The 144,179-nt window shown below is 46.9% G+C and overlaps 3 protein-coding genes and 2 pseudogenes across 3 annotated transcripts; 1 reads left to right on the top strand and 4 right to left on the bottom strand.

The window, feature by feature from the left end:
* Positions 1-23,468: 23,468 nt before the first annotated feature.
* Positions 23,469-66,759, top strand: DTX4 (deltex E3 ubiquitin ligase 4). The gene is made up of 9 exons (XM_055547229.1): positions 23,469-23,837; positions 32,178-32,889; positions 40,942-41,003; positions 41,662-41,823; positions 43,844-43,905; positions 45,388-45,540; positions 49,039-49,200; positions 57,916-58,005; positions 63,536-66,759. Exons 1-9 carry the CDS (start codon positions 23,627-23,629, stop codon positions 63,767-63,769), a joined length of 1,848 nt encoding a protein of 615 aa, XP_055403204.1. The 5' UTR covers positions 23,469-23,626; the 3' UTR covers positions 63,770-66,759.
* A 956-nt stretch (positions 66,760-67,715) lies between these two features.
* Positions 67,716-71,776, bottom strand: LOC129628609 (macrophage-expressed gene 1 protein). The gene has a single exon (XM_055548073.1). It carries the CDS (start codon positions 71,724-71,726, stop codon positions 69,573-69,575), a length of 2,154 nt encoding a protein of 717 aa, XP_055404048.1. The 5' UTR covers positions 71,727-71,776; the 3' UTR covers positions 67,716-69,572.
* A 25,700-nt stretch (positions 71,777-97,476) lies between these two features.
* On the bottom strand, positions 97,477-98,436 carry LOC129627964 (olfactory receptor 5A1-like; annotated as a pseudogene).
* Positions 98,437-116,569: 18,133 nt separating this feature from the next.
* LOC129627965 (olfactory receptor 1440-like) lies at positions 116,570-117,506 on the bottom strand (annotated as a pseudogene).
* Positions 117,507-142,798: 25,292 nt separating this feature from the next.
* On the bottom strand, positions 142,799-143,743 carry LOC129628612 (olfactory receptor 1440-like). Its single transcript, XM_055548081.1, has one exon. It carries the CDS (start codon positions 143,741-143,743, stop codon positions 142,799-142,801), a length of 945 nt encoding a protein of 314 aa, XP_055404056.1.
* Between the last annotated feature and the right edge of the window lie 436 nt (positions 143,744-144,179).

The following is a 144,179-nucleotide window of genomic DNA, read 5'->3' on the forward strand; positions in this document are numbered from 1 at the left end:
GAGTATAAGAAAACAGAAACAGATTCACAGGTACAGAGATCAAACTAATGGTTACTAGTGTTGAGAAGAAAGGGGGAAGGGGCAAGATAGGGATAGTTCAAGAAGCACAAACTACTATGCATAAAATAAATAAGCTACAAGGATATACTGTAGAGAACAAGGAATAGTCTCTACTATATTATATATATATATATTATACGTATAAATATGTAATATATATTATATACTATAAAATATCCAATATTTTATAACAACTTTAAATGGAGTAAAATCTCTAAAAGTATTGAATCATTGTGTTATATACCTGAAACTAATATAATATTATAAATCAACTCTACTTCAATAAGAAAGTAAAATGAATAAGATGATCCAGTCCAGAGTTTTGCACTAGGGTAATATGTTTTTTCATGTTTATCTATTTGGCCATGCTGGGTCCTAGCTTCAGTACGCAGCATCTTTGATCTTCATTGTAGCACGCCAGATCTTCCGTTGCGGCTCTCAGTGCTTAGTTGTGGCCTGTGAAATCTACATCCCTGACCAGGGATCAAACCTGGGCCCCTTGCGTTGGGACCATGGACTCTTAACCACTGGACCACCAGGGAAGTCCCTCACCATGGTGATATGGAAAAGATGCAGATTATCAGGCCTCACTCCAGACTTGTTAAACCATAACATATTGTGTGGGCTCTGTGAATTTGCATTTCTAAAAGTTGGGGAATCTCTGGTCTGGGACAATCTTTTAAATCGCAAATGGAGGACCTGAAAGGTACCTCATCTCTCCGAAGAGCTCCAGAAGGCTGTGAGGCTCTGAGAGTTGAAGCCTTAAAACTCTTTTCTCTTCCAACTAGTTCCGTGGCCTCTAGGAAATTTACCTGATTTCTTCTCTGTGAAATGGGCAAAGGGCAAAAAAAAAAAATAAAAAAAAAAATAAAATAGAAGAAGAAGAAGAAGTGGAAGAAGGGGGTGAAAACCCACAGGAAATGACTCACATTTGCACACATTCTCAGTAGACTAACTGGTTGTATTTATTACCATCAGAGGTCTTCTTACTTTACAAGTGGTGGTTTCAGCAATATCAGTGCTTGTTTCAAAAAGGATGACTTCACTCATGTTCATAGCATTCTGAGATCCATTTCTTAATTTCCAGGCAATATCTCAATATCTCAAAGCCTATCAAATATTAATAAGTCAGATGGAAATCAGGATGCTGTTCAATGTTTAGAAGTCATCAGGATAGCTCAGCTCTCTCAGCAATTTCAACCCTAGTATTCTTTATGGGTGGCTGAGCAGTAAAGAATCTGCCTGCAATTCAGGCGAGATGCAGGTTTGGGAAGATCCCCTGGAGGAGGAACTGGCAACCCACTCCAGTATTCTTGCCTGCGAAATCCCATGGATGAAGGAGCCTGGTGGGCTACAGTCCATGGAGGGTCACAAACCAGTTGGACACTACTTAGCGACTAAAACAGCTACATTCTTTATTACGTTTTACTTGTCGCTGAATATTTGTTGCTTCAGAATCCACAATAAAAAAAGAAAAGGATCAGCTGGATACTAATTCTCTGGTGATTGTTGCACTCTCTGCTCTCAGAGATCCAGAAACCTATAATGATTTCGGAGGAGGACAGTAAGAGGTGGACACTTTTGGGCAAGTTGGTTTCATTGTTACTGTTGCCCTTTTAAAAGTTCCTCTATCCAAACCCCAGAGGACCCACAGAAGAGGAAGCGGTAACAAACTACTTTAAGTGTATTGAATGCACGTTAAGTCCAGTTCTCCCAAATCATCACGCAGATTGTAGTCACCAAATAACACTCTTCAACCCTGTCATCTTATACACAGCGGAGACTCCTCTGTCAAGCTGCATCCAAGTTGTCAGCTTTGCGACTTCGATCCCTTCTCAAACACGGGGTGGAATACTGCAAGCTTGCTCTCCGCCGAGCGTGCGGAGCTTTGCAAGCCCTTTCGGACGGAGATGTGTAACGGCCAGCTTTGAGATGCACAGTCCTGGCAAACGTCTGCACTTTCAGACCTTTGGAGAATCGATTTGTGACGAGGTCGTCCACGTCCTCTGCACCCGAGGTTTCTTCCTAATTGTCTTCGTCGTGGGTCCGATCCTGGCGGCTGGGAAGGACACCCCAGGAAAGCGCCCGGGTGACTCCAGCCCCATCGCCCCCACCCACCCGCCGCGTCCTCCGTGAGCTCCAGCGGGCGGAGCCGCGCCTCAAGTGCTCCGCTGTGAAGTGTCTCCAACCATCCTCTTTCCGCTTTCCCAGTTGTCAACAGAATAGAGGAACCCGGAGAGGCAGGGGAGGGGGCGGGGGGCGGTGGGCGGGAGGCCTAGGCTGAAAGAAGCCAGGAGGAAATGAAAGAGAGTCTCCAAAGGGACCACTGAGCAAGGGTTCCGAAAGTCAGCAGTTCCGAAATCTTAGCCCACCTCCCTCCATGACTGCTCTTCTGAGCAAAGGTGGGAGCACGCCCCTCGCCAGCCGCCTGCGGAGCTGGGAGGACTGCTCTTCCCAAGGGAGCAGACACCCGGGCGGGCGCGGCACCCCAGCCCTGGGCGAGGGGCTCAGCGAGAGGGCCGGGCCCTGGGCGGCCAGGCCGGACCCCGGCCCGGGGCTGGTAGGAAGGGGCTGGGCTGGGCTGGGGCAGACGGGTCCGTGTGGGGAGCCCAGAAGGTACGGGCTGTTATCTCAGTGGCTGCATCCATCATGCAGTTTGCCGGTGGGAGCTGGCTGGCGGACCTAAAGGAAGCCCGGGGCCTGCGCTCTCTGAGTCCTGCCCCTGGATGAGGCCACGGCCAGGCTCTGGGGAGTCCCGGCCAGAGAAGAGTGTGGAGGGGCCTGGGGGAGGGAAGGAGAAAAGGGAAAAGCAGAGGAGGAGGGAGGGGGGAGGGAGAGGAGGTAAGGGGAGGAGGGAGAGGAGGGAAGGTGAGGGAGAGAAGGGAGGAAGGGAGAGGAGAGGGGAGGGGGAGGAGAGGGGAGGGGGGACAGAGGAGGGAGGGGAAGCGGGGGCAGAAAGGCAGACTGAGAACCATCGCTCACCTTGCTAACAGTGAACTGAGGCTGAGAGAGGCTGAAGGGAGTTTGTTGGTAAGCGCAGTCCCAGGAAACGATGAAGCCAGCGCTCAGGCTCTGTCTGCTATGAAACAGTGAGTGGAATCAGCACAGTCTGTAGGTAACTTCTTGACCAGAAATGCAGGAGCTAGAAGCTAAGCACTAAGGTGAAGAAGCCACCCAGGAAGTAAACACTCTACAAGTCTCTGTTTTCTTCAATAAATTAATGTTGTTGTTTTTTAGAACAGGACAGACTCAAAAATTAAAGACAACTTATGTATCCTTCAATTGCATCTTGGTCTGAGTAAATGAGTTTTGTGATGATATAAGAAAAAGTCCAAAATTTTTAAAGAGGGAAAGTGGCAATTAGGGTGAACATGTCCTGACGTTTCTAACTGTAAATTAATGTAAAACACAAGGGTGATATAAACAAGCAAACATAAGGGCGCATTACCCTGTGTGTGAGCATCAGAGGCTCACTGTGCCATTGGGAGAAGGCAAGGGCGCCCCACTCCAGCACTCTTGCCTGGAAAATCCCGTGGATGGAGGAGCCTGGTGGGCTGCAGTCCATGGGGTTGCTAAGAGTTGGACACGACTGAGTGACTTCACTTTTACGCATTGGAGAAGGAAATGGCAACCCACTCCAGTGTTCTTGACTGGAGAATCCCAGGGACGGGGGAGCCTGGTGGGCTGCCGTCTCTGGGGTTGCACAGAGTCAGACACGACTGAAGCGACGCAGCAGCAGCAGCAGCAGCATTGTACCATTCTCTTGTTTCTCTGTTTGAATATGTTCATAATCAAAAGTTATGAGAAATATACTTTCTGGGGCTTTGTGACCTCAAGTAAATAGTTTGACCTGTCTGGATGTTCAAAGTCTTTATCAGTGACATAGGATTAGTGTATCTCAGAGGGCTGTAAAAATTACATGAGGTAGTCTATGAAAAGCAGTTCTAAAACGGCAGAGCTCATAGGCCACCTCATGCTCTGATTGACATGTCTGTGTGAATGTTTCTTTGCCGAGGGCTTGCCCTGTGCCAGGCTTTGTGGCACATGTTGGGACTCTGAAGACAGATGGCTGCTGCCGTCCATGGCTTTAACTTTCTAGAGGTTTACATCACTGCTGAAAACTTCACTATTTCATTTACATCGTTTCTCTTCTGGGGAGGTGTCAGCGGGATGACAAACGGGGAAACACCTCCTTAAAACTAAAGCTGCAGCTCTTGGGCAGACTCTCTAAGTTTGTTCTGTCTTCATGGCACAACAGAGTTCTCTTCCCACCTGTCTTCCTATAATGATATCACCTCGGTATTGTCTCCGTCTTAAATGGAGGCTGAATTTTAACATTGGTGTATCTAGAACACACTTTTCAATGCTCCAAGAGAAAATCCATCTGTAAGGTATTTATCCTGGCATCTGAATTCCATCTCTGCTTTGTAGGTCTGGCCTTGGGCAAGTTATCTAAGTTATACTTTCTACGCCTGCAAAATGAAGGTATACCTACGTGGTATAATTGCACTGGCAATTAGAGATAATTTTTGTAAAGTCTGGTGTGCTGCTCTATAAAAAGGAGGTTTTATTGTTCAGGTCATTGTAATTAGTGGATAAACTGTCTACATTCTAAATTAACATCTCTAAGGAAAGTGAGGGTGGAGCTGAATGGGACAGGTGTGTTAGGGGGTCCCTGTTAATCTTAGTCTCTATACAATTAATGATAGCCTTGAAGATACTGCTGTAACTTGACGCTTTCTGAAACATGTTTCAGCTGAATTGTGTGTTCATCTTCAAGCCATCGTGAGCTCTGAGCAGCCCTCACAGAAGGACTCAGCTGAAAAGTGTAAGAGCTGTACTGAACACTGCTTTCCTAAGGTATGTTTATAAACACTATTTGTGGAATATAAACTTAAACTTATTAAACTTAGCCATCCTTGAGACTGGGCTTCATAGACCTTCTTGCCAATAAATGACTTCATTGTACGTAGGAAATAGTAAATAATTTAAAATCTGTCTCATCCATTTTATTCTTCTTGTTTTAGTTTGATGGTGGCAGGAAGATGTTTTAATAAAACTCTTTGCTAGATCAAAGGAAACTTCAACCAAAAAAAAAAAAAAGTTGTAATACTTCCTGAACAACAGCCATAAAATAAAATATAACGTATTAGAATAAGCTATAGAGTGAAAATAACATGAATGCTATTGCAAAGCATGGAAATATATGTCGTTCCCTAACATGGCTGATCTGTTCAGTAACAAGCATATCTATATTTGCACAGTGCTTCACAGTTTATAAAGCAATTTTTAAGATGTTTGTTCTTACCATAGCCTTGTTAGGCAAGAAGAGAGAATTTTATTTTCCTCAATTTGTTAATAAGAAGCGAGGAAAAGTGACTGTTGCCTAAGGCAGAAGTGGAATGAAGACTTGGCCTTAAGTTTACAAAAGTGAAGTCATGGCTATCCCTACTAACTGGACTCTGTTATCATATCAAACCATCATCTCTTTTTCTGAGTCTACAGTGCTCCTTGAATTTTTCAACAAGAAGACGAGAATTTTTTGGTGCAAATCATCACTATGCTCAAAAAAAGTAAAAATTTTGAAGTTGAAAATTATAACCAAGACCTGAAGTAACAAACACTCAGATTTAAGTATCTCTGTTTTTGATGCACTTGGGGAAAGTTGCTTCTTTCCTTATATTTCTCTGAAAACACTGCACCAGTGTAGCTGTGTTAAGAACTTATCTAACTGATAAGATAGGAAACTCGGCTTATATGTTGGATCCCAACTCAGATTCTGATTTAATTCTATTCCCTGGCCTTTTCATATTCATTCTGCGTTTCCATGAAAAACTTTGTGAATGGTATGCAGCAAAGAGAAATATAAAAGACTATTGTTGCACTCATAATTTTAAAATATTTAACATTTCTGTTTACCTCAGTGAAAACCAGCAGGATAATTCCAATACTCCTCAAATGGAGATGGACTCTAAGACAAGTTCAGAGAATATAGACAACATCCAGGCTGAAGGACCCAGAGACCAAACTGTGTCCCCAGAAGAGACAATTTATGTTATCCTTGATGTAAACATCAAGCCAAACAAGCGAAGGAAGCACAGGCCCCGTGTGATGGGGGAGCTTGTGGGAGACCCTCAGCACTCTGAGGTTGTCAGAAAGGCAGTGGGAACTCGCCCTGGCAGAGAAAGGCTGGTGTACAGCGCAGAAGGAACTGACGCATTCTTAAACCTTGGAATGCCTCTCAGGTGTTCTCCTGAAAACCGCCACGTGAGAGTTACCTTTTCTCCAAAGAGAAGCGAGACAGGGAAAGAGGAACAGGTATTTGGTCGGTTTAACAACACATCAACTGACTGTGTCAAATTTTATATTCACACAGTTGGGAAGACCAGAAAAACTCTTCTCAAATGAAGGGAACTTCACAAAGATGAGTATAAACTCTGCGTCTATGCTTTCAAAGGAGAAAGCATAAGAAGGCTGTGTCTGCGGATGGCAGACTTCTTTCCCTTCTGGAGAAGAGTGACTGGACCCTCATTGGAAACCTGAGCATTGTTTTAGACAGCTCACAGTTGGCCGATGTCTTAGAGGGCGAGCTCTTTCAGCTTGAGGTTAAAAACAAGCATAAAAGCCAGGGCACCAGCTGCTTCGAATTCTCAGATTGAGGTTGAAAAAAAGCATGGACGCCAGGGCACCAGCTGCTAGAAATTCTGAGTCACAGGAAATAAAGCCTTGTGTGTTGAAACAAACAATCATGGCAGACAAGCACCCTAGTTTGGAAAGAGAAAGTGATAAAATTAGAAAAACTTTGAGAATAATTTGGATAAAACACAGGGGAAAAAATTGTTTGAATTGCATAAAACAGACTTTGGGAAACTGACCAAAAACTGTGCTCGGGTTGAAGTGCACAAACTTCTTTCTGGGCTCAGTGACTCAGTCGGGCACCTTTCATGGTACACCAGGAAGAGTACATGTTCTGCCACTTGCTTTGTTTTGAAAGGGTTGTACATTTCCACTCATCAGCATGTGATATATCGGACCGTGGGAGAAGACATAGAGTCACGTGAGAGTGCACGCACACATGGTCAGTGTGTAAAGGGGACATTTGCTTATGAAAAGGCTGAAGATGAACATAAGCACTGCTTCTCCTTGAGCGTTGGTTTGAGACATCTGATGTAGAGCTTGACCACGAAGCTCTGAAAGTGAAGACACAGGGACAGCCAGCGCCTGAGGGGCTGTGTGATGGGAACGACCCTGGACCAGACAGCAGCCCGGTGTGTGTTCTTGGCCATCCAGCTGGGGAGGCGAAGTCTACTGATGCCTGTGCTGTGATCCCTCAGGATCAGCGGGAAGAGAAATACTTGGAACACATTCAGGCTAGAGCTGCAGACAGGCGTGGTGCTTGAACACAGTACATCCATATGCACACCCAGAAGAGTTTCCAGGAAATAGTCCCCCAGCCTGATGTGGCGACCCATAACACCGCTTCTTACTTTGGGTCTCTGGCTCCCCCATGTTTGATTCTGAAGGCTCGTTGGTGCCACGTACACTGCAGGCTTCGCTTATAAGTACCCACAGGGGATTTCCAGCATCACTGAATTTGGCTGTACCCTGAAATCCATTATCCATGATGTTAAGAAAAAACACAGAATGTGGTAGGAAGGACTATTTCTAAACCTGCCAGATTCAAAGAAAGGTGAGTATTAAGGATGAAAAATAATGACAATTCAGAATACACCCCAGCTGTTCAGGGAATCATCTATGGAATTGTTATTCCACAGGCAATGATAACAGGTTTCTAAATTCTGTAATGGTCAATCTCATCAACAACAATAATAATTAATGTTACTGACTACTTCCTATGCACCTAGCATTTTTCTAGGTACATGAAGGAACTGGTTTTAACAAATCTATGAGGTGGGCTACTATACCTATTTTAAAGTTAAGCAATGTGAACAAAGATTAATAATACTCAGTTTTATGACAATAAAAGTAAACATTATTTTTGTTTTTTTCATCTTCCCTATCTCCCCTTCAGAGAAGGCAATGGCACCCCACTCCAGTACTCTTGCCTGGAAAATTCCATGGACAGAGGAGCCTGGTGTGCTGCAGTCCATGGGGTTGCTAAGAGTTGGACATTACTGAGCGACTTCACTTTCACGCATGGCAGAAGGAAATGGCAACCCACTCCAATGTTCTTGCCTGGAGAATCCCAGGGATGGGGGACCCTGGTAGGCTGCCATCTATGGGGTCACACAGAGTCGGACACAACTGAATCGACTTAGCAGCAGCAGCAGTATCTCCCCCTAAGTTCAGTTGCTTAAAGGCAGGATCCAAGACTTCTTCTTCTCATTATCCACAATGTCTGGCACATGGAAATTAAGGGCTTCGAAAATATGTAGGTTCATCAGTAGCAACACTTAGGGCTGCTGTTAATCTTAGGTGTGTGGGTCAATCACTCAGTTGTGTCAGACTCTTTGCAACCGCATGGACTGCAGCCTGCCAGGCTCCTCTGTCCATGGAGTTTTCCAGGCAAGAACACTGGAGTGGGTTGCCATTTCCTTTTCCAGGAGATCTTCCCAATCCAGGGATCGAACCCACATATCTTGCATCTCCTAAATTGGCAGGCGAATTCTTTACCACTGTGCCACCTGGACTGAGTAGCTAAACGCTTGGTTAGAAGTAATCTCAAATGAAATCTTTTAGAATTTCCAAAATCCTCATATGATCCAAACCGTCAGGATATATGTTTCCTGAAATTCAGAAAGTAATATATCCATTTTCCATGTATTTATAGGCTACTAGGGGGGCTATCTTAAATACCATGTTACTTTATAGAGATGTCCTAGTTTTTGCCTGAAGTTCTTTTCCTGCTCCAGGATGCCGGCTAGTGCCCACATTGCGTTCGCTGTTAGGTCTGCTTAGACTTCTCTTGGTCGTGACAGTTTCTCAGCCTTTTCTTGTATTTTATGATCTTGACAGGAAGTGTACTGGTCAACTATTTTGTAAAATGCCCTTCTATTGGAATTTGTCTGATGTTTTTTTCTAATACTCATTGGACTGGGGCTGTGGGTTTTGGAGAGTAAGATCACAGAGGCAAAGTGTCATTTTGTAACCAAGAGGTGGAGGCAAGCTAAATGTCCATCGACAGACGAATGGATAACGAAGATGTGGTACATACATGTAATGGAAATATGACTCAGCCACAAAAAGAATGAAGTAATGCCATTGGAAGCAACAAGGAGGGACCTAGAGATTATCATACTAAGTGAAGGAAGTCAGAAGGAGACAAATGTATGATATTGCTTATCTGTGGACACTAAAATAAAAAAAAAACCGAATGAATTTATTTCCAAAATGGAAAGAGACTCACAGACATAGAAAACAAACTTACGGTTACCAAAGCCAAGAAGGGGTCTAGGGAGGCATCAATTAGGAGGTTGGTATTAACCTGGACACAGTGCTGTATACAGCATGGATAACAAACAAGGATACAAAGGGGACTAGACTCAATACGTCAGGATTCTTGTAATAACTACATATACGCTGCTGCTGCTGCTGCTAAGTCACTCAGTCGTGTCTGACTCTTAGCGACCCCATGGACTGCAGCCCACCAGGCTCCTCCATCCATGTACACATATATAGGAGAAGGAAATGGCAACCCACTCCAGTGTTCTTGCCTGGGAAATCCCATGGGCAGAGGAGACTGGCGGGCTGCAGTCCACGGGGGTCACAAAGGAGTCATACACAACTTAGTGACTTGCCAGGAGCCAGGACCTCCGCCCATGGCAAAGGTCATGAGGAAGGAGGCTCGACATACGCAAAGGCGGGATCGAGCCTCAGGAGTCCCCCTGGAAATTCTCGAGCATCTACCCCCAAAACCAGAGCCTGCCTACTTTACTACTTTGTGCTCTCACCTACACCTCTGACTTTACGGGGGGCTGTCCCCCACCACCTCTTTCGGAGAAGGAGTTAACCTAGAGCTCCAGTTGATAAAAACCCCTGGGCGTGACAAGAGTGTTTTAACCTACAAACTCCTCTGAAGGTTCTCTAGCCTGCCTGACAGGCTTGTCCGGCCACATGTGATTGCTCACAGCCTCCCAACCATGAGAGGCACTGGATGCTTTAAACCTTCTAAAAACAGGTTCCTTAGAAAAGTTAGAAAACCATTAGTATAAGTATAGTGGGCTAATTAGAAATTGTATTGGTGAAGGGTTTTTCATTTGTTGAGCCAATGTTTGTTGCTAAGTCTCCACATCCCCTGCCCTTACACACATTAATGAATATATAGAAGAAATAAGTATTAACCTTTGATATTAATCACATTAGACCTTAGGCTAAGCAAATTCTTTCCTTAATTAAAACCCACTACAACCTCACCCTATAGGAATGTAACTTTATCTGGTACCTTCGGAAAGTGGAGTCTTTTTTAAGAATAATCACCCCTGGAGAAATAAGTGTCCTGGTTGACTGACCGCTGTCACAAGGAGAGGGTCATAAATTGTCAGCAGGCCCCCTGGCCAGAAGATGATGTAACACCCCTAAGACCTCTGTATACATTTGTATGAAGCACCTGACTTTGATAAAAGTCAGGACTGCTGACCCCGCGTGACTTTTGCTTAACATCTCAGTGTATAAAAGTAGACCATGGAAAATAAAGAATTGGGATCAGTTTCTCGAAATACTGGTCTCCCCATGTCGTTCTTTCTCTCAAACTCTGGCTGAGTCTCCATCTGGAGTGCAGAACCCGCCATGCTTACTAATTATGCCTGGGCTTCTAAGATCCGACCGGGGAGGCCTCAGTGTCTCCTCTCCTTCAGGAGAACGGAAGGACGCCTGCGGCCTACGTAAGTGGTGCAAGCTTCTTGTCTTGAAGTTTTATTGGTGTCCCATGTAAACCAAGCTACTCAGCCTCTTTTCTCCACTGAATTTTCCTACTGAGCTATCCTCATTCTATTACTCTTTATATCTCTAATTAATATCTAATTGAAGCTATTGTATCCTGATCCTCGCCGACGCCATCCCCGCTTCGAACTCCCTGGATCAGCTGGGGCTGGACCTCGGCAGTGACTAAACAGCAAGAACAACATACACAGATGTATCTACATAGACACGTGTACACACATATACAAACATATATATGCACGTAGAGATATGTGCGTGTGTGTATGTATCTGATGATGTGCTGCACACCTGAAACGAATATGATATTATAAATCAATGATACTTCAATTAAAATCAAATGAATAATAATTATTTGAATGATTATTATATAATAATTATAATTATAGTAAATATATAACTATATGATAATTGGATAAGCAAATGGCAACCCACTCCAGTATTCTTACCTAGAGAATCCCATAGATAGAGGAGGCTGGCGGGCTACAGTCAATGGGGTCTCAAGAGCTGGACACAACTTAGTGACTAAACCACCACCATCATAATAATTATAATAATAATATTGAATCACTCTTTTGTACCTGAAACTAATATAGTAAATCCACCATACTTCCATAAATAATATAGATAATAAATATCAGGAAATTAAAAAAAAATATTGTCATATAGTATCAGGGGTACATACTACCAAAATGCTTTGTGACCTGAAGTTAGCCTTGACCACCTGACCAAAGTCGTGTTTATCAGATTCTCTCCTGTAAATTTATTCTTTTCTCTCTGCTCTGTCTAATGTACTCTTTGAAAGGAATTCATTGTATACAACCCACAGGGATGGAGTGGGGAGTTATGCTTCCTCTCCTAATGTAAACACTCCTGGAGTATTTACATAATTTACTTGGCATCCGCCTGTGTGGGAGGCAACCTAGCACACGTTACTGAATGTCCCCAGCCAGGCTAAAATGGTAGTTGGCAAAGCCTGTCTTGACCAACACCAAAATGTCTCTAAGGAGGAAAGCTCTGGAACAGGATGGGCTTGGACATTTAGTACTACCTTGCCAAGAGACACCTGTGCCATCATCCAAGCCACATGTCTGTCTTCATACCTGACACGCCAACTAATGTTTCTTTGTTTATTAAACCACAGGAGGACACAAGTGAACATCCCCAATGCTCCACCCTCCAGCCTAGGGGACTTAGTGAATCCGGGGTCCAGCTCATGGGGCTCCTGGTGGGGATGATCGGTACTTACTTTGGGAATCACCTTAATCTGTGTGTTCTCTGGCATCTGGGTGCATCGTTGCTGTGATATCTGCCTCCAGGGCAGCCAGACAGCGACCCCCTAGGCACCTCCATACTCAAGAAGCCTCTTGCTGACCACTCTGGGCACCTTGCGGGAGAGGCGGGCATGTGAGATCGTCAGAGCCGGTCACGAGGGGTGGAGTGCCAGTGGAGGACATCTAGAGGACATGACCGCCTCTTGGCCCTCGAACTGGATCTGGCCATCCGGGGGGCCTCTGTCCTCGGAAGGGACACGCTGCCTACCATTTCCACAGCGTGAACAGTAAAGTCAAGGGACACACCCTTCACTTTAAGACACCGAATGGCACTTACATGTGGAATCTAAAAAAGAATGCAAAGGAGTCCATGTATCAGTGCAAGTCAGAAACAGACTCACAGACACAGGAGACAAACATATAGTTACCAAAGAGGTGAGGAAAGAAGAGACAAATTAGGAGTATAGAGTCACAGATACAAATAGATACGAACCAGGGGTTACTCTACAGCGTGGGGAATTATATGCAATATCTTGTAATAACCTATAATGGAGTATAATCTGAAAGATACAGCTGAGTCACTTTGCTGTACACCTGAAACTAACACGATATTGTATATTCACTATATTTCAATAAAAAAAAATTCTGGTGGGGGGAATGCAGAGACCACCTGTGTTTTGACTTCTCAACACAAGTCACGCATGCTGTGCCCTTGCTTATGAAGCTGCTACTCATCAGTTTGGAGAGGTCTACAGCTTCCTTTGCCCTCCTCCCTGCCTTCCGTGTACAGGGGCCAGTTTTCAGTCTAAGAACCATCCCCTCAACCCCCTGAGAAGTACTGGGTGCTTGCTACCCTGCTCTCTGTCTCCCTGCTCACTCGTGATTTTGGATAGAGGACCACCCTTGCCCTGGCTCCTCACCCCAGCTTCTGGGATCTGTAAGTAAAAGAATCTTGTGATCCTGTTTCCTTCATGTGGGTGTATGGCAACTCTGCCTTCGATACAAGTGACCCTGTGGGCTTCACTCCCTGCAGTGGGAGCCTGGATGCTTCCGAAGGAGCCCCCTGCCGACCCTGGGTGGCTGGTGCCCCTCTTTCAGCAGGTCACGATCTGCATCTTACAGGGAGGTTGCAATGGTGCATTGGGTGCAACCTACAAGCCAGGGGAAGCAGATGAGATGGTTGTTGCTGTAGTCGCTAAGTCGTGTCTGACTCTTTTGCAACCCCATGGGCTGAAGCCCGCCAGGCTCCTCTGTCCATGAGATTTCCCAGGCAAGAATACTGGAGTAGGTTGCCATTTCCTTCTCCAGAGGGTCTTCCCTGTGGGTTCCACCACAGGGATGGAACCCACATCTCCTGCACTGGCTGCTGATTCTTTACCGCTGAGCTACCTGGGAAGCCTAAGGACATTTGGACCCACTTGATAATTAGAGCTTCCCTGGTGGCTCAGACGGTAAAAAATCTGCTTGCAATGAGGGAGACCTGGGTTTGACCCCTGGGTCGGGAAGATCCCTGGAGGAGGGCATGACAACCCATCCCAGTATTCTTGCCTGGAGAATCCCATGGACAGAGGACCCTGGCAGGCCACAGTCCATAGGGTCACACAGAGTCAGACACCAATGAAGTGATTTAGTACACATGCAAATAATGCAGGATACTTCCTATCTCAAGATCCGTAATTTATCACACCTGCCAAGTCTTTATCATATAAGACAACATTCACAGGTCCTGGGGATTAGGACATGGCTGTGTCTTCAGGGGCCATGATTCAGTCCACCACACATATCAGATGAAGATGACTTGGGAAACACACATTAAGATTGAGTGACCAGATGCTCTGTTTTCATTTACTTTCTGTTGCTTAAACTTGCTTTTTTTACTTCATCTTTTTGGGAAAGCCTATCTCTAACAAATGCAAATAATAATATAAAATTCATTCAAAATCACATAGTCTATTGGGAAAAGAAATAAACAAAGAATTGGGGTTTTGATTCTCACTGTATTCATTGCTAATTTGTGACTTTGGGATGAAAAAAATTATTTTCTGTGTCCCAGCTTCCCCTTCAACCATTAGAGGTCATATTTGTCTCTTACCATTGACTTAATGACTAGAATAAAAAGTGCTGGGTAAATTTAAGTTATTACTAGCATAAATGACTAGGTTTCAATGCGATAAATATTATGCTTCAGTGTTTTGCTAACTAATTTTTCAAGGTGTATTTTGGGAGAAGATGAACAAGATCTGGATGGCATGGGTTAGGGTTTATGAGAAGACTCTCTGCCATCTTGGAGCAAATGCTATCCCCCAGTTGATGGGTGAGGGGGAGGATTAAGTGTTCCTTTCTTCTTCCCGCCACAGGCCCTCTTGTTAACAGTCTGGATGGCAAGAGGAAGGATTAAAACAAGTCATCCCAATGGTTCCTTGTTGTTACTCAGGCTGTTCTCTCTCCTCCAGGCAGGAACATTCCCGATGATGGTTCAGCAGGAAAGAATCTGCCTGTAATGCAGGAGACACAGGAGACTAGGGCTCGTTCCCTGAGTCAGGAAGATCCCCTGGAGGAGGAAATGACAACCCACTCCAGTACTCTCGCCTGGGAAATCCCCAGGACAGAGGAGCCTGGCAGACTACAGTCTGTGGGGTCACAAAGAGTCAGACTCGACTGGCATGACTGAGTGACTAAGCATCTAGACAGGAGCAGGAGGGAAGGTTTTCACGACACTGGGGCAGCAAGCCTCGTGGCCAGCAGAAAAGCCACGTGGCTCTGACTTCTGAGTGCAGGAGTCCCCAGAGTGGAAATCAACCGCACCATCCTTTAAACCTTACTATTTGCTGTCTGCCTTTGAGTGAACTAAAACAGGAGGTCTTTTGCTTGAACCCAAACTACCCACTAGCCACACAAAGACAGAAATAAATGCATGTCATCACTCCTGTTCTCTCCCTGCCTCTCTCCGTCAACCTCAGATGCCTTTGGGGAGACTTAGAGATGGAGCTGAAACTTTTCTGTCTCCCCAGGGGACCAAAGACCATACACCCTTGTGTGAATGTACTGGGAATTTCAGGGAGGGGAGGAGTTAAACTTCTGGCTGTGTTGGATCCAGGCACCCAAGTCCCTTTCTTGCCCTGAGAGGGGAAAAGATTCTGGCCCAGGTGCAGGCAGTCAAAGGCACCGAGGACTGAGGGATGGCATGAAGGCACGTGCATGGAGTCAGAAAGAAGTCCCTGACCTTGGTTTTCACCAGACACTGAGAGGGACATGAGAGAGGAATTAACAGTGGCACTTGGGCAATAATCCTGCAGAAAGGGGCTAACGGAGGAAGAGAGACCAACAGTTCACTTCTCTCTCTCCTACGTCCACTGTCCTCTCTTATCCACCAGAGCTAGACTTTCCCATCAGCTCATGGCAAGCAGAAGGGGAAAAAGTGGAAGAAGTGGCAGCTTTTATTTTCTTGGGCTCCAAAATCACTGCAGACAGTGACTGCAGCCATGACATTAAAAGACGATTGCTCCTTGAGTTGAAAGCTATGAGCAACCTAGACAGTGTATTAAAGACCGCAGCCATCGCTTTGCTGACAAAGGTCCGCACAGTCAACGCTATGGCTTTTCCAGTAGTCGTGTGTGGATGCGAGAGTTGGACCATAAAGAAGGCTGAATGCGGAAGAATTGATGTTTCTGAACCATGGTGTTGGAGAAGATTCTTGAGAGTGCCTTGGTCTGCAAGGAGATCAACCAGTCATTCCAAAAGGAAATCAACCCTGAGTGTTCATTGGAGGGACTGACACTGAATCTCCAGTGCTTTGGCCCCCACCAGCTTTTCCCCACCACTCTGAACTTCCCTGGGCAGCTTTAATTGTGCCCCCTGATTTGCACTGTGATTCTGTAGGAGGAAAGACATCTGATTCACTCAGTGGGGTTCAGGTAAGATGTGACGTGAGGAAGGAAATGTGAGCTCCTGGAGGAGGCGCTTTGGATGGACTCGGTATACTTCTGTCTGTTGTGTCTGTGGGTGTGTGCGTTCAGTCGTGTCCGACTCTTTGCGACCCCATGGACTGCAGCCCTCCAGGCTCTCTGTCCATGGGATTCTCCAGGTAAAGATACTGGAGTGGGCTGCCGTTTCCTCCTCTGGGATGTTCCCGACCCAGGGATTGAACCTGCATCTCTTGCCTCTCTTGCGTTGGCAGGCGTATTCTTTACCGCTAGTGCCGCCTGTGAAGTGTTGTGGAATGGATGCCTTGCACGCCTGCACTCCCATCTCATAAACACAAGACAGATTTCTCAGGAACTACTTCACATGAGACATGTAGACTAGCTCCAAACCATTTCCCTGTCCTGTCTGGATATTCCAGCAAAAATTAATCCAGAATCCCCAAAGAACGGGAGTTCCCAGAATAGCTTAAAAACATTGGAAGCTGGACTGCACGCGCACGGTTTCCCGGTACCACATCGCCACCTGCTGGACGGAGCCGCAAAACGCACACCTTCCAAACCGAGGCCTCGGTCCTCTTGCAGCCAGAAGACGTTGAAATTTACCAGGGGAATTTCCATCTGCTGTCTCCTTTGCGGAGCTGTCCAACTCTGAATCACGGACTATCAACGGAAGGATCCAAAGTCACTCGCAGTCAAATGAAATGGTATATTCAGGAGCTCCGTCAGCCCCCAGCACAGGCATCACTTTGGATTTAACGTGAAAAAATGGCAGTTGCCTTTCTGGGAGAAAACTTCTCCCCCACTTCATTCCCCATCAGGATTTTTTTTTTTTTTTTTTTTTTTTTTTGCCCTCCAGAGAAAGGTCACTCTGTCTTCTGATTGCGTGAATCAGATCATCTTCATCTTGTCAGAGATGAAACTGACTTGAAATGGAGTTACAAAATGTTAAGGTTTTGTCTACCTCTGGTCCACTCCAGAGTTTAACCTTCCGGGCGTCCAGCTGAGAGCCTGGGATGTTTATTAATGTCCTTCCCGTGTCAAATTCTGAACCCCAGTGTTTATCTCATCAGCACCATAAGTCTTTGCGGAGACTTTTCACTGACTTATCTACCCCCACTGGAGTGGGAGGGGAGCCTGGAAACTAGTGCAAGCTTCTTTAAGGACCTGAAGAGCACAGAAAGAGTGGCCTCTGTCACATAGGCCTTTGACTTGTCAGTCTGTCCCCTACAGAAACCTAGCAAGTCCTAAAGAATGAGAGTCTCGTTCCTCCAAGTCAGCCAAGTGGCAGGTCCAGGTGTAGCTTCTATTCCAGATGCAGTATCTTTGCAAAAGCAAATGAACACTGTCTTGGGTATATGGTTGTGGTCACTGATTGGATGAGTGTGGGTTTTTTTTTTTTTTTCCTTTCACTATTAGAGGGGATCAGAAACATTTGAACTCACACAAAGAGACAACAGTATATATTATTTAGTTTTGCCCCAAGAAATTGTATTAACACACTTTCTTTTTGTTACAGAGTGTGGATGATGTGTAATTCCCACTGCTGCCGCTGCTAAGTCACTTCAGTCGTGTCCGACTCTGTGTGACCCCATAGACAGCAGCCACCAGGCTCCCCCGTCCCTGGGATTCTCCAGGCAAGAACACTGGAGTGGGTTGCCATTTCCTTCTCCAGTGCATGAAAGTGAAAAGTGAAAGTGAAGTCGTTCAGTCGTGTCCGACTCTTAGCGACCCCATGGACTGCAGCCCACCAGGCTCCTCCATCCATGGGATTTTCCAGGCAAGGTACTGGAGTGGGATGCCATTCAGACCATCATATTTGTCAGCTCTATCAGTGATAATTAGAAAAGACTCTGATGCTGGGAAAAATTGAAGGCAGGAGGAGAAGGGGACAACAGAGGATGAGATGGTTGGATGGCATCACCAACTCAATGGACATGAGTTTGAGTAAACTCCGGGAGTTGATGATGGACAGGGAGGCCTGGTGTGCTGCAGTCCATGGGGTCCCAAAGAGTCGGAAAGGACTGAGCAACTGAACTGAACTGAACTGATCAATGGTATCATGCTAATCAAGCCAGATGAGCTGAAGTAGTCACCACTTTAGAGGCCCTGGCTCACATGCATTTCAGACATTGGGAGGTAATTCTATGAAGAACCTACTAAATCAGGGGCATGCCAGGATGTCTCCTCTTTAAAAAATGGTATACCCCACTATACAGGAGGAGGTCACAATGCCTCTGGTTCCTGAGGGTAGCATATTTCACAGCTGGGTATACTGCTTCTGCCCATTTATAGGGTGACAAAATAGGCTTCCATCTTTGAATGGGACTTAGATTAGGGAAGGGTTTTGCAGAAAATGCAGTCTGTGGTGAAAACAGTGCTGCTACTTGGATGATCCAGCTGAGCTGACCCTGTGGTATTAGAAGTATCAGACATGGAAGAACATTCTGTGTGGAGTTTACAGCACGTGTGGGAGAGTCACAATGCAGACCCCTGTGGCTCTGCAGCAAGGCCATGCCATTTTCAGTGGAAGGTATAAGTTTTCAGAATAACAACTTCTGGTGTTCTAGTGGACCCTGGCTAAAACAGAGCACCTGAGCGTGAGACGTCTTGTGATGATTCTTCCGGAACGGCTCATTGTGTGGTGAGTTCCATCAGGTTTGCCAAGTCATAATTCAGGTGTGGCCAAAAACTCCCTCTTGTAATTCAGAAGTGGTGTACCCAGAGCTGATGAATGAGAGAAAATGAGAGAATGAAAGAAAAAATCACAAGTGAGTTGCATGGGCAACGTGGGGAGCATTCCTGCAAAGACATCTGTGGCCTCACTCCTGGAACCTGTGAAAAAGCAGAGATGTTACTTTGCCAACAAAGGTCCCTCCAATCAAAGCTTTGGTTTTTCCAGTAGTCGTGTATGGAGGTGAGAGTTGGACTGTAAAGAAGGCTGAGCACCGAAGAATTGAAGCTTTTAAACTGTGGCATTGGAGAAGTCTCTTGAGAGTCCCTCGGACTACAAGGAGATCCAACCAGTCCATCCTAAAGGAGATCAGTCCTGGGTGTTCATTGGAAGGACTGATGTTGAAGATGAAATTCCACTACTTTGGCCACCTGATGCGAAGAGATGACTCATTGGAAAAGACCCTGATGCTGGGAAAGATTGAGGGCAGGAGGAGAAGGGGATGACAGAGGATGAGATGGTTGGATGGCATCATCGACTCAGTAGACATGAGTTTGAGTAAACTCTGGGAGTTGGTGATGGACAGGGAAGCCTGGCCTGCTGCCATCCATGGGGTCGCAAGCTGAACTGATGAATATGTTATTTGGTAAATAGTAAATGTGAGGCCTCTCTGAGTGACCATTTTTAGCTTCTAAACTTCCTGTTGGGCAAGACTGTTATAATGTATAAGTTCAAAAGTCTCCAAAGACCACCTTTCAGTTCAATAATTTGCTAAAAGATTAGTAGAGCTCAAAAAACCATTATGCTCATGCCATGGTTTATTACAGTGAAAGAATACAGATAAAAATCAGCAAATGAATACGATTTAGTCTAGGCATGCAAGGCTGGTTCAACATCCAAAGTCTTATTCACGTGATTCATCCCATGAACTGACTAAAGAGGTAAAGCCATATGATCATAACAGTAGAGGCAGTAAAATCATTTGACAAAATCCAACACCCATTTGTAAAAACTATCCGCCAACTAGAAATAGAGGGCAATTTTCTCAAGTTGATAAAGAACATCTACAAAAATCCTATAACCAATATCATACTTCATGGTGAGAAACCAGATGCTTTCCTGCCAAAATCAGAAACCAGGCAAGGATGTTTGCTTTCCCCACATCTGTCCAACACCACAAACCTTTTATCTCAGTCTATGGCTTGTCTACTCATTCTTTCTCTTTCTCTCTCTCTCTTTCTTTAACCTCTAACATATTAATAGCTACAGTAAATGTAAATGGTTTAAGTCTATCAGTTAAAGGGCAGAGATTGCCAGAGTAGATTAAAACATAGCCTAGTTATAAACTGTCTTTAAAAACTCAGTTCAAATATACCTTTAGAGGCAGATTGAAGTGAAAGAATGGGGAAAAAATATGCATAATGAAGACACTGATAAAAGGAAAACATAAGTGCCTATCTTAATACTAGATAAAGTTGACTTCAGATCAAAGAAAATTACTGCTAACAGGGCTACTATATAATGATAAAAAGGTCAATCCATCAAAAAATAAAGTAATCCTAAATGTGCAAGCATAAGCAACAAAGTGGCAAAGTGTGTGATGTAAAACCTGATAGAACTAAAAGGAAAAATAGACAAATTCACAATTCTAGTTAGAGACTCCGGTTCACCTCTTTCAAAAATTTATAGAACAACTATACAGACAATCAGCCTCAGAAAAGAAGAACTAAATAAAGTCATCAACCAATAGCATTTAATGAAAATTTGTAGAACACTCCACTCAACAACAGAATACAGGTTCCATTTAAGCACCCACAGAACTTACCTCTTTTATCAGGTTTTGGCTTTTTCTACCTGGGAATTTCTCATTTAGTTGGTCAGGTGCTGTTTTTTACTCTGATACTTCCAACTCCCCTTAAATTGTTACTGATATTTTCTAGTTAATTTCTGGATCTTTGCCTACCCAGACCATAGGAAAGTTCCCAGGGTCTTCATACTCTTGGTCCCATGACTGAAAGTAAAAATAGCTCGATACAAGTTTATATGCATTTTTCTTCAGTTCTACTTTGTCCTTCCAGAACATTCTATCCTCTTTGTCTCCCTTCCTTTCTTTCGCACTGAGGCAGTTTCACATTGCTATATGTCTTGCCTTTTATCACACCATCTCCTCATCATATAATGTGTCACAAAACAATATGGGGTTTTATTTTGTCTTGGCTTTTTTTTTTTTTTTTTTTTGGTCTTGGTTTGATTTGGCTTTTTGTCCACTGAATTTTTGAATCTAAGTTTCCCCTCTGTTAAACATGTAACTGGGGCAAACTGCTCAAATTCCCAAAACTGTGTCATTTATAAAATGGGAATAATAGTGACTCTTGGTGGGACTGTGGTATCCTTAACTCCTTTTCCTTTTGTCCTTCAAACTCTAAAATTCTTTGTTTTAATGAATGACGTTGATTGAGTTGGATTGGGATACTGGTCCTGGGGAAGAGGTTTACTAGAGACTCTGGAGGTAACCTTGGGGAGATTTCTGGGCAAGGGGACCAGCAGGAACAAAGCTCAGAGGCAGCCTCAAGTCTGGTGCTTTCAGAAGCCCAAAGAAGAGCATGTTTGGTATTTTCTCATTGACTTCGTACTTAGGACTCAGTGAAGAGGGAAGTGAGGGTAGAGGGATGAAGAGATTTGGAAAGTACTAGTGAAGGAAGAAAGGGCAGATATAATTCAAGGGAGAGCAAGGAACGGATGGAACACAGATCTTCCAAAACAAAAGAGATCATATGATGTTTTGGCAGAAAACTATTATTTCAGAAAGTTTCTTAATCCCCATTCTTAATACAGAAACTACTTTTATTTCTCCAGATCCTATCCTGGATCTTGATCATATGAATGCACTGTTTCATGTGGTTGCAGGTTTAGCAAAGCAAGTTTTGTGCTTTCTGGAAAGATTAATATGTAATCCTGATGTCAATCTAATCTTTTAGTCAGAACATATCCATTTTAGACTATTTTCCACGTTGACTGTTGATGACCAAACAACCAAGTCTAACTTTTATCTGTCCTGAAAAGGGTCCCATTCTCTGCAACCCCATGGACTGAAGCCCGCCAGGCTCCTCTATCCATGGAATTCTCCAGGCAAGAAGACTAGAGTGGGTTGCCATTCCCTCCTCCAGCAGATTTTCCCCACCCAGGGATTGAACCCGGTAGTCCTGCTTTGCAGGCAGATTCTTTACCATCTGAGCCACCAGGGAAGACCTGCTGCTGCTGCTGCTATGTTGCTTCAGTCATGTCTGACTCTGTGCAACCCCAGAGATGGCAGCCCACCAGGCTCCCCCGACCCTGGGATTCTCCAGGCAAGAACACTGGAGTGGGTTGCCATTTCCTTCTCCAATGCATGAAAGTGAAAAGTGAAAGTGAAGTCACTCAGTCCTGTCTGACTCTTAGCGACCCCATGGACTGCAGCCTACCAGGCTCCTCTGTCCATGGGATTTTCCAGGCGAGAGTACTGGAGTGGGGTGCCATTGCCTACCTAGTGTCTCATTATTTGCGTCTCAGAAATTCTGCAAAATAAATCCATTTAACACATGCCTTCTTTATTTCAGTAAGGTAGTCTAAAGTGAAAGTGAAAGTCGCTCAGTCGTGTCTAACTCTGTGCGACCCCATGGACTATACAGCCTATGGAATTCTCCAGGCCAGAAAACTGGAGTGGGTAGCCTTTCCCTCCACCAGGGGATCTTTCCAACCCAGGGATTGAACCCAGGGCTCCCACACTGCAGGTGGATTTTTTTACCATCTGAGCCACCAGGGAAGCCCAAGGTAGTCTAAGTAGGCCAGAAAACCCACATTTGCCCTCTACACCAACAGTGTTAATCCATCATCTCTCCAATTTCTGCATGCCTTTGCAGGGGGTCTCAGCAGAGAGGCTGGTACGTGCTGAGTCGCTCAGTCGTATCCGACTGTGTGGACCGTAGGCCGCAGGCTCGTCTGTCCCCAGGGTCCTCAAGGCAGGAACACCGGGGCGGGCGGCAGCGCCGGGGTTGAGCCGTGGCCGGGCCGGCAGGAGCGCGCTCGGCCGGCAGGGGGCGGGGGCTCTGGGCTGCGGCCGGGCCCCGGGGCGTGGCCCCGCGTCCTTGACGGACAGCGCAGGATGCTGGCGAAGATGCGGGAATACGGCCCCCGCGGCGAGAGCTTGCAGACCGTGAGTGTGCCAGGCGCTGCGGGTCCCGGAGCTCGCGGTGCGGACAGCGATCACACTGCACTTAAAAAAAAAAAAAGAAAGAAAGAAAGAAAGAAAAAAATTCCCTTTTGGGGAGAGAGCCTGCCAAGTTGAGGATGCTGACAGCGGCGGTCCCGGGCCATGTCCTGGTCGGGGGTGGGGGTGTCGCTCCTTCGCGTCTCGGGACCGTGGAGCCCCTCGCAGGCGCGGGTTTGCCCCGGCGCGGGGTTCGGGAGGGGCGGCTCCTTCCCGAGGCGGCGGCGCGAAGCCGCAGGGAGGGGGAGCTCTTGGCCCGCGCGGCGGGCGGGCAGGGGGGGCGGCGGGGGCCGCGGGGCGGGGAGGAGGGCCCGGCCAGCCGCCCCGAGCGCCGCCGCCCGCCCGATCCCGCCGGCGCCCGGTGCAAGGGCTGGAGCCCCGGCCGCGCGCCCGTGTGCATGAGGCCCCTCGACCCCGTGGGGCGCGCGATCCGAGCCGGCGGCCGGGCTCTCGGGGCCCCAGCGGACGCGCGGCGGCGGCGCGGCCCGCGGCCCGGAGCTGAGGCGGCCGGGGGCGCGGGGTGCGGGGCCGGGGCCCGCGGGCGGTCAGGCGCGCCATGCTCCTGGCCTCGGCCGTGGTGGTCTGGGAATGGCTGAACGAGCACGGGCGCTGGCGGCCCTACAGCCCCGCCGTGAGCCACCACATCGAGGCGGCGGTGCGCGCCGGCCCGCGCGCCGGCGGCAGCGTGGTGCTGGGCCAGGTGGACCGCCGGCTCGCGCCCTACATCATCGACCTGCACTCCATGAACCAGTTTCGCCAGGACACGGGTGAGCCGGCCGTCCCCGCCCCGCGCGCACCCTCCTCCGCAGGGGGGCCCCTCCGGACCTCTGGGTCCCCCATAAGCTGCCGAGGAGGGGGCGCAGTGTGTCCCCGCCCTGCGAGAGTCTTATGATACCTGCTGCAATAAACGTCCGTGCAGGTCTGGTTAGGCCGGCCGACTTTTACCCTCGCCCCTAAGAAAGCCCTTCACGGTCCTCCCCCCCCCCCCTTTAAACGCTGGGTACCCCAAGTCCACTCTAGTAGGAACCGAGGGGCCGCGGCAGCATCCCGGCCGGTGGGCAAGTCTACCTGCCCGCCTTCGCCAGCATCACGTGGGCTGAGCCTTCGTTGCCTCGGGCACCCTGGGGCCTGCCACCCGCTTCCCAGGCTGCCCACGTCGCCGCCTCGGCCCTTCTCGGGGGCATGCCGTCCCCCCGGCCGCGTCCTGGGGGTGGACACCGGGCGCGGGGGAGGGTGGAGATTCCCGGGAGGCCGGCGCTGTAGTCGAGCCTGCGAAGGGACAGGCCTCCCCGGAGAGACCGATGGACTTGGGGGGCTGTCAGCGCCGGGCACGCCCTGGCGGCCGCGGGGCGGTGAGCGCCTCTGATCGCGCGCTCCGAGGGTGGAAGCAACAGGCCCGCGCAGATGGACAGGGGACGGGGAGGGCCGCCGCTCCGGAATGCCGGCGGGAAGCCAGGCGTGTGTCCCTGCGGGCGGAGGCGGCCGGGGCTGCGCATTCCTGCAAGGAAACTGTCCCCAGCTTCCTCCCACAAAGGTCCCCGATGAGGGGCACACTGAACTCCCATCTACTGGTGAGAAGTAAGTCGCGGCTGTGGCCACTACCAACCCGGCTTCCCAGCCAGAGTAAGGATGGCGATCAGGGTGCCCGGTCCTTGGCGTGAGGGCAGGGAAGCTGGGGAGACCTGCCTCTCTGCGAGGCCCCCGGGCCGAGCTCAGCTGGTCTAGTACGCGTCTATCCCTGAACAGCCTCTTCAGGGAGGTGGTGTTTCTGGGGGGTGTTTCTGGAATTCTGGCTGGGCTTTCCCCACGAGTGTGACTGCTTAGTTCAGTTCAGCTGCTCAGTCGTGTCCCACTCTTTGCCACCCCATGGACTGCAGCCCCCCCAGGCCTCCCTAACTGAGGAGCCCCCGGAAAGGCAGGTGTTGGGGAGGAGGGGCTGGAGAGGGGACGGGAGAGTCCCAAAGGGCCGGACAACAGCTGCCCGAGCAGGGCATGTCCACCCGTCTTGGAAAGCCCCCACGTCCTGAGCGCTAATTAGGATGGTCATGGGAAAGGGGTGTTTTTCCACCCCCCGTCTTCATCTGTAGCCATGACTCCCAACAAACTCGCTGCCAAGGACTTTGCAGACACTCGCCTATTGAGGGAAGCCTTCTGGGGAAAGGATTCCAGAAGTGTTAGCATCTGGGGGGCTTCAGCCTTGGTGAGAGAGGGGGAAGGTAGATCTGAGAGAGACTGGGGGAGGAGGGGCTAAAGAGGGAAGTGGGGAGACTGGGGCAGAGGACAGTGGGGAGAGTGGGGCAGAGGGAAGTGGGGAGACTAGGGCAGAGGACAGTGAGGAGGCTGGGACAGAGGAGAGTGGGGAGACTGGGACAGAGGATTGTGTGGCCTGGGGGGATGGGGAGAAGTTAACTGTGGACTTGGGGTAGCGGTTGGAAAGGTCTATCCCTGTTGGTGGGTCCAGAGCGAGGATGACGGTCAAGACACCTACTGACAGGGAACTCCAGTCCTGCTCAGAATTCACGGACAGGTGTTTGCTGTTCAGTTGTCATTGTTGAGCCGCTAAGTTGTGTCTGACTCTTTTGCAACCCATGGACTGTAGTCCACCAGGCTCCTCTGTCCATGGGATTTTCCAGGCAAGAATACTGGAGTGGGTTGCCCTGCCCTCCTCCAGGGGATCTTCCTGACCCAGGGATCAAACTTGTGTCTCCTGGATGGGCCAGCTGGTTCCTTACCGCTGAGCCACCAGGGAGGCCTATGAGCTGTCCCATTTCAGATTAAATCTCAGCTGCACGTGGAGGGACACCTTAGCAACATAAAGGTCCCAGGCCTGGTCCCACATTTGGAAAGGAGGAAAGCTTACTCAGTGTTCGGGGATGTCTGCGGTGGGCCTGGTATGGGTCCTTTGTACAGAAGTGAAGTCTGGAGGAGACCCGGTGGAAGGACAGACCCTCCTCCCCAGGTCTGACCACTCTTTCCTGAGAACCAGCTGACTACTGCCTGGGGGTGCACAGGGACCCTGGAGGCTGGGGCGCCTCACAGGTTAGACCTGAGCTGGCCCTGGAGCCTTTTTCTAACTGCCTTGGGGTACTTGTTCCACTGTTCTCTTCCTTTTAGAGACTGTTGGTTTTACGCACTCATGCTAAGGGTCGGTTGGCCAACCCATCCTCCACGCCAGACCCAGTGCAGAAGGCCCTGGGCTGGATTCCTGGGAGTGCTGGGTCTGTCGGGGAGCTTGCCAAAGCAGAATAGCATCTTGGGGTGTCTGCAACCCCCCTCTTCTGTCTTGTCCGCCAACAGACACACAATTCCTCTCCATATAGCTCATGGATGAAGCTGTGACAGGGTAGGGACTGGAACCCACTGGCTCCCCGGCAACCTTGGCCAAGCCCTAGCGATGTCTAATTAAAGCACCCACCATCTCCAAGCCACAGTTTGAAGCTGGGAACCAGAAACATCTCCATAAACAAAGGGGAGCTGGAAGCCCCTTGCCCAGAGGCGATTCCTCTCTTTCTTTTTTCATTTTTTTTGTTGTTGCCTCTACTCTGTGGGGACGTTTCCTGACACGGGAGCTTTTTTTTTTCAGAAGCTGCCTGCCTTGCTGCCAAGTAAGTCCTCCTCTCCAGTCCCCCAGCTCCAGCCTCATCCAGTCTGTCTCCAGGGAGATGGCTGGGGGGTCGCAGACACCTCGCCTGCCTCTGTTTGCCCTGGGCCCCTCTCCTCCCAGACTCTGAGCTTATTTGCATTCAGTGTCACTTTTCCTTGAAGCGAAGGGAGAAGGAGCAAAGAGACAGGGAGGTGGAGGTGAAGGAGTCTTGCCTGCTTCCCAAAGCCTTGGCTGGGTCCTCTCTGCCCCTGACCATTCGCCTTGACTGGGCTGACCTGTTGTAGGGCAGTGGCTGGAACTTCATCCCCTGTATCTTCCAACATCACTGTCCCCTGTATGTTTCAGCAGACCCAATCATTACCATTGAGTCCCTTGACTGCTTAAGCGTCATTCTCATCTGTAGAATGAAGGGCAGCCTTAAAGTTCCTTCTGGCTCCCTGCCTCCCATCATGCAGGTCAGCAGGTGGATGAGTCTGGAGCCGGCACCACTGAAGATGCTGATGAGACGTAACAGGGTGTGAGGGAGGGTTCCTTCCAGCTCAGTTTTCCAGGTGACATCCGTCTCTTTTATGTCTTTAATACAGTGAGAAAGGTCAGATGGAGCATGAATCAAGGGTTTGGTACAAGCTGATTTTTAGGCCTGCTCCCCCGCGATATTCCCCACCGTGTGTGAGCACAGGAGTGCTGGCAAGCGTCATGACCACAGGGTACTGTGGCGTGGGGCAGGCAGCAGGCACCCCGCATATAGTACCTGGTTCCATTCTCCACGGTCCTCTTATGAAGAACCCGCTGTTCTGGTTTCATAGTAAAGGAAACAAGTTGGAAAAGATGAAGTTGCCCAAAGTTTTACAGCAAGTGCACGGCAAAGCTGAGGTTCCCGATCAAGTGCGCATGCCCTGCCTCATCTGGGGAACACTTGCAGACTACCTACTTCACGCAGGCCCCGTCCCAGGCCCGGGGAATGTTGCAACAGCAAACCATCCAAGTCTCCACCCTCATGGAATGTTCGAGTGCGGATGAGGGCCACTGGTCAGAGAAGCCTGGGACGTCCTGAGTGCAGGGCCGCAGAGACGTGGATGAAATGCCCTGGGAGGTGTTGTCTCTCATTTCCCAGGAGCCAACAACTTGGGTGGTGCTTTGGGGTCTCGCTGTCTGAGTTGCCAGGGAAACCTCTTATTTCTCTCTTTCTCTTTTTTCCTGCTTAGTCTGTGTAATCCTTTATCCCTGTCCTTCAGTCACTGTACCTTGGGACCCAGTGGATTTCCTCTGATCATCTAGTTCAGGGTCTATAGACAGGTCCAGGACTACAGACAGGTCCAGGACCCGCCCATTCCTGATGGAGCAGTCTCTGAAAATCTTCAGAGAATGCAACCCCACCATCCCTCTTGTCCCCCAGCTTTGGTGCCGAGGTCCACCCTCGCCCTCCAGGGCTGAACTGAACGCAGCATCTTTCCCTCCAAAAGCCAGCTCTCCTTGTGATAGCTCTCTGCTTGGTGAATGGCATCACCATCTTACGGCTTGCCCGTGATCGAAGCCTCAGGAGTCTTTGACGCGTTTCAGCTTTGTGTTTGCATGTCTCATCTATATGGACATGTGGGACTTGAAAGTTGAGCAGTCACGATGAACACGGCAGGGGCTCACGTGCAGGTTTCTGGGCCCGGCCCCCGGCCAGGCCGACCCTCGGTGACTTGTCTGTTCCCTAGGAGACTCAGAAGCCGGCGACCCTGGATCACTTAGAAAGCATTCAGCTACTCAGGCTCATGCCCTGCCCGGTGCCCATCTGTGGGGTCTGTGGTCTGTCACCTGCTTTTCATTTCTGCTCCCAGCACCCTCTCCCACCTCCATCCCCTCACCGCCCACCCCCGCCCCACAGTACTCAATAAACAGAGCAGCTCTGGTGTCACTGTGCTTCCCCAGGGGCTCAGCGGTAAAGAACCCCCCCTGCCCATGCAGGAGACAGAGGAGACGCAGATTCGATCCCTGGGTCTGGAAGATCCCCTGGAGGAGGGCATGGCAACCCACTCCAATATTCTTGCCTGGAGAACCTCACAGACAGAGGAGCCCGGTGGGCTATGGTCCACAGGGTGGCACAGAGTCAGACTCGACTGAAGCGAGTTGGCACGGAAGCACTGGTGCGTCACTTCTCTGTGTCGCAAACCTCAGTGGTTCCTCGAGACCTGTAAATACAAGCCCTCACGGCCCAGCGTTTCCAACGATCTGTGCCCTGGCTCTCACACGCCTTTCCAGGTTTATCCTGTTCTCTGCCCATATTTTCCTCTACGCCTGCCGACAAGCGAGTCTTTTATTCAGGCATTCCCTGGGACCCCCCTCCACCTGCAGCAGGCTGCTTCTCCTGAGCTGCCCTGCTTTGGCCTTGTCACCTCCTGAGATTCCCCCTCTCCCCTGGGCCCTAGGCTCTTTGTCATGCTCTCCGCTTCTTGAAATGTTCTCCAAGTGGTTACTACCTCATGTGTTCCCTGGATAGGTACTGAGCTCTTAGGACATGCCAGGCATGGGGGCCACAGCCATGAGCAAGCTCCTGGATGCCCACCCTGTGAGACTGGGAGTCCCATGGGTTAGAGTGACGTTCATCAAATGAGTCACACAAAGAAATGTATGACTGCCCCTCCAGATCGTGTGTAAAAAATAATAATATTAGGGGCAGGAATTTGAGCCAGTCGGACGGCCCAGAGAGGCTTCCTTGAGAAAATGAACTGAGATCTGAAGGATGGGCGCCTAAGAGGGTGCGGAAGCCGGAGGCGGAAGTGCGGGCAGAGAGTATCACGGTGTGCGGAGGCCGTGGAGGGGCGGCTCTCGGTCTAGACCTCGAGGAAGTTGTGCCCGGGACCGGAGCTCCCAGGGCGTGTGGTTTACTGTTAACACTGCCCTGCTGGCAGCCTTCTCGGGCAGCCTCTGTCTCGTAACTTCCTTGCCTGGTTTTAGACTCCAGGCGCTCAAGGAGCGCCTGAATCGGCCTTCCTCACGGCCGCTGATACACACTCAGCAACATGGGATCCGGAATCAGATGCCAGCGTCCCCAGAGGTGCGTCTTCCACGCACCGCGGCGCGTCTGTGGGGCCCGCGTTACCGCCCGCGCTGCATTAGGTGCTGGAGGGCAAGGTGCTCTGCTGTGAAAAAGGCCGGGATGCTGGTACCCAGCAGACGGAAGGCGCCGTGCTCCCCAGGCTCCTTGAGGGTGGCACCCGGACCGGAAAGGCACGTCCAGAAACAAGTGACAAATGGCACAGGAACGATAAGGAACATTTCGGCAGATGAAAACAGCAAAGGAGGGCGTCCGCAGAGGCCAGGCCTGGTGACTAGGAGGCGTGGGGGAGTCAGGGAGCACTGGCGAGGGAGCAAACAGGTGGGGAAACGAGGCTGGACCAAGCGGCTGATGCGGCCGGAAGCTCCGCAGTTGGATCCGAAGGCCGCGACTTTGTCCCCCAGAGAGCTGGCTCCTTAGGGGGAAACCGGGGGGCTAACGGGGGCCTCCTGGGTGCCGCCCCTTCTCCCTCCTCTCCCGCGCCCCCTACGTCCCCCAGCAGAGCTCCCGGGCCTGAATAAGGGGCTTGTTCTGTCTCTCCCTCCAGCCTCTGCATATTGATGTTCTGGGTCATTAAGGGGCTTGGAGACAGGGCGGGAGGGCGGGTGACGACCTGGCAAAGGCCTCAATAGTCATTGTTCCTTTTCTTCCCCCTTTGAATGGGATTCTGTCCCCAGTCTTGGTATCTCCTTCTGGCTTGGAGGAGGGGATGGGTCAGGGGCCAGCGGAGGGGAGCCTTTTCCCACTGCTCTGATGGAGCCTAAGCTGACAGATGCAGAGATTCCAGCATCCTAGGAGCTCTCCCAGTCTCCCCCTCCTGCTCTGAGCCAGGCGTCCTCAGCCTTGAGCTTAATACCCATGAAATGAGCCTGGGGTGGACCTGGGTCTGCATTCAGGGTTCTGGGAGGTAGAGGAGAAAGAGGCAACAGTTACAGGCTTAGTTTTCCCCGCCAGTCCTGAAGGCTCATCTCTGCTCTAACTGTTCCCCTGCAATAACCCGGATCTCTTCCCTGCCCTTGCCACCCCCTACCCACCCACCCTGAGATGATCCAGATTGAGACTGTCCTATCTTTGTTTTATAATTACAGGAACTCTTTTTTATTATTATTCAGGAGGCAGGCAGAGTTATCTAAGGTTGAACAACATGATCTTTACTCACACATCTGGATTCAAATTCTTGACATGTACTTCACTTTGTCTCATTGGGCAGTTATGAAACTACCCTGGTGGCTCAAATGGTAAAAATCCTCCTGCAATGCAGGAACCCAGGTTCAATCCCGGGGGTGGGAAGATCCCCTGGAGAAGCCAATGGCAACCCACTCCAGTATTCTTGCCAGGAGAATTCCATGGACAGAGGAAGCTAGTGGGCTACAAAGAGTCAACAGGGCTGAGCAAGTAGCACCTTCACTCTCACCCTGCCTTTGGCTTTCCTGGGGGGTCAGCAGGTAAAGAATCCGCCTGCCAATGCAGGAGATGTAAGAGACTCAGTTTCAGTCCTTGGGTTGGGAAGATCTCCTGGAGAAGGAAATGGCAACCCATTCCAGTATCCTTGCCTGGAAAATCCCAGGGACAAAGGAGCCTGGTGAGCTATAGTCCATGAGGTTGCAAAGAGTCAGACACAACTTTTGACTAAACAGCAACTAAACAGCCACAACCCTATCTTTAGGAAGGTTGAGCTTCTTGAATAAAAGATGTTAGATAAATAGAAAGTTATTCTTAGGATCGCTGTTACTGTTGTTGATATAAGATTTAATGCTGGGAAATATGAGAGAGTTCTCCCACCCTGATCTTTTATTTTTTTACCACACCCATAAAAGTCCAGACAGCCAGCTCCATTACCACCTGGGCGGGCTTCCTGGGTGGGGACAGAGTCTTCCTATGTTCTCTAGGGTTCCCTGACCTGTGTTCTTTTCCTCTTAGCCCTCAGGGGCTTGGGCCTTTAGAGAGTCACGGAAGAAGAGAGATTATTTAAGAGCACCTACTATGTGTCAAAGGTGATATGCCTTAGTGCAAAGGACAGGGCGCTTGAGAAATCCCGGACTTGGCACAAATACATACATGTTGAATGAAAGAGCAACATTTAATTATGGCAAAAACTTTGCAAAGGAGCTATTATCTTATTTCTCCTGGGGGAAAAAAATAAGCAAACAAATGTGGCTGCAAACTAGAGTCAAGTCTCCGGACTCCAAATCAGGCAGTGCTCTTTGGGGTTCCCTGCAGCGTCACCCACATCCTTCCCTTGCAGCTCATCAGCTTCCCACCCTGCCTCCCACCCCAGCCCGCACCCCTGAACCCTCCCCGTTCACGGCAGACCTTAAAACGGCAGGAAGGAGCCTCCTTCAAAGCCAAGGCAGCCAAGGGCCGGCCACGTAGACTCGCTTACCGCGAGCCTCTTAAGGTAGCACCCGTGGGTTCCTGCCCTGGGTGCCGCTGACCGCCTCCTCCGTCCCTCTCCGGCAGGGACCCTCCGGCCCGTCCGGCGCAACTACTACGACCCCGCCTCGGCGCCCGGAAAGGGCGTGGTGTGGGAGTGGGAGAACGACCACGGCTCCTGGACGCCCTACGACATGGACGTGGGCATCACCATCCAACACGCCTTCGAGAAGCAGAGGCCCTGGATCGACCTGAGCCCCATCGGCTTCGGCTACGTCATTGACTTCGGCACCATGGGCCAGATCAACCGGCAGACGCAGCGCCAGCGCCGCGTGCGCCGCCGCCTGGACCTGGTCTACCCGCTGGTAACGGGCGCCGCGGGCCGCGCCGCGTCCTGGCCGGCCGCCCCCTGGGCCGCCGCCGCCGCGGGGCCGCGCGCGCCACCCTGCTCCTGCCCGCAGTGCGTCCTGGTGAGGAGCGTCAAGGCCGCGGCGCCGCCGGCCCCCGCCGCCCGCAGGAGCGCCGCCCCACCCGTGGCCCTCAAGGGGCCACCCCCGGGCCCCGGGGCCACGCCGCTGGACAGCACGGGCGCAGGCCGGGGCCCCGGGAAGCCGGCCCCGTCGTCGCAGGCGATCCGGAGACAAGTCTCCAGCGCGGCGGCAGGGGCGGCCCCCGCGGGCTGTCCTGCCAGCCCACCGGGGGCCAACGGCAAGGCCGGCCGGGTGGCCCTGGCGACCTTGAATCGGACCAGCCTGCAGCGACTGGCCCTCGCCCAGTCCCGGGTGCTGATCGCCTCTGGGTAAGTGCTTCTGCGGCGACACCCCTGAGCGCGTCCGGAGCCCCGGGCCTCAGACCTGAGGATCGCCTGAGTCAGAGAGCACCCAGGGGCTGCTCTGGCTTAAGCTCCTCCATGGCTTCTCCAGACCCCCTGGCTGCAGGGGAAAGGCCCGCAGTGGTGTGATGCGGAGGGGAGCCTTTTGGTCTTTGGCGTCCCGGCAGGTCTGAATTCTGAAGGAGACGTTGCCTCTTACTAAGAGCAGGAAACGGCAACCCAGTCGTGTTCTTGCCTAGAGGATCCCGTGGGCGGTGGAGCCTGTTGGGCTGCTGTCTATGGGGTCACACAGAGTCGGACACGATGGAAGCGACTGAACATGCGTGCTTTGGAGAAGGAAACGGCAACCCACTCCAGCGTTCTTGCCTGGAGAATCCCAGGGACAGGGGAGCTGGATGGGCTGCCGTCTATGGGGTCGCACAGAGTCGGACACGACTGAGGCGACTTAGCAGCAGCAGCAGCAGCAGCCCTGTGATAGAAGCCAGTTCCCTAACATCATAGATTCCTGACTTGCTCATCTGTAAATCCCGGCCATGGTGTTAGGGTTGCGGTGAGGACTATGCCTGCCAAGGAAGAGCAGACATCGTTCGTGGGCTCCCCCCACCTTCTAGTTTGCAGGCCTTATTGCTTTACTTAATCCTTGCAAGTCTACAAAGCACATATTTTTGGTCCCATTTTACCTTGGAAGACCCGAGAGGCTCACTTGCTCCAGGGTACATATCTGGTTATCCGCAGAGACGGGGACTCAAACTTTAGGGAGTCCTTCCAACTCTGCCACACTGCTTCCCTGGCAGTCGCACACGGCACGCGCAGGTGTCCCGTGAGAGTTACTCCCTTGCCTCCAGGGACTCCAGACTGGAATAACAGCCCATGTTTAGTAAATGCTTACCATGGGGTTTCCCTGGTGGCTCAGATGGTGAAGAATCCGTCTGCCATGCAGGAGCCTCAGGTTTGATCCCTGAGTTGGGAAGACCCCCTGGAGGAGGGCATGGCAACCCACTCCAGTATTTTTGCCTGGAGAATTCCACAGACAGAAGAGCCTGCTGGGCTACAGTCCATGGGGTCGTGAGCAGTTGGACACGACTGAGCGGCTTCACTTTCACACACTTCCACTTATATGTGCCAGACACTTTCCGTGCACAAGGTCAGTCATTCCTTGTGACAACTTGGGGGAGTTGTCCGTTCTGTTATTCCCATGTTCTATCAAGCTTCTTAGTCTTCCTGGTCATAAAATCAGAGAGACCCAGGTCCACGTGGTACCCACCGCCTTTGGCTGCTGGCCATGGATTTCATGTGAGATTGGGCATCTTGTACCTGCCAGCCTTCCCTTTCTCTGGAGGAGCCTGACTTGGCGGTCACCCCTAGCCGCAGATATTCAGGAAGGCTTAGAGTTAGGGTGGACACCAGCTTGCGAAGATCGAGCTGCCAGGAAGAGTGTCTCTGCACCGGAGGGCTCGGCCCTGGGCGGAGAGAAGACGAGAGGATGCTGAGGACTGGGAGGTGGCCCAGCTTACCTCTGCCTCTGCCGCTGGGTGAGCCCTAGACTGTCTGCACATCCACGTTCCTGCCTGTGTGGACTGGGGGTAGCAGGCTTGCCCTGCCCCCCACCCCGAGTCAGTGTGTAACCCTCAGCGAGGAGAGGGCGCTCCTTAACATCTGCCCAGACGCACTTGCGAGCAGGGACCCATTCCAAGTATCAGACTCAGGGAGAGAGCTGCACACTCCACGTGTTACAGAGGCGGGGCTGGGGCCCAAGACTTTGTCTCCTCATCTGATCGGTGCTCTCCTGGCTAAAGCCCAGCTTCTCATTGTATTCAAAGGCAAGTTATAAATGGTCAGATGCCGGTCAGGTGTCGAGGCTTTTCCTATGACTTCCTCTGGGCCTGCAGGAAAGTCTGGCAGAGGGATGGGTCCTGGCGCGATGCCGCTGGTCCTGTCTCCACGCTGGCGTAAGGCAGCCTCCTGGGGCCTCTCGCAGGAGTTCCTGGTGCGTGCCACTGTGGGAGAGGGACGCTCATGTGGAGGTAAGAGCTCACCCTCTAGAAGCTTCACCACCTGCGCTGGGACCCAGGTTTCTGGCTGCGTAACTCGGGGCAAGCTGTGCACCATCCGTCTTCAGTTTATTCATCTGTAAAATGGGGTAGGAACGGTTCCTTGCTCATAGGATTTGCCATGGGGATTATAGGAGGTTTTCAGTGAGATTTACCATAATGCTGGGCACGTGATGAGAATTTGGTCAGAGGCTGCTATTATTATTACTATGAACTGTCTGAGCTAGGCCCTCTGTGGTTGCTGAAGTCAGATCTAAGCTGACTCCACCACTTCATTTCTGGTGCCCTAGGCAAAAGCCAGGCAATGGCACCCCACTCCAGTACTCTTGCCTGGAAAATCCCATGGATGGAGGAGCCTGGTAGGCTGCAGTCCATGGGGTCGCTAAGAGTCGGGCATGACTGAGCGACTTCACTTTCACTTTTCACTTTCATGCTTTGGAGAAGGCAATGGCAACCCACTCCAGTGTTCTTGCCTGGAGAATCCCAGGGACGGGGGAGCCTGGTGGGCTGCCGTCTCTGGGGTCACACAGAGTCGGACACGACTGAAGCGACTTAGCAGCAGCAGCAGCAGGCAAAAGCCAAGTGACCTCCTTGCCATAACTGAGGGTAAGGAAGCCCAGATCACTGTAAATCTCAGCTTTTATCTCTCTGCTTTAGTGTCAGCAGGGCAGATGGAATCTGAGGGACCCAGGAGGGCGGAGTTCTGGGCAGTTCAATTTGAAAAGGGCTATAGAAAGGAGCTTGTTTTTCTGTGCTGTCTCCCCCACAGGGGAGGCCCCCTCCACAGCGCTCTCCGTCTCCCAGCTCTCTCCTCTCAGCCTCTCCCCACCTCCCTCACCCCCGCGGCCACTTAATGAGCCCGTTGATTCCCTTTGTCTGACTCTGCCTTCGCCCTGCTGTCATCCAGCGGCCCCGGCCCCTCCCCTCTCTGCCCGTGACCTCTCCCAGCAACTTCCCCCCGGAAAAGAGGAAGACCCGGTAGGGTGGGAGAGGTGCCCTGGAGAGAAGGGTCTGGGAGGAACAAAAGACCCTGTGAATTATTCAGAGACACAAGCCGGGCAGTTTCTAAAGAGGGGGGGAGCTGTGCCCCCGAGGGCGGGAGTCGCCCCTCTTTTCTGGACGCAGGCGGCTCCATCTCCAGCGAGACCTCGGTGGCTGGAGAGACAAGAACACGGTTCTGCTGACCACCCCTGGTCTGGCTCAGAACCCCCCCGAACAAACACTGCTCTCCCGTGGCGAACAAACACTGCTCTCCCGTGGCGTCTGCAGAGGGGCTCTCCCCTCATCAATGCCTCCTTCCCCGCCACCCTGCCACTCCTCTCTCCATTTTGTATTCTCTGAGACTGAAATTTAAACGCGTACCCGGAGCAAGCAGGCCGGAGGGTCCGCCAACGGGCCGACATGGGGTCGGGTCCCGCAGCCTTGGCTGAGCCGTGCTCCCTGGAGGACATGGATGAATGCTCGCCACCCTTTGTCTGGCCTGCTGATTTCTAGACAAAGGGCTCAGGCCCCTATAACCCAGGGACCCCAACGGGGTGTGACTGGTGTGGACCCTGAAGGCTGCTCTCCCGGGTTTTCACCTCCACCAGGAACAGTGCTGGAGGGTGATCCGGTGTTTCCAGCTCCACAGTCTGCCCAGCACTCAGCTTGATGCTTACCCTTGACCCCTTCAAGAATCTGAGAAAACTGGGACATTAGGCGAGGAGGGGAAAAGGGCTTCCCTGGTGGCTAGGCTGGTAAAGAGTCTGCCTGCCCTGCAGGTGACGTGGGTTCGAGCCCTGGGTCGGGAAGATCCTCTGGAGGAGGAAATGGCAACCTACTCCAGAATTCTTGCCTGGAGAATGCGGGGCCTGGCAGGCTGCAGCCCCTGGGGTCACAGAGTCCAACGCGACTGAGTGACGAAACCACCACCAAGCAGGAAAAGGCTTTCTCTGGAGCCCGCTTCCTCTTACCCTTGGGAAACAAGAATGTAAACGATCACCCAGATTCGCATAGGGCTGGGCTGTTTACAGAAGATGCGACCCAGATCCTCATTCCTCCCGGGGACTGAGATTTGGGGCGCCCTGTGTACTGCCACGGTAACACAGACGTGGCCGAGGATGGCAGAGAGACTGCGCGGTTCTCAGAAAGGCCCCGCGGGGTCAGCCTAGAAGCCAGGCCTCCCGACCCCCTGGCAGGCCCTTCCCCTGGACCCTTCTGCATTTCATAAGCACGTCCCCCCTCCCCAGCCCTGCTCCAGGCGTCCAGCACCGCGGACAAGCCCTTCCACCTCTCCTGCCATCAGGCAGTGGTGGGGATGCCCACCCGTCTGCCAGCATTCAGGGGCACACCCTCCCTGTCTCTCCAGACCCTCCCCCCAGCCCCCAGTTCTCAGGCCACCCTGGGCGTGCCCTCTGGGGAGGTTGGACTATTTCCTCCTTCACCAGACCAGGTAAACCTGCTGGTCCAGTTTGTGGGAACAAAGGTGGCTTTTGTCCTGCAGATCGCTGCTCCTTATCAGCCTGAGTGGGGGCCTCAAAGGTGGTAAGGGGGGTAGGCAGGTGCAGGGCTGGGCCGTGCCTGCCCCCCACAGTGGGCATCCAGGGAGCAGGCCCTCCCCCACCTCCTGGAGAGGCTGGAGGGGAACCAGACCCGGTGCAGAACCCAGCAGGGAGACTGCCCCCAAGGTTGGGTCGTCAGATTCTGGGGTGGAGAATCATCAGGAAGTCTCTCCCCGCAGCCTCTCAGTTCAGTTCAGTTCAGGTGCTCAGTCGTGTCCGACCCCGTGAATCGCAGCACGCCAGGCCTCCCTGTCCATCAGCAACTCCCGGAGTTCACCCAAACCCATGTCCATTGAGTTGGTGATGCCATCCAACCATCTCATCCTCTGTCGTCCCCTTCTCCTCCTGCCCCCAATCCCTCCCAGCATCAGGGTCTTTTCCAATGAGTCAACTCTTTGCATCAGGTGGCCAGAGTATTGGAGTTTCAGCTTCAGCATCAGTCCTTCCAATGAACACCCAGGACTGATCTCCTTTAGGATGGATTGGTTGGATCTCCTTGCAGTCTAAGGGACTCTCAAGAGTCTTCTCCAACACCACAGTTCAAAAGCATCAATTCCTTGGCACTCAGCTTCCTTTATAGTCCAACTCCCACATCCATACATGACCACTGGAAAACAATAGCCTTGACTAGACAGACCTTTGTTGGCAAAGTAATGTCTCTGCTTTTTAATATGCAGCCTCCTACCTAAGACTTTCACAGTCTTACAGATAAGGAAATGGAGGCTCAATAAAGTTGATGGACATTGTTACTGGTGGGCTTCCCAGGTGGTGCTAGTGGTAAAGAACCTGCCTGCCAATGCAGGAGACGTAAGAGTCACAGGTTTGATCCCTGGGTAGGGAGGATCCCCTGGAGGAGGGCATGGCAACCCACTCTGGGATTCTTGCGTGGAGAATCCCATGGACAGAGGCGCCTGGAGGGCTGCAGTCCATGGGGTTGCAGAGAGCCTGACACGCCTGAAGTGACTTAGCACGCATGTGTGATCCTGGTGGGGTTGGGTCTTAAACCTGGTTTTTCTGACTCCCACCTGCTGTACCACACCTGGCCCTGTGGGCAGGTTAGAGTCTGGAATCCAGTCTGTTCCTCTTTTTCTTGCTGACTTTCTTCTTCACTTTTTTTTTTCTTCTTTAGTGTTTATTTGGCTGCACTGGTAGCTGCAGCCCTCAGCATCTTCTCGCTGCAGCGTGTGGAATATTCATTTGTAGCACGTGGGGTCTAGTTCCCAGACCAGGGATCGAACCCAGGCCCCCTTCACTGGGAGCTGGGGATCTTAGCCACTGGACCACCAGGAAAGTCCCCTTGATGACTTTCTTTCATGTTGAATTCAGCTTCCCCCCCACCCCCGCCCCAGTCAGGATTTGATTTATCTTGAAGCTGGTTTCTGAGGACAAGTGGCCTTCGGTGGCCTGTGGAGACACAAACACTCCCGCATCTGTTATTCTCACATCCTCTCACAAGCCTGGTGCGTGGTCACCATCCCCTGGAGGAGACAGAGGCCCCAGAGGACTCCGCGTGGCGGAGGGCGCTCCCATCCTCCCGGCGCGTGGGGTTCAGATGCACCAGCACCCAGCCCAGCCTGCAGGTGCCGTTCTGGCCTCGCCTCTCAGGGTGGACTTATTCCTTAGACTTGCAGCTTCACACTTCCTGTCTGCAGCACAGGGGTGTGATAAGAACCGTACAGACCCAGGAGCATGCGTAGTGAGTGGCTGAGACCGTGGGCTCCAGAGCCAGATGAGCTGGCTTCAAACCCTTGGCTGTGTGGCCTCCCTGAAGCTAGCTTACCATCTCTGTGCCCCAGTGCCCCTGCCTATGAAAACGGAGTTCATGACAATCACACCCCTCGCATAGGTGGTTGGAAGGTTTGGATGGATGTGTCTATTCTGAGCATTCAGAATGGTGTCTGGGATCAAGCAGGCTGGACTCGTTAGGGATTTCAGCATGCAGATGAAAGGGTGTGTGGGCCACTGCTGTGTCCCCAGCATCTGGGAGAGTGTCCAGCACCAAGGGGGTCTCTATCGGGATGGGCATCGAAGCACATGAATGAAAAGTAAGCCAGCAAAATACTCTTTCCCGTCCCCTCTGCTTTCCCAGCACCCCCTCTGGCCACCCCCCAGAGCAGAACTGCTGGCTTCTCTGGTGGCCCGGGCCATCAGGATCTCCAGCCCACGTCCCCCACCCCAAGCCCAGCTGCAGAGGCCTAGGTAGCAGGGGATGGCGCAAGACCGAGCCCCATGTGCCCCATATGTTTGTCCTCAGCCCCATGGGAGGCCCCAACTTTCCCGGGCAGCGGGGCTGTCTCCAGGCTTGTCTCCAGCCTGGCTCGAGTTGCTGGGGAGAAGGACAAGGGAGGAGACTCTGCCTGCTGTCTGTGTTTCTCTGGGTAAAGAGGTGGCAGCTGTTAAGAGCAATGGTTTCTGCCTGTTGGGCTGGGGGTGGGTGTCCTCTGCCCACCTCTCAGCGGAAGCTCCTCCAAGTGCAGATGCTTGCACCCTGCAGCTGGCACTTCTGATTCAGGCAAGGGGCTCTCCCTTCCAGAAGCTTCTGAGGTGACTATACCCTGTGGGTTTGAACTCGCTTCTTCTTCTTTTTTTTTTTTTTTTCATTTCATTGCTTCCACTGATACTCATGAAATGCCATATTCATGAAGTGTCAAGCTCTGAATGAAACAGACAGCAGTATTTGTCCTGATAGAGCGTAGATTTCGAGAGGGGAGATAAGAAGTAACAATTTATTTTAAAAGACCATAAGTGGGACTTCCCTGGTGGCCCAGTGGTTAGGACTTCACTGCCAGGATCCCAGGTTCAGTCCCTGGTCAGGGAACTAAGATCCTGCAGGTCGACCAGTGTGGGCAAAAAGCAAAAAGGACCAAGGAAGAGGACTTGGCGTCTCAGGGTTGGGTGAAGGGGTGGGTAGCCGTGTTAAATGAGATGGCCTCAGGGACATTGCTGAGTAGGGCACGTAGGAGCCCGTACTGAAGGATCTGTAGCAGGGAGCCAAGCAGGGGTCAGGTGGAAAAACACTTCAGGCAGAGGGAACCGCAGGCGCAAAGGCCCTGAGGCTGGGGTGTGCCCGGCCTGCAGGAGGGACGGCGACATCACGGGAGGAGATGAGTGACTCAGGGCAGACCAGGGAGACCAGGGAGCTGGTGGGGGGTGCTCAGGCGAGCTGTTCAGTGGCTCTACAGGGTGGACAGGCCTCGCTGGGAACCTGAGGGAGCCCTGGTCCGTTCGGAGCTGTGAGGTTCTGAGCGGAGCTGTAACGTGTTCTGCTGGGTTTGAAGGGCTCAGCTCTGGCTGTGGGCTGACTGCGGCTTTAGTAGGAGCAAGTGGTTCCTGTAACAGGGGAACCCCTGATGCTCTGGGGCTCCCAGCACTGCGGCCCTTTTTCCCGCTTGTCGAAAGCGTGATGTGTCTGCTCTGTGCTTCTGCAGGGTCCCCACTGTCCCCGTGAAGAACCTGAGTGGGTCCAGCCCCGTCAACCCTGCGCTGGCAGGTAAGGAAACCCCGGCCGAAGGGAGAAAAGGGAGAGACTAGGAGGGCCTTTGGGATGGACGCGTAAGCACTAAGCACAGTGAAAGTCGCTCAGCTGTGTCCTTTGCGACCCCGTGGCCTGTACGGTCCGTGCTGGTCTATGATAAATGGACAAGTAGCAAGGACCTACTGCAGAGCACAGCGGACTCAGCTCAGTGTCGTGTCAGCCCGGGAGGGCAGTTTATAGCGGGATGGACGCGTGGAAATGTAGTTCCCCTGAGGCTGCCACCACATTGTTCATCCGCTGTACCCCAACACGAAACGAAAAGTTTAAAAAGACGTTAAAAACAAGAAGAGCAAAAGCAACAGGTGTCATGGACGTTTGTAAAAAGAGAGAGAATCCTGGTGGTGACTGAGACAGACGAGGGCCTGAGGGGGTGGACGGGAAGGGCAGGAACAGTTTGGGCGAAGTGATTGCAAAACGCAAAGCTCACTGTTGAGAAGGGGGGATGGACGTGTTTCTTGGAGGATCCGTGTGGAGAAGGGGCGAGCGGGTTACTGGGAAGGGAGTGTGGAGCGGGTTACTGGGAGGGGAGTGTGGAGCGGGTTACTGGGAAGGGAGTGTGGAGCAAGCTGGGAGCTGACCCTCCGCCCTCCTCCCTGGTGTCCTTGTCTTCCAGGAATCACTGGGATCCTCATGAGCGCAGCAGGGCTGCCTGTGTGTCTCACCCGGCCACCAAAGCTGGTCCTTCACCCACCCCCCGTCAGCAAGAGCGAAATAAAATCCATCCCCGGGGTTTCCAACACAAGCCGCAAGACCACCAAGAAGCAAGCCAAGAAAGGTATCAGCCTCCTTGTCAAAAGGAGTCCTGGGGCGGGGGTGGTCACAGATTGGCTCCCAGCCCAGCTCTGTCTCCACCACTGAGGGTCACAACCGTGCCTTCTGTGCCTTGGTTTCTGCATCTGCTAAATGGGCTAACTAATTCCCACTCTGAGGATTACACCAAAGTGGATAGGTTTGGATCTGATGGAGACCCTTTGAGAAACAGAGAAATTCAGGGCAACAATACAGACACATGAAGATACAGCGTGTGACACAGAGAATATACACTAGAGAGATGGAGCACCTTGGCATGGGAACCCGAACAGCCTGGATTCAGATCCCAACTTTGTGCCCTGCAAGTCACGAGACCCCAGGCTGTCTCAATTTTCTCCCCTTTACAATTCATACAGCCGGTACCCAGCAGGTGTGTCCTGGAAGGCAGTGGAAGTCACTTCTCGTGTCCCTCGGGATACTCCAGAAGCTCTGGCTGCTTGACCCTCCTTTAAGAGCTCATCCCCCTCCTCACAGTCCTGCAGCTAAGAGGTCAATACCTGTGCCTACCTGGGCCCCAAGGACCCAGCCTGACCTCTACGGCTGCTCTCTCTAGTTCTGGGGGTATGTGTGTGTTTGTGTGTGTGTGTGTGTGTGTAGTGGCTAAGTCATGTCCAACTCTTTGTGGCCCCCCTGAACTGGAGCCCGCCAGGCTCCTCTGTCCAGGGCATTTCCCAGGCAGGAATCCTGGAGTGGGTTGCCATTTCCTCCTCCAGGGGATCTTCCCCACCCAGGGATTGAGCCTGCATCTCCTGCTTTGGCGGGCAAATTCTTAACCACTGACACCACCTGGAAACCCCTGGTCTCTAGTGTCAATTTCTAAATGATTCGACCGTCAGCCCTAAGCCCTCCCCTTGCAAACTGGTGAGGTTTCAGTGGGATCGTAAGCATGTTATAACTTATCTCAGCAAGCAAGAGGCTCTCAGTCGACAGACGCTTAATTCTTGTTAGAGGAGCAGGGCAGCGGGAAGGGAGGGCCTGCGCCACAGCTTTTGGACGTTGGAGGATCCACTTCGTGAAACGCTTGTCCTACTTTTCCAGTCTATCGACGTTTCTCTGCTTAAATGAACTCGCTCGTCTTCCTGGCGGTCTCATAGGAAATGATGGGATTTTGTGCTTTCCCATTCTTCCTGTTATTATTAATAGCACTTATCCAACTCTTAGCGGGCTAAGTGCCGCAGGGCTGTGGGTCCATTTAATTGTACGTCGTTTAATTGTCCAAGCGCCCCTCTGGGCAGGTGCTGTTGTTCTTGCCCGCTGTCTAGGTGAGAAACAGAAACTCAGAGAAGGTCAAGGAGTCACCAAGGAGGCTCCAGCCCTTTATTCCTCCCTGCCCCTTGACAAGGCTGTCTCATGCCAACCTCTGCTTTTAGTCCAGGGTGCCTCCTAGGGGCCTGGCTCCCCCTCCACCCAAATCCCAGAGTCACTGCCCCTGCCAGGACGCATCATCCTCTCCCTACTGCTGGGCAGCAACTGCACCGTCGACAGGAGAAAGGCCGGCAGAAAGCTGCAGTCGTCAAGTCCCAGTTTCCCGTAAAAATGATGGCACTTTGAAGCAACATTACAGATCAAGACGGTCCTTAGCACATTGTGAAAGGAATGCCATAAACCGGCCCACCGGCTTAAGACGTGAAGCTGTTTACAGAGAGTTTTCGTTACTGTTAGCTCGGTGCAGCCTTTGGGCAGGTCCAGGCTCTTTGACGCTGGGGAAGGGAAGCCCGCTGGCCCGTGCCAGTGAAAAAGTGAGCTTGTTGCGATTAGGCAGGCTGGTGTCAGGGAGGTGATGGCAGGAGGTGAGGTGAACGTAAACACCCCCCTCCTCAGACCACCTGGCTCCCACGTCCACCCTGTGTCCCCTTTCCATCCTTAAATCCAACTGCGCAATGGTTCCTTGTCTTTTCTGAAAGCTCTGAGCCTGGCTAACAACGCCCCCCTCTCTGGCATGTCCAGCTTGTCTTGGTGGCCCCCTGATCATCCTGTTCCCACAGGGAAAACCCCAGAAGAAGTGCTGAAGAAGTATCTGCAGAAAGTCCGGCATCCGCCAGACGAGGTGAGTCCAGGGCTGGCGGGGGGTGGGGGTTCACCCTCCCCAGCCCCCAGTCATCTCCCCGGCCAGTTTTCTGCAGGAGGCAGCTGGCACTGCTTTCTGGGTCCCAACTGATGCAGAGCTGGTCGGAGTGGATGTTCTGGGCCACAGCTGTGGCTTAACTTCTCACACCTGCCTGTTCAGCAAACTGCTGACTGATGCTCAACTGTCTCACCGTGAATTTAAGCAAAGTGGTGTGATAAGCTATGGGAACTGACTTAAAAATGGGCTTGATGGTGATCAGAGATTCTCAACCAGAGGCGATTTTACAGAACTGGAGGGAAGAGGAGACGCTGGTGGCATCCAGCAGGCCAAGGCCAAAGATGCTGCTAAACCCACCGCCTTGCTCAGGAAGGCCCGGGACAGCACCCGCAGCGAAGAACTGTTTTTGTTCAGTCGCTGAGTCACGCCTGACTCTTTTCAGCCACGTGGACTGGAGCCTGCCAGGCTCCCCTGTCCTCCACTGTCTCCCGGAGTTTGCTCAGAGTCATGTCCACTGAGTTGGCGATGCCATCTATCTGACGTCTCTTCTGTGCCACCTCCTCCTTTGTTCTAGACCAGAGGCTCTGGACAGAGAAGGCAATGGCACCCCACTCCAGTACTCTTGCATGGAAAATTCCATGGACAGAGGAGCCTGGTAGACTGCAGTCCATGGGGTCGCTAGAGTCGGACATGACTGAGCAACTTCACTTTCACTTTTCACTTTCATGCATTGGAGAAAGAAATGGCAACCCACTCCAGTGTTCTTGCCTGGAGAATCCCAGGGATGGGGGAGCCTGGTGGGCTGCCATCTGTGGGGTCACACAGAGTCGGACACGACTGAAGCTGCTTAGCAGCAGCAGCAGCAGAGGCTCTGGAACACAGGGCTTCAGTGGTTGCCGTGTGTGGGCTTAGTTGCCCTGCAGCGTATGGAATCTTTCCGGACCAGGGATCAAACCCGTGTCCCCTTCATTAGCAGGTGGATTGTTAACCACCGGACCACCAGGGAAGTCCTCAGCAAAGAATTATCCAGCCCCAAATGTTGAAACATGCTGCAGCCTCTCCAGGGCACCTCAAATACAGTTCCTTTACAAACGTCCATCTTAAATAAGTAAATGGTCAGTGGGTCAAATCAGCAAGTGTTGGTTTCCTGCACAGACCTCTGAGGGATCCCACGGAGGGATAGTCACAGCCCCCAAGGAGGGGCTATCATTCTGTTTGGCAGCCTAAATTAACATATATCACCATCAGGTATTTGTTCAAGAGTTACTCTGCTGTGCCAAAAAATACAGAATTCTGTCTAGATTCCCAGAGGCGCGTGTTCCCCGGTTTGTGGGCTTTCTGGAGGAGCAGCAGCAACAGCCCGCTTGGCCGCTGAGATCATGCTGGAAGACTGTGGAGGTGCTGTGGCCTCCCAGGCCAAGTGGGAACTGACGGTCTTTCTCCTCTGCCCCTTTCCGCCCCCAGGACTGCACCATCTGCATGGAGCGCCTCACGGCCCCATCCGGCTACAAGGGCCCCCAGCCCACGGTCAAGCCGGACCTGGTGGGCAAGCTGTCCCGGTGTGGCCACGTCTACCACGTCTATTGCTTGGTGGCCATGTACAACAATGGCAACAAGGTGGGTGCCAGCTCAGGGGGTGCCACCACCTCCCAGGCAGCACCCAAGCCTGGAGGCCTTATTAGAGTGGCACCCAGGTGCTTTGGGTGGGTCTTAGAGGCACCCCCAGGCTTCCCTGGTGGCTCAACAGTGAAGAATCCACCTGCAATGCAGGAGACTCGGGTTTAATCCCTGGGTGGGGAAGATCCCCGGAGGAGGGCATGGCAACCACTCCAGTATTCTTGCCTGGAGAGTCCCATGGACAGGGGAGTCTGCCGGGCTAAGGGCCTTAGGGTCACAAAGAGTCAGACACGACTGAAGCGACTGAGCGTGCGAGCAGGGGCAGCCCAGAAGAGCAGGAGTGATGATCTTTGTTGTTCTCAGCCTCATCAGTTTTCCCCAAAATTACTATGTTGGCAAAATCTGTCTGCACCTTCCTTTTGGGCTATGCTGCCTACCTTCCCGGAGCTTCCCTGGTGGCTCAGTGGGAAGGAACCCACCTGCCAATGCAGGAGACTCAAGTTCCATCCCAGGGTCAGGAAGATCCCGTGGAGAAGGATAATGGCAGCCCACTCTAGTATTCTTGCTGGGATAATCCCATGGACAGAGGAGCCTGGTGGGCTACAGTCCATGGGGTCACAAAAGAGTTGGACAGGACTGAATGGCTAAACAACAACCACCAACCCAACTCCTCCCAGTGTCTACACTGCGTGGTGGTCTGAGAGGTGTAGACGTCTGTCCCTGAGGGTTTGGAAGGGAGTTTTCTACAGTGACAGGCCCATGGTGAGTGTCCATTGTGCTGGCACAGGACTCGCCCGTCACCCTTCCTTCTCCCAGGCCTCATGCTTCTCAGTCACATTCATGTTCTTTGGGCGCCTTTCATTGTCCTTTCAAAAGCACTAAAGGTTTTGTCAAAGGATGGCTGGAAGGCCCTTAAGGTCGACTGTTGGAGAGGAGGGCTGTGTGATCCTGTCTTACCCACCAATGATAGTGGAGTGGCAGTCCCCCGTTAGAGCTGGTTTCCAAGAACCTGGATGTGTCCTCAGATGATAAGTCTCTCCGTACAGCGCCTAAAATGAAAGTGAAGTCACTCAGTCGTGTCCAACTCTTTGTGACCCCATGGACTGTAGCCTACCAGGTTCCTCCTTCCATGGGATTTTCCAGGCAAGAATACTAGAGTGGGTTGCCATTTCCTTCTCCAGGAGATCTCCCCAACCCAGGGATTGAACCTGGGTCTCCTGCATTGTTAGCAGACACATTACCATCTGAGCCACCAGCGCCTAAAGCCCTTGGCTTTTCTCATGTTCTGTCCCAGACCTGGGTCACCTTGACTCCGTCTATGGGATTCCGAATTCTCATTTCTCCAGGCCCAGCTGGGATTACATCAGAGTCTGGGATTTTTGTGATATCCTCCCACCACTTATTCATCCAAAAGTATGTCTGGCCTTCAGGGGCTGCCCTGTCCTTATCCTGCTTGAGGAAAAGAGTAAAGGTGGCCTACCCAAGTGCAAACCCTAGCTGAGGAGCCAAATGACTGTGGGCAGCAAGATTTTCAATCTCTCTGAGATTTCATTTCCCATCTGGTAAATGGAAATAGAACAATCCCTGCTTCCTAACATGCTGAAAGTGAGAAGAAAAAGGGAAAGGGGCTCCCCTGGTAGCTTAGACGGTAAAGAATCTGCCTGCAATGCAGGTAGACCTGGGTTCGATCCCTGGGTTGGGAAGATTACCTGGAGAAGGGAAAGGCTACCCACACCAGTATCCTTGCCTGGAGAACCCTCTATGGACAGAGGAGCCTGGCAGGCTGCTGTCTATAGGGTCACAAGGAGTCCAACGTAACTGAGCGACTAACACTTTCAACCCTTTTTATTCAAATTGACACCTCTGTACTATGACTATTTTTTTTTTTTTCTTCATCCTAATGTAGTCCTATGGTTGAAATTCCCAAAGTGCCAATGTTGGGATCTTTCTGTGTCTCAGAGAGCTCAGTTATTCATGGACGCTGTGTGTCTGGATTCCCTGCTCAGTTTCCTGACACTGCAATAAAAACTTTCACTAGGACTCAGCCTTTGAAGAGGTTATTTCGGATTTAAAGGGGTTTCTTAGCACCTTCGTTCTCCTTTTGATAACTGTGTATAAGAATAATCTCGTACCTTTGCATTTATTTCCATGGTGCTTCAAAAAGGGTACGGACACGATCTTTTATCCTCTTTCGCACTTACACTTTGAAGTATGCCTTTTTTATTTTCTTTAAAAGGGGTGAGAAGGGCCCAGAGAGAAATGAGGTGATTCATCCAAGGTCATGAAGCAAGTTAAGACCAGAGCAGAGAGTGGAACCCTGACCTTGGCTTCCCACCCTTTGATCACACGAACACAAGCTGAATGCAAGCTGTTTCTTTAAATGAGTGGAGTTGGGGTTGAAGTGTCCTTAAATAGCCCCGCAGTGAGTTCCAGTCTTCCCCGAGGAGACCCGGATGTCCTGGAGAGCTCTGGTCCCAGCTGCGTGACGGCACTTTGTACGCACGTCACTCTCTGCCCACTCACAGGCTCCTCCTCACCCCATCTGTTTACAAGCCTGGGAATAGGGTTTACTGTCCAGGTTCTACCCCAAGATAGCACTTTATGAGGTCCTGCTGTGAAACCAGGACTCCTCACCTCACTGAATCCAGAGTCCCCCGCCACTGCCCCAACAGAACTCTGAAAGTCGAAGTGTTAGTTGCTCAGTCACCTGGGAAGCCCCCCAGAGCCCTGATGAGCAGGGTAAATCCTGGTCCCCTTCTTAAGGATGCTGCTACTGCTGCTAAGTTGCTTCAGTCGTGTCCGACTCTGTGCAACCCCATAGACGGCAGCCCACCAGGCTCCTCCATCCCTGGGATTCTCCAGGCAAGAATACTGGGGTGGGTTGCCATTTCCTTCTCCAATGCATGCTAAGTCACTTGAGTCATGTCTAACTCTGTGCGACCCCATGAACAGCAGCCCACTAGGCTCCCCTGTCCACGAGATTCTCCAGGCAAGAACACTGGAGTGGGTTGCCATTTCCTTCTCCCTCTTAAGGATGAGGTCTTTCATATATGTCCCCAAGCATGGAGCCGGTGCTGGTATGGAGTGTTCCTCCTGTGGCTTTGGAGAAAACTTCAGCGTTCAGTAGCCCTGATAGCAGGCAGGGGAGCAGCTAAGATCTAGTACTGGTGTGGATGCATTTTGCCCCTGACCCCAACTTCTTGGGGCTTCCCTGGTGACTCAGACAGTGAAGAATCTGCCTGCAATGCAGGAAACCTGGGTTCCATCCCTGGATTGGGAAGATCCTGGAGAAGGGCACGGCAACCCACTTGTCTTCTTGCCTAGAGAATCACATGGACAGAGGAGCCTGTCAGGCTACTGTCCCTGGTGTCACAAAGAGTTGGACATGACAGAGTGACTAACACACCAGCTCTTTATCTCTGGTACCTTTTGAGGTTGGGTGGGGTGGTCCTGACCAAACCTGTTTCCCACACTGAAGTTCGGGCCTTGTCTCTTCAGGATGGGAGTTTGCAGTGTCCAACCTGTAAGACCATTTACGGGGTGAAGACAGGCACCCAGCCTCCAGGGAAGATGGAGTACCATGTCATTCCCCACTCCCTGCCTGGCCACCCGGACTGCAGAACCATCCGGATCATCTACAGCATCCCCCCCGGCATCCAGGTCAGCCCACCCTTGGCCATTGGCTTTTATGACTTCATATTTAAATGTTTGCAGGTCTGTGTTTGTCTTTAGTCCACTTAGGCTGCTGTAACCAAGGAAAAACACAGAATGTGTTCATGTCTAACCCAACTTTCTGTACACCTGAAACTCACACAACATGGTTGATCATCTATTCCCTGGGGCTCAGCAGTAAAGAATCTGCCTGTAGTGTAGGAGCCACAGGAGACCCCAATTTGAGCCCTGGGTTGGGAAGATGCTCTGAAAGAAGGCACGGCACCCCACTCCAGTATCCTTGCCTGGAGAATCCCATGGACAGAGGAGCCTGGCGGGCTATAGTCCCGGGGGTCATAAAGAGTCGGACGTGACTGAGGTGACTCAGCACACACACACCAATGTAAAATTTTAACAGAGAACAACAAACACAGACTTTAAAAAAAAATGATTGGAGCGCAGTTGATTTCCCATGTTGTGTTAGTGTCAGGTGTACAACAAAGTGATTCAGTTGTTGCTGTTGTTCAGTCACTCAGTTGTGTCTGACTCTTTGTGACCCCATGAACCGCAGCACACCAGGCCTCCCTGCCCATCACCAACCCCCAGAGTTTACTCAAACTCATGTCCCTGCCATCCAACCATCTCATCCTCTGTCATCCCCTTCTCCTCCTGCCTTCAATCTTTCCCAGCATCAGGGTCTTTTCAAATGAGTTGGCCCTTTGCATCAGGTGGCCAAAGTATTGGAGTCTCAGCTTCAACATCAGTCCTTCCAATGAACAGCCAAGACTGATGTCCTTTAGGATGGACTGGTTGGATCTCCTTGCAGTCCAAGGGACTCTCAAGAGTCTTCTCCAACATGACAGTTCAAAAGCATCAATTCTTTGGCACTCAGCCTTCTTTATGGTAAGGACCTAACAGAAGCAGAAGATATTAAGAAGAGGTGGCAAGAATACACAGAATACACAGAAGAACTGTACAAAAAAGATCTTTACGACCCAGATAATCATGATGGTGTGATTACTCACCTAGAGCCAGACATCCTGGAATGTGAAGTCAAGTGGGCCTTAGAAAGCATCACTATGAACAAAGCTAGTGGAGGTGATGGAATTCCAGTTGAGCTATTTCAAATCCTGAAAGATGATGCTGTAAAAGTGCTGCACTCAATACACCAGCAAACTTGGAAAACTCAGCAGTGGCCACAGGACTGGAAAAGGTCAGTTTTCATTCCAATCCCAAAGAAAGGCAATGCCAAAGAATGCTCAAACTACTGCACAATTGCACTCATCTCACATGCTAGTAAAGTAATGCTCAAAATTCTCCAAGCCAGGCTTCAGCAATATGTGAACCGTGAACTTCCAGATGTTCAAGCTGGTTTTAGAAAAGGCAGAGGAACCAGATACCAAATTGCCAACATCCACTGGATCATGGAAAAAGCAAGAGAGTTCCAGAAAAACATCTACTTCTGCTTTCTTGACTATGCCAAAGCCTTTGACTGTGTGGATCACAATAAACTGTGGAAAATTCTGAAAGAGATGGGAATACCAGACCACCTGACCTGCCTCTTGAGAAATTTATATGCAGATCAGGAAGCAACAGTTAGAAATGGACATGGAACAACAGACTGGTTCTAAATAGGAAAAGGAGTACGTCAAGGCTGTATATTGTCACCCTGTTTATTTAACTTCTATGCAGAGTACATCATGAGAAATGCTGGACTGGAAGAAGCACAAGCTGGAATCAAGATTGCCAGGAGAAATATCAATCACCTCAGATATGCAGATGACACCACCCTTATGGCAGAAAGTGAAGAGGAACTCAAAAGCCTCTTGATGAAGGTGAAAGAGGAGAGTGAAAAAGTTGGCTTAAAACTCAACATTCAGAAAACGAAGATCATGGCATCTGGTCCCATCACTTCATGGGAAATAGATGGGGAAACAGTGGAAACAGTGTCAGACTTTATTTTGGGGGGCTCCAAAATCACTGCAGATGGTGATTGCAACCATGAAATTAAAAGACACTTACTCCTTGGAAGGAAAGTTATGACCAACCTAGAGAGCATATTCAAAAGCAGAGGTGTTACTTTGCCAACAAAGGTCCGTCTGGTCAAGGCTATAGTTTTACCAGTGGTCATGTATGGATGTGAGAGTTGGACTGTGAAGAAAACTGAGCGCCGAAGAATTGATGCTTTTGAACTGTGGTGTTGGAGAAGACTCTTGAGAGTCCCTTGGACTGCAAGGAGATCCAACCAGTCCATTCTGAAGGAGATCAGCCCTGGAATTTCTTTGGAAGGAATGATGCTAAAGCTGAAACTCCAGTACTTTGGCCACCTCATTCGAAGAGTTGACTCATTGGAAAAGACTCTGATGCTGGGAGGGATTGGGGGCAGGAGGAGAAGGGGACGACAGAGGATGAGATGGCTGGATGGCATCACCGACTTGATGGACATGAGTCTGAGTGAACTCTGGGAGTTGGCGATTGACAGGGAGGCCTGGCGTGCTGCGATTCATGGGGTCGCAAAGAGTCAGACACAACTGAGCAACTGAACTGAACTGAAATGAACTTCTTTATGGTCCAACTCTCACATCCATACATGACTACTGGAAAAAACATAGCTTTTACTAGATGGACCTTTGTTGACAAAAATGATGTCTCTGCTTTTTAATATGCTGTCTAGGTTGGTCATAACTTTCCTTTCAAGGAGTAAGCGTCTTTTAATTTCATGGTTGCAGTTATACATATATATATATATATATATATATATCTCCACTCTTTTTAAAATTATTTTCCCATATAGGTCATTACAGAGTGCTGAGTAGAATTCCCTGGGCTATACAGTAGTTCCTTATTAGTTATCTGTTTTATATATTGTGGTGCATATATGTCATTCTTCATACTTGTGGAGGCTGAGACGTTCAAGATCAAAGTGCTGGCAGACTCGGGGTCTGGTGAAACCCTCTTCCTGGTTCGTAGACCATCCTCTCACTGCATCCTAGCATGATAGTAGTGTGAGAGAACTGTCTAGTGTCTGCTTTATAAGGGTGCTAACCCCGTTCATCAGAGAAGGAAACTGCAACCCACTCCAGTCTTCTTGCCTGGGGAATCCCATGGACAGAGGAGTCTGGTAGGCTACAGTCCATGGAATCGCAAAGAGTCGGACATGACTGAGCGACTAACACACACACACACACACGACCCCATTCATAATGGCTTCATCTAATCGCCCACGCAAAACACTCCCACCTCCTAATACCATCACATTGGGGGTGAGATTTCAACATATTAATTTTGGTGGGAACCCAGACTTTCAATCTATAGCTTTTTGCCTCTTGCCTCTGAAAATTTATGTCCTTCCTACCCACAAAATACATTCATTCCATCCCAGTTCAGTTCAGTTCATTTGCTCAGTCATGTCCAACTCTTTGCAACCCCATGAATCGCAGCACGCCAGGCCTCCCTGTCCATCATCAACTCCCGGAGTTCACTCAGATTCACATCCATCGAGTCAATGATACCATCCAGCCATCTCATCCTCTGTCATCCCCTTCTCCTCCTGCCCCCAATCCCTCCCAGCATCAGAGTCTTTTCCAATGAGTCAACTCTTCGCATGAGGTGCCCAAAGTACTGGAGTTTCAGCTTTAGCATCATTCCTTCCAAAGAAATTCCAGGGCTGATCTCCTTCAGAATGGACTGGTTGGATCTCCTTGCAGTCCAAGGGACTCTCAAGAGTCTTCTCCAACACCACAGTTCAAAAGCATCAATTCTTCGGCGCTCAGCTTTCTTCACAGTCCAACTCTCACATCCCAGTAGTCCTCAAAGTCTTCGCACAGTCCAGCATCCACTTTAATTCTTTTTTAAAAGTGTTTATTTGTTTATTTGGCTGCTCCGGGTCTTCCTTGCGGCATAGGGGATCTAGTTCCCTGACGTGGGATCTGGTTCCCTGAGCAGGGATTGAACTCAGGTCCATGCTTTGGTAGTGCAGTCTTAGGCCCAGGACCGCCAGGGAAGGGCTCCAGCATGCACTTTAAAATCTAGGTCCAAAGTCTTTTAAAATAGCATCTAAACCAGAGCGAGATGAGACTGAAGGTATAATTCCTCCTGAGGCCACTTTGTCTTCAGCTGTGAACCTGTGAAAGCAAACAATTTACGTGGTAGAGTCTCATCAGACACCTAGTCTGCCCACACCTTGGTCTTAAACTCCCCAGCCTCAGGAACTGTGAGAAAAGAATTCCTGTTGTTTTTGCTGTCATTCTGTTAGAGCAGCCTGAGCTGCTAAGACGATGTTACCCTGTGGAAAGTCTCCTTCCCACTCTGGGGCCCCTCCATCCAGTCTCACCCTCCCCCATCACCACCGCTGTCCTTACTTTCTTATGCATCCTTCCAGGGTTCTTTATGCATTTGCAACAAAGACTTCTTCCACTCCTCCCGGCTTCACACAAAGGGTGACGTATCAGCCACATTGTTCTGCACGCTGTATTTTCAATGCACAATATAGTGTGTAGATCTTCCCAAGTCCATAGAAGAGAACTTCCGCATTCTTGCTTAGCTTTGCATAATCATCCCCTGTATAAAGGGGCCATAATTTGTATTCAGCAGTCTCCATGTGATGGGCGTATGGATTGTTTCCAACCTTTTGCTTTAACAAATAATGCCATAATGAATAACCTCTCATGCCTGTGAGTATCTCCATAGAATAATTTTCTAGAAGTGGAATCTTTTTTGTCAGACGGTATTTGCATGTGTAAGTTGATAGTCCTTGACTTTTGTGGGTGTGTCTTTCTTCTTGTGAGTCTTCTAAAGACAGTCCATAGGAAGAAACTGAACAATTTCCCAGGCAGTAAATACAAATGTGGGGTTTCCCAGGTGGCTTAGTGGTAAAGATTCCACCTGCTAATGCAGGAGATGTGGGTTTGATTCCTGGTCCAGGAAGATCGCCTGGAGAAGGAAATGGCAACCCACTCCAGTGTTCTTGTGTGGAGAATCCCATGGACAGAGAAGCCTGGCAGGCCACAGTCCATGGGGTCTCGAAGAATCAGACACGACTGAGCGACTGAACAACAACAGATACAAATGGGTCCCTTCCTTCATAATTGAAGCTTTTTCTAAATGCTCGAGGGGACTCCCTGGATTCCTTTATTTACCAAATATTTATTAGTATACCCTCCTGTCCTCCTTCCTCCTCGCCTTCCTCCCTTTTGTCTTTTATTTAACAAATATCTGAGTGTCAACTGTAAGCCAAACTAGGTGCTAGAGGAAGAATGGTGAGTGACACAGACACCATCTTTACTCCTCCGAAGTCCCCATTCTAGTGGGGCTGGGAAGAAATAAAACAGGGAAACGTAACAGCCTGCAGAAGAACTGAATAAAACACACGGTTCTTCTTTGAAGGAGTTAGCAACCAGTCAAGAAGAAATAGGTACACATCACTGAGCTCTAGAGTAAAAACTGATGGGCACCGTTGATACAAGCCGTGGGAAGCAGGGTGGGAAAGGCACAGGGGCAAGACAAGGACTTCAGCGTCTGATGGGCCCCAGTTCTGATCCTTGGCTGATTTCCTCCTTCGCAGGGGATTTTGGACCTTGACCGCTAGACTCTCCTGAGCCCTGTTTCTTTATCTGCACAACCATGAAGCCAATATGCAGGGGGTTTGTAAAGATGGGTGATAATGTTTGTGTGTGCATATGAAGGTCCCGGGCACAGGACCAAGGTGCTCAGTACCTGGCCCCCATCATTTTTGAGTATCTACTTATCAGGGCAAGGAAGGGGGCCTATGTCTGTCTGTCTGTCTGGGACGGTCAGAGGAGCCTTTCTGGGGCAGGGCCCTCGGTAGTAGAGCAAAGACATGAAGAAATGGAAGAGAAAGTTTTTAGCGTTTTATTATTTCTTTGACTTTTTAGTTTATACTGGGATATAGAAAGTGAAACTGAAAGTCGCTTAGTCCTGTCCAACTCTTTGCGACCCCATGGACTATCCATGGAGTTCTCCAGGCCAGAATGCTGGAGTAGGTGGCCTTTCCCTTCTCCAGGGGATCTTCCCAACCCAGGGATCGAACCCAGGTCTCCTGAATTGCAGGCGGACTCTTTACCAGGTGAGCCACAAGGGAAACCCATACCGGGAAATAGCCGATTAACAATGCTGTGATAGTTGCTGGTGAACAGCAAAGGGACTCAGCCATACATGTACGTGTATCCATTCTCCCCTCCCATCCAGGCTGCCACATAACATTGAACAGAGCTGCATGTGCTGTCCCTTTTAAATACAGCAGTGTGTGCATGTCCATCCCAGACTCCCTAACTAGCCCTTCCCTCCATCCCTCCCTGCTGGCGACCATAAAGGAGAACATTTTTTAGTTGGCAGGCACAGCAGAGTTTCAGAGGAGAGACAGGAGGGCTATAGGAGGCCCGCAAAGAAGTTTAATCTGGGTTGGGTTGCCCGAGTGGTGGAGAGGAGGAGGGAGCAGGCTGAGGGGTGGGGGATGAGACAGTGACCTGGTCCAGTGAGGCCCTGACCATTGGGGCAGGGACTGCTGACTCTCCTTGGCAGGCTGGGGGCATAGCTGGTCCTTGAAGGTCGTTGGGCGGGTGGCTAGGATCATAGGAGGTCATGTGGTTGGGATGATGCTTTAGCAAAGCCAGTCTAGCCAAAGAGTCGAGATGACCTCACCACCCCATTAGGGGACCACTGCTTCCGGCAGTGACCCCAGGAGGACTCTGGACCAGGGCGATGCCATTGGACGTGAGGACAAACGAGACTTCAGGGGTGACTCTAGGGCTGCCGAGGGGGCCAATGGGGAAATGAATGGAAATACGGGAATCCCGAGAAACAGCCCGCGGCCTTGCTGGGAAGCAGGACAGACTGCAGGGGGCAAAGTTTGGGGTGGGGAAATCACTTGGGAGGATGCGTTGTTTTTCCAGCCTTCAGGACCAGATGCTGGAGAGCCCGCATGAGTGTCCAGAGATACCCACCTGCCGCCCCTTGTAGGCGCCACAGCTCCCCCAGGAAAGCCCAGGCTTGTGTCGAAGGGCATGCATCTGGGCACTGTCCTGACAGCCGGTCCATAGACCTCCCCTGAGAGTCAGTGCCTGTATCCTCCATGCCATGTCCATCCCTGGAGACTCCAAGGGCCACGCGGGCTTGGGCTGTCATGCGAAGTGAGGACTTGTGAGCTCTGCCTTCCCTGCAGGAGATGATTCTTTGGGGGAGAAGCTGTGAGCAGGCCCAGGGCGAGTCATGACTGCTGAGCTTAGCTGGTGCTAGGCAGGCTTCTGCATTGGCCACACGACAGAGACGTCCTGGGCGGGAGAGGGGAGCGGAGCCGTGGTCAGAATCGGCCACCAGTCATCCAGCCGTGGTCAGAATCTGCACCAGTCATCCAGCCTGGCTTAGAAACAGCCTTGGCTGCGGGAATGTTGTCAATGTGCTTTCACATGAACATGGAATTCAGAAACTTCCGGTCCCGCATCTCCCAGAAGACTGCCGCCTCTTTCCGATCCCTGTAATCTCTCCTTCCCTGAGGCCTCATTGGACTCCTGCTGCTCAGTTTGCAAAATCATAGACAGTCTGAACCATGGGATTCATTTTTGTTTTAATCACGTAATTTTTAAATTGTTTTGGAACTGTCATGTTAGTAAAGGAAAACGGGAAATCCGTGTTTTTTCTTGCAGTTTGGTTACGACTCATTCGCTCACTCATTCACTTGTTCAGCTGGGAGATAGTTGCTGGTCTCCTGTGTGAGAGCTTGTGCCAGGAGCAGTGTGGAATCATCCATACACTATTGGCTTCGTCTAGAAGGGATTTTAAAACAGGGTTTCATACCCTCTAAGGAGGGACCGGGCTGCTCAGAAATGATACACAAGCACGTGGGTGTAGGGGAGAAATATGTGTATTGATACTGGGAGGAAATCCCTCATTTTTCATGAGCTTCTCATACAGGCCTGTAGATTGTTCTGAACCCTGATTAGGAAGACTGGCTTTTGGCTAAACTCTGCTTCAGTTTCTTTCTCACCTGGTGGCCTGAGATGGCTTGTTTCACAGGGGTGTTGGGTGGTGACAGTTGAAATCTTAGGAGATTTTTAGTCATGCAGATGCCAAGGCATATCGTTCAATAAGGAAACAGACCAACACCCGTGAGGACCGAGGAGAAAATCCCCAAGAGTCATTCAGATCATTCTGATCTCTTGGCTCTTGGCTCAGAGCTCAGAAGCACTTGGGTCATTCTGAGCAGTTCAGCAGTTAAACAATCCAGAGTACAAGCCAGGAAACCTGGGCTGAGGTTCTGGCAAAGCTGTTAACACTGTGGAAGTCATTTAACCTCTGGGGCTGCAGTTCTCCTCTTTTGTGAAACAAAAGAGCCGGAAGAGATGCTGACCAAGGTGATATAAACAGCTCCTGGGCTCTGAGAGTGAGCCAGGCTCACCTAACATCACGTCCTACAAAGTGAGCATTGCACGTCTTCCCTGCTTGAGGTCTGGGTCACCGGCAGCCTCAGAGATGGCAGCTCGAGCTCACACAGCTGGGAGGCCCCCGCTCTGAGTCCTGACCCAGGTCCAAGGGCCCCGGAATGTGTTAAACCACCGCCCCATCGCTCCTTGGTCTGTTCTCTGTCTAGACCCGATGGCTATTATTATATGGATAATAATATTTGGATCCATCAGTATTTGGATCAATCACAGCCCTTATCTGAAACACTTTTAAAAATGCTCTTTGCTTTCTTTTTGCTGCTTTCAGGGGCCGGAACACCCAAATCCTGGGAAAAGCTTCAGTGCCCGTGGCTTCCCTCGACATTGTTACCTCCCGGACAGCGAGAAAGGGAGAAAGGTGAGGGCAGGTGTCGGCGTCCCCGCCCCAGCTCTGCTCCCAGTGGTGCTGAGCAGAACTGGGTCTCTTAGCTCTAGATGCCTGTGTAATCAAGTCACCATAGAGAGACTTCCCTGCTGGTCCAGTGTCAAAACTCTGCCTTCCCATGCAAGGGTGCAGGTTCGATTCCTGGTTGGGGAACTAAGATCCCTGACGCCTTGCAGCCAAGTCACCAAAATGAAAACAGAAGCAATATTGTAACAGATTCAATAAAGACTTTACAAATGGTCTGGGTCCAAAAAAAAAAAAAAAAAAAAAAAAAATGTCCCAAGTCATAGTGGAGTTAGCTAAAGGAGTGAAGAGATATGACTATAATTTTGCTTTTGTAGTATGGTGGGGGCTGGACTTTTGGCTCTTTTCTCTCCCGGATTTTACGGGCAATAATTCATCTATTTTAGGTTCTTCCTCTAGAGCTTTGCTGCTTACTGGCAGGTCCTGGGAAGAGCAGCAGTAGCAACATCTGGGAGCTCGATGTAAATGCAGGACCTTAAAACTACTTCATTTAACCGGATCTCAGGGGGCCTGACAGCACCTGAGTGCTTGGGAAGCACCGCTCTGGGCAGGGATCTTAATCTGTGGCATTTTACTGTTCTCTGTAATGAAGATTTGTGTTGTTATTTATTTGCTAAGTCATGGCTGACTCTTTGTGACCCCATGGACTGTAGCCCACTAACCTTCCCTGTCCATGGGATTTCCCAGGCAAGAATACTGGAGTGGGTTGCCACTTCCTTCTCCAGGGGATCTTCTCGACCCAGGGATCAAACCCAAGTTGCTGGCATTGGCAGGCAGATTGTTTACCACTGAGCCACCAGGGACTCAGTCAATGAATGCTTTGACTTTCTCCAAAAGAGCAGAGGGAAAAATCGCTGGGTTTCTGGATTCCTAGTGATTCTGGGGGAGGCTTCAGTGGTCCCATGAACTCGAAAGTTAGAATTACAACTTCATGTTCATTTTTTCTGCGGATAAGCCCAGAAAAATAACTGGGTTTTTTTAAAACCTTTCCTGATCTCAAAAGCGAAAAGAACTGTTGATTTATTGGCCAAGAGGTGCGTCTTGGTTAGCTCTCTCTAGGTCATGGCACATAACAAACAGCCTCTAAATCTCGGTGGCTTCCTCCAGCCAGCGTTTATTTCTCATACAGTTTGCATTTTACTGACTATGGCTCAGTGGCTGCTGTGGGTCAGCTTTCAAGGATCCGGTTCTAAAATTCAGGGAGAAAGAGATTTGCTTCCCTGGTCCATTCCCTCCCCATGGAATGGGGCAGAGGACCAAGAGAGAATGCAAGTGGATTATACAATCCCATCAAAGCTTCCCCCTGAAGCTTGTCACTTCTGCTCATGCTGTTCAGTTGCTAAGCTGTGTCCGACTCTTTTGTGACCCCATGGACTATAGCCCGCCAGCCTCCTCTGTCCATGGGATTTCCCAGACAACAATACTGGAGTGGGTTGCCATTTCCTCCTCCAGGGGATCTTCCCAACCCAGGGATTGAACCCACATCTTCTGCATTGGGAAGCAGATTCTTTACCATCTGCACCACCAGGGAAGCCCCGTGCCTTTCATAGGCTCCCGCAAGTCACAAGCAAGCCAGACCAGGAGCTGGTGTCCTGCTTACCAGGAGGCTCCTCAGCAAAGAGCGTGCCTACAGTCTCTCACAGCGGGAGAAGCAGAGAGTCTGGGACAACAAGAGAGTCAACCACGTCATCCTGAAGAGGTGCCCAATGCAGTGTCCCCAGATTAGTCGTCAGGGCCAGTCCTGGTACCCATTTGCTCAGAAGCAACAAGTCTCTACACCCGAGACCTGCAGCCCCAACTGCTGGCTAAATGACCCCACCATCAAGTCCTGTGGTTAAAACGTGAATCCTCTTGCCAAGAGCTGTTTCTCCGCCAGGTCTCCTTCTTTTTGTTAATGACATACACTAAGTCCCCTACATGTGAACCTTCAAGTTGTGAACTTTCAAAGATGCGAGCGTGTGTTCCACCAGCATCAGGCGTGAGTGACATTGCAGCTCACCCCCCATCTCCTGTTGCTGATGGTCCCTCAGCTCCACCACCTCCCACGTCCTCTCCCTGCTCTAATCAGGGACTCTTCTTGCCTGTCCACTCGATGCCCGCCCCTGTGTGCCAGCTGTCGTACTATGATTTCAAGGTGCTGTTCAGTTCAGTCCAGTTCAGTTGCTCCGACTCTTTGCCACCCCATGAACTGCAGCACGCCAGGCCTCCCTGTCCATCACCAACGCCCAGAGTTTACTCAAACTCATGTCCATTGATTCAGTGATGCCATCCAACCATCTCATCCTCTCTGTCGTCCCCTTCTCCTTCTGCCCTCAATCTTTCACAGCATCAGGGTATTTTCCAATGAGTCAACTCTTTGCATCAGGTAGCTGGAGTATTGGAGTTTCAGCTTCAACATCTGTCCTTCCAATGAACATTCAGGGCTGATCTCCTTTAGGATGGACTGGTTGGATCTCCTTGCAGTCCAAGGGACTCTCAAGAGTCTTCCCCAACACCACAGTTAAAAAGCATCAATTCTTTGGCATTCGTCTTTCTTTATAGTCCAACTCTCACATCCGAGGTACTGTACTGTAAGATTAAAAATGTTTTCCTTATTTTTTGTTTGTTTTTTTTTTTAATGTAATATTTGTGTGAAAAGTATTATAAGCTACTATTATGGTATAGTACTATATTGCTGTCTGTGTTAGTTGGGTTGGATTTATGGATGCACTGGACTTAACGGATGTGCTATGCGAACAGAACTCACTCATATCTTGGGGACTTACTATGCTCTGTATCCCTGGAACCATGCTGGGCGCATGAACATGGCCCTGAGACACACACTCCTCCCTCCACTGCCCTCCGAACCACTTGAATCTTTTCTTAATCCTCCAAACTAGTTATCTGTCACCAGAATAGTGATTCTAAAACACAGTTTCCCACACCAGTCTCCTTTGTTTAACAGAAATAAAGTGAGAGAAAACAACGCAAAACTGTTAGGATGGTTTTCTCAGTTCAGTAGACAAGACCTCCCACAGTTTGGGTCTGAATTGTCCCTTCCCACCCGTTCCTCGCCTTTATCCCCCATGCTTGCTGTTCTCAGACCCTCACCCTGGGTTCCTTTGCAGAGCAAGGTGATAGAGCGTAAGTTTTGAAGCCAGACCAGCCTGGCTTCAAATCCTAGTCCTGCCGTTTACATGTGGGAAATGGACATGAAGTTGATTTAAGTCTCAGTCTCCTAATCCGTGAAAGAGTGTGATCATTTCCAGCTCTGTGGACAGGATGTTGTAAGAGTTAAATGAAGAATTCTTTCTTGTGAAGAGTTTCTTCACATTTGTGAAGAATCTGCCTGCAATGCGGGAGACCCGGGTTCAATCCCTGGGTCGGGAAGATCCCCTGGAGGAGGAAACGGCAACCCACTCCAATATTCTTGCCTGGAGAATCCCATGGACAGAGAAACTTGGCGGGCTACAGTCCAAGGAGTTGCTGAGTAACATACAGCTGAGCGACTGGCACATACAGCATTGATGAAAGGCTTGCTTGGTGGCTCAGTGGTAAAGAATCCACCAGCCAAGGCAGGAGATGTGGGTTTGATCCCTGGGTTGGGACGATTCCCTGGAAAAGGAAATGGCCATCTACTCCAGTGTTCTTGCTTGGGAAATTCCATGGACAAAGGAGCCAGGTGGGGTGCAGTCCATGGGGTCACCAAAGAGTCAGATACAAGGTAACAACTGAGCAACAATGAGGATAAGCATTTGTGAAATGCCCAGTGTGCTGGCAGCGTGGTCTATGCCGTGGATGGCGTCTCCCTGCGCCTGTGCATTCTCCTCTATCAATACACCGCAAATCCTCCCCGCTCTCTGAGACTCAGCTCACAAGCATCCCCTCCATGAAATCTATCCTGACGCCCACGTGTGGGTCGGCAGAGTCATGCCTGAGACCAGAATGTAAAGGCAGGCAGGTCTGAAGTCAGGGCCCGCTCTGGCACTTTTGAGCTGCATGACCCAGTCACATCTGTTATCCTCCGAACCTGTTTCCTCTTCCGCAGAGAAGGGATAATGAGCATCCTGTCATAGCCAACTGTTAGGACCATTAGATGAACCAGAGCCTGGCACTTAATAAGTAAGCACTCAGGAAACGGTGGCTCTTAGTTTCAGCATCTTCCAGCCTTTTCTTTCTTTTTTTTTTTTTTTACTGTGCTGAGTCTTCATGCTGGCTCTTCACCACACAGACTTTTCTCTAGCTGCAGGGCCTTCTCTTATTGCAGAACAGGGGCTCTGGGGTGCAGGAGCTTCAGTCATTGGGGCACAAGGTCTCAGTAGTGCAGCTCCTAACGGTCATGGCTCATGAGCTCCGAGGCATGTGGGTTCTTCCCAGCTCTGGAATCAAACCCACATCACCTGCACTGGCAGGCAGATTCTTTACCATGGAGCCACTAGGAAGCCCCTGCCGATCTGATCACCAAGATTCCTCACCTCCAGTTCACACCATGTTTACAGTCGTTTGGTTTTGAACCCAGTGCATTTCTATCAGGTGCCTTCTTCACACTGGGCAGGGTGTCAGGCATTTGTCTCCCTCAACCAAGATTGTTTTTCAGTGTAGCTGAATTGAAACATTCTGCACGTCCTCACACCTCTCTGAGCCTCACCCATAACTCAGAGGTAATAATAGCACCTGCCAGACCTGGTGCTAGATTTCCCATCTGAGCCTCACAGCCAAGGCTGGTTGTGAGGATCGGATGAAAAAATAACTATGAAATGGCCTGGAAGAGGTCGAACACTTCTACTGTGTCCCTGGAGAAGCACTGCACAGCATTAGCTGTGAGTCAGTTAATGCCACACTCTTGTGCTGGTGGCGATGGGCACGGCTCAGAAGATCTCAGACTGCTCCTAAGAGCTTCGAATTCCTAGATCCCAGCTGCTATGATGCTGGTTTCCCGGGTGGTGCTTGCAGTAAAGAACATACCTGCTAGTGCAGGAGATGTATGAGATGTGAGTTCGATCCCTGGATAGGGAAGATCCCCCAGAGCAAGAAATGGCAACCCACTCCAGTATTCTTGCCTGGAGAATCCCATGGACAGAGGAGGCTTGTGGTCTACGGTCCATGGGATCACAAAGAGCTGGACATGACTGAAGTGACTTAGTGTGCGTGACGCTGGGCCCTGACATTAGTTGAGTGGATATGCCAGGTACTGCTGTGAAAGCACTCTTCATGTAGGGCCCCCTAAGACGCTCACAACCTTTGGAGGTAAGCAGTACCACTGAAAGCTCAGAGAGGTCATGTAACTTGTCCAAGGCCAGACTATTGGTCCGTGACAGAGTCAAGACTGAACCTGCCAGGTCCTTGAGTCCACTTCCCAGCTCCTGTCCCTTCCCTGTGCTTCTTGGAGCACTGTCGTGCGGGCAGGGCTGGGACCCATGGGTGGGGAAAGCGTCCTCCCTGTGGATGGTCTTTGACCAGCATAGCCTGTCTGGCGCTGATCTCCCCTGTTTTCTCTTAGGTCCTGAAGCTGCTTCTCGTGGCCTGGGACCGCCGCCTCATCTTTGCCATCGGGACATCCAGCACCACGGGTGAGTCAGACACCGTCATCTGGAATGAAGTCCATCACAAGACAGAGTTCGGCTCTAACCTCACCGGCCACGGCTACCCAGACGCCAACTACCTGGATAACGTGCTGGCCGAGCTGGCCGCCCAGGGCATTTCCGAGGACAGCGCTGCCCAGGAGAAGGACTGAGCTGGGGGGGATGGGGCTTCGGGGTGGCAGGGGTGTGGGAACCACAGGGCAGGAAGGAGGGAGAGTCAGGGTAGAAGTTGGTGCCGTGCCCTCCCAAGCCCCTTGTGCGGTCTCCATCTCCCATCCTTCCGGCCACAGTGGGGAGCCAGATTGAATAAGGGAGTGTCATTCACAAACCTCATCCAACACACAGGGGCCGCGGGACAGGGTGAGGGCCGCCCTCCATCTGTTCCGGTGGAGTTTCGGTGCTGGGTAGGCAGGGACTCCTCCCCTCATCGCCCCCCACCCCCCAGCAGGGGGCACGGTCAGCACACTTAGGGTATGGGCACCTCTTCAACTGGCCTTGTGAAGCCAGAGGCGCCCGCCTTGGCTGACTTCTCCCTGCTTCCACTCTGCTTGGAGAGTGGAGTTTCTACTTTTCTCTCATCCCCTGGAGGTGAGGAGCTCTCACTGTGCAAGACTGAGGGGCAGAGGGGTGAACCGCTAAACCACTGCGACATCGGCAACCGATGCCTCGATGTACATCGAGGAAGTGCTTCTCACCAAGAGGGTCTGAGCAGCGAGGGCTTCCGGGAGCATCTCAACTCCCATCGCGGTCCTGGCTGCTCCCGCCTCCTGCTCACCCCTCTTCCCTGTCCAAAGAGGCATCCGATTCTCTTATGCAGATGGAGGGACTCTGGGATTCCTCTCTGGGTCGCTATGTCTCCCGCCCTTCTCTGATCAGACCAGAGCCTGCGTCCCACTTAGCATCTGAATTAGTCCTCAGGGAGAGGAGCCCAACTCTTCCAACTCATCCCAGACCAGCTCAAAGATTCCTTGTGATTCATCCAGTCACTGTGAGTGGAGCCCAGGCTGGGCTCCGTGCCATCTGTGTGTGTGTGTGTGTGTGTGCATGCGTGTGTGCACAGCGCTGGGCCAGGCTCTGCCGCTGGGCCAGGTTGGTGTAGGGTCCCATCATGATCTCACACTCTGGTTCTGCAAGCTGTCGGACCCCAGTCTGATGGGACTGAAACAGCCAGGCAGCAGTTCATCGATGTGCCTCACTGTCTGACATCCGTCCCGTAGTCAACATGAACCCAGACCGAGACAGAGCTGTGCTTGGGGTGGGGGGAGGTGTAGGGTGCGGGGTGGATGGGCCCCTTTGTATATCTCTCTCAAGGTGGGATCTGAGCCAGTCCACGAGGACCTCAGCGGGTCTCCATGCACATTGTCTAATGAGCCTGGAGGGGGTGCAGGGACCCTTATCTCCCTCTGCAATGACAGGCTGGCCCAGTGCATGAGGGAGCCTCCAGCCCTTTCCCAGCAGGGTTGGGACTACCTTGGGGTCCAGTCCAACCTGTGTCAGGGTTGTGGCCCAAGACCCTGCCTGTCCCCTCCCCCACATTCCCTTCGGCTCCCATGAAGGAGACAGTTGGGGGTCAGGGAGGAGAGACGGGGGGTGAAGAAGGGAACCCCAATTCTGCCCCCTTTGAAAGTGGATTGTCTGAACTCCGTGTTTGGGGGAAGTTGCTCTGGATCCTGATTCGAATTTATATACCTCGTGTCTGGGGGTCTGACATATATATATATATATGGTTTTCGATGCTGGAAAAATGGAAATGGAAAAGCCCTCAGACACGGTACTGAAGTTAGAAGCCCCAGCCAAGCTTTTCCAAGGGCTGGCTCTGAGTGTCCTGCTCTCAGGCCTGCAGGCATTCTGACGGGGGGCGGCCAGTGGGTTCGCTCCTGGCGCACTGGTGCTGAGCTCATCCTCCTCTTCCACGTGGCAGAAGACGTGAAAGTGTTAGTTGCCAAGTTGCCCTGGGGATATTAGTTAGCTCCAGCGAAGGGCGCTCTGGCAGGAGGCCTTCCAGCCTCACCCATCGGTCATTTATTTCACCAGCAGACCAGGAGACTGGCCCCCAGCCCACCACACAACGGGGCAGTTTCCTGCCGCAGCCGGGAAGGAAACATCCGAACTCAACGGGAGAGCCCTCCCTTAGCGTTCGATGTCAGCCCATGCCTGTTGCCGGACCACCCTGTGCCAAAGACGGGCCTCATTGTAAGCCCGGCTACGCCCCCACCCTCCTTCGGCATCCTTGTCCGGGATCCTCTGGGCTCCTCACCCACAGGAACGCGGAAACAGATCCAGAGTCGGCGGGTAGACAGAGCGGTGTGGCTAGATGTGGGGAAAGAAGGGAGGCTGGTAACTAGCAGAGGGCCGGGTGGAGAGACTGATTTCCCTGGATCTGGAAGAAGAAGGTGCGGGTGGAGAAGGAGACGGGCCCAGGGCAGAGAGAAGAGGCTGCAGGGGAAAGGCAGGCAGGCGGTGCCCCTTTGAGAGTCGTCTTCACACCTTCCAGCCTTCCCCTCAGGATGCTGATAGTACTGATGTGTCTCTTCCCGAGATGCTTGTAGGTCCCGAGATGCTTGTAGGGGCTACCTCATCTGCTGCTCTTCTAGTGGGACTTTCTGGGCAGAAGGAACCGTTCATGTCCCTTCTAACACTGTGCCAGGCAAAGGGGGTGGGAAGGGCATGCCTCTGCCCTCTCTCTCATGCCAACCTGAAAAGGTACAGCCCTGGGTTGAGCGAGAACCCCCACCGGCAGAGGTCCTGTGCATCCATCACTCGGACGCAGGAAGTCTTCCCGCCGGAAGCCCTGCTGTGTTCCCTGCCCGGTGCAGGGAATCCCACGCCTGTCCTCTCATCGTCTTAGCACCAGCAGCCTCGTTTCTCCCCTCCTGAGTCTCCAGGGAGGACACGTGGGACTGGAGACAAACCCTGTTAGTGCTCATCCCTTGAAAGGTGGATCGTGTGTGTGTGTGTGTGTGTGTGTGTGTGTGTGTGTGTAGTTGCCTTTGTGTTTCCATACCCTTTTGGGGAAGCCTGGACTTCTCTGTGGTTTCACGCCTGGTCCAAAGTGCTCGTCCTGGTGTTGTGGGCATGAGATGGTTGGGGGGAGGTCCTGTGTAGTACAAGGAAGGGCCCTGTCCTCTTTTCCTGGTCTGTGTTCCCTGGCATTGATGGTGGGGCGGGGGGCGGGGGGTTGGTGGTTCTGGGGAGAGCGGGTGACTGTTCTGTTGTAAATCACTGTAACTGGTGTGTTTTGAAGTCCTTGGTGTTGCTCTGTGAGTGGATATCGCCACCTGGTGCTCATGAGGTTTACGTGCGGAACAATAAACGGCAAACAACAACCGCAAAGTGTCCTCAGCTTGCTTTCCGTCCATCCGTGCGCCTACCGGTGAGGACTTGGGGAACCTCGCCAAGTCCGCGAGCAACCGCAAGTCCTTCCACTGAACGGGAGAGTCCCTTTTTCTACTCCTTTTTACATCTTTACCCACACATTTGACCAAGTAACCTACTTTGACTTCTTGTTCCTCCAAAGAAACAGACCACCTGGCAGGGGAAACAAGTGAAACAGTAGGGGAAAGACCATCTTAAAAACCACAAGTGTTTGCTTCTCAAAGTTCCCTTCACTTGGCCACAATATCGGGTATGTTTCAATAGCTTACAGGCTGTGTTTTTCAGATGTACTCAATTGCTAAGCGGGGTCCAACTCTTCGACCCCAGGGACTGTCGCCCACCAGGCGCTTCTGTGCATGAGATTTCACAGGCAAGAATACTGGAGTGGGTTGCCATTTCCTCCTCCAGTTTTTCAAATCCCGATTCGAATGAGAACACAAAGATAAAATGCAATTGCAAAGGGGCTTTTGTCACCCAAATGTGTCCTTGTTTCTGACAGTCCATGGAGTGTGGTTTTCTTGGAAGTCTGGATCAGTGTTTCCACAGACTCCAACCTGAGCTAGCCAGTCAAGAAAGCAGGACTCAGAGAGTAGAACCTATGTAACCCCCATCAGGGTTTGGATTTTGTAAAGTGACTTGATGAATGTAAACCTCAGGCCGTCTCATTCTGATTTCCTGTGGATGAATAGAGAACACATTCCTCAAGTACACATTTTAGTACATATTTATGTGCAATGTTGTTAGAAGCATAAGTTGGTGATGAACTTTTCATTTCAGTGGGCTGTTAGTACATTAAAAGTCTCAGAGTTTAAAGGTATACTTTGTTTATCCGATTCAACAATCTTCAAGAACTCATAGGGAAGTCAGTATCAGCAGGAAAGTGGTTAGCTTGGCTGAAACATACCCACAAAACCCCCAGAGATGAGGGAAGGCATTTTAATGCTTAAGAAGCAGGGGTTTAGTACAGAGGTTGTAGAAATCTCTGTCTGGCTGAGAGCACAGCTCCAGTTCTGTGAGTCACTCCTCTGTATCGTAGTGGGAGTGACTGTAGGACCTCCCTCTTGTCTTCCAACAATCTGGGACAGTTCAAGCTCCCAGGAGAAGGACCTGGTAGAAGCCAAACTTGTGACTGCAGGTGTTAAATGAGGACAGGACAAATTATCCTTCATCCAGGATAACTCACCCATGACATTCGATTTGGTGAAGAAATACATAGCTTTAAAAATACAGTGCAGACTATTAACAGAGTCACCCTAATAATTACAATTAAATGAGATCATTATTAAAATTAGGCAAAACATCAAATGCCAGGTGACAATCATGCATCCTGTGAGGTGTCCCAGGGGAGTCAGTGTGGGACTGAAATAAATGTGCCACAAATGATATTGGGTGTCTTTTTTCTTTTCATTTAAGAACATTGATTTGATCACATCAACCTCCTTTCCGCTGGAGAAAAGAAAAGGACAGGGTACATGATTGGGTTTTTCTATCTTGTCCAGATTTGGGGGATGCAGTGATAATTAGATGTGGGTTTACTTTGATTTCTTGCATCTTTCTTGTCTTCCACCCCCAGAAAAATTTTGGAATGTGGGGTGTGTGTACGTGTGTGTTGAGGTGGGTGTGTGCACGTCATGGGAGAGTAGAAAGGGGGGATGGTCATCTATGGAAGAGGGAGGGACCGTACCTGAGTAACAGAACACAAGAGGGTCATGCTTGATCTAGCCAAATTCTTTGCCCCACTTAGGATAAGCTGAGAGGACGAAACCAGGCAGCTGGTTGTGGGTAAGAATTCCACTTCCCCATAGTACCAGAATCTTTTCTAGCTTTAACCCTTTCTTCACTCCCTGCTGGTCTCTAAACCACCCCTTCCCCCTTGACCTCCTAAGAGAAGTTTAAATGTTACAATATTCTCTGAGGACTTCACGACACTAGTCTGAAGTCCAAGAGTGGCCTGGTCTCAGTAACTCTTAATTGTGGGGAGCTTGAAAAGAGTAGGCTTAGTCTAGGCACCATCTCCTGGTTCAGAGGATGCTGAGATTGTCCAGAGGAGATGACACAGTCATCAGTACCTCAAAAAGAAATGTGATAGCTAAGCAGGACCTCCTGTGTCTTCTGGGGGCTCTTCTGGGAGTGTGAAATCCAGACAGCTTTCAAAAAACACAAAATAGTGGGGGGGGGGGGGTAATGTTTAAAGACATCCTTAGAGCTCATGAATTGGAAACCATGGCTGACCTCAGAGTCAATGCATCCTCAAATCCAAATATGAACATTCTCCCTTGTCCTTCTTGCACATAAGCTTTCAGGTGAAGATAATGGCACACACGGAGAAGAGACGACTGCCTCAAGTTTTAGGCTCCAGGATGACTTTTGCTTAAAAAGTCACAACTGCCCTTCAATCCCTCTCCCAACTTTGTCCATGTTTATTTCCTGGCCCAGAGACCTAGAAAGTCACAGTTCCACAAGGACTTCTGTTGCACTTGACACAGCAATACTTAGGAGGGCAGAAGTGGAGAGAAAAAGAAATGAAAGCCATGCTTGAAGGCCTGACTGGGGAGGAGAGAAATGGTGTCCTTGGAGAGTCTAGGCAGGGTTCTGTGCCTGCTCTTGGTCAAGGGCATCTCCATTCACAGCAGCGCCTGCAGCCAAACTCTGCTTCTCATCCTGGAGGGCCTGGTATCCCTTTTTCCTGGACTTCCTGGCACCATAGATGGCCAGGGCAACAACCCCTGCCAGGGCGATGGTCACCCCCAGGGTGAGCCCTGCAGCTGCTCCTCCAGACAGACCCTCACCATCTCCATGGATGACTCTCATGGCCCTGCGAAGCTCTAGGGGCTCCCCCAGCCTCCACTGGTGGGTCTGAGGATCTTTAATCCAGGAGCTGGCCGTCTCGGGGTTAGTCACCAGGACAGTGTTGGTGGCCACTTGACTCATGAGGGGTGGTCGGGTGTAAGGAGGGAGCCTGACAGGAGGCAGAGACCCTCCAGTAAAAAGCCCGGCTTTGACACAGTAAGACACTTGGCACCCATCACTGATGAGGGCTAGGTGTTGGCTGAAGCCCCCCGGACACTTTCTTAGAGAAGGTGCCCCCAGATCTTTGGATGTGGCAGAATCCACCAAGGGGTTCCCCACTGCACAGCTAAAGAACCCACCAAAGGGGACAGAAAATCTATATCCCAACTCATAGTCCAGAGAGGCACATACCTTAAGGTTTTCAAAAAGTCTCAGTTGAAAATAGCCGGCTGGGCACGACTGGGCATTGGTCAGAGGATTTATGCTCTTCCCACTGAAGAGCCCGCCAAAAAGGAGCCCAGAGTTTTCAGATACTTGGCCACTGGCTGCGCACCAAAAAGCCCTGAATTCAGCCCTGGCTACTCGAAACACGTCTTCACACACCGTCTTGCAGAAGATGTAGAGGGTACACTTGCGGGAACACTCCAGGTGGTTGTAACCCTCCTCGTGGGTCTGAGCGAGCAGCTGGACTGGGGAGTAGCCAGAGGGGCAGGACAAGCTGCCAGTCAGAGGATTCTTCTGCTCCAGGTTCTGGCAGAGTTGGACAACCTCATTCCCTGAGAACTGGGTGCATTCCTGGTAAACTCCCCCGAAGGAGAAATTGGTCATCTTCCCCTCGCAAGAGCCATCGTCAGTGTTGGCTTGGAAGTTGAAGTTGGGAGAGCTGAGATCTGTGCAGCCAGGGTAGGTGTTGACCGCATAATACCTGCGCATGGCCGCTTCCACCGTCTTCGACAGCTTTCTCACCAAGGGCCCCGGCAGGTCAGGCAGTCGTTCGGGGTTGATGAAGAAATACAGAGGCAGGCCAGCTCGGTCCATGGCCACCAGGTGGTTGCTGACGCCCTGCTGCCAGGCCTGGAGGGTGATGCCTGGGTAAAACGGAAGTCCTCCGATGCTCTGAACTCTGGAGTTAGTTCGGTTTGAGAGGTAGCTCTTGGTGAAGGTGTTCTGCAAGGTGTAGTTCTCCTCGAATTTGAAGTTCACGATGTTCAGGAAGGTGATTCCAGCGGACGCGGTCACGGCACTGCGGCTGCTCTGGCTGTCCTGCAGGAAGGACGACCTGATGTGGTCCTCCTGAATGAGCGCGGCCCCTGCGTCCACACTGGTGATGACATGGGTACCATAGTTGAGGACCAGGAGTTCTGCCAAGTAGGTGGCCATCCGGGTCTGGTTGTTCTCCAGTTGCTCTGAGATGTCCATGAGCGCCTTCTTAAACCCCACGCTTAGCTCTGCATCTGGGTTGATTTTGACCGTATAGACCAGGTTTCTTACCTGAACCTGGGTAGTTACAGCTTGGTCCTTCACCTGAAGGGTCTTTATCCTTTGGAACTCAAGGGAGAACTTGCCATTGACTTTGGAAAAAAGAGAGAGCTCCATGTTGATGGAGTTGGAGGTGCTGCTCTGGTAGTTTACCCAGGACTCCAGGATTTTGGAGTTCATCTCCAGGTTGCTCTGCTTCTGGGGAATGGTGAAGATCTCATCCGGGATGATGTACTGCCCATCTTCCGTGGTCCTGCAGTGGCTGTAAGCCAACTCCATCACCCGTCCCATGTCCACATTTCGCAGGTTATCCCAGCCGCCTCCGGGTAAGACAGGCAGAATGGGCAATTTTAAGGCATTCTTGCAATTTTGAAACCCAGGCTCATTGGTTGCTCCCCAAGATGTGTCCGTTTCAGCCCATGTTGCCACTGCCCAGATTAGAAAGGCACCCCTGAAGCTGTTCATGGCTCAGACAGCCCCAGCCTGACCCACCGGTCCTAAGCTGTGGCCAGAGGGCTTGGGGCAGACTGAACTGATGGGAAAGAAAGCCGTTGCTGAAACAAAAAGTTTAGCAGTTCTCCTAAAGCCACCAGTTCCTCTTTGGGCTAGTCTAATCTCGAAATGGGGAAATGAGAGTCGATTCGAACACTAAGGTCCATCAGGACTGAAAACATTGTGTGGCACCAGATAGCAAACCCAGCCCTGTATCCTTAACAGTCAGCTGCCCCCTGACCCCCCAGCGCCCAGCTGGTTACTCTGCACAGCAGTGGGCACTCAGAAAAAACACAACCACACACCTTACCATTACCCCCATGAGAGCATTTCAGCTTTGAAAGAAAGCTTTGGTTTCATTTTTTGTTCACTCTCTTGATGGTTCTGCTTTCCCCTAATGACTCTCTGCTGCGACTTCAATATCACTCTCTTTTTCCTCTGTGTATAGTTGGCAATAACTCGGTACCTGCTCTTATAACTTTAATTTTTTCATTCCGTGGTTAAGTGCATGTAACTTAGACAGATGTGTAAAAATGAATGCAGTCTTCACCACTCAGATTTTTAAAGCAGCAATTCATTTGTTGTGTCATAAGGAGAAGATAACTTCATGAATTTGCATTTGTGTACTAATGCTAACGGAGAAGGCAATGGCACCCCACTCCAGTACTCTTGCCTGGAAAATCCCATGGATGGAGGAGCCTGGTGGGCTGCAGTCCGTGGATCGCTAAGAGTTGGACACGACTGAGTGACTTCACTTTCACTTTTCACTTTCCTGCATTGGAGAAGAAAATGGCAACCCATTCCAATATTCTTGCCTGGAGAATCCCAGGGTCGGGGGAGCCTGGTGGGCTGCCGTCTATGGGGTCGCACAGAGTCGGACACGACTGAAGCGACTTAGCAGCAGCAGCAGCAACTAATGCTAAGTCTATTAAGCCTCATTATTTAAAGCAGTCTTTTCAGGCCCATTGACCTAAAACCAGGCTCAATTGGAGCCCAGTTCTGTTGGTTCTTTGGGACAACTAGCACAGTGAGTGGAAGCCAGGGAATCCAGAGGAGTTAATGGAAACTCCCAATTGCACCCTTATGTCACCCTGATAGCTCCCAGCTGCACCCTTACACAGTGAACCAAACGCAGGACTGAGACTGCAAAAGCCATGTTTCAATTCACAGGCTGCCCGTCTGCATTCTGGAAAGGCAATTTCAAGGAATCGAATCACCACAGGATTGTCACTGAGGCAGCTGACAGGTGTTTTCAGAGATAATGAGGCCGGTTGCCTAGCTTTACAGGCGGAGCATCACTAGTTGCTATTAAAACCTTGACACAATCTAGAAAAAATGATACAGATGGACCTGTTTGCTTAGAGAACAGACACAGTGAACAAACGCATGGGCACCAAAGAGGGAAAATGGGGTGGGGTGAACGGGGCTCACATGTGTGTGAGTCAAGTAGATCGCTAATGAGAACCAGCTGAAGAGTACAGGGAAAAAGAGAAGATACATACAGTCTGTAGGACACATATCAAGCTAACCTTAGAAATGTGCTCCAACATACATTAGATGAAGACAAATACTGCTTGATTTCACTGATGCGAAGTACCTAGAATAGTCAAATCCACAGTCAGAAAGTACACCAGTAGATGCCAGCGGGGCAGGAGTTAGTGTTTACTGGGGACAGAGCTTCAGTTTAGGAGGGTGAAACATTCCAGAAATGGATGATGGTGAGACTGCACAGCAACGTGAATGCATTTAGTGCCACTGGACTGCACAGGGAACTACGGTTAAAGTAGTATGCTTTCTATTCTGTGACTTTCACCATGGTGGCTCAGATGGTAAAGAATCTGCCTCTGTTGCAGGGGACCTGGCTTCAGTCCTTGCATTGGGAAGGTTCCTTGGAGAAGGGAATGGCTAACCCACTCCAGTGTTCTTGCCTAGAGAATTCCATGGACAGAGGATACAGTCCACGTGGTGGCCAAGAGTCAGACATGACCAAGCAACTAACACTGCCACAATTAAAAAAAAAAAAAAGCCTGATTTGTGTGGCCATGTGATACTGCAATCCTACTCCTAGGCATATATCTGGAGAAAATTCTAATTCAAATAATACATGCACCCCAATATTCATAGCAGCACTATTTACAATATCCAAGACATGGAAGCAATAAGTGCCCATTGACAGAAGAAAGGATAAAGTATATGGATTTTGTGCATGTTCTCAGTCACTCAGTCACGTCCGACTCTTTGCAACTGCGTGGCCTGTGACCTGTCAGGCTCCCCTGTCTGTGGGACTTTTCAGACAAGAATAGTGGACTGACCGGGTTGCCATTTCCTCCTCCAGCAGATCTTCCCAATCCAGGGATTGAATTCACATCTCCTGCATTGGCAGGTGGATTCTTTACCACTGAGCCACCTGGGAAGCCCATATAGATTTACATGTAATGGAATACCGTGTTTTAGTTGCTAAGTTGTGTCTGACTCTTTGCGACCCCATGGACTTGTAGCACCAGGCTCCTCTGTCCATGGAATTCTCCAGGCAAGAACACTGGAGTGGGCTGCCATTTCCTTCTCCATATTTTCTAGTCATAAAAAAATGAAATAATGCCATTTTGCAACAACACTGATGGACCTAGAGATTATAGGAAGTGAAGTAAGTCAGACGGAGAGAGACAAAAATCATATGATTTCACTTATTTGTGTAATCTAAAGAAAATACAAATAAACTTAACAGACTTGTGGTTGGCAAGGGGAAGGTGGGTGAGGGAGTGATGGATTGGGAGTCTGGAGTTAGCAGATGTGAACTATTATGTATAGGAAGGATAAACAGCAAAGCCCTACTGTACAGCACAGGGAACTAGAGCAGTATACTGTGGTAAATCATAATGGAAAAGATGTGAAAAAGAACACATATATATGTGTCTGAGTCATTTTCCTGTATAGTAGAGATTAACACACCATTGTAAATCAACTGCACTTTAATAAAATAAAATTCAAAAAACCTTGATGGTATTCTGTAAACCCAGAAATATCACATTCTGGCTCTATTGATGCCTCAGTTATCATGCTCTGCGGAATTCACTTACACTCAAGTTCAGTTCAGTTCAGTTCAGTCGTGTCTGACTCTTTGTGACCCCGTGAACCGCAGCACATCAGGCCTCCCTTTCCATCACCAATTCCCGGAGTTCACCCAAACCCATGTCCATTGAGTCAGTGATGCCATCCAACCATCTCATCCTCTGTCATCCCCTTCTCCTCCAGCCTTCAATCTTTCCCAGCATCAGGGTCTTTTCCACTGAGTCAACTCTTTGCATGAGGTGGCCAAAGTATTGGAGTTTCAGCTTCAACATCAGTCCCTCCAATGAACACCCAGGACTGATCTCCTTTAGGATGGACTGGTTGGATCTCCTTGCAGTCCAAGGGACTCTCAAGAGTCTTCTCCAACAACACAGTTCAAAAACATCAATTCTTTGGTGCTCAGCTTTCTTCACAGTCCAACTCTCACATCCATACATGACCACTGGAAAAGCCATAGCCTTGACTAGATGGACCTTTGTTGGCAAAGTAATGTCTCTACTTTTTAATATGCTGTCTAGGTTGGTCATAACTTTCCTTCCAAGGAGTAAGCATCTTTTAAGGGTTTAGTTTATGAGTCAGTTTCTGGGCTTCCCAGGTGGCTCAGTGGTAAAGAATCTGCCTGACAGTGCAGGAGACATAGGAGATGTGGGTTCAATCCCTGGGTCACGAATATCCCCTGGAGGAGGAAATGGCAACCCACTCCAGTATTCTTGCCTGGAAAATTCCATGGACAGAGGAGCCTGGAGGGCTACAGTCCATGGGGTCACAAAGAGCGACTGAGCAAACACACACCTGGTTTCTACTTGGCTAGAGAAGCAAGCCTCTGCCCAGGTTATAAATTAATAACTCAGTAGAGTGATCACAGATTTAGAATTAGAAAAGTTATAACTGAATGCCCTTGAATACTTCCAATAAGTTTGCAGAAATATTCATATACTTTTCTTCAAACTATCTCAGGGCTAGTTCATCAGAATCAGAAAACTCACTTACCCTGTTTTGAAGACATGCTGACAATTTCTTATTTTTTCTTTTGGCTGTAATAGATCCTGATGGAATCTCACTCTTCTTCAATGAGAATACAAGTAAGGTGAATATAGATAACTCTACATTTAGGTGTTCCTATATCTCTAAACACCTAGTCATTGTCATTTACTTTTGGACCACCTTCTTCTTCATTTTTATTATAGCAAGAAGAAAAAATGAAATAGCTAAAAGAGCCCAAAAGAGTGAAATTACATCACATTCATATGACAAAATATTTTGCAGTCATCATAATTATATTTTCAAACAGTTTTAATAACATAAGAAATTCTTATGCCATAATGTTAATAGGAAAAGCCATGACAAGCATTCAGTATGATCTCAACTATGTACAAATATAATGAGGAATATACACCAACTGACCCATTGACAGTAGATCTATCTAGTAGGTAGGTTTTATGAGGAGAAGGCAATGGCACCCCACTCCAGTACTCTTGCCTGGAAAATCCCATGGATGGAAGAGCCTGGTAGGCTGCAGTCCATGGGGTCGCTAAGAGTCGGACACGACTGAACGACTTCACTTTCCCTTTTCACTTTCATGCATTGGAGAAGGAAATGGCAACCCACTCCAGTGTTCTTGCCTGGAGAATCCCAGGGACCGGGGAGCCTGGTGGGCTGCCGTCTATGGGGTCGCACAGAGTCGGACATGACTGAAGCGACTTAGCAGCAGCAGCAGGTTTTATAAATTATTTACTTCTTTCCACTCTTCTACATATTTTGAGTTTTCAACAATGAGCATGTTTTTACTCATTTAACAAAACTTTATTTAGAATCTACCAAGTCCCAAACACAAGGATGAGTAATCATTACTTCCGTATTCAGAAAAATAAGCGACAAATATACATTTAAAAATCAAAAGAAACCAAGTAGTTCCGGAATTTCCATACACCTGAGATGATCCAAAGCCTATGACTGTGTTTGCTATGCTCAAGGAAGTTCTTTTTTCAATTCACGGAGAAACAATGAAAGAAGAAGTGCAAATTTGGGAATTTCGGCTCAACTGAAATTTGCATGCCACCAGCAGGAATTGCTGCACATAATGGTCAGGCAGGAGGAGGTGACCTCCAAGAGGTCATTTCACCCATTCCTTTCTTGCTTTACTCTGCTCACCAGTGATTTCTTCCACTTTGCTTGTACTGAAAGGCCCAGGCACCTCCATACACTCTCCAGAAGGCTGCTCTCAAGGGCTTGTGCCTAAAAGCCAAACTTTAGTTTCTAAAAAGAAAAAGGCAACTTTTCTACAAAAGTTGGGCACCTGCTTTGCAGCAGAGTGGTTTCACTTCCTACAAAAAGAGGCAAGAGGGAAGTCCCAGGTCCGCTTTCTTTCTCAGTGTGAACACGTGCTTTCTGACATCAGCTCACGCAGAGCCACACCATGACTCACTGTCTGAGGTTCAGTTCTGTGTGGGCTTGGAGCGGATCCAGGTGTCCCCTATTTCTGCATTTCACCTGCAGTCTGAAATAGAGACGAACGTTTGGCTGTGTTTGGAGTGACGACCCCCTTTCTTAGTTTTAACAGAAATCTATGGATGTATCAGGAGTCTGAAATCTGACAGTCAAGTAGTCTAAATGGATCAAAGAGCTGTGACTTCTAAAGACTCTGGAATAAACCTGTTTCTGGAAAATCCAGGAGGAATTAGTCAAAATGTGACAGTGTTTTCTTTTCTGAGCAGTTGACGGCTAACCTGGTGTTTTGGTCTTTGCTTTGTCAGCTCCTTCTCCTCAGAGACCGTTCTTCCCATCAGGACTGTTTGTGTCCTGACCACAGTGGTTTCTTGATTCTTTTTCGTCAAACTTCATGCTCTTTTAAGAGTCTAGCTGACAAGGTGAGCCCTTGGAATCACTGCTTCCTTTTTTCTACCCTCCAAGCTAAGATCCAAGCTAAGGATACAACCAGTCCATCCTAAAGGAAATCAGTTTTGAATGTTCATTGGAAGGACTGATGTTGAAGTTGAAACTCCAATACTTTGGCCACCTCATACGAAGAACTGACTCATTTGAAAAGACCCGATGCTGGGGAAAATTGAAGGCATGAGGAGAAGGGAATGACAGAGGATGAGATGGCTGGATGGCATCACCGACTCAGTGGACATGAGTTTAAGTAAACTCTGGGTGTTGGTGATGGACAGGGAGGCCTGGCCTGCTGCAGCCATGGGGTTTCAAAGAGTCAGACACAACTGAGCGACTGAACTGAACTGAACTGAACTGAAGCTAAGCTCGAGTGGATTGAGCAGTTAAGACCAACCTTACTCCCGCTCGGATCAGTCCTCAAGTTTCCTAATGACACCAGTCTAATATGAAGAGCGCCTCTTGCATTCTCGTTCAGCTGAAGACAAACAGAGAGCCTTGTCCACCACAGGATCAGAAACACCTGGGATTCCTCTCATGCTCTTGTTTCTTAGTCCCGAGTCTTTCCTGTGATGTAACTCCCTTTTGGAGGAAGACTTGAGCGAAAGAAGTGATTGGGTGGAATCTCGCCTCTCTGGGTTAACTGCTGGCAGGAATTCATATTTCTATATTTGTTTTATTTTTGAATAATACAAACCCCATCTAACATTCAGTCTTTCCCTCTTTAGCTGCAGGATCTTCAGACAGATGTCGAGCAGAGATGAAGTGAAAATCGCCACCATTTTTCTTCCTGCTTGAAATAACCATGAAAACAAGTGAGCTGGGGAGGTGGTTCTGCCATCATGGAATTATGTGGAATCGAGAGCTTTGGGTCCTCTGATGAAATATTCCCATTGTCATGACTACTTTTCTGTGATCTAAATATAAGATTAAGCACATGGGCTGGGCTGTGAGTCTATTCAGTCTCTAGATTTTGTTGTGCTTTGTACAGTCACTCAAAATATCTCAACAGCTAGACTGATGTACATATATGTGAAATAGAGGTTTCAGAATTGAAATGTAGGCAGCATTCTGGCTCCATAGGTGACTCAGGGCAAATTCTGGAGTCTCCCTAAGTCTCCACGTCCTCAGCTGTGACGTCCTCTACGCAGTAGATGAAGTTGTTAAGAGGATTGACTGAAACTCTCCATGTGAAGCTCTGTACAACCCAGCTAGAAGCTCCATGTGTATCAGCTTTCAGCTTTGCTGAGCTTGTTGCTGCAGTCTTCAGGCTGACTCTGAAGCTCAATTCTCACAGAAGGGGAGTGGAAGAAAAGCCACCGTATTAGTGCACCTCAGGAGCCTTTTTTTCCTCTCATCCATTTGATAGCATTGATAGGGAAGTTATACTGACTCAGAGGGAGCACCTGAATCTTTTTTGTTAATATCCTGAACAAAGACATGCATATCTTTAAGGAAAACAATCAAGTAGCCTTGCCACACAGATTAACGGCATAGGTAAATTGGAGATAATTGGAGGCTTTATCAAAGACTTCATCCCAGGAGTCTCTTAGAATGAGGTTCACAAGCTTTTCCTATAAATGGCCACCAGCTAGTGAATGTCTTAGGCTTTGCAGCCAAACGGTGTCTGTGATAACTACTCAACTTTGCCATCAGAGTGCGAACTACGTGCGGATGATGCACAAATGTAGAGCATGACTGTGTTCCAGTAAATTTCTACAAAAACAGGCAGAGGCTGGGTTTTTCCTGGGCTCCGTAGCTTACTGATGTCTAATTTAGAATCCAAGAATTATGGAATCTCATGATTGGAAGGGACAAGCGCTCTCAGCCCAAGGCTTGTGCCTCCTCCAGTACTGTCTTGCAAACTGGTCATCCATCCTTTGCTTGGATGCTTCCAAGGCAGGGTGGCTCCCTACATACTATCTCTGGACAGCTCTGATTCTTAAAAAGCTGTTGCTTCAGCTGAGGCCAAATTGTCTCTGTGATCTCTGTGGCTGAGGTCATACTTCTGTGCTGTGGCCATCTTTGCGGCAATGGTGTATTCCAGATGCAAGCAAGGGAAGGTGGCTGACTTACATACTCACCAGCCTAGAGGTCCTGGAGGGGGTGACTATTTCTATCTTGTTTAAATGACAAAATGAGAATGGATAAAGACCATGCTCAAGGCAAGGGTCCTAGTAGCTTCGTTCATTGTTGGATTGTGGGGAATTTCCAGGATTTCCAGGGCAAGCATCAGGATGGAGAGGGTACTTGGTGAGCTTCAGTTCAGCTCAGTTCAGTCACTCAGTCGTGTCCTACTCTTTGCAACCCCATGGACTGCAGCACACCAGGCTTCCCTGTCCATCACCAACTCCTGGAGTTTACTCAAACTCATGTCCATTGAGTCAGTGATGCCATCCAACCATCTCATCCTCTGTTGTCCCCTTCTCCTGCCTTCAATCTTTCCCAGCATCAGGGTCTTTTCCAATGAGTCAGTTCTTCACATCAGGTGGCCAAAGTATTGGAGTTTCAGCTTCAACATCAGTCTTTCCAATGAATATTCAGGACTGATTTCCTTTAAGATGGACTGGTTGGATCCCCTTGCAGTCCAAGGGACTCTCAAGAGTCTTCTCCAACACCACAGTTCAAAAGCACCACAGTTTGGTGAACTTGGAAAAGCACATTTAACTTATAAGGAGAAAATATTTCATTATTCTTGCAACTTGTCTCCATAAATACCAGCCTTCCCTAGAAAAGCATCTGGCACCCACTAGGTAGTCAACAGATATTTGTTGGAAAGATTAACTGAAGAATGGATAAATGTAAAAACTCTGCAATCTTAGGACTCTGTTAGCAAGATTCAAAAATAGTCAATGGTGGTTTCAAGGCCTAAGGTAATAGGAACAAAAGGACAAGACGTTCCATTTAGGAAGGACACCTAGTTTATGTTTGAAGCTGACAATCCACATTCCACAAATAATTTTCTGCCTGAGGCCTGTCAAGACTGGGGTTAGACAGATGCGAAAGGGCAAACACTATATGGGTCCCACTTACATGAGGCGCTGAAACCAAGCAAGACCCTGGTGGAGGTGGCTCCTGGGAACCCCAGCTCTTCTGTCTCCCCCCGTTTCTTGATTGTAGGAAATAGGCTTCAGCCTCCAAGACCTACCTTGAGTTACAAAGGAACAAACTGTCCAAACAGTTGCTAATCAAGGAAGAGAGGGGATGGAGAGACAAGGAAGGAGCAGCCAAGAAACAGCAGCACAGCCCGGGGCAGGGCCCTGGCTCTGACTCAAGGGCTGCACGCAGCACTGTCTGTGAGCTCCTCTGCAGAACTAAGACCCCAACACACGGAAGATGTTGACTATTTGATGAAGGGCTCTTCATTCCAGAGAGAAGGTCACAGTTTGATAACCTCTAGAACCACAGAAGCACAAGCTGGAATCAAGATTGCCTGGAGAAATATCAATCACCTCAGATATGCAGATGACACCACCCTTATGGCAGAAAGTGAAGAGGAACTAAAAAGCCTCTTGATGAAAGTGAAAGTGGAGGGTGAAAAAGTTGGCTTAAAGCTCAACATTCAGAAAATGAAGATCATGGCATCTGGTCCCATCACTTCATAGGAAATAGATGGGGAAACAGTGTCAGACTTTATCTTTTGGGGCTCCAAAATCACTGCAGATGGTGACTGCAGCCATGAAATTAAAAGACACTTACTCCTTGGAAGAAAAGTTATGACCAACCTAGATAGCATATTGAAAAGCAGAGACATTACTTTGCCAACAAAGGTCCGTTTAGTTAAGGCTATAGTTTTTCCTGTGGTCATGTATGGATGTGAGAGTTGGACTGTGAAGAAAGCTGAGCACCGAAGAATTGATGATTTTGAACTGTGGTGTTGGAGAAGATTCTTGAGGGTCCCTTGGACTGCAAGGAGATCCAACCAGTCCATTCTGAAGGAGATCAGTCCTGGGTGTTCTTTGGCAGGAATGATGCTGAAGCTGAAACTCCAGTACTTTGGCCACCTCATGTGACGAGTTGACTCATTGGAAAAGACTCTGATGCTGGGAGGGATTGGGGGCAGGAGGAGAAGGGGACGACAGAGGATGAGATGCTGGATGGCATCACTGACTCGATGGATGTGAGTTTGAGTGAAATCTGGGAGATGGTGATGGACAGGGAGGCCTGGCATGCTGCAATTCATGCAGTTGCAGACTCAGACACGACTGAGTGACTGAACTGAACTGAACTGAGAACCACAGAAGCTCATCAGGAGACCATCTGAGGCCAGATTACAGGAGTGCAGGCCCTGCACACACCCTGATCCTTATCAGCAATCTTGCCCTTAAATCATCCCCAAGAAAAAGAAATGCAAAAAAGCAAAATGACTGTCTGTGGAGGGCTTACAAATAGCTGTGAAAAGAAGTGAAGCAAAAAGCAAACGAGAAAATGAAAGTTATACCCATTTGAATGCAGAGTTCCAAAGAGATAAGAAAGCCTTCCTTGATCAATGCAAAGAAATAGAGGAAAACAACAGAATGGGAAAGACTAGAGATCTCTTCAAGAAAATTACAGATACCAAGGGAACATTTCATGCAAACATGGGCTTGATAAAGGACAGAAATGGCATGGACCTAACAGAAGCAGAAGATATTAAGAAGAGGTGGCAAGAATACACAAAAGAACTGTACAAAAAAGATCTTCACGACCCAGATAATCACGATGCTGTAATCACTCACCTAGAGCCAGACATCCTGGAACGTGAAGTCAAGTAGGCCTTAGGAAGCATCACTACAAACAAAGCTAGTAGAGGTGATGGAATTCCAGTTGAGCTATTCCAAATCCTGAAAGATGATGCTATGAAAGTGCTGCACTCAGTAGGCCAGCAAATTTGGAAAACTCAGCAGTGGCCACAGGACGGGGAAAGGTCAGTTTTCATTGCTGTAAAACTCCTCACCAGATCCCCCAGGTTGGGTCACTCAGTCGACAGGGCATTGACACCCTGTAGTCCCTTTTGTTTTTCTTTTCTGCTTCACCCAAAACTCTGTCTCTGAGATGCCATTTGGCACCAGTGCTCAGGGGCTGAGTTTTGGCATCAGTACACAGAAGCAGTAAATTCATAAAGACATAAAGTAGAAAGGGACTGGGGCAGAGAGGAAAGAGGGTGTGAGGCCACAAGAAAATGTTGATGATGTGCATTTATTTATTTGGGCTGTTGCAGAGACAAACTCAAATAGAAGAGTTGCCTTTTGAGGTGCAGACCAAACTACAGCTAAAGGCAGTTACACAAACTTGAAGACCACTGTCTGGGTGCTGGACAGTTCAGTTCAGTTCAGTCGCTCAGTTGGGTCCAACTCCTTGCAACCCCATGGACTGCAGCACGCCAGGCCTCCCTGTCCATCACCAACTCCCAGAGTTTACTCAAACTCACATCCACTGAGTCGGTGATGCCATCCAACCATCTCATCCTCTGTCGTCCCCTTCTTCTCATGCCCTCAATCTCTCCTAGCATCAAGGTTTTTTCCAATGAGTCAGTTCTTCGCATGAGGTGGCCAAAGTATTGCAGTTTCAGCTTCAGCATCAGTCCTTCCAGTGAACACCCAGGACTGATCTCCTTTAGGATGGACTGGTTGGACAGTGGATGCTGTTTATTCAGACGGAACTACTCCACAAATTCTCCGGGCAAATTCTTGCCAGTCCTTAGTATTTCAGTTTAAACATGATTTCCTTCTAAAGGCCTCCCAGAACCCACAGGCTTAGGTTGTACCAGGTGAATTTATTGCCTCTCTAGATATCTCCAGCTGCGTCAGCCACCACAGCCCTCCACTGCTTCCTCTGTGAAGAGCACTGGGTGGTCCTCCAACCCCTCACCTCCAAGGGCACTCAACCTCTCCCAGGAGGGGGTCCAGACTCTGCCATGGTCTCCACCCACCCGACAAGAGGAAGGTTGCATGACTTAGCAGACGAAAATACGGGATGCCCACTTGCATTTGAATTTCAGGTAAACAACAAATAATTTTTTAGTAGAAGTATGTCTCATGCAACATTGGGGGCATATTTATATCAAGAAAAATATTCACTGTTTATCTCACATTCAAATTTGGGAGTTCACTGGCCATCCAGGGGTTAAGACCTGGTGCTTTCACTGCCATAAGCCTGGGCTTCGATCTCTGGTTGGGAACGAAGATCCCACAAGCTATGTGGCCAAATAAATATATTACTTAAAAAAACAATAAATGACATCCGAATTTGACTGAGTACCCTATTGTGTCTGGAGACTCTAAACACTAGGGAGGACTTCTCTGGTGGTCCAGCATTTAAGACTCCACCTGCCAATGCAGGGGACACTGGTTCAGTCACTGGTCCAGGAAGATGCCACAGGCCATGGGACAACTAAGCCCGTGGCCACAGCTACTGAGCCCATTAACTCTAGAGCCGGTGAGCACAGCAAGAGAAACTCATGCGCCACAACTGGAGAGTCGCTCCCACCTACCGCAGCTAGAGAAAGTCCGAGAGCAGCTTCAAAGACCCAGGACAGCCGGAAGCAGATAAATACATATTTAAAAAAAAATAATCACTACTGAATCCGAAGAGACTTTGGCTCCTTCCTCACTTTCGAACTCAAGTGAAGCCCCAGGCCACCAGATGTGGGCCGTGGCTCCTCCAGTAGTTGGTCAGAGGATGCTGGCAAACACAACCCAGAAATACAAAGGACTTCTGAACTAGTGAACACTGACAGACAGGAGGAGCCGGGCACGTGAGCGGTTCCTCCTTTCTCCCTCCAGCAGACTACAGTGAAGACTGGTGGTTTCCTAGGCTCTGTCGGAAGACACGTACATGACTCAGCAACTGTCTGTGTCTTTCCTCAGACTGTGATCAGCTCAGGAATCTGAGTCAGGAGATAGATGGGCTCCCGATCAGACATTTACAGCTGGCCTCCTGTCCACATTTCATGGGGCCCGCAGACGGGGACTTCAGCCTGGATACTTAAAACCGTTAGCATTTCCTGAGACAAGAGTTAGGTGGGGTCCCGTTAAGGCATTGACAATCAGCCTCCTGTTTGCCCTCTGAAAGGGAAGTAACAGACACAGGGTAATTAGCTAGTCTTTGTCTCTTGTCAACACCTTACGTTAATAGTCACGGCAATAGCCACGGCAAGGACAAAGAGGCACAAACCCTGTCTGAGTAAAGGGTTAAGGGATCTCCACTCCCTGCCCCTTTTTGGGAAAAGGAGATGCTACACTTGTGCAGAAAGGCTCCCTGTGGGTCTAACGTCAAGGGATAACGCCAGGCCATAATGAGCCTTGCTCCTCCCAGAAGTTTTCACTCCAAGACCCATCTTGGCTGTGGGTGGGGTGGGGGGGAGGGTGCGGTTGTGCACACCCAGGGGAGGGTCCCGGGTAGGTCAGTGTGGAAAGAGAAACCAGATAATTGGCTAACGGTAAACAAAGGCCCAGAAGGACTGACCTATGAAAATGACGTAGCCGCCTCTTTACTGCACTCCTCACTGGGGGACACCCAGACTCTTTCTCTCTGGGTGTATATCTCTGCCTTGCTTCTGTCTCAGCTAAACAAACCATTTCTCTGTGCACTCTCCCATTTGTTGTTATGCTATATTTCTAACAGCTTACAGTTTCTGCCTCTGTGATAAATGCATTTTTCCCCAGGGGCAAAGATCCAGGAGAAAATAACTTCTAGCCTCTTGCCCGTCTGGTGACTAAGATTCTGGGTTTTCATCCAGGCTAAGTAAGTGTTAGTCACTCAGTTGTGCCCAACTCTTCTCAACCCCATGGATTGCAGCCCACAAGTCTCCTGTGTCCATGGAATTCTCCAGGCAAGAATACTGGAGTGGGTTGCCATTTCCTTCTCCAGGGGATCTTCCTGACCCAGGGATCAAATCTGGGTCTCCTGCATTGCAGGCAGATTCTTTACCAACTGAGCTACAAGGGAGGCACAGGCTACCTTGGTTCAGTTCCTGGGCAGGGACTTAAGATCTCACTTCATGCCACTGCTCACAGCTGCCTCGCTGAGATCAAACTCACCCCTTGATTTGCTTTGTCTCTTCTGCTGCCTTATCTCCTTTTTCTTTTGACATTTGCTTCACTGGGATTGTACCTCACAGGGAAACATTAATGAATGCAGAAAATTGATGAATATTAATGAAAAAACACTTGCTCCCTGGAAGAAAAGCTATGCCCAACCTAGAGAGCATATTAAAAAGCAGAGACATTATTTTGCCAACAAAGGTACGTCTAGTCAAAGCTACGGTTTTTCCAGTGGTCATGTATGGATGTGAGAGTTGGACTATAAAGAAAGCTGAGCACCAAAGAATTGATGCTTGTGAACTGTGGTATTGGAGAAGACTCTTGAGAGTCCCTTGGACTGCAAGGAGATCCAACCAGTCCATCATAAAGGAAATCAGTCCTGAATATTCATTGGAAGGACTGATGCTGAAGCTGAAACTTCAACACTTTGGCCACCTGTTGTGAAGAACTGACTCATTGGAAAAGACCCTGATGCTGGGAAAGATTGAAGACAGGAGGAGAAGGGGATGACAGAGGATGAGATGGTTGGATGTCATCACTGACTCGATGGACATGTGTTTGAGTAAACTCTGGGAGTTGGTGATGGACAGGGAGGCCTGGCATGCTGCATCCATGGGGTCACAAAGAATTGGACATGACTGAGAGGCTGAACTGACTGATTAATGAATATTATATTGTTCCTCTATATGCTCCACAGCATCCCTTGCATTTATCACTATTTGAATGGATGTTTGTTCTCTCCTCTAGGTTAAACTGTGGACTTCCCTGGTATCTCAGATGGTAAAGAACCTGCTTGCAGTATAGGAGACCCACGTTCAGACCCTGGGTCAAGGAGATCCCCTGAAGAATGGGATGGCAGCCCATTCCAGTATCCTTTCTTGGAGAATTCCATGGACAGAGGAGACTGCCAGCTACAGTCTATGGGGTCGCAGAGCTGGACAAGACTGAGAAACCAACATTTTCACTTTTTAGTAAACTGTAAGCTCCTTATGGGAAGAGCCTGGGTTTTATCTGTTCGTCACTGTATTACTCAAGGCAAATGCTATATGTGGTACATAGCAAAAGCCTAATCAATATATGTTACTACTGCAAGAATAAACAAGTGAATAAAGCCAACAAACCTGCTAATATTTTGAGAACATTTCCCTGGTAAATCAGATCTTTTTAAAAATTTTTATTGTGATAATAGTCACATAAAACATTCTATGTTAGCCATATTTAACTGTACAATTCAGTGGCACTAAGTCCGTTCACTTCCTACTTTGCTATGCAGCTCTCTTCACCATCCATCTCCTGAATCTTCACCCTCCTGAACTGAAACTCTGTCAGCATTAAACACCAACACCCCATTTCCCCTCACCACTCTGCCCCCGGACCCTGACACCTACCAATGTACTTTCTCACTCTGGACCTCGCTGGTGGTTCAGACAGTAAGCAATCTGTCTGCAGTGCAGGAGACCCAGGTTTGATCCCTGGGTTGGGAAGATGCCCTGGAGATGGGAATGACAACCCACTCCAGTATTCTTGTCCAGAGAATTCCGTGGACAGAAGAGTCTGGCAGGCTGTAGCCCATAGTGTGACAAAGAGTCAAACATGACTGAGTGACTAACACACACATGCACACACACACACACACACACACACACACGCACACACACACACACACACACACACATACACACACACACACACTTTCTGATTGAATTTGACTGTTCTAGGTATGTCGTACAAGTGGGATCAAACAGTATTTGTCTGCACCTAATGTATATTGCAATGCATTTTAAGGTTACTGAGTGGTTGATAATGAATTTTCAAGCTGAAGCCAAATGATTACAGGATTTTTGTTTCGATTTGCATCAGTATCTTTGAGCACTTACTCAGCCTAGCTTGTACTGCTTATATTTGTTATTGCAAAGTTTACTCTGGCTTTCTGGTCTATAATTGTATCTTAGTGAGTTGGGGAGAGTGGAAGCCTAGTGTCTTGTGTAACACATGAATTATAAGAGCCCAGAGGGAATGTCCCTGTATGAGCTTCTGTCTTATTTATATCTGATCTGGTATGTAAAGCTCAGATCCTGCAGGACTGAACTCATACCTGTTTCCATACCCACCTTGGTCCCCATCCCTTCCAAGTGTCTGCATCTATTGAAGGTGGCCTGGAGGTACTTGGTCCTCACTTGTTCCTTTAACCACTCCCTAATCCTCCTACACAGTGTGCAAGGAGGGCTTGCCCAGAGGGTGGGGCAGAGGTTGAGGAAGAAGGAGCCAGGATCACAGAGCTGACTTGCCCCATCTGATAACAGGTCCACCAGCTGACAGTCAAGAGAAGGACTAAGGAAAATAGGGGAAGAATGGGGTGGGGAGTGGGAAGAAAGGTCAGTATAATGCAAAGTGGAGATAGGAAGGGCTTATTGAAAAGTTCTCATTATGAAAACACCAAACTTGAGTTTTGCTAATATAGGTCAGAGCCCTGATTTGGGGTTTTCCTAGGTCTTTTTTTATTTTTTCTCACTGTATTTCATGAGGGATCTTAGTTCCCCAACCAGGGATTGAACCTGTGCCCACTGTAGCAGAAGTGTGGCATCATCCTAACCACTGGACCACCAGAGAATTCCCTTCCTTGGTCTTAAGTAGGCCTTTCTGTCCTCCTTTCCTCCTGGTCTTCTCTTAAAACTAGGATTTTATTTATTTATTTATTTAAAAATTTTTGACCACTCTGGGTCTCTGTTGCTGTGCACGGACTTCCTCTGGTCGTGGCTGTGGCTTCTGCTTGTGGTAGCATCTCTTAGAGGCAGAGCATGGACTCTAGGGAGCATGGACTCAGTAGTTGGGGCCCACAGGCTTAGTTGCACTGAAGCATGTGGAATCTTCCCAGACCAGGGCTCAGACTTGTGTCCCCTGCATTGGTAGGTGGATTCTTAACACTAGACCCCCAGGGAAGTCCCTTCCATTTCTATCTTGGCGAATTAGGGCAACGTGGGGCAGTAAAAGTAGCCCAGGGTTAGAAATCTGGAGACTTGGATTCTATTCCTCATTCTGATCTAACCTGCTGGTGACCACAGACAAGTCAGTTCCCCTCTCTGAGTCACTGTTTCCCAACCTGTAAAACAAGACGGTGTGTTGAACTCCTTTCCAGTGTCTGCATGAGTCTGCAATCCAGTCCCAACCTGCCTCAACTTGAAAGCCGTGGCTCTGATCTTCAACTGGAAAGTTGAAGAAGATTCTGTTCCGTGCTGGTCTCAGCATGTACATTCACCCACATGTTGCTCCTGCTGATGCTTCCTCTTGGTGATTATTTCCCTGTGCAGCTTGTCATTTGTGACTCCTGGGCTCCTTTTCCACCGGGGCTTGCTGTGGGAGGCTGGTTTGCCTTGGTTTGTTCAGCTGCCCCTCCAAGATGGTCTTAACATTGTCTCTGCTGAGGCCTTACAACCCGTGGACCAGTGTTTGTGTTAATTGCTTGGTTCGGAGTCTCTGTGACCTCAACCTCACACCTGTGTCAACATAAGCCTGTTGCCACAGATCAGTTCATAGGTTCTCTGACCTCGGGGAAGAGGCAGGCAGCCTAGTCATTTTCTATGGGCATGTGAGTGGAGGTTTCCTAACCCACAGGTGCAGGCAGCCCTTCTTGACCTCCATGAGCACTGCACTCAGGACCAGTGGCCAACATGACCTCCCAGAGCTCCCCAAACCCCAAACCCCTGCTCTGAGGTCTGCATCTGGCTCAGAAAGTCCCCAAGCCACAAGGCTTCTGCACGCCTCCTGCTCTGATTTTGAGTTCTCTTTCCAGCACCCACGGATTGCCCTTTCTGGGTTTTCAGCTTCAGTCTTCGTGTTTGCAGAACAGTGCCTGTGCCCATGTGCCTCGGGGAAGGGGAGTCCCCCGGGTGGGCTCGGCCAGCCCAGTCCTCTCTTGCTGTGCCCGTGTGCCTCGGGGAAGGGGAGTCCCCTGGGTGGGCTCGGCCAGCCTAGTCCCCTCTTGCTGTGCCTGTGTGCCTTGGGGAAGGGGTCCCCTGGGTGGGCTCGGCTAGCCCAGTCCTCTCTTGCTGTGCCCGTGTGCCTCGGGGAAGGGGAGTCCCCCGGGTGGGTTCAGCCAGCCCAGACCCCTCTTGCTGTGCCTGTTTGGCCCAGCTGCCTTTTCCATAGACCCAGGGAACGGTGGCATGCACATTGCGGCAGGAGGGCTTGGGAGGCAAACTCTCCCGCTCTCATACCCCTTCCCCCAGGAAGAAAGCCCCTTCCCTGAGCCTGAGACCCTTCTCCAGAGCTAGCTCTCCTTCCACAGGGCGAGTTGGGGGTCCAGGGGGACCTGCTTTCTCTCTCCCTGCGGTCCTCGGAGAAAGATGGAAAACAGCTTGCTCATCAAGTGGAGAGAACAGGGCAGGGGCTGGGGACAGGGGCTGGGGTGGCGGGCGCCTGGCTGATGTGGAGAGAGGGCGAGAGGGCAAAAGCTGAGGTCCTGGGGAGAAGGGTTAGGCCAGCTCACAGGCAGTACGATGCTGCTGCCTTTCAGTTGCATCCAGCTCTTCATGACCCCAAGGACTGCAGCACACCAGGCTGCCGTCCCAGCTTCCCCTTCATTTCCTTCACATTCCCCTTCCCCCTTCCCCTTCACACACAAACCTGGTGTGTGGTGTGTGTGTGAGAGAGAGTGTGTTTGTGATTGTGTATGTGTGTGAGCTTATCTATGCGCGTGTGTGAGTTGTGTGTGTGCGTATGTGTTTGTATAACTGTGTATGTGTTTGTGACTGTGTATCTATGTGTGTATGTATTTGTTAGTGTGTATGTGTGAGTATGTATGAGTGTGTATGTGAATGTGTATATGTTAGTGTGTGTTTGTGACTGTGTCTATGTCTGTATGTGTGAGTATGTGTGTATGTGAATGTGTATATATGTTTGTGTGTGTGTTTGTGACTGTGTATCTATGTGTGTATGTGTTAGTGTGTATGTGTGAGTATGTGTGAGTGTGTATATGTTAGTGTGTGAGTATGTATGTGAATATGTGTATGTGTTAGTATGTGTGTGTTTGTGACTGTGTATCTATGTATGTGTGAGTATGTGTGAGTGTGTATGTTAGTGCGTGTGTATGTTTGTATCTGTGTTTGTGAATGCATATATGTGTTAGTGTGTATGTGTGTTTGTGAGTGTGTATGTGAGTGTGTGTGTGCATGTGTAGAGAGAAGTTCACGGTCAAGTCACAGGGAGTCAGAAGAACTCAGGTGGAATCCTCACCTCGTCTTCTTGCAAATTGATGCTCCTCTCTGGACTCCCATTTCCTAATTCTAATTCTCCAAGTTAGAGGACTGTATTAGGTTTGTAGATTGTAAATGTGATTTTAGCAGTGGAACCCTTACTTTCCAGTGCAGGCCTTCATGGAAACTAGTCCACAGAATGTGTAAGAGAGCTGCCACCTCTGACAAGCAAGGACCAGCCTCCACGCCCAGCGGCTTCATTTCCTTCATGGGGTCCCTGGAACATAGTCTGAAAACTGCCAGTCTGTGTACAATTTCTACAGTTTCTCCCAGCTGAGGTTTTATAACTCTGATTAGAAGGGGAAAAGTTCACAAGGCAGAGCTGAAGCGGCATGATTTTCCTGAAAACAGGAAGTCAGAGCTACCAAACTGTGAAGCCAGGGCTTTTAGACCACACCGCATTCTTTCTTAAGGAACCTTTCACCTCCTTTTGGGTGAATTGTTGACAGCAACGGCCAGCTGTTGTGTAGACATGGGAAGATTGCTGGGCTGAAAGGGAGCGTTCTCAATAGCCAGCTGTGACTCATTTGCAAATTATTTCACCGCTTAGAGCCTCAGTTCTTTGTGAAAAGAGGGGAGTGGAACAAGCTAGTCCTCGGAGGTTACTGATGGCTAAGAATGTTCTGAGATGGAGAAAGTTATTAATGTGTTCACAAAAATTGTGTGTTCAAGTGCTATGTTTCAGGCACCACTTGCTCTGCATGGGGATTATAGCCTAACAGGAGGACAGACACCGAACAATGATGCATTATGTGAAAAAGAAAGTACTGGCTGACAAGTGACCAGAGAGGAACATCTCAAGTTGGACCAGAGGGTCCGGGTGGTCTTCCAAGACAGAGGGAGATAGAGACAGAGTCACAGTGAAACACGCAGGTAGAAAGAGATAGAGAGAGACAGAAGAGAAGCAGAGAGACAGAATGAGGAAAATGATGCAAAGGGCATCTGAGATGACTGCAGATTAGGGAGAGAAATTTGATTTCAGCTGAGGTTAGAGATATGTGTGACCCAGAGAACCAAGTGAATTCACTGTCTAATGCACCAACCTGTGGGCAAAGCAAACTCTTTGGTCACCTTTCTACTCAACTTGGCTCCAAAATGTTTGAGCAAGCAGCTTGCACAAAATAACCCGAAATAACGGATTAAAAGAATGGTGGAAGAAAAAAGGAGAGATCAGAGCCAGGAATAAGAATAAAAGTGCTCATCACAGTGACCTAAATTCTGGCTACAGACGTCACAGATTTTACTCAAAACTTGTCAGCGATCAAAGTAGAAAGAACTTGTGTTTCCATGTTCAGTGGTACAATTCACAGTGTTAATGAAATTATTACAGTAAAACTGTTGATAGGAAAGCCATCAGAGTGTAAAATTCCTCTGGGGTCCTCCAGTATAAACCATTCATTGTGGATGTTGATACAATGTTGTCTGCTAAACTCTTCTTTAATCACTCTCTTTTGTCTAGCTTAATCCAGTGGGAGACTTAAAAGCATCAACCACCACCCTCCTTGCAGTAATATTATGCCCCTAACCCTGATATCCTGATACATTGCTCTCTAGACTGTTCTACTCCGGAGCCTGCAGCACAACTGGTCCTTTCTTTACCTGAATACAGAAACTTAAAGTCTTCATCACTGAGTCGTGTTTGAGTCTTTGTTTCTCATGGACTGCAGCCCGCCAGGCTCCTCTGTCCATGGAATCCTCCAGGCAAGGATATTGGAATGGGTTGCCATTTCCTTCTCCAGGGGAATCTTCCCGACCCAGGGATTGAACCTGGAGTTTCCTACATTGCAGGCAGATTCTTTACCTTCTGAACCGCCAGGGACCTTGGGTTGAAGCTTCATTACTACTGTTACCTTTGAAGAGCATTATTCATTCATATTAATTTAATTAACTCAATTTTAATATCTTGGTTTCTCCTCGTTTCACAGTTATTTGGGAGTAAAGCCATTTATAAGATTGTTCCATTAACAAATCCACTTTTGAATAATACTTTTTGAATTGCTGTTTTAAAAATAAAGTTCCTGGTCTAGAACTCCTCATATAGAACTTCATGGTGGTCTTATTGAAACTAATCCTAACTATTTAACAGAAGTCAGTCAGTCCTCCTTTCTATCATGCCATGAAATCATGCCTGACTTGAGAAATTAGTCTTTTCTTTTTTTTTTAACAGAATTTGTTTTAATATTTTCTTCATCTCTGGATGATGCCAAGCATACGTGTGAGAATATGTATTCAATTAATGGACTTGGTATCATGTAGACATACACTTAAGATCTTAGCTTGTGTGCCTTTGGATATGTTATGTAACCTCCTTCCTGAGCCTTACATACTTTATCTCTTAGATAAAGATGATTCAAACCCATCTCATACTTTGGTTGTGAGAATTAAAAAAAAAAAAATTGTGTATATCAGAGACTTTCTGTAGTATGTAAATGAGGACAATAAACAATCCTGTCTAACAGGGTCATTTCAAGGATTAAAAGAGTACATTTGAAGAAACATTGGGGAGGGAAAAATCAGTTTGATGTTGATAGTGGTCACCCTTCATCCAAGGTATGATATAGCTGTCCTATTACATTGCTGTCAGGAGGCTCCATTTGTAGCCACTCTAGAGAGAACTTGGCAGTGTCTATAAAAACTTTTAAATATGCATGTCCTGTAGGCAGCAATTCAACTTCTCAGTTTGACCATAAAAGTGCATATTAGCAGGAAGGGTGTATACAAATGTGTATGTTGCAACACTCTTTGTAATAAATTAGCCGAAACTGGAAACTCCCTAAATGTTCAGGGAGGAGTAGGTACGTAGATTTTGGTGTGTCAGTTCTACAACAGTGGAAAAGACTGAGGGAGAATTATATGTATAACATGGAAAGAGGTCCAGGAAGTAATGATTAAAATTTTTAAAAATCAGCATATAGAAAAACCAATCAATATGCATTTCACTTATGTGAATACATATAGAGCCACATAAAACAGCACTATATATTTTTGACTGGTACATATAAGAATATTATTAAGCAGAAAAAGTATAAATTTACATGCCAGTATAAACCATAATTACCTCTTGGGGAGTGCAGGAAGGGGTTGACATGGAGGGTTACTGTTTAAAAGAAACATTTGGGACTTCCCTGGTGGTCCAGTGGTTAAGACTTTGCCTTCCAATGAAGGTGGTACCAGTGTGATCCCTGGTTGGGGAGCTGGGATCCCACATACCTCCTGGGCAAAAATCCAAAAAGCACAGAACAGAAACAATATTGTAACAGACTAAATAAAGACTATACCAAAGAATGATCCAGATCAAAAATATTTCTTTAAAAATAAAAGAAATATTCCCTTACCTATGGTGTTCCAATTTTTTTAAATGGAGAATCTCCACATATGTTATAGAGTTGGAATACAATTTTTAAAAGCTTTGAGAGCAATGCCTGGCATATAATAAGCTTCTAATAAGTGTTAATTCCTTCCTTTGATATAAAATTTTTAAATCATCTGCCAAGTGAATTGAGATTTATTCATTAATTAAGCAAATACTTATTAACACAGAGTTTGTCCCAGTCATATCCTATACTTCAGGGACACAGTAGAGAGATGTTTACAACTTGAGTAGAAGACAGATAAGTAAAAAAGAAAAACCTGCAGTCTCACAGGAGCTGATAGATGAAATAGAGGATGCTACGGGAATATACCACAGTAATGCGGAACTTCCTCTGAAGGAGTCAGAGACCAAGGAAGGTTTCACAGATGAACTTCAAAGTCATAGCCCCTCCTGTACATGTAGTTGCTATTTAGTCATTAAGTTGTGTCCAACTCTTGTGACCCCTTGGACTGTAGCCCACCAGGCTCCTCTGTCCTTCGGATTTCCCAGGCAAGAATACTGAAGTGGGTTGCCACTTCCTTCTCCAGGGGGTCTTCTTGAACCAAGGATCAAATCCCCGTCTATTGCATTGACAGCCAGATTCTCTACTGCTGAGCACCCAGGGATGCCCCCTCCTATGTATAAACTGCCAATAACCCAAGTGGTCAGAGAATGGATCAAATCCCAGCATGAATTAAAAGGACTGAGGCAGAAGAGCTATAGCCAAAGTTAAAGGAGCTTAAGGATGACTGTCATGGTTCACCATGATCTGTACACATAACCACTAAAGAAGCAAGACTTCATAAGTGTTTGTTCTTTGCTCAAGAACTATCTTGTAAAATAGGATCAGAGACAAATTAAAATCCACATTCAGTTCTGCTGCAGACTCACTGAGTTGGCTTTCCTATCTCAGACAATGTCATAGTGTGGGGCCCCTTCCGAAGCAATTCATGAAAACGACAGGAGGGTTATCTGAATCATGTTCCGGGCTGCAATCAAACTCTGGAGAAACAATAGAAAAGATACAAATTCTAATACATGAAGGGAAATTCAACTGGACATGAAGTGAGAACAGAGGGTAAGCCAAACATCCATGCAAGACCAAGAGTGAGAAGTGGTCTAGGGAATAGACGTGGAGTCAGAGCTGCCGGAGGCAGTCTGTCTCCTCTGACTCTGTCTCTTAAGTCAGGTCCCACCCAGTCACTCGGTGGTTTCAGCCATGAGCATTAGCCACATGGCACTCTGATCTCCTTCAGAGCTTCTGCACTATCTTTGCTCTTTGCTCACTGTGACTTGCTCACAGCTTTGGATCTGCTGGTTTACGTCCCTATTTCTAGCCCCAAGGAACCCTATGACCCTGCAGATGTGGCCTTAATCTCTTTTCACACACAGTCTACATGTATCTTATTGCTTTGCTGGCTCTGAGTAATCATTTCTAAACCCAATTCAGTGAGGGCTCTCAGGTTCCTAGTCTAGAGTCAGCCTTCCTGGTCAGGATCAACCTTTGGATAGATCAGTACCCAAAGAAAGGGGAAGAAAATGTTTGTTCCAAGTCATGAATGGGTTGGTATGAGTGGTACTTTGTAAAGAGGTCTCTAATGAATGTTCGTGGTCATAAGGCCATGCTCCAGCTGGCTCTAAGTTATCAGCCACACAGCGCCTAAGGCCATAAAGCTAAGGGGTGTCACCAAAAATACCTGAACACAACCTAATTGTCCATTGACAGAGAAATGGATAAAGAAGATGTGCTGCACATATACACTGGAATATTTCTCAGACATAAAAAAGAATGAAATCATGCCATTTGCATCCAGCCACATGGATACTGTCACCCTGCTTATTTAACTTATATGCAGAGTACATCATGAGAAAGGCTGGGCTGGAAGAAACACAAGCTGGAATCAAGATTGCCAGGATAAATATCAATAACCTCAGATATGCAGATGACACCACCCTTATGGCAGAAAGTGAAGAGGAACTAAAAAGCCTCTTGATGAAAGTGAAAGAGGAGAGTGAAAAAGTTGGCTTAAAGCTCAACATTCAGAAAATGAAGATCATGGCATCTGGTCCCATCACTTCATGGGAAATAGATGGGGAAACAGTGGAAACAGTGTCAGACTTTATTTTGGGGGGCTCCAAAATCACTGCAGATGGTGATTGCAGCCATGAAATTAAAAGACGCTTACTCCTTGGAAGGAAAGTTATGACCAACCTAGACAGCATATTGAAAAGCAGAGACATTACTTTGCCAACAAAGGTCCGTTTAGTCAAGGCTATGGTTTTTCCAGTAGTCATGTATGGATATGAGAGTTGGACTGTGAAGAAAGCTGAGCGCAGAATTGATGCTTTTGAACTGTGGTGTTGGAGAAGATTCTTCAGAGTCCCATGAACTACAAGGAGATTCAACCAGTCCATTCTAAAGGAGATCAGTCCTGAGTGTTCTTTGGAAAGAATGATGCTAAAGCTGAAACTCCAGTACTTTGGCCACCTCATGCGAAGAGTTGTCTCATTGGAAAAGACTCTGATGCTGGGAGGGATTGGGGGCAGGAGGAGAAGGGAATGCCAGAGGATGAGATGGCTAGATGGCATCACTGACTCGATGGACTTGAGTCTGAGTGAACTCCTGGAGTTGGTGATGGACAGGGAGGCCTGGCATGCTGCAATTCATGGGGTCGCAAAGAGTCAGATACGACTGAGCGACTGAACTGAACTGAACTGACATGGATGGACCTACAAAGTGTCATACTGAGTGAAGTAAGTCAAACAGAGAAGGAGAAATATTGTATGACATTTTTTATATGTGGAATCTAAAAAGAAATGATATAAACAAACTTCCAAAGTAAAAAATACATTATTTTCTATCACAAATAATCAAAACGGAAACCCCATCAGTCTATGACCAGAAGAGTAAAAGGAATAAACAAATCTTTGTGGGGCCTAATTATGCAGTAGACATGTAGGTTGGGAGTCTTATCTGAAATAGCTTCTTTAACTTATTATTCAAATTCCTATTATGACTAATAATAAGTGGGCCATTTATTTTTTATGCCAAGGTACATATAGGAAAATTAAATTGTTTTTTAATTCAAGGAACTATAACACACAGAGTGAACATCGGCTTCCTTCCTTGAGTTTTTTCAAGGTATCTTTTTTATCTCCTTGTTTCTCAAACTGTATATGATGGGGTTCAGCTTTGGGACTCACAACTCCATAGAACAAGGACACCACCATATCTTGGCCCGGCGAGTAGCCAACACCAGAGTGGAGATATGCGAAGAAACCAGGGCCATAGAAGAGAGTCACTGTGATCAAATGAGAGGCACAGGTATTGAAAGCTTTTGTCCACCCTGGGGTTGAGCGGATCCTCGTGACAGCAGCGATGATGTAGCCATAGGAAACCACGACAACAAGAGCTGATGTCTTGAACGAGCGAGGTCACTCCCTGGCTGAGGAAGGGGCTAAACCAAGACAAGACCAGCAAGGGTGGCAGGTCACAGAAAAAGTGGTGAATGACCCGTAGCCCACAGAATTGGAGCCCGGATACAGAGCTGGTCTGGACCAGTCAGGTGAGGAGGCCTCCAGGGTATGCTGCGACGGCCATGCGCACACAGACGGCTGCGCAGAGCAGAGGCTGCAGGGCTGCGCGTGGCGGCGAACCGACCGTCCGCCATGGCTGCCAGGAGGCGGCACTCCGCGTCCCCCATCCCGATGAAGAAGAAAAACTGGGCGGCACAGCCCACGAGGGAGATGGTCTTCTGCTCCCTGAAGAAGTCACAGAGCATCTTAGGGGCTACGGAGGAGGTATACGAAAGGTCAATGACGGACAAGTTACCGAGGAAGAAATACATGGGGGAGTGGAGGTGTGACTCCACCGTGATCAGGACGATAAGGCCCAGCTTCCACGCTAGAGTCATGAAGAAGATCCCCAGAAACAGACTGAAAAGGATAACCTGAAGCTCTGGATGCTCTGAAAATCCCAAAAGGATGAAATGTGTCATCAGGTTGATGTTCTGGCCCAGGGCCAACTCTCTTCTCTCTGCTGCCTTCAGAGCCCCATGCGATTCCTGAGGCAATGAAAATCCAGGTAAAGAAACCATTTGGTTCTGTCATGGAATCCTAGACCCTCAGAGCCCGAAGAGACAGTGAAAGGCAAATGTCTTACCTCCACCCAATGCAGAAATCCCCTCTACAGCATTTGTTGGGGTTTTCCAAAAGATTATCGTCACCCTCATCTCATTTGTTTATGCAAAAGTGACCGGCCTCAGAATAGACTGCCATGTTTGCATTATCTGGATCATCACCTTCACTGTCCACATCACAGCTTTATCAAAGGCAGTTATTCATAGCATTGGGATTAAATACCATCCCCCCTTTTTTTCAGTTGTTCTAAGCAACGCTATGACAAATTTAGACAACACATTAAAAAGTAGAGATATTAATTTACTGACAAAGGTCAGTATACTCAAAGCTATGCTTTTTCCAGTAGTCATGTACAGATGTGAGAGTTGGACCATAAAGAAAGCTGAGCACCAAAGAATTGATGCTTTTGAACTGTGTATTGGAGGAGACTCTTGAGAGTCCCTTGGACTGCAAGGAGATCCAACCAGTCCATTCTAAAGGAGATCAGTCCTGTGTGTTCATTGGAAGGACTGATGCTGAAGCTGAAATTCCAATACTTTGGCCACCTGATGTGAAGAGCTGACTTATTTGAAAAGACCCTGATGCTGGGAAAGATTGAGGGCAGGAGGAGAAGGGGAAGACAGAGGATGAGATGATTGGATGGCATCACTGACTCAATGGACATGAGTTTGAGCAAGCTCCAGGAGTTGGTGAGGGACAGGGAAGCCTGGTGTGCTGCAGTCTATGGGGTCGGAAAGAGTTGGACACGACTGAGTGACTGAACAACAAGCTTTGTGATTCGATTATTGAGCCACTCAGATTTATACTAGATTTTTTCTTTTTTGAAAATAAATTCCTAGAGAGGCAATTTTGTTTCTTATCATCATTGTCTATTCTGACCAGGCTTTATGGAGTCAAGATGTTCTTTTTCCTTAAAGCAGAGCAATGAAGCACTTAGAGATGTGAAAAACCGGCTTCCCCTTTAGAAATTAAAGAAAGGGTAAGGAAAAAAAGCTCCATGCTGTGAAATATTTACACTCAACATTATCAACACCGCGTGTTTGACCAAGAAATGAAGATGATGTAGAAAGTAATAAAACATTGCTATTAAGTTCAATATATTCAACATATTGCATGAGACAGTCAGGAAATAAATGAATCACACCCCCGTGCTTCAGGGGCACCGAGAGCAGTGTTTGTCCAGTGCCCTGGGTCTGGGGCACAGCATCTGAGAGGAAATGCCTTTGAGGACTCCAACAATGAGGAAAGAGTAACCAGAATGAAAATTTTGTGTGTGAGTGGTTGACAGGTGGTTCGCTCAAGAGCTTTGTGTTAAAAATGAAAAAAGCGTTTGCAAAAGCACAGAGACCATAGCATTTGAGGAACGCTTAAAGTGTTAGCATGGCTGGAGCACAGAGTAATCAGAATTAAGAGAAGATAATTAAGTCTACCTTTGAGAGATGGGAGGGGCTGAACAAACTGTGAAAGGGCTTCAAAAGTGAAAATGATGAGGACATACGTTGAAATGTTTCATATATATAATTGCATTTATTGCATATATAATGGTACCTATTGCATATATAATGGCACATACTATATATATATATAATTGTATATATGGATTTACACGTTCATATTTAATTTCAACCTTCTCTCCACTTCTGGGCTTCTGTCCCCTTTGCCCTGCTGTGTTCTTTTGATAAGACTTATCTCCTCTTCTGGGCTTCCCTGGTGGTTCAGATGGTAAAGAATCCACCTGCAATGCGGAAGACCTAGGTTTGATCTTTGGGTCAGGAAGATCTCCTGGAGGAAGGCATGGCAACCCACTCCAGTATTCTTGCCTGGAGAATCCCCACAGACAGAGGAGCCTGGCAGGCTATGGGGTCTCAAAGAGTCAGACACGCCTGAGCGACTAAGCATATACACATACCTCGCCTTCTACATAGCGTATAGTTCATTGCTTTATTGACTACCAATGGTCTCTCTCCCTCCACAAGAATGTAAACTCAATGAAGTCTACAATTTTTTGGCATTTTTGTCTCTTTTGCTCATTGAAGTATCACGAGCACCTAGACCAGTGCTTGGCACATAGTGTGTATTCAATGCGTATTCGTTGAATAAATATCACGATAAGGAGTTTGACCTTTCCCCTACGGCCAAAAGAGAAAGCAAGAACATTTTATTTTTGTTTGTTTTTTAAATTTAACTTTTTCTGTAAACAGGGAACTAGATGTCAAATACTAATTTAACAATATAACTGAGAGCAGAACAGAAGCAGTGGAGAAGGTGGATGAAAGTGAAAGAGGCTGAGAAGGAAGACTAGAAAGTTGCCTCCCAGGCAGCAAGAAAGCTGATGATCATTTGAATTAAACAGGTAGATGGAGAAACAAACCCACCCTGGAGATGTAATGACATCATTCATTCTGTAGTATGGAACCACATCTAGCCAGACAACTAATCTCCCTGCTTCAAGTCTCACATTTACAGTCATTATCAAAGGTATGTTTTAGCAAGTTTCATCCTGATTCTTGCTACTTTAGCCTCAAGGTTCTAAGATATCTAGTCTATTACATTTTTAGAGTGAGGTACATGTTGACTGCCAATTATTTTATATGATTACTATGTCGATAACTTGGTTTCTTTGACCTGAATTATCTGAAGGTGAAGATAAAGAAATAGAGTACATGACATACATTAAATTGCCTTATAATTATTTAACTAATATGCATATATATACACACTTACACACACACACACATTATTTTGTGTGGTCTGAGAGTGACTATATAGTTGTTTGGTATCAGAGGTGAAATTAGAACCTAAATCCCATTTTCCAGGAATAGCCCTTTCTGCTTTACCTTATTCTAAAACCTGGAGCTTCAGTGATCCCTAGAGAGAATCCAAGGAAACTAGATGATATTTTTACATTGTGGGCATACACATGCACATATTCATGAGTTTAGAATAGGCTAGAAACAAAATTGCTCATTTGAGTCCTGTTGCTCCTATCTTTTGGCTGTGTGACCTTGGGGAAAGATATTTGCCTTTCTGGATCTTAATCTTCCTATCCCCTGCCTATACAAGAAATTAACTCAGATCATTGTCTTCTACTCCACTTCCCTTCCGTCTTTCTTTCCATCTTAATTTCCATTAGTAAGTAGCAGAAACTTTTTAAAAATGAGATCCTCTATAGAATTCCAGATTTATAAAATAGGTCTAGTCCATCTCCTCTAGTTAAAGCCAGAGCAGTAGGGAAGAGCACCCCTCCACCTTGCCCATTTTCAAGGGTCTTTCCAACCCTCCTATTCTGACATTCAAGGATTCACTGTGAACTATGTCTTAAGTAAGGCAAAGAGCAGACTCACCTAAAACTCCTTAAACTCTAAGTTTCAGTAGGATATCGAAGACCAGAAGCTTGTAGCAAGGATAAAACTCATCTCTGCTGGCACCTGGAGCATTGTGGTGTTGGTCAAAAAGATAAATGAAATTTGAATGTGGCTACTTTAAATTGGCCAAGGGAAGGACTCAACAGGACTCTAAAGCAAGACCCATACTCTCCAAGGTACCACTGGGTCTCTAGTTAAGGGGTATGACAGGTCCCAGAGAGAACCGATTAGCAACTTGGCTGCCCATGTGGGCTCAGAGAAAAAAAGGATGCCAGCTTTGGTTGGGTGGAGTTGATTTCCATTGGCCCTGCTTCCATTATATTTCTAGTCTCTGATCTGGGTCCAATAAGGTTTCCCTAGAGATAGGGAAGCCAAGAGTGGCTTTTGGCTTCAAAATAGGTAACTATATCATCAACCACAGTCACCTTTGTGTGGCACCAAATATTTTACAGAACTTCTTCAGTGTAAAAATATCTTTTGGATGACTCCAAGGGTTGGAGTTAGGACTGAATGGGTAAAACTGAAGGAGAGAAAGAGACAGAGAGATTAAAATGAAACAAATAGGATAGTCCAAAGGCAGAATGGATGCTTTGGAATGGAGTAAATTCTCCATCACTAGAAGTGAGGAGAAGACAGTGATGATCTCACTTACACATGGAATCTAAAAACAAGCAAACTCATAGAAACACAAACCAGATTGGTGGCTGCCAGAGGCAATGGGTGAAGGTGACCAAGGGGTACAGATTTCCAGCAATAAGAGAAATAATTTCTGGAGATGTACATCATGGTGACTAAAGTTAACAAAAACGCATCATATATTTAACAGTTGCTAGGACGGTACATCTTAAAAGTTCTCCTTGTGAGAAAAATTGTGTAACTATGTGAGGCGATGTATCTTAACTACATAAACCATGGTAATCCATTCACAATATATGCATATACTGACCCATTATGGTGTACACCTTAAACTAATGCAAAGTTATATGTCATTTGTATCTTAATAAAACTGGAAAAAAATAAAATGAATAGGCTATGAGAGAGAGTATATTCCAGGTTATTCATTGGAAGGACTGATGCTGAAGCTAAAGCTCCAATACTTTGGCCACCTGATGAGCCAACTCACTGGAAAAGACCCTGATGCTGGGAAAGACTGAAGGCAAAAGGAGAAGGGGGTGACAGAGGATGAGATGGTTAGACAGCATCACTGACTCAAGGGACATGAATCTGAGCAAACTCCAGGAGATAATGGAGAACAGAGGAGCCTGGCATGCTGCAGTCCATGGGTTGCATAGAGTTAGACATAACTTAGGGACTGAACAACAACAGAGAGAGGGACAGAGTGGATCTTAATTAGTTGACCTTGTTGTTGCTATTGCTGTTGCTAAGTCGCTTCAGTCATGTCCGACTCTGTGTGACCCCATAGACAGCAGCCTACTGGGCACCTCTGTCCCTGGGATTCTCCAGGCAAGAACACTGGAGTAGGTTGACGTTTCCTTCTCCAATGCATGAAAGTGAAAGTGTCCAACTCTTTGCGACCCCATGGACTGCAGCCTACCAGGCGCCTCCATCCAAGAGAGTTTCTAGGCAGGAGTACTGGAGTGGGGTGCTCTTGCCTTCTCTGTAGTTGACTTTATTGGTTCTTTAAAATTCTAAACTCTATGATTTTGTACAATAAGGAGGAAGAAGAAAGAAGACCAACAGGTACTACCATTTTTGGCTGTGTGGATCGCACCTTTCATATCTTTTATTTCGTAACATCCTCATAGTAGCTCCCAGTGAAAAACATTCTTAAATGCACTTTCAGATGTGAAAATGGAATTTTGGAGAAGTGCCTGACAAGGTCATGCAGAGAGGCTGTGGTAAAGCTGGAATTTGTACTAAAGTCTTCCAGAATCCAAAGTCCATGTTCAGTCCTCCATACCCCATGGCTGCGCACCACACCCCGCCCCCATCCCTGCCCTGCCAACATGAGGACTTGAAAAAATGGATGGCAATGGGGAAAATCACCTGACAGACTTCATTAAAAAAAAAAAAAATCTATGTTCAGGGAGTTTAATGCGAAAATGATAGTTTGGTGTTTGACTAAGACCAGATTTCCTTCACGTCCATGTTTTGTTTACGGTTTATGGAATGTCCCACTTGGAAAGACCTGAAGTCTATTTGTGTGTTTGGTAAGAAGAACATGCAAAAAAAAAAAAAAAAAAACAGAAGGAAGTGGGTACTGTGCAAACCCATGGGGACCTGTGGCCTCATTCAAGGGTTTGTGCAAGATGGCAGCTGCACCGTGTTTGCTGGCGGCTCTTCAGGCTGCATCCAGGTGAGAAAAATCTGCTCCCTTTTCCTGTCTCCACTCCCAGGCCCCACCCACTGCTCTTTCTTCAGGGTCAAAACCTCCCACTGTGAAACAAAAATTCACATGCCTTCCTGACATTCCCAGCTCTTGGCCTACAACCTACATTCTTGGGGACCCTCTAAGGCTTAATACTGGGGCAATGCAGTAGTTTGTATGTAGTTACTCTTTTCTAGATTAAAAAAATATGTGAATAAAATCCCCAAACCCCTCTAGCCTCTTACTCCTCATTGCAGAGTGAAGGGTATAAGGATGAAATACTGGAAGACTGGCAATTTTTAAAAAATCCCTGCCTATCTCCCTCCCTCCTTTTCAAGGAAAAATTTCAGAAAGGACTCTCTTTTTTTTTTTTTTTTTTTGATACTTGCAGAATAAGCAGATCATCAATAGAATCAAATCCTTCTTTCAAGGCATCTCCGTACCAGCCCCTTTTGGTCAGGCCATTTGAACATGATTGTTCATGGTCTACCAAAGTCTTCCAACTGCCTTCTTTTTCCCTTCACACTGTCTCTAGTTCACCCTTTCCTCCTTAACCTGAAGAAGGGCCTCCATAAGCACAGGTCCAATCATGTCATGCCTTGTCCAAGAATACTCATCAGTACTGCTGTTCATTAATAGCCTGATGACATTCAAGTTTCTTAGCCTGATCCTCAAAGCCCTTACCACCCAGTGATGCTTGGGGAACCTGTCCTGGAAGTCAAAGAAAAAATATGAATGAAAGGCCTTTGGATGGGGCAAGAAGAAAGTGGTGATCTTCCAGCAGTCTCAGGAGCCCATCAATCCCAGATGGGGTGTCTAGAGTGGGGTTCCAGAGGGGCTTTGAGTAATGCCATGTGTGGGAATGAATGAGATCCCAGTTTAGCAGCAAGAGAAGAGAAAGGAATGGGAAAACAGGAGCCACAGCTGGCAATGTCAAGGGAAAGAATTCTCAAGGTGGGGAAACTGGAACAGATTTGCAGACTGAAGGAAAGACCTTGGAGAGGAATTCTCCACAGCAGTGGTCCTCAGTCATGGCTGCTCACAGAACAGCTGTTCATGGGCAGAACCAAAATTTAAGCCTGTGCCTCCAATCATGAGAGACACAGAAAGGCTGGACAAGAACCACAGAGGCAAGCATGATGGGAGGAACATGGAACCCAGAATCAGGAAGGGAGGGACTTAAACAGGGAAGAGGTGGCACAGAGGACACCATGTAGGACTTTATGTTTTTGCTTAAAACTGGTCTTGTCTGCCTTTGCCCATAATTGTTTTAGCTCATTAAAAATAACATGCATGCGTGCGTGTGTGCCTCCTCAGCTGTGTCCAACTCTTTGCATCCCCATGAACTATTGCCTGCCAGGGTCCTCTGTCCCTGTAAATTTCCAGGTAAGAACACTGGAGCAGGTTCCCATTTCCTTCTCTAGGGGCTCTTCTGGACCCAGGGATTGAGTCTGCAGTCTCGTGCATCTCCTTCATTGGCAGGCAGGCTCTTTACAGCTGAGCCACCAGGAAGCCCCCAAAATAACATAGAAATTTATTTTGGGGGGATCCAGGGTAAACGGAGAAGGTATTCTCTGAAATCCATTATGCAGTCTTAGAATAGACCTATAAACCAGCATGGTAAAACCTAGAAAATAGTTGCCTAACTCCATGTGTCAGGCAGATGTGGCCCTTCAGACACACAGCATCTATTGTCTATTCTTTTAGAGACTCTGATCCTGTTTGGAGCACTGGCAAGGATGGAGGCTCTTCTGGGAAGCCACATTGCTGTGGTATCCCCTGCTGAGACAGCCCACCACCAGACTTCCCTAAAGAAGTTTTTCTGGGACACAGAACTCACACAAGCATGGAGCCACTAGAAATCATGCATCCAATTAACTGTGTATTGCCACGTGGAGTTGTCCCTTAAAAACAGACCTTAAAATGACCCAGAGCCGATGTCGCTTTGGCAAACGTACAACCTCTCTGAATTTCCTTGAGTTTAAAAGTAGCAGTTTGTCAGTGGGCTGAATTTCAAGGAGCAAAGACAGCTGGGATTGGATTCAGGCAGTCATGTTGATAAATGTTCTCTGGAGAGGGCTCTCCAGCTGGAGCCCAGATGGTGGGAAAGGCCTCGTCTATGAAGCCATAAAAAAGCCAGATGAATAAGGAACATTTTATGCTACGTGAATGTTGATGGTTTGGAGAGGGGAGAGGAAAAGAGGAGACAGTAGGACATATTTTACTGAATCACTCATTGGTCTTGAAAATCTAAAATTGTTCTTCATTCTCTCTACCAGAACCTAGAGAGCCTATTAAAAAGCAGAGACATCACTTTGCTGACAAAGATCCATCTAGTCAAAGCTATGGTTTTTCCAGTAGTCATGTATAGATGTGAGAGGTGGACCCTAAAAAAAGGCTAAGCACCAAAGAACTGATGCCTTCAAACTGTGGTGTTAGAGAAGACTCTTGAGAGTCTCTTGGACTGCAAGGAGATCCAACCAGTCCATCCTAAAGGAAATCAGACCTGAATATTCACTGGAAGGACTGATGCTGTAGCTAAAGCTCCAACACTTTGACCATCTGATGCAAAGAGCTGACTCATTGGAAAAGACCCCGATGCTGGGAAAGATTGAAGGCAGGAGGAGAAGGGGACGACAAAGGATGAGATGGTTGGATGGCATCACTGACTGGATGGACATGAGTTTGAGCAAACTCAGGGAAATAGTGAAGGACAAGGGAGTCTGGTGTGCTGCAGTCCATGGGATTGCAAAGAGTCGGACATGACTTAGCCACTGAACTACAGCAACTCTCCATTGGATGTGGCAGAGAGAAAGATAGAGAGAAATACCAACAGGCTGCCCCTGTGCACTGCCTCTATTATATTTTTGATTGAAGTCTCAAGACATCACTCTTCTCAAGCTGATCACTGACGTGTTTGGGCAGTCAGTTTAAGGGCAACCACACATGGCTAGGAATGGCAAGAAAGGACCTATTACTCACTCATTTGTTACCTTTTCTCAGGACCAAATTTTGAACTCAATAGTGCTTGGAATATTTCTGGATTGACTTCACCTCACTCTGATTCTTCCATTCTTCTGCACGCTCCTTAAGCCAACACTGTGGTACTGGAGAAGACTCTTGTGAGTCCCTTGGACTGCAAGGAGATCAAACCAGTCCATCCTAAAGGAGATCAGTCCTGAATATTCGTTGGAAGGACTGATGCTGAAGCTGAAACTCCATTACTTTGGCCACTTGATGCGAAGAGCTGCCTCATTGGAAAAGACCCTGATGCTGGGGAAGATTGAAGGCAGGAGGAGAAGGGAACGACAAAGGATGAGATAGTTGGATGGCATCACCGACTGGATGGACATGAGTTTGAGGAAGCTCTGGGAGTTGGTGATGGACAGGGAAGCCTGGCATGCTGCAGTCCATGGGGTTGCAAAGAGTCAGACAGGACTGGGTGACTGAACTGAGCTGATCAAGGACAACCAGAAAGATAAGTCAGATGGTTTTCAGGTTGATGCCTTGACATTGCCTAGCTGCACTCTGTCTTGACCTCTAGATCTCCACTGACTTCCACCTCTAGGCCACCCCAGTACCACCATGTGGCAGCCCCAACCTAGACCTCACCATAATTGGAGACCACTAAGTTTTCTAATCTCAAAGCCTAAATTCCCCTTGACCAAAACTTCCTGTTTTTCTACTGGGCAACTCTCAGCGAACCTATTCATGGTGACTTCTTGTTCCTTAAACCCTGCCAGGTTCTTCAGTCCATCACTCTGGCTCTAAGATGTTCCTACAACCACTCCTTGTGGTTTTCTTCTTTTCTTCCCCCCTGTACTATTCTCAGTCATAGGTTGCTGATGAGATCAGCTATCTAAATGAGTACAGTTCAGTTCAGTCACTAAGTTGTGTACGACTCTTTGTGACCCCATGGACTGCAGCACACCAGGCCTCCCTGTCCATCACCAACTCCGAGTTTACTCAAACTCATGTCTACGGAGTCGGTGATGCCATCCAACCATCTCATCCTTTGTCATACTCTTCTCCTCTGGCCCTTAGTCTCTCCCAGCATCAGGGTCTTTTCCAATGAGTCAGTTCTTCACATCAGGTGGCCAAAGTATTGGAGTTTCAGCTTCATCATCAGTCCTTCCAATGAATATTCAGGGCTGATAGGATGGGCTGGTTGGATCTCCTTGCAGTCCAAGGGACTCTCAAGAGTCTTCTCCAACACCACAGTTCAAAAGCGTTCAGTGCTCAGCTTTCTTTAATGAGTACAGATGAACCTATTTGCAGGGCTGGAATAGAGACTCAGATGTAGAGAACAAACATTTGGAAACGGGGGGTGGGGGGATGTTGGGACGAGTTGGGAGACTAGGACTGATGTGCATACACTGCCTTGTGTAAAGTAGACAGCTGGTGGGGACCTTCTGAAAAGCTCAGGGGGCTCTGGTCAGTGCTCTGTGATGACCTACAGGGTGGGATGGTGGGTGGGGAGGAAAGCCAGGACTCATAGGAATACATACAGCTGACTCACTTCATCGTACAGCAGAAAGGAACACAACATTGTAAAGCAATTAGACTTCAATAAAAATAAATCAAATCTAAAAATAAAAAATAAATGATGTCTACAACCCCACAAAGGTGTTCACGGCTGCATAAAATCCTTCCCAAGTCTTTTGTTGACCTGCTGTCTTATTCCCCACAGCCAGCCCAGGGCAGCCTTTCTTGTTACCTTTGACTGGGTGTGGATTCTCCTCGTTCTAAACTTCCAGAGCTGCTACTTGCTAATCCCTCATGGCACCGTTGCTTTCTGACTCAGATAACAGTTACACGTCTACTTGTATTACTTCTGTTTGAGGTCCCTCAGGGTTTAAGCTCCTCTGCATCCCAGTGCCCGGCACCAAACAGATGCTTGGTGACTGTTTTCTGAATTGAAAAGGACAATTTTTCTACACGGGAACTTTTAAAGCTTCATCAGGGTATCAGCTGCAAAGCTCAGAGGTGGGTAGTTTTCCAGAGAAGCAAACTAAAATGTAAATGAGGATGTTAGTTTCCCATTGTTGTGTAAATGAATTAACACAAATTTAGCAGCTTAAAATTATAGGCCTAGTATATTACCTCTCAGTTCTGTAGGTCAGAACCTGGGCACAATGTGCCTGGGTCCTTTGCTTATTGTCTTCCTCCTGAACAGGGTGGGAGAAGATATTGGGTTTGTTTGTTTGTTTGTTTTTAGCTCTACCCACCAAATGGCAACCCACTCCAGTATTCTTATCTAGAGAATCCCCATGGACAGAGGAGTCTGGGGGGCTAGAGTCTATGGGGTCACCAAGAGTTGAGCATGACTAAGCAACTGAGCAGGCACACACCTCTTCAAGTAGAGTGTCCCCATTTCTTGCATCTTATGAAGGAGGGTGGGAGATGCTTCAACATCCCTTTTGCAGATGAGAGGTAATAGGTTGAAGTTGCTTAGAAAGGTCTTGTTGCTTTGTTCAAGGAGGAATTTTCTCATAGTGAGAATTTCTTACCTTCATTCACAGGTATAAGAGATTGAGAGGTTGTGGACCCTTGGGGTGAAGAGGAAGTATTCAAGAGAAGTATAAATGTCTCCTTTTCATACTGTTTGAAAAGGAGACATTATGAAAAGAAATATCATATACTGGGAGAAATATCAATAACCTCAGATATGCAGATGACACCACCCTTATTGCAGAAAGTGAAGAGGAACTAAAAAGCTTCTTGATGAAAGTGAAAGTGGAGAGTGAAAAAGTTGGCTTAAAGCTCAACATTCAGAAAACAAAGATCATGGCATCCGGTCCCATCACTTCATGGGAAATGGATGGGGAAACAGTGAAAACAGTGTCAGACTTTATTTTTCTGGGCTCCAAAATCACTGCAGATGGTGACTGCAGCCATGAAATTAAAAGACGCTTACTCCTTGGAAGGAAAGTTATGACCAACCTAGATAGCCTATTGAAAAGCAGAGACATTACTTTGCCAACAAATATTCGTCTAGTCAAGGCTATGGTTTTTCCTGTGGTCATGTATGGATGTGAGAGTTGGACTGTGAAGAAGGCTGAGCGCCGAAGAATTGATGCTTTTGAACTGTGGTGTTGGAGAAGACTCTTGAGAGTCCCTTGGACTGCAAGGAGATCCAACCAGTCCATTCTGAAGGAGATCAGCTGTGGGATTTCTTTGGAAGGAATGATGCTAAAGCTGAAACTCCAGTACTTTGGCCACCTCATGCGGAGAGTTGACTCATTGGAAAAGACTCTGATGCTGGGAGGGATTGGGGGCAAGAGGAGAAGGGGACGACAGAGGATGAGATTGCTGGATGGCATCACTGACTCAATGGACATGAGTCTGAGTGAACTCCGGGAGTTGGTGATGGACAGGGAGGCCTGGCGTGCTGCGGTTCTTGGGGTCACAAAGAGTCGGACACGACTGAGCAACTGATCTGATCTGATAAATGTCTCCTAGACACAAAGCAGAGGTGGATGTGTTTAGCCTGTCTCAGACATGTGTGCCAAGATATTTGAAGAGATAATTCCAGCTAAAGTGGCAACTATTGAGAGAAACAGTATCCTATTTGGACCACTGTGGGAGAAGGGGTAGTATTCTGTCCCCTTGGGTATATACATATACATATATATACTTACTTAGATGTTCCTATTTAGAAAGTGAAAGTTGCTCAGTGGTGTCCGACTCTTTGCTACCCCATGGATTATATAGCCAGTGGAATTCTCCAGGCCAGAATACTGGAGTTCCCTTCTCCAGGGGATCTTCCCAACGCAGGGGTCAAACCCAGGTTTCCCACATTGCAGGCGGATTCTCTAACAGCTGAACCAGCTAGGAAGCCCGAGAATACTGGAGTGGGTAGCTTATCCCTTCTGCAGGAGATCGTCCCAACCCAGGAATCAAACTGGGGTCTCCTACATTGCTGGCAGATTCTTTACCAGCTGTGCTACTAGGGAAGCCATATCGGATTTACGTTGCTGTACAGCAGAAGCTAACAAGACATTGCAAAGCAACTATACTCCAGTAAGAATTAATGAAAAATTCTGTTCCCTTGGATGACGTAGTTGCACATGCATGCCCTGTCCCTTGTCTGTTGCCCATTTCCTGGGTCATCTTTACAAACATGTGCTGAGGTCCTGCTTTTTCATCTGTAAAATGAGGGCCTCAAAGCCAAGCTGTCACGAAGACCAAACGTCTAACCCTAACCCTAACTGTAAGCAGTTACTCTGATGTCAGCATCCTCACTCTCTGCCCAGGTCAGTCCGCTGCTCTCCTGGTCTTGCATTAAGGCCTCCGTGACAGCAGAATCTTGAGATGGATCGCCCTCTACTGGTTAATGAAAGCCTAACAAGACATCTCCGCTGGTGGCTTAAGTAGTGAAGAATCCACCTGCCAATCAATTCGGAAAATAAGGGTTTGATCCCTGGGTAGGGAAGATCCCTTGGGGAAGCCTAGCCCTCCAGGCTCCTCTGTCCATGGGATTCTCCAGACAAGAATTCTGGAGTGGGTAGCCATTTCCTTCTCCAGATCTTACTGACCGAGGAATCGAACCTCAGAAGGGCAATTTCTTTTGCACGGCCGCTTTACTCAGAAACAGAGGTAGGTTAGTATTTTGCTTGATTTAAAAATTTTTCTTAGGACCTTTAATTTCTCTGCCCACTCGCTTTTTCTCTTTCATTACCAAATCTTTAAGGAATACCCACCACAGAAAGAGTGTCTTCCCAAGAATGTTGCCTTTGCTCATGTGTACTTCCCAGCCTCTTTCTTTAAAAAACAAGCAAACAAAATACAGCCTTACTGAGGTTTATGGGAATAATTTCCTATATTATAAAATTCAGCCTTTTAAAGCATGCAGTTCAGTGACTTTCAGTATATCCACCGAGATTTCCAACCATCCCCACAATCTCATTTTAGAATATTTTCATCAAATATGTTCATGTATATTCACTAGGATTCACCTCCCATTCCTCTCCATCCCCTTATCCCTAGGCAACCACTAATCTGTTTTCCGTCTTATAGATCTGCTCATTCCGAAAATTTCACTGAAGCAGAACCATACAGCACGCGGTCCATGGTAACGGTTCTTTCAACTTGTCAAGGTGTTTCCAAGGTCATCTACGTGGCAGCACGTGTCAGTATCTCACTCCTTTTTGTGGCCAATTAATATTCCACTGCATGGATATATCAACCCCCTTTCGCTTTTTTTGAAACATCATTGACATAATATACTCGTTTCAGTGGTACAGCATAATGATTCAACATTTGTATACATGGTGAAGGGCTCACCACAGCATCTAGTTAACATTGAAGACCACATAGCTACAGATTAATTTTCTTATGATGAAAACTTTTTTAATGTTTTTTATTTATTTCCCATTGACTGTTTGGGGTCTTTGTTGCTGTGTGGGCTCTGTCCAGCTGCAGCAAGTGGATGCCACTCTCCAGTTGGGGTCCGCCAGCTTCCCACTGCAGTGGCTTTTCTCGTTGCAGAGCAGGCTCTAGGTGCGTGGACTTCAGTAGCTGTGGCACATGGGCTCAGTTGCCCCGTGGCATATGGAATCTTCCCAGACCAGGGATCGAACCCATGTCTGCTGCACTGGAAGGTGGATTCTTTACCAGTGGACCACTGGGGAAATCTATGATGAAAACTTTTAACATTTATTCTGTTAACAATACTCTCAAACATACAGTGCAGTAATATAGTCACCATGCTGTGCTCTCTCTCCTCTTTCTCTCTCCAGTCGCTCAGTCGTGTCCGACTCTGCCACCCCATGGACTGTAGCCCGCCAGGCTCCTCTGTCCGTAGGATTCTGCAGGCAAGGAGACTGGAGAGGGTTGCCATTCCTTCCTCCAGATGCTGTGCTCTACATTCCCATAATTTATCTATTTTATAAGTGGAATTTCATACTTTTCAATTCTCCTTACCCGTTTGCCTACTCCCCACCTCCTGGCTCAGCAACACCAATCTACTGTATGTGTCTGCAAGGTCACTTGTTTTTAGAGTTCCCACAGTGAGACCACATGTGCTTGTCTTTCTCTGACTTACTCGCTCAGCACATGCCTTCATGCTCCTCCCGTGTTGTGGCAAATGGCAATCCTCTGCCTTTTAATCCCCTAGTTTTCAGTGCTCAGTCACCGGGTCTCTGACCTTTTCTCAGTATTTCTCCCTTTGAAGAGGGACTATCTCTTCTGAGGGGAGATTTAATCTGTGTCTCACCGTAGCTAGTCCCAGCTGCCTTATCTTCTTTTACCAATAAGGCCAGTATCTGAAGATGTTACAGATCTGTTTATTGGGTTGTAGTTTGCCAGGCTCCCCTGTCCATACATTTTCCAGGCAAGAGTCCTTAAACGTGTTGCCATTTGCTCCTCCAGGGGATCTTCCTGACCCAGGGATCGAACTTGCATCTCTTGCACCTCCCGCATTGGCAGGCGGATTCTTTACCACTGCGCCACCTGGGAAGTCCGACTGATACTGAATCTGTGTTTCGCCATAGCTAGTCCTACCTGACTTATCCTCTTTACCCATAGTGCCAGCATCTGAAGATGCTGCAGATCTATTTATAGGGACTATTCTCCCCCCTGCCAGTTCTCAGTTTTGGGGGTTTGACTCTATATAGAGGTCTGTGCTTGTGCTTTATTTTTCCCCTGAACTGCTCTCTTTGTTCTTGAACGTAACCTGTGGGATCCTTGCCACTTTATCCTGAGGGTGTAGCCTTCCAGTTCACCTGGGACATGAGCTGAGTCTTCTGAACCCTCAGCAGCCACACAGTCCACACGGCAGAAGTCAGGTCCCAGCTCTCAGCAGGCTCTCCAATGTGAAAGCTATTTTTAGCGCTTGTTTACTTTCCTGGGTTCCTGGTTTCACTTCATCTGAGGGCCTAGCTTAGTCCTCCTTTTCATTAAGTTAACTGGAAGTTCATTTAAAAGATGATTTTTATTTCAAATTCAGCGTTTCAGTTGTTTCACTTACAAGGGTCATTCTAGTATATAATTCAGCACATTGCCAGATGCAGAAATCCTCAGTAAGCCTCATTCTCCTGATCTTTAAAGATATTTTCAGTTCCCCTTCCTATCCTTGACCAGCCATGTATAATTTATCTGTGTATTGAGACAGTTGCCGTTCCTGACTTCTTCATAGTTTTGACATGACCGACCATTAGGTCTTATTTCTTTCTGTACTTTAAGATTTGTGCAACCTGCTTTTCTTCAGAAAGTTGTTTAGGAGAATTATCTGAGCTTGGGTTTCAGATTTTCTCCTAAGAATCTGGAGAGAATTTGCATTTGCTTTTGATTGGTACTTGGGGGTACTAACAAGCTGAGGTTGCTCTAAAATTAATTCTCAGGTAAGGCTGCTTTATCTACACTGGTTGTGTAAATTCAAACCACAAACCTCCCTGAGAGTCTGTGATTACAAAGCCTCAGAAAGTTAAGATCTCTTTTTCCTGAGATAGGATTTTTTTCCCCTTAATTTCCTCTCCTACCAAGGTCTAGTCTGCTGGACTCTCGTATGGATGTCTGGGTCCCCAATTAAATTCTCCCTGAGAGTTTGGGCTTGGTCTCTCTCTCTCCCCCCAAGTCTCTCTTGTGTGCTTGTCAAAACACAGGCCAATTTGTAGTGACATGGATTGTCACACTGAATGAAGAAGTATGTCAGACAGAGAAGGAAAAATATCATATGACGTTTCTTACATGCATAATCTCAAAAGAAATGATACAAATGAATATGCTTACAAAACAGAAGGAGACTCACAGACTTAGAGAAAGAATTCATGGTTGCCAGGGAAAGGGTGGATGAGGGGGATAGTTAGGGAGTTTATGTCAAAGTGTAAAGTTATGCTCCTCTCCACGTCCGTGCTTTCATCCTGGAATCGCCTAGGCACCTGGAGAGTTTGCAGTCTGTGACAAAGCGGTCATTGTTCTACTTGCAATGTTGTGTATGAGAAACATTTTTCCTGTACTGGGGTACATATTTGAAAGGGATAACCAAGGACCTACCGTATAACACGGGAAACTGTGCTCAGTGTTATCTGGCAGCCTGGGTGGGAGGAGAGTTTGGGGGAGAATGGATACATGTGAATGTATGGCTCAGTCCCTTTGCTGTTCACCTGAAACTATCACAATCTTCTTAACTGGCTGGCTATATGCCAGTAAAAAGTAAAAGCAAACAAGCCAAATATTACTAGAGTTCAACAAATTTCCCAATGTGAAAGTCATATTCAGGGCTGCCTTTACTCTCAGGATTCCTGATTGTTCTTTAGATTTGAAAGTTGGAGATTTCCTTTTCCTTCTTTGCCTGCTCATAAGTGTATTTAAAAATATTTTCTAAAACCATTCTGTCCAATGTCTTTAGCTGTTTAACAGTGGTGGGTACATCTATACCATCCAATCTGCCATAATAACAGAAATGCAATCTTTCAATTGGGCTTCCCTCGTGGCTCAGTTGGTAAAGAATCAGCCTGCATGTGGGAGACCTGGGTTCAATCCCTGGGTTGGGAAGATCCCCTGGAGAAGGGTAAGGTTATCCACTCCAGTATTCTGGCCTGGAGAACTCCATGGACTGTATAGTCCATGGGGTGGCAAAGAGTTGGACACAACTGAGCGACTTTCACTTTCAATCTTTTCAATATACTTCAGAATTCAAATGATCACTTCTTTTCTTTGTATTTTAGCTCTCCCAGGTCAGCATAAAGTGAAGTGAAGTCGCTCAGTCATGTCCAACTCTCAGCGACCCCATGGACTGCAGCCTACCAGGCTCCTCCGTCCATGGGATTTTCCAGGCACGAGTACTGGAGTGGGTTGCCATTGCCTTCTCCGTCAGCATAGTAGCATGGAAATCCCCTTGTTCGTTCAACTGTTGACATTAGGTGCTAAAAACAGAAACCCAGAAAACGAATTCTAGACTACACTGCGCATGGTGTTTTCCACAGCAGGCGAGTTATGTCAAAGCGTAAAGTTATGCTCCTCTCCACGTCCGTGCTTTCATCCTTGAATCGCCTAGGCACCTGGAGAGTTTGCAGTCTGTGACAAAGCGGTCATTGTTCTACTTGCAATGTTGTGTATGAGAAACATTTTTTCCTGACCTTGTATTTAGTCCCATCCCCTCCAGCCTGCAGTCTGAAATTCTGAAAGAGTATGCAAGGGTCAAATACTGAGAAATTGAAGGTTATATGGACATAAAAATTACTATATCAAGTGCTTTGTGAAGTCATTGCTGGTGTAAGAAAGGAGAGTCAACAATCAAGACTTAAAGAAACTGCAGGATTTACAAGGCGCTGAGCCAGTGTGGATTTAGATGGATTGACTCACTTGAAACCCTGTTGAATAATGTTAAATTCACTTCCCTTGCATAGTCTAGAAACTTCTAGTCCACAGGTCATGAGGCTCCCAGACCTTTAATTAACCATGACAATGGGAAAACATTCCCTTCTTCTTACACCTCTTAAGAGCATCTTTGATTTCCTTGTTGCTCAGACTGTAAATCAAAGGATTCAACATGGGGATCACCACTGTGTAGGAGACTGACGTCATAGCCCAGAGAACTGCCAGCTCTGGGGTGCATGTAGATGAAGAGACCTGATCCAAAGAAAAAGATCGCTGCTGTCAGGTGGGAAGCACAGGTGTTGACGGCCTTGGCCCTGCCTTCAACAGAGCTGATCTTCAGGATGGTGGCAATGAAGTAACCGTAGGCTATCATGATGACTAAGATGGAGATCGCACCAAAAATCACTGCTGTCACGAATTTTATCATTGTAGGAAGAAGGTGTCGGAGCAGGAGAGGACTAATAATTGAGGCAGGTCACAGAAGGAGTGATGGATAACATGTAGTCCACAGAAGTGGAGCTGAAGTAAGGCACACAACTGAATGAATGAGCCAAGGAATCCAGTTATAAAGATCCTGCCACGTCTGCACGTAGAGAGAGGGGCACATGGTGGCTGTGTAGAGCAGAGGACTGCAAATGGCAATGTAGCGATCATAAGCCATGGCCGCCAGCAGACAGCACTCAGTCAGACCCCAGCTAGAGAACAAGAAGTGCCACACGGTGCACCCGTAAAGGAGGTGAGTGCAGGCTTCCTGAAGAAGTCCGAGAGCATTTTGGGGGTTGTGGAAGTGACATAGCAGAACTCTAAGAAGGATAAGTTGCTGAGGAAGACAGACATGGGTGTATGTAGGTGGGAGTCCGTCCGAATCAGGATGGTGAGATTCAGGTTCCAGGCTGCTGTCAAGACGTAAGTCCCCATGAACACGGCAAAGAGAGCAATTTTGAACTTGGGAGAATCCGAAAATCCTAAGAGGATAAATTTGGTGACTTGTATAGTTCCTTCCTGCAGCCATTGTCTTGAAGTTTCTTCAAACTGCAGAAAGATTCTTGGGTTGTAAAGATTGTCTATTTTAATATCATGAAACCTACTTGTTTTGGATAAAGTTTCATATTTTTGGACAAAAATTATTCATAGTCAATATAAGAAACTATAAAATTAGTTAAAAATACATTGAGGATCCCATTTCTCAGCACACTTGATAGTTTGTGATATATTTTTGCAGTTTTTCTGCACATACATGTGTGCACACATAAACACACAGATGTTGCCAAACTGTTGTCTGAAAACTGGTACTGCTGCTGCTAAGTCACTTCAGTCGTGTCCGACTCTGTGCGACCCCAGAGACGGCAGCCCACCAGGCTCCCCCGTCCATGGGATTTGCCAGGCAAGAACACTGGAGTGGGTTGCCATTTCCTTATCCAATGTATGAAAGTGAAAAGTGAAAGTGAAGTTACTCAGTCGTGTCCGACTCCTAGCAACCCCATGGGCTGCAGCCCACCAGGCTCCTCCATCCATGGGATTTGCCAGGCAAGAATACTGGAGTGGGGTGCCATTGCCTTCTCCAAAACTGGTACTAGTCTACACAAATTCAAGATTTTATGATAAAATATCTTACCATCCCATCCAACACTGCCCATAATTATTTAGCTTTACTCTTTGACAATCTTGCAGGTTAAAAAAAAAAATGTTTTCATTGTTTTTATTTGCATTTACTTTATTGACTTGCTTGTATATATGTTTTCACTATTTGTTTAGTAGGTTATTATTGATTTGTAGGAGCTTTTAACATATCAAGGATCATAATTCTTTCTCCCTCATATATTTTACTAAATCTTTTCCAAGTGTATCATTTAATATCAATATTTTTATGTTGGATTCTGCTATATGGATTTCTTTCATTTTTAGGTGCTCAATTGTGGCTCAGACAGTAAAGAATCAGCCTTCAATGCAGGGGATCTGAGTTCAACTTCTTGGTTGGGAAGATCCCCTGGAGGAGGAAATGGCAACCCACTCCAGTAGTCTTGCCAGGAAAATCCCATGGACAGAGGAGCCTAGTGGGCTACAATTCATGAAATCCCAGAGTCGAACACGACTGAGCGACTAACACTTTCACTTTTTTCACTCAATTTTCTATGATATTTATGGCACCTGGCTTTGGTATTACACACACAAAAAAAACATTGCTTTACACAATCCAAAAGTCTTTTTAATATTTTCTTTGAATTCACTTGCATTTTTATATTTACATTTAAAATTTCTGGAGTACTTTAGTACATAGTGTCAAGTAAAATTATGGGATAATTTTGGTTTTGTTTTTCCAAGCTCTCTGAACACAATTAACTGAATGGTATCTCCACTGATTAAAGTCACTTCCATCATGAAGTTGTTTATAGAGTTGCCGTTCTGCCCAGTTTTTAAGCTAATAGTCCATGTACTATGTGTCCAGTGCTGCACATTTTATAACTGCTTATGACTATATTTTATTTAAAATAATGAAATATTTTGATACGTGGTAAGAAAAACATTCCTCACATTTTCACTCTGAGATCATTTTGATGGTCTTCATAGTTATGTCTTCAAAAGACCTTTATGAGGAACTAAAAAAGTAAAATTGACATTTTTACTGTGTTTCATTATTACATTAACTTGGGAGAAAATAACAGATGATTTTTCTTTGCTAAGTTGTTTCTATATATAACCAAAGAAACACTGACAATCTTAATACATATTATAATAGTAAGATTATTAAACTTGAGTGAAGCACTTGGGCCGTTCCAAGCTCTGTCCCTACGTTGTCTCAGCTTCTCTGTGTCCTCAGTTTCCTCATCGTAAAACAGGTAATTTTAGCTATTCTCCTTATATGATAGGGACCTTTTTTTTTTTCCAAATAAGGGAGCAGTAGTCACAGTAGGAAAACACATGGAAAGAAAAGTAACCTAATATTCTAAGACATTGTTTTTATTCCTAAAAGAGGGTCATTTGAATACTAGGAAAGGGAAAATCGCATTGACTCAATACCGTCCATCAATGTCCCCAGTGAGATCACAAGATCCAGACCTTGTCCCTACAGTAAGACCTGAATCATAAGTTGATGTGTTTAGAACACCTTCAGTAGAGATCGAATGAGTGCATCAGCTGCATTGATAACATATTTATATCTCAAGCAGTTAAACAAAGATTTCTTTGGGAACACTAGTTACTGCGGTATTTCTATGGTCTATTTTGCCATCTTTGTCCTGAAGGGACTTGTACTCTGGAGATCTCGAGGCCATAAGATTATGTTTGAAATTTTAGAAAATACTTTCAGTGAAGTTGATTGGTTTTTTGTTTTGTTTTAATTTTATTTTTAATTAATTCTTATTGAAGCATAATTGCTTCACAATGTTGTATTAGTTTCTCCTGTGCAGCAAAGTGAATCAGTTATCCATGTACATATGTATCCATGTACATATAGCCCCTCTTTTCCTTCCCATTGAGGTCACCCCAGAGCCATGAGTGGAGTTCCCTGTGCTGTGCAGGAGGTTCCCATTAGTTATATGTGTTTTTTACATATTATCAATAATGTATGTATGTCAAGCCCAACCTCCCAACTCATCCCATCCCTCCTTTCCTTCTTGGTATCCATACATTTGTTCTGTACATCTGTGTCTCCGTTTCTGCTTTGCAAATAAGATTATCTCTACCATTTTTCTAGATTCCATGTATATGCATTAATGTAGGATATCTATTTTTCTCTTTTTGACTTACTTCACTCTGTGTAGTTTTTCATCCCTGTATTATTGACGCATTTTAAATAAAAAGTTTTTTAATGACAAGGTAGAAATAATAAAGTGAAAGTCACTCACTTGTGTCCAACTCTTTGCAACCCCATGAAATGTAGCCCGCCAGGCTCCTCCATCCATGGAATTCTCCAGGCAAGAACACTCGAGTGGGTTGCCATTCCCTTCTCCAGGGGATCTTCCCAACCCAGGAATGAAACCCAGGTCTCCCACACTGCAGGCAGATTCTTTATCATCCGAACCACCAGGGGAGCCCAAAATGATAAAGTATTGTAATATACATTTTCTAATTCACTGGTAAGAGAAAACGAAGTAAAGTTGATGGTGATAATGATTAAAACTCCCAGAAGTAGAGAAAGCTTACATAACTAGAAAAATAAATAGAAAACTTCATATTTATTCAATTATTTTTATGTCACTTACATTTGTTATCTGCATTCTCTCCCCATTGTTAATTCAAGACCAAACATATAGCAATCAGAATCATTGGTTGTGATTAAAAATAAGAGTTTCAGAATACAATAAATACTGCTTCCTCACTTACCTTAAAGCATGTGAAATGGGTGGACTGGCCAAGCAGCCTTAGTGCAATCCTGCCACCTGTGATGTCAAAGGGTGGCATTGAGATCAGCAGAGTGAACCTTTTAAAGGGCAAGCTTACCATTCTTCCAAGATTCTTTTATTATGGAAATTCACTGCATACACAATGTTTTCAGAATCCCATATAAAACTAAAATTTATGGGAAAACAGCTTAGAAGTCCGAAAATAAAAGTGGATGAGCAGTCACTTAACATGGAAATGCCATTTCTAAGATTTTGGAGAACAAATAGGATAATAAATTACTCATCTTCTTAGTATTAATACACTTACCAAGAGTAGCTTAACATTCAGTCAAGAAACAAAGTCATTCTCATATTCTTGTTTTCTTTCTCTCTTAATTTGATACAAGAAAATGTTATATTACCAAAATAAAGTTTACATCCCATGAAGTAGGTGTTTTACCTTTATTTCCTTTTAATAACAAAGCCCAAATTAAGTAACTGTTTATAAGTCACAGAAAATGTTTCTCTGTTCAGCAAATAATCTGATATTACTGAATATCTAACGTCTGCCAGGCACCAAGTAAGGCTGTCATTTGGAAAACAGTGAAAGGAAGATCAAATAAGTATTTCAAATGGCTCCTGGGCCAGTTCACTATTGCTCTTCACATATTTTCAAGGAGGAATGCAAGAAAGTAGGTGATTTAATATGAAGAGGGAAATACACAATGTAAAAAGGTAACCATATTTTTCTTGCCTCCCCTGGTAATCTGTCCCTCTTATGATTATGAAGCTCCTTCTTCTATGCTCTCTCAGCCCCTTCATATTTTTCTAGTTCAATAAGAATCTCATTGTTCTTATTTTTACAAGTTACACCTTTTAGGAGTTCTTATTTTTCCCATTACACCTTAAACTGTGCCTTTAGGCAAGATGAAATGTATTTTTAATATTCCTTTAACATCTAATATGGACTTCCCTGGTGGCTCAGTGGTAAAAGAATCCACTTGCAATGCAGGAGATGTGGCTTCAATCCCTAGGTCAGGAAGATCTGCTGGAGAAGGAATGACAATCCACTCTAGTATTCTGGCCTGGGAAGTCCTAGAGACAAAGGAGCCTGGGGGGCTACAGTCCACAGTGTCGCCAAAGGATCAGACAGGACTTACCGACTAAACAGAAACAAAAAAATATCTAATGTATCAGTTATGTACTGATGTGTAACAAACCGCTTCAAGCTTATTGACTTAGATCAGATCAGTCTCTCAGTTGTGTCCTACTCTTTGCAACCCCATGAATTGCAGCATGCCAGGCCTCCCTGTCCATAACCAACTCCCAGAGTTCACTCAGACTCACGTCTATCGATTCAGTGATGCCATCCAGACATCTCATCCTCTGTCGTCCCCTTCTCCTCCTGCCCCCAACCGCTCCCAGCACCCAGCATCAGGGTCTTTTCCAATGAGTCAATTATTCGCATGAGGTGGCCAAAGTACTGGAGTTTCAGCTTTAGCATCAGTCCTTCCAAAGAAATCCCAGGGCTGATCTCCTTCAGAATGGACTGATTGGATCACCTTGCAGTCAAAGGGACTCTCAAGAGTCTTCTCCAACACCACAGTTCAAAAGCATCAATTCTTTGGCGCTCAGCCTTCTTCACAGTCCAACTCTCACATCCATACATGACCACAGGAAAAACCATAGCCTTGACTAGATGAACCTTTGTTGGCAAAGTAATGTCTCTGCTTTTGAATATGCTATCTAGGTTGGTCATAACTTTCCTTCCAAGAAGTAAGCCTCTTTTAATTTCATGGCTGCAATCACCATCTGTAGTGATTTTGGAGCCCAGAAAAATAAAGTCTGACACTGTTTTCACTGTTTCCCCATCCATTTCCCATGAAGTGATGGGACCAGATGCCATGATCTTCGTTTTCTGAATGTTGAGCTATAAGCCAACCTTTTCACTCTCCACTTTCACCTTCATCAAGAGGCTTTTTAGTACCTCTTCACTTTCTGCCATAAGGGTGGTGTCATCTGCATATCTGAGGTGATTGATATTTCTCCCGGCAATCTTGATTCCAGCTTGTGTTTCTTCCAGTCCAGCGTTTCTCATTATGTACTCTGCATATAAGTTAAATAAACAGGGTGACAATATACAGCCTTGACATACTCCTTTTCCTATTTGGAACCAGTCTGTTGTTCCATGTCCAGTTCTAACTGTTGCTTCCTGACCTGCATACAAATTTCTCAAGAGGCAGATCAGGCGGTCTGGTATTCCCATCTCTTTCAGAATTTTCCACAGTTTATTGTGATCCACACAGTCAAAGGCTTTGGCATAGTCAAGAAAGCAGAATAGATGTTTTTCTGGAACTCTCTTGCTTTTTCCATGATCCAGTGGATGTTGGCAATTTGATCTCTGGTTCCTCTGCCTTTTCTAAAACCAGCTTGAACATCAGGAAGTTCATGGTTCACATATTGCTGAAGCCTGGCTTGGAGAATTTTAAGCATTACTTTACTAGCGTGTGAGATGAGTGCAATTGTGTGGTAGTTTGAGCATTCTTTGGCATTGCCTTTCTTTGGGATTGGAATGAAATCTGACCTTGTCCACTCTGGTGGCCACTGCTGAGTTTTCCAAATTTGCTGGCATATTGAGTGCAGCACTTTCACAGCATCATCTTTCAGGATTTGGAATAGCTCAACTGGAATTCCATCACCTCGACTAGCTTTGTTTATAGTGATGCTTTTTAAGGTCCACGTGACTTCACATTCTAGGATGTCTGGCTCTAGGTCAGTGATCACACCATCGTGATTATCTGGATTGTGAAGATCTTTTTTGTACAGTTCTTCTGTGATATCTTCTGCTTCTGTTAGGTCCATAATATTTCTGTCCTTTATAGAGCTCATCTTTGCATGAAATGTTCCTTTGGTATCTCTGATTTTCTTGAAGAGATCCCTAGTCTTTCCCATTCTGTTGTTTTCCTCTATTTCTTTGCATTGATCGCTGAAGAAGGCTTTCTTATCTCTTCTTGCTATTCTTTGGAACTCTGCATTCAGCTGTTTATATCTTTCCTTTTCTCCTTTGCTTTTCACTTCTCTTCTTTTCACAGCTATTTGTAAGGCCTCCCCAGACAGCCATTTTGCTTTTTTGCATTTCTTTTCTATGGGAATGGTCTTGATCCCCGTCTCCTGTACAATGTCACGAACCTCATTCCATAGTTCATCAGGCGCTCTATCTATCAGATCTAGGCCCTTAAATCTATTTCTCACTTCCACTGTATAATCATAAGGGATTTGATTTAGGCCATACCTGAATGGTCTAGTGGTTTTCCCTACTTTCTTCAATTTCAGACTGAATTTGGCAATAAGGAGTTCATGGTCTGAGCCACAGTCAGCTCCCAGTCTTGTTTTTGCTGACTGTATAGAGCTTCTCCATCTTTGGCTGCAAAGAATATAATCAGTCTGATTTCGGTGTTGATCATCTGGTGATGTCCATGTGTAGAGTCTTCTCCTGTGTTGTTGGAAGAGGGTGTTTGTTATGACCAGTGCATTTTCTTGGCAAAACTCGATTAGTCTTTACCCTGCTTCATTCCATATTCCAAGGCCCAATTTGCCTGTTACTCCAGGTGTTTCTTGACTTCCTACTTTTGCATTCCAGTCCCCTATAATGAAAAGGACATCTGTTTTGGGTGTTAGTTCTAAAAGGTCTTGTAGATCTTCATAGAAGCGTTCAACTTCAGCTTCTTCAGCGTTACTGGTTGGGGCATAGACTTGGATTACTGTGATATTGAATGGTTTGCCTTGGAAATGAACAGAGATCATTCTGTCGTTTTTGAGATTGCATCCAAGTACTGCATTGAGTTAAAACACCAACAATTCATCATCTCTCACGTTTTTTCTTGGAGCATCTGTGGGTTTCACTTGGAACTCTAATGGGGCTGTATTCATCAATGGCTTGGATGGTCTGAGATGACCTCACCTGTTTTGGGGCTCACCTGGGATGACTGAATGGTTGAGATGGCTGAGATTCTCTCTCCACGTGCCTTTCACCCTAGACTCTTCTAAGTGTGACCTCAGGATTCCAAGAGAGCCAGTCCCAAGGACAAGCACTCATCAGGCCTCCTCTTGCATCAAATGTGGTGATGCTTCATTGATCAAAGTGAGTCACATGGCCAAGCAATGACTCACTGTGGAAGGGGACTATACAAGGACATGGAAGTAAGGAATTGTGATTCACTGGTGTCCATTAACGTAACAATGTACCACCCTGAGGTTTAGTTTAGTGGCCGAACCAAGCAATGTGAGTACATAACAAATATTTGTGGACTTGTAATTTATTCAACTATCCTTTCTGAAACTGTGTAGAAAAATTGCTTACTCTCTGAAATGGGAATTATATTCTCCAAACAAAAAGCTAAGATGTGCCTTCAGTTAGCGGGGAATGAGGAGATGTGTCTACAGTCTATCAAAAACTCCTAGTAACTAATGTGCATTCAAAAAGTTTACATGCTATGAAATCAATTTGTCAATATGTTATATCAGTATATAAATATGCATTTCTAGAAACTGACAGAATACATAAAAATCCAAATTAGAAATAAATACTATATTATACATATGTATTTGTTCTTTTCCTCATTTTATTTTTGATTCTCTAACTCATTGTAAGTTTGCAAAAGTTGTTTCCTATAATTATATCACAACAATGTACCTGAAAACACAGCTCCAGTATCCCGCATGGATATCATGATTGGTAGTAGGGTCACAGTAAAGATAGCATGAGTTCATATACCTATAGTTCCCTACACAATTCCTGGAACAGGGTAGAAAATTGCTTTATTTTGGTTACTAATATTATTATTAATTTATCTTGGACAGAATAGTCTTTCAATAAATGTTCCTTTATTTGCCTCTTCTCCATGACTCAACTTATATTAAAACTCCAGGAATTTTTTATCTTGCCTTTTTTATGACAAATAGATAACATACAATGATTTCCCAAGCTAGGCTTTAATTTTCTGAAGACCACAGATATTTTCATGCACTTTTGCTCCCTAACCATGAATATTGGTCCCTAGACAACACTGAACATGCAGAAATTGATGTAGTTGAATTTTTCTATTATTTTATGATATAATGATCACATGTATTTTAAAATCATATAATAGCCAGGACATGGAAGCAACCTGGATGTCCATCAGCAGATGAATGGATAAGAAAGCTGTGATACATATACACAATGGAGTATTACTCAGCCATTAAAAAGAATACATTTGAATCAGTTCTAATGAGGTGGATGAAACTGGAGCCTATTATACAGAGTGAAGTAAGCCAGAAAGAAAAACACCAATATAGTATACAATTGCATATATATGGAATTTAGAAAGATGGTAACAATAACCCTGTATACGAGACAGCAAAAGAGACTGATGTATAGAACAGTCTTTTGGACTCTGCGGGAGAGGAAGAGGGTGGGATGATTTGGGAGAATGGCATTGAAATATGTATAATATCACATATGAAACGAGTCACCAGTCCAGGTTCAATGCACTATACTGGATGCTTGGGGCTGGTGCACTGGGACGACCCAGAGGGATGGTATGGGGAGGGAGGAGGGAGGAGGGTTCAGGATGGGGAACACATGTATACCTGTGGCAGATTCATTTTGATATATGGCAAAACCAATACAATATTGTAAAGTTAAATAAAATAAAAATTAAAAAAAAAATAAACTCATAAAATGTACTTAACTATTTCAAATGACTTAGGGATTACCTTTTTTGAAAATAAGGTAAAATGTGTCTACCAACAAATATTTCATTTCTATTCTCAATTCTACTACTAATTAGATGAGTTTAGAAGTCTTATTCTCTATAAGCATCCACTGAGAATCAAATGCTTCCAATAAAACTTCACCAGCATTTTCTGAAGTGAATATGGTTGATGATAACATTTTGTAGCTGTGAAGTCATTGTTCTAAACGCTGTAGACAATCAGTCTATTCTGGAAAAAGAAGTTAATCAAATTAAGTATTTGGTATCATTGTAGACTAGTTTTTAATTGAGTAAGCCATTTTATTTTTCAACTAGGCTTTGTAGCATGATTTAGTGAGTCTTGGTAAAAGTTATATGTTACTATCATTTAAGTTGATACTGTGGGTTCTTATTATTATTGTTAATCTTAATTAAAATTACTGTTTAAAAAGCCTTTCTTAAAGGTGGCATCACTGACTCAGTGGACATGAATTTGAGCAAACTCTGGGAGATAGTGAAAGACAAGGAAGCTTGGTGTGCTGCAGTTCATGGGGTCAAAAAGAGTCAGACATGACTTGGCGAATGAACAACAATAACAACAAAGATTTTTTCTTAGAGTAGAAATAAATGTTCCCTAAATACTGTCACTTTCTCTGATATATATTTTTTTCATGTTCTAAACAACCAGAAGAAATAAGAAATCATGTAAATGGTTGTTTGAGACACAAGCAAGTTGATCTTGCTAAGCCAGTGTCTTAAGAAATGGTGATTGATCACAAAGTGATCAGTTTCCTATGTTTGCTAAGGACATGAAGAGGAGGAGCTAACGCTGTCAAATTAGAAACACAAAGGAATTTTTCCAATTAGAATACCGACCAGTGATTCTGAAGAAGTAAGAACTAAAAGGATGCCTAAGCATATCGGAAGCCACTCCGGTTAATTATTTCCAAACATACCTTAAATGCTGTGGGGTTGTGGATACTAGGACTGCACAGCTATCCTCGATACTGATAGTAAATAAGAAGGTATTTTAGACAGGACAAGAATAATGTAGGATCATTGAAAGCTCAAGAGTCTTTTGCCTATGTTCTCCTCTAAGAGTTTTATAGTTTCTGGTCTTATGTTTAGATCTTTAATCCATTTTGAGTTTATTTCTGTGTATGGTGTTAGAAAGTGTTCTAGTTTCATTCTTTTACAAGTGGTTGACCAGTTTTCCCAGCATCACTTGTTAAAAAGATTGTCTTTTCTCCATTGTATATTCTTGCCTCCTTTGTCAAAGATAAGGTGTCCATAGGTGCGTGGGTTCATCTCCGGGCTTTCTATTTTGTACAATTGATCTATATTTCTGTCTTTGTGCCAGTACCATACTGTCTTGATGACTGTGGCTTTGTAGTAGAGCCTGAAGTCAGGCAGGTTGATTCCTCCAGTTTTATTCTTCTTTCTCAAGATTGCTTTGGCTGTTCGAGGTTTTTTGTATTTCCATACAAATTGCGAAATTATTTGTTCTAGCTCTGTGAAAAATGCCATTGGTAGCTTGACAGGGATTGCATTGAATCTATAGATTGCTTTGGGTAGTATACTCATTTTCACTATATTGATTCTTCCGATCCATGAACATGGTATATTTCTCCATCTATTAGTGTCCTCTTTGATTTCTTTCATCAGTGTTTTATAGTTTTCTATATATAGGTCTTTAGTTTCTTTAGGTAGATATATTCCTAAGTATTTTATTCTTTTCATTGCAATGGTGAATGGAATTGTTTCCTTAATTTGTCTTTCTATTTTCTCATTATTACTGTATAGGAATGCAAGGGATTCTGTTTGTTGATTTTATATCCTGCAACTTTACTATATTCATTGATTAGCTCTAGTAATTTTCTGGTGGAGTCTTTAGGGTTTTCTATGTAGAGGATCATGTCCTCCGACATACATCACAGCAGGATCCTCTATGACCCACTTCCCAGAATATTGGAAATAAAAGCAAAAATAAACAAATGGGACCTAATTAAAATTAAAAGCTTCTGAACAACAAAAGAAACTATAAGCAAGGTGAAAAGACAGCCTTCAGAATGGGAGAAAATAATAGCAAATGAAGCAACTGACAAACAACTAATCTCAAAAATACACAAGCAACTCCTACAGCTCAATTCCAGAAAAATAAACAACCTAATCAAAAAATGGGCCAAAGAACTAAATAGACATTTATCCAAAGAGGACATACGGATGGCTAACAAACACATGAAAAGATGCTCAACATCACTCATTATCAGAGAAATGCAAATCAAAACCACAATGAGGTACCATTTCATGCCAGTCAGAATGGCTGCTATCCAAAAGTCTACAAGCAATAAATGCTGGAGAGGATGTGGAGAAAAGGGAACCCTCTTACACTGTTGGTGGGAATGCAAACTAGTATAGCCACTATGGAGAACAGTGTGGAGATTCCTTAAAAAACTGGAAATAGAAGTGCCATACGACCCAGCAATCCCACTGCTGGGCATACACACCGAGGAAACCAGAATTGAAAGAGACACGTGTACCCCAATGTTCATCGCAGCACTGTTTATAATAGCCAGGACATGGAAGCAACCTAGATGTCCATCAGCAGATGAATGGATAAGAAAGCTGTGGTACATATACACAATGGAGTATTACTCAGCCATTAAAAAGAATACATTTGAATCATTCTAATGAGGTGGATGAAACTGGAGCCTATTATACAGAGTGAAGTAAGCCAGAAAGAAAAACACCAATACAGTATGCTGTTGCTGCTGCTGCTAAGTCACTTCAGTCATGTCCGACTCTGTGCGACTCCATAGATGGCAGCCCACCAGGCTCCGCAATCCCTCAGATTCTCCAGGCAAGAACACTGGAGTGGGTTGCCATTTCCTTCTCCAATGCATGAAAGTGAAAAGTGAAAGTGAAGTCGCTCAGTCGTGTCCGACTCTTAGTGACCCCATGGACTACAGCCCACCAGGCTCCTGTGTTCTCCAGGCAAGAGTACTGGAGTGGGTTGCCATTGCCTTCTCCCCAATACAGTATACTAATGCATATATATGGAATTTAGAAAGATGGTAACAACAACCCTGTATGCGAGACAGCAAAAGACACACAGATATATAGAACAGTCTTTTGGACTCTGTGGGACAGGGAGGGGGGAATGATTTGGGAGAATGGCATTATAACATGTCCTTTGACTGTGTGGATCACAATAAACTGTGGAAAATTCTGAAAGAGATGGGAATACCAGACCACCTGATCTGCCTCTTGAGAAATTTGTATGCAGGTCAGGAAGCAACAGTTAGAACTGGACATGGAACAAACAGACTGGTTCCAAATTGGAAAAGGAGTACGTCAAGGCTGTATATTGTCACCCTGTTTATTTAACTTATATGCAGAGTACATCATGAGAAACGCTGGACTGGAAGAAACACAAGCTGGAATCAAGATTGCTGGGAGAAATATCAATAACCTCAGATATGCAGATGACACCAGCCTTATGGCAGAAAGTGAAGAGGAACTAAAAAGCCTCTTGATGAAAGTAAAAGTGGAGAGTGAAAAAGTTGGCTTAAAGCTCAACATTCAGAAAACGAAGATCATGGCATTCGGTCCCATCACTTCATGGGAAATAGATGGGGAAACAGTGGAAACAGTGTCAGACTTTATTTTTCTGGGCTGCAAAATCACTGCAGATGGTGACTGTAGCCATGAAATTAAAAGACCCTTACTCCTTGGAAGGAAAGTTATGACCAACCTAGATAGCATATTCAAAAGCAGAGACATTACTTTGCCAACAAAGGTTCATCTAGTCAATGCTATGGTTTTTCCTGTGGTCATGTATGGATGTGAGAGTTGGACTGTGAAGAAGGCTGAGTGCCGAAGAATTGATGCTTTTGAACTGTGGTGTTGGAGAAGACTCTTGAGAGTCCCTTGGACTGCAAGGAGATCCAATCAGTCCATTCTGAAGGAGATCAGCCCTGGGATTTCTTTGGAAGGAATGATGCTTAAGCTGAAACTCCAGTACTTTGGCCACCTCATGCGAAGAGTTGACTCATTGGAAAAGACTCTGATGCTGGGAGGGGTTGGGGGCAGGAGGAGAAGGGGAGGACAGATGATGAGATGGCTGAATGGCATCACTGACTCGATGGACATGAGTCTGGGTGAACTCCGGGTGTTGGTGATGGACAGGGAGGCCTGGTGTGCTGCGTTTCATGGGGTCACAAAGAGTCAGACATGACTGAGCAACTGAACTGAACTGAACTGAATATCATATAAGAAACACATTGCCAGTCCAGGTTCAATGCAGGATACAGGAAGCTTGCGGCTGGTGCACTGGGATGACCCAGAGGGATGGTATGGGGAGGGAGGTGGGAGGGGGGTTCAGGATGGAGAACATGTGTACACACGTGGCAGATGCATGTTGATGTATGCCAAAACCAATACAATATTGTAAAGTAAAAAATAAAAATAATTTTTAAAAAAAGAAAAAGAAAGCTCAAGAATCTTTCTTTGGGTTACAAGTACATTACCTCAGTGTGGTGATGCAGTTTACCTTTTATTATGTTAAATGGTCACTTACTTTGTGTGTCACAGTTCTCAACACTCCACTTACACCTCATTTGCTCTCACCCAACCCTCTGAGCCTGTTTCTTTAATACACTTTCGGGAAGACTAGCCATGGGGAAGCCGATTAACTTGTCCAAGGTTGGGCAGCTAGTGAGTGGCAGTGCTGTGAATTTGGACCAGGTCTTGTGAACTCTAAAATCCTTGCTACTGAGCTACAGTGTTATGGGAATGGAAAATAAACTATCATTTTAATTATATTATAGTGAAAGTGTCAGTTGCTCAGTCCTGACTGACTCTTTTCAACCCCATGGACTGTAGCCCACCAAGCTCCTCTGTCCATTGAATTCTCCAGACACAAATACTGGAGTGGGTTGCCATTCCCTTCTCCAGGGGATCTTCCCAACCCAGGGATCGAACCCAGGCCTAAGTGAATTAATGATTACTTAATACATGCTGGGTTTTTTTTTTGTTTTTTTTTTTTTTGTTGTTGTTTTTTGCCATGCCCTGTGTCATGCAGGATCTTAGTTCCCCAGCCAGGGATGGAACTCACGCCCTGCCGTAGAGAGGCATGGAGTCTTAAACCCTGGACCACCAGGGAAGTCCTCATGCAGCTCTTGACAAACACCATATTTTCAAAATATGACATTGGGCATCAGGTAGTAAAAGAAATTACAGCAAACTCTCCATATAACAGCAAGTTCCCAATTCAAGATATTATTTAGTTAGCTGCATAGTCTTGTTTCTGTTAAAATTCTCCATTGAAGGGAAACATATTACTTCCTAGTAGAAAGGATCTGAGCTCTGAGCAAGTTTGAAGCAGAGAGAGAAGACAGGCCAATAGTGGAAGACAGCTTTGTAAAGGAGGAAGGCTTCCAAACCGGGAGTCGGGGTCACTGAGCACCATTACCCTGTGCCCCACGCTGCCATTGGCCACAATCCTCACCCAGATGTTTGTGAAGAATGGGCGGCCACTGGTGGCTGTTTATTTTACTGGCGTCTGGGAAATCTGGCAGAGCTCACAGCCCCTTCCTGGTCTGGACACTTTCTAAGCTCTAGATTCCTAGGAAAGGCATTGAACACTTATTTTCAACTGTCTTCCAAAGGAACATTCCTACGGGAGGACCTTCCCTCTCTAGACTTCTTTGGCCGTGCAGTCTCCTGGCCAGCCTTGATAAGAGAGGCACTTCCACCGGGAGTTCTCTTAAATGCTGCCTTAGGATCCAAAGTGGAAAGAGGTTGGCTGATTGACCTGTCCGGGTAATTGTTCCCTGGTGCAATGGCAGTGGAGAACACGACAGAGTCCCCTGCTGATTCCACTTTCTCTTCATGGATGATTCAAGTTTAGAAAGCTTTTTTAGACCAATGAATCACTAGACTAGGAATGCATCTTATATCACCTTAATCTAAAACCTTTCTTTATGGATTGATTTCTTCAGTCTTTTCTGAATATTGTATTTTCAGAATATTATATGTCTCACTCAACTTGTTATAATACATATTTAAGTGATTTATAAACATCATTATAAACATAAGTACTGTATATTTCTCTTTACTATTTATTGAAATATAATTGATTCACAATATTAGTTTCAGTTGTACAACATAATAATTTGCTCTTTTAAGCACTGCAAAATGATCACCACTATAAGTCTAGTTACCACCTGTCACCATGCACAGTTATTGCAATGTTAATGCCTACATTCCTTTTGCTGCACATTACATATCATGACACTTATTTTATAGCTGAAAGTTTACACTTCTTAATCTCCCTCATCTATTTTGTTCATCCCCCTCCTATGGAAACCACCAACTTGTTCTCTGTATTATGAGTCATTTTTGTCTTCTTACATTTGTTCATTTGTTTTTTTTTTAAGGTTTTATAGATAAGTGAAATTATATAGTATTTGTCTTCCCCTGACTTATTCCACTAAGTGTAATACCCTCTACGTCCATTCAGGTTGTCGTGAAAGGAAAGGTTCATCTTTTTTGTGACTGAGTACTATTCCATTACATATATTTGCATATATATGTCACATTTTTTATCCATTATACTTCAGATATATCTAATATATCCAATGTTTGGGATATATCCAATATATTCAATATATCCTGTATTTTGATGGACTCTTGGGTTGCTTCCATATCATGGCTACTGTAAATAATGCTGCCATGAACTTTGAGGTGCATGCAACATTTTGACCTAATGTTTTTGTTTTCTTCATAAAAATGCCCAGAAGTGGAACTGATAGACCTTTTGGTAGATCAGTTTTTAATATTTTGAGGAACCATCATATGTTTTCCATAGTGGATTTCACCAACTTATGTTCCCACCAACAGGGCACAAAGGTTCCTTTTTCTCCACATCCTCGTCAACACTAGATATATGTTGCCTTTTTTATAAGAGCTATTCTGACAGGTGAGCTTACTCAAACTCATGTCCACTGACTCTTGGATTCCATCCAACCATCTCATCCTCTGTCATCCCCTTCTCCTCCTGCCTTCAATTTTTCCCAGCATCGGGGTCTTTTCCAGTGAATCAGCACTTTGCATCAGGTGGCCAAAGTATTGGACTTTCAGCTTCAGCTTCGGCTTCAGTCCTTCCAGACTATTCATGACTGATTTCCTCTAGGATTGACTAGAGGATCAGGTTAAGTTGATCAACCAAGGTCAAGTTGGTTGAATCTCCTTGCACTCCAAAGGACCCTAAGGGTCTTTGCCAACACCACAGTTCAAAAGCCTCAATTCTTCAGCACTCAGCTTTCTTTATGACCCAACTCTCACATCCATACATGACTACCAGAAAAACCATAGCCTTGACTAGATGGACCTTTGTTGGCAAAGTAATGTTTCTGCTTTTTAATATGCTGTCTAGGTTGGTCAGAGCTTTCCTTCCAAGGAGCAAGGATCTTTTAATTTCATGGCTGCTGTCACCATCTGCAGTGATTTTGGAGCCCCCAAAAATAAAGTCAGCCACTGTTTCCCCTTATACTTGCCATGAAGTGATGGGACTGGATGCCATGTTCTTCATTTTTTGAATGTTGAATTTTAAGCCAGCTTTTTTACTCTCCTCTTTCACTTTCAACAAGAGGCTCTTTAGTTCTTTGCTTTCTGCTGTAAGGTGGTGTCATCTATGTATCTGAGGTTATTGCTATTTCTCCCAGCAATCTTGATTCTAGCTTGTGCTTCATCCAGCCCGGCATTTCACATGATGTACTCTGCATATAAGTTAAATAAGCAGGGTGACAGTATACAGGTTTGACTTTCTCCTTTCCCAATTTGGAATCAATCTGTTATTCCATGTCCCATTCAAACTGTTGCTTCTTGACCTGAATACACATTTCTCAAGAGTCAGGTAAGGTGTTCTGGTATTCCCATCTCTTGAAAGATTTTCCAAAGTTTGTTGTAATCTACATAGTCAAAGGCTTTGGCATAATCAATAAAACAGAAGTAGATGTTTTCCTGGAACTCTCTTGCTTTTTCAATGACCCAGTGAATGTTGGAAATTCGATCTCTGGTTTCAATGCCTTTTCTAAATCCAGCTTGAACATATGGAAGTTCATGATTCATGTACTGTTGAAGCCTAGCTTGGAAAATGTTTTGTTTTTTTTTAATTTATTTTTTTTTTATTGAAGGATAATAGCTTTACAGAATTTTGCTGTTTTCTGTCAAACCTCAACATGAATCAGCCATAGGCATACATATATCCCCTCCTTTTTGAAACTCTCTCCCATCTCCCTCTCCATCCCACCCCTGTAAATTGATACAGCCACTATGGAAGATGGTATGGATGTAGCTTAGAGAATTTTGAGTACTATTTTGCTAGTGTGTAAGATCAGAGCAATTGTGTGGTAGTTTGAGCATTCTTTGCCATTGCCTTTCTTTGAGATTGAAATGAAAACTGGCCTTTTCCAGTCCTGTGGCCACTGCTGAGTTTTCCAAATTTGCTGGCATATTGAGTGCAGCACTTTCACAGCATCATCTTTTAGGATTTGAAATAGCTCAACTGGAATTCCATCACCTCCACTAGCTTTGTTCCTAGTGATGCTTACTAAGGCCCACTTACTTCACACTCCAGGATGTTGGGCTCTAGGTGAGTGATCATACCATCATGGTTATCTGGGTCATGAAGATCTTTTTTGCATAGTTCTTCTATGTATTCTTGCCACCTCTTCTTAATATGCTTTAAATGCTTCTATGAGATCCATACCATTTCTTTCCTTTACTGAGCCCATCTTTGCATGAAGTGTTCTCTTGGTATCTCTAATTTTCTTGACAAGATCTCTAGTCTTTCCTATTCTATTGTTTTCCTCTATTTCTTGGCACTGGTCAATGAGGAAGTTTTTCTTATCTCTCCTTGCTACTCTTTGGACCTTTGCAATCAAATGAGTATATCTTTCTTTTTCTCTTTTGCCTTTTGCTTCTCTTTTTTTCTCAGCTATTTGTAAGGCCTCCTCAGACAGCCATTTTGCCTTTTTCCATTTCTTTTCCTTGGGGATGGTCTTGCTCCCTGTCTCCTGTACAACGTCATGAACCTCTGTCCATAGTTCTTCAAGCACTCTATCAGATCTAATCCCTTGAATCTATTTCTCACTTCCACTATATAATCATAAGGGATTTGATTTAGGTCACACCTGAATTGTCTAGTGGGTTTCCCTATCTTCTTCCTTTTAAATCTGAATTTTTCGATAAGGAGAAGAGTGGAGAAATAACTCCAGAAAGAATGAAGAGAGAGAGCCAAAGTGAAAACAATGCCCAGTTGTGGATGTGACTGGTAATGGAAGTAAAGTCTGATGCTGTAAAGAGCAATAATGCATAGAAACCTGAAATGTTAGGTCCATGAATCAAGGCAAGTTGGAAATGGTCAAACAGGAGATGGCAAGAGTGAACATCGACATTTTAGGAATCAGTGAACTAAGATGGACTGAAATGGGTGAATTTACCTCAGATGACCATTATATCTACTACTGCGGGCAGGAATCCCTCTGATGAAATGGAGTAGGCATCATGGTCAACAATAGAGTCCAAAATGCAGTACTTGGATGCAATCTCAAAAAACGACAGAATGATCTCTGTTCATTTCCAAGGCAAACCATTCAATATCATGGCAATCCAAGTCTATGCCCCAACCAGTAACGCTGAAGAAGCTGAAGTTGAACAGTTCTATGAAGATATATGAGACCTTCTAGAACTAATACCCCAAAAAATGTGTTCTTTTCATCATAGCGGATTGGAATGCAAAAGTAGGAATTCAGACCCCTCGAGTAACAGGCAAGTTTGGCCTTGGAGTACAAAATGAAGCAGGGCAAAAGCTAATAGAGTTTTGCCAAGAGAACGCACTGCTCATAGCAAACACCCTCTCCAATGACACAAGAGAAGACTCTACACGAGGACATCCCCAGAAATCAGATTGATTGTATTCTTTGCAGCCAAAGATGGAGAAGCTATATACAGTCAACAAAAACAAGATCAGGAGCTGACTGTGGCTCAGATCATGAACTCCTTGAACATTACAGGCAGGATTCAAAAATGTCACATCCTTTACATGTACTATTAATTTTGCATTTTTATCACATCACATTGAAAGTAGTTATTTTACATCATGTCCCCTACTAGAGAGTGAAATTCCTAGGGAAGTTGTTGCTGTTTAGTCGCTCAGTCATGTCCGACTCTTTGTGACTGCACACCAGCCTCCATGAGATTCTCCAGGCAAGAATACTGGAGTGAATTGCCATTTCCTTCTCCAGGGAATCTTCCCAACCCAGGGATCGAAGCCGGGTCTCCTGCACTGGCAGGTGAATTCTTCTCCACTGAGGCCCCAGGGAAGCCCCATTGTGATTACTCATTCTCTCTCATCACTTAGCCCGTTAGTAAGTGTCCACTAAACGCTGGCTGAATGGAAGAATATGTGAATACCTGTTGGGCCTGCTGATGGAACACTTATTCTAAGCTCATTTCTTGGTTCAGAATAGAACAGGACATTGTCACAGTCTTTTAGCCAGGTCTTGCTTCAAGATTTTTTTTTTCTTCTCATTTTATTTTCAAGAGTTTTGTTAAAGTATAGCTCACATGTCATAAATCCATCCATTTTAAGTGTGCGATAATTTTAGTAGACTGAAATCATCCCCACAATCCACTTTTAGAACATTTCCATCACTCAAGAAAAGACCCCCGTGCACACTGGTGGCTCACTTGCATCCCCACTGTAATTGTGGACCGTGTGCTGCAGTCTCTAAGCGTCGGTCCTTCGTCTATTATTTGGGGTGATACGTGCCTTGATCCCCCACAGAGAGACACAAGTGTCACAGCTGTGAGAACAAAGGAGAGTAACACATGCTTATGGAGTTCAGGGTTTGTATTTTTCCCCCAAGTACCTGTGGTGACAGAGACAGCACCAGGGAAAACCTGAAACACCAGGCGCTGCTACAGACTGTGTACGGAGTCTTTAATTCTGCAGTTTTAGAGTGGAGCCCATGCATTCTTCTTAATGCTTGCCTCTACCATTGTTTTCCATGACAATCAAGTCCTTAGGCTCATTCCTAAGTTCATCAGTACCGGTACTCATCCTTACAACAGCCATGCCTATTTCAAATAAATAATTTGTCTTCCTTCCAAGGATAAAGCTATTCACCTGCAATCTCATCAGGGTGTGGCTCCATCAATAACTCACTTTCTGCTATTTACTTTCCACAGCTACCTGTCAAGTCTTGCTTCTCTCTGTTTATGAATATACCCACGTCACGGACTTCCTTTTTTACGTTTATCCGTTCATTCTGGGTGGGACAGCCCTCTCTCCCAATGGTGAGATCAGGCAGAATGATCTAAATAAGAGAGCACCTTTATTACTGCAGTCACAAGGCATGCGCGTTCATGGACTGAGCCTTCGCTTTCCTGCTTTGCATGGTTTGGAGGCTTTTCTTAACTCAACTATGTATCAGAGGTTATTTTCATCAACTCCAAATATAAATCTCTCTGGTGAATCTATAAGAGATAGTCAGGAGATGCTCTTGGCAACTTTTGAATGGCTAAAAGAAATCTGAACGTCCTGTCTAAGCACAGTAGAGCAGCCAGCGGGCAGATAGTAAGCAAGCCTTCAGGGGCTTGTTTTTCTAGCTCCACTCTACCCTTCTCAGGCACTTCTCTGCCCTTGATTCTTTTCAACTTAATTTAAAATAAATACAAGGGAAGCTATAAGAACACAGAACAGTGCAATTTTTAAAAAAGCACAAAATCCTGGCACCCAGAAGCAGCTGCTAATAATACCACTGACTCTCTAGGGGAGCTCAAAAATGATCTCCGATTAAAGATTCCCTAAGGCTCTGTGGCAACTCTGCACCTCATTTACCAAGGAGAGGAGCTGGTCAGTGATGCTGGGCTGGACAAAGTGCTTTTGAAGGCTTTCTCTGGGGAGTGCATGCCCAAGGTGCTAGGCTAAGCATAGACTGTAAGGGTCTGAAACTCATACATTTCATTTATTGAAATATAATTGATGTACAATGCTGTGTTAATTACTGCTGTACAGCAAAGCGATTCTGTTATACATGCTGTGCTATGCTATGCTAAGCCTCTTCAGTTGTGTCAGACTCTGTGCGACCCCATAGACGGCAGCCCACCAGGCTCCACCATCCCTGGGATTCTCCAGGCAAGAATACTGGAGTGGGTTGCCATTTCCTTCTCCAATGCATGAAAGAGAAAAGAAAAAGTGAAGTCGCTCAGTCGTCTCTGACTTTTAGCGACCCCATGGACTGCAGCTTACCAGGCTCCTCTGTCCATGGGATTTTCCAGGCAAGAGTACTGGAGTGGGGTGCCATTGCCTTCTCCATCTGTTATACATGCATATACATTTTTGAATATTCATTATGGTTTCTCATAGGATTTTGAATTTAGTTCTCTATTCTAAAGTGAGCTTCCCAGGTGATGCTAGTGGTAGAGAACCCACCTGCCAATGGAGGTAGACTTGAGACGTGGGTTCCATCCCTGGATCGAGAAGATCTCCTGGAGGAGGGCACAACAACCCACTCCAGTATTCTTGCCTGGAGAATCCTATGGATGGAGGAGCCTGGCAGGCTGCAGTCCATAGTGTTACAGACAGTCAGACACAGCTGAAGTGACTTAGCACGCACGCCTTGTGACCCCATGGACTGCAGCACTTCAGGCCTCCCTGTCCTTCACCATCTCACGGAGCTTGCTCAAACTCATGTCCATTGAGTTGGTGATGCCATCCAAACATCTCATCCTCTGTCATCCCCTTCTCCTCCTGCCTTCAATCTTTTCCAGCATCAAGGTCTTTGCCAATGAGTCAATTCTTCACATTAGGTGGCCAAAGTATTGGAGCTTCAACTTCAGCCTCAGTCCTTCCAATGGATATTCAGGACTGATCTCCTTTAGGATAGACTGGTTGGATCTCCTTGTAGTCCAGGGGACTCTCAAGAGTCTTCTCCAACACCACAGCTCAGAAACATCAATTCTTCAGCTCTCAGTCTTCTTTATGGTCCGACTCTCACATCCATACATGACTGCTGGAAAAACCATAGTTTTGACTAGATGGACCTTTGTTGGCAAAGTAATGTCTCTTCTTTTTAATATGATGTGTAGGTTGGTCATAGCTTTTCTTCCAAGGAGTAGTCTTTAAATTCCACGGCTATAGTCACTGTCTGCAGTGATTTTGGAGTCCAACAAAATAAAGTCTGTCACTATTTCCATTGCTTACCCGTCTCTTTGCCATGAAGTGATAGGACCGGATGCCATGATCTTCATTTTTTGAATGTTGGGTTTTAAGCCAGCTTTTTCACTGTCCTTTTTCACTTTCACCAAGAGGCTCTTAGTTCTGTTTCACAGGCTCATCTATGTCATATTTTAGATTCCACATATAAATGATATCATAAGGTATTATTTCTGACTTACTTTGCTTAGTAAGATAATCTCTGGTTGCTTGCACATTTCTGCAAGTGGCATTGTTCTGTCCTTTTTATGGCAGAGTACTATTCCATGGTGTATCTGTACCAGGTCTTCTTCATCTGGTCATCTGTTGATGGGCATTAGGTTGTTTCCATGTCGTGGCTATTGTATATAGGGCTGCTATGCACATAGGAGTCCATGTATCTCTTTTAATTATAATTTTGTCTGGATATATGCCCAGGAGGGGGATTTCTGGATCATGTGGTAATTCTATTTTTAGTTTTCTGAGGAAATTCCATACTCTTTCCACAGTGGCTGCACAAACTTACATTCCCATCAACAATACAGGAGGGGGTCCCTTGTATCCACATCCTTCTCAGCATTTGTTATTTGTAGACTTTTTAATGATGGCCATTCTGACTGGTGGTACCTCACTGTAGTTTCAATTTGCCTTTCTCTCCGTTTTCAGTAAAGAATCCACCTGCAATGCAGGAGACCTGGTTCAATCCTTGGATCAGGAAGATCCCCTGAAGAAGAAAGTATTGGAACTTTAGCTTCAGCAGCAGTCCTTCCAGTGGGTATTCAGTATGGATTTCCTTTAAGCAATCCTGATTTGATGTCCTTGCAGCCCACCAAGGGACTCTCAAGAGTCTTCTTTACCACCACAGTTCAAAAGCATCAGTTCTTCAGTGTTGAGCTTTCTTTAAGCTCCAACTCTCAAATCAGTACATGATTACTGGAAAAACCATAGCTTTGACTATAAAAACCTTTGTTGGCAAAATGATGTCTCTGCTTTTTAATATACTGTCTAGGTTTGTCATAGCTTTCCTTCCAAGGAGCAAGCATCTTTTACTTTCCCCTAGTACAAATTTACAAAAACTATCCTGGTTTCTAAGATCATCAGGACAAAAATGTTCATCTCATGTAGTTACAAAAACAGGGACAGAGTACTGCTTAGGAGTTCATCTGATTATTCAGCCTCTGTCGTGACTGATTAATCTCAGAACCTTTATCATTCTTGAGAAATTCCTACACAGGGATTCTATCTCCCAAACACCTATGTCTTTCAGGTAATTTGAAGGTCAGAATAAAAGGTAGCCAGGTATTCTGTGTAAATAGGCTCCTCTTATTTAAGGACCTTATCACTCTTTCATGAAGATCATGTTTTTTGTAATTGAAGCAATTTGAAATTTTACATAATGAAACTTCTCTACTGGCTGTGACATTGATTTTAAGCAGGTATATTGGAGATCATAATTATATTGGAGATCATAATTATAAATGTTAAGGACCCAGCCAGGCAAAATATGTGGCATTTCAGGAGTTCCTTTTCTTTCTCAACTCCAGTCCAGTTTTGGTCACTAGGCTAAAGCTGAGGAAGATCCGAAAGGGATACTAATAGATGTTAGTGCTGGAAAAGACATTAGATCAAACCTATGTCTACCATCCTATATATCTAACTTGCCTTGACAAAACTGTATCCAATAACTAACTCAGGAATACGGAGTTTTCTAGGACTCAGGAATATGGAGGCCTAGAAGCAGAAACTTCAAAGCTGTAGTGCCTACAGGTGTCCAACACTTGCTTTTAGTTCTTACCACATGAATACTCCTGTGGATTTTGAATTTTCCCTTCTGAACATAAAAGGGAAAATGAACAGAATGCCTTTTACCAAGAATCGTCTCCTGAATTATATTTTTTATTTCTGGCCTAAAGATTATGAAAATCAGAATCCTACCAGAAGATAAACAAGAGTGTTTTCTGTCCCAGCCTCAATACTTGAGTATTTCTCTGTGCCTTGTAACACTTCCAACCAAGGTTACAAGGGAAATAGACAAATCTAGACTTTCTCATGTACCAGAGTACATGTACCAGACTTTTCTCATGTATCAGCTTCTTATAGGTAATTTTACCAACCACTTTCAACTTGTTAACTATTGGAAAAACAACTTCCTAGTGGAGACTTGGTCTACTCAAAAAGCAAAAAACAACAAAAAAAGTAATGTAAAGACATTGTTGGAGGTACCAAAATCAAGCACTAGACCATCTCACCAGCAAAAGGCCATTTTCTGATTCCCTTTTCCAGTTACACAGTGAAGAAGGAAGAACAGAGATGACTGTATAGCAATAACAGATTTAAAAATTGTTTAAATGGCTCTAACAAGCAACTGACAAACCATATCTTAAATATGACAGACATGTTGAGCATTCTTGTTGCAACCAATTTATTTTTGTATGAAGTTAACAAATCTTTGATCTCTTGTTTATTTTTGCTTTGAACAAGTCCATAAGCGAAGTAATGAATTCATGATTTCCAGAGGTGAAAGAATAGGTTAAATGAGAGAACTAACAGAATGAGGTAGGAAATTCTTTTTTTAAAAGAGCTCAGTACTAATAGTAATTCCTGTCCTGCCTAAAGTGAGATGCTATGGAGAGGTTTGCTGGTCTCCTGGCAACCTTGATCTACTTGGTCCACTGGCACCATTGGTCCTTGAGGTAGTACATGCTAAAGGATAGAACATTGAATGGAAGAGTCACATCATCACAACTAACTACAAAAATGCTTGTGAATTTCTTGACCTATTGATATATTGGGTCATCACTGATGAAGTACGGAGATAATGAACTTCCAGATACTTCTCATGTGTTGTCCTGTCCTTGCACCAGCCATGGGTTTACATCAGAAGATGATAGTAATTATAACTCACTCTGCAGTTAGAAGAGTTGTGGATCAATGTTTTAGCTGACATTTCTCTTACAGCGTACAACTGAAATAAATTCCATAGTCAATAACACCAGGAGAAGAGTTTCTTCTTCCGTATGCTTAGGGCATCTTTGATTTCTTTGTTCCTCAAGCTATAGATCAATGGATTTAGCATGGGGATTATAACAGTGTACAAGACAGACGCCAGCTTGCTTTGGCTCGAGGAACCATCAGAATTGGGATACACATAAACAAAGATACCCGAGCCAAAGAAGAGGGTCACTGCTGTCAGGTGGGAAGCACAAGTGTTGAAGGCTTTGGACCGGCCTTCAGCTGAAGTGATCTTCACAATGGTGGCGACAATGTAACCATAGGATATCATGATAACCAAGACAGACATGAACCCAAAGATGACTGTGAGCACAGATGTCATGACTTGAAAGAACAAGGTGTCTGAGCAGGATAGGGTTAGCAGTTGGGGCAGGTCACAGAAGAAATGGTTGATGATGTTTGGTCCACAGAAGTGGAGCTGAAGTAAGGCACACAACTGAATGAACGAGCCAAGGAATCCAGTTACACAAGATCCTGCCACCATCTGCACACAGAGAGAGGGGCACATGGTGGCTGTGTAGAGCAGAGGACTGCAAATGGCGACGTAGCGATCATAAGCCATGGCCGCCAGCAGACAGCACTCAGTCAGACCCAGGCTAGAGAACAAGAAGTACTGCATGATGCACCCCGTAAAGGAGATGAGTTTATGCTTCCTGAAGAAGTCTGAGAGCATTCTAGGAGCTATGGTGGAAATATAGCAGGTGTCCAGCAAGGACAGGTTACTGAGGAAGAAGTACATAGGCGTGTGCAAATGGGAGTCCATCCTGATGAGGGCGATGAGTCCCAGGTTCCAAAACACTGTCGCCAGGTAGATCCCTAGGAACATTGAAAAGAGGACAGCGGTGAGCTGTGGAAACTCAGAGAACCCCAAGAGAATGAGCTCTGTGATTGTTGTACTGTTCCTTCCTCCAGCCATCGCCCTGGGGGGTCCTCAGATCTGTAGGAAAAGGATAAATCTTTAAGTCAGTTGTTACCCCAATGTCCATGGGAAGAAACTGCCTTCAACCCACACCGAACACAGAATCGAGGGAAATAGTGAACAACTTTAAAAGCAACAACCCTGGTTAACTTTGCCCCTAACTGATCGCTCTGTGTGCCAGAGTTCCCACATGTACAAGAGGGCAGCCCAGGGAGCTCAGCCTGGCGCTGTGACGGCCCAGCGGGGCGCGGTAGCAGACGGGTGAGGAGGCTCAGGAGGAAGGGATGTATGGACACAGACGGCTGAGACTCGCTGTGCAGCGGAAGCTAAAGCCACATCATAGAACAGTTATACTCCAATTAACTTTATTAAATTTAAAAAGAGGATATTACACTTTTCAATATTAACCCACCTACCTATCACAAAGACAAAA

This window comes from Bubalus kerabau, chromosome 15 (assembly GCF_029407905.1).
Source record: "Bubalus kerabau isolate K-KA32 ecotype Philippines breed swamp buffalo chromosome 15, PCC_UOA_SB_1v2, whole genome shotgun sequence".
NCBI classification, from domain to species: domain Eukaryota; kingdom Metazoa; phylum Chordata; class Mammalia; order Artiodactyla; family Bovidae; genus Bubalus; species Bubalus kerabau.

Bases quoted from the DNA above. Each gene is read 5' to 3' on its own strand.
- DTX4 (XM_055547229.1), top strand. From the start codon at position 23,627: ATGCTCCTGGCCTCGGCCGTGGTGGTCTGGGAATGGCTGAACGAGCAC. The intron at 49,201-57,915 runs GTCAGCCCACCC...TGCTGCTTTCAG, and splicing joins GCATCCCCCCCGGCATCCAG to GGGCCGGAACACCCAAATCC. The intron at 58,006-63,535 runs GTGAGGGCAGGT...GTTTTCTCTTAG, and splicing joins ACAGCGAGAAAGGGAGAAAG to GTCCTGAAGCTGCTTCTCGT.
- LOC129628612 (XM_055548081.1), bottom strand. From the start codon at position 143,743: ATGGCTGGAGGAAGGAACAGTACAACAATCACAGAGCTCATTCTCTTG.
- LOC129628609 (XM_055548073.1), bottom strand. From the start codon at position 71,726: ATGAACAGCTTCAGGGGTGCCTTTCTAATCTGGGCAGTGGCAACATGG.